The sequence below is a fragment of the Papio anubis genome, chromosome X (genome assembly GCF_008728515.1).
Source record: "Papio anubis isolate 15944 chromosome X, Panubis1.0, whole genome shotgun sequence".
Taxonomy (NCBI): domain Eukaryota; kingdom Metazoa; phylum Chordata; class Mammalia; order Primates; family Cercopithecidae; genus Papio; species Papio anubis.
Window position 1 is genome coordinate 24,794,526 of NC_044996.1, and position 144,179 is coordinate 24,938,704.

The 144,179-nt window shown below is 37.6% G+C and overlaps 1 protein-coding gene, 1 non-coding gene and 1 pseudogene across 7 annotated transcripts; 2 read left to right on the forward strand and 1 right to left on the reverse strand.

Moving 5' to 3' along the window:
* Window positions 1-9,509: 9,509 nt before the first annotated feature.
* On the forward strand, window positions 9,510-87,377 carry SMARCA1 (SWI/SNF related, matrix associated, actin dependent regulator of chromatin, subfamily a, member 1). 6 transcript variants are annotated; one of them, XM_009198229.2, is made up of 25 exons: window positions 9,510-9,826; window positions 14,667-14,753; window positions 16,633-16,799; window positions 17,142-17,242; window positions 17,349-17,449; window positions 20,860-21,039; window positions 24,747-24,902; window positions 26,435-26,566; window positions 27,839-27,907; window positions 32,927-33,036; window positions 34,735-34,961; window positions 35,914-36,035; window positions 39,704-39,739; window positions 40,682-40,834; window positions 42,578-42,710; window positions 43,998-44,146; window positions 46,237-46,356; window positions 51,656-51,766; window positions 52,025-52,138; window positions 61,489-61,611; window positions 63,926-64,058; window positions 66,877-66,995; window positions 67,107-67,319; window positions 85,432-85,573; window positions 86,643-87,377. In XM_009198229.2, exons 1-24 carry the CDS (start codon window positions 9,653-9,655, stop codon window positions 85,564-85,566), a joined length of 3,165 nt encoding a protein of 1,054 aa, XP_009196493.1. In that variant the 5' UTR covers window positions 9,510-9,652; the 3' UTR covers window positions 85,567-85,573; window positions 86,643-87,377. The 6 variants fall into 6 exon arrangements, with proteins under 6 accessions (XP_009196493.1, XP_009196494.1, XP_003918302.1 ...); XM_009198230.2 differs by having other exon boundaries at window positions 85,432-85,542; window positions 86,575-87,377; XM_003918253.3 differs by having other exon boundaries at window positions 85,432-85,542; window positions 86,643-87,123.
* Window positions 14,467-14,538, reverse strand: LOC116272273. Its single transcript, XR_004180990.1, has one exon. It is a non-coding gene; the product is annotated as a small nucleolar RNA SNORD112 (small nucleolar RNA).
* Window positions 87,378-96,913: 9,536 nt separating the features above from the next.
* Window positions 96,914-97,031, forward strand: LOC116272288 (annotated as a pseudogene).
* Window positions 97,032-144,179: the final 47,148 nt, after the last annotated feature.

Sequence of the window (144,179 nt, forward strand, 5' to 3'; positions counted from 1 at the left end):
CAGTAGCATTTCGATAGGTATCTGTGGAGTGTATAACTGTCCGTTACAGAAAATAATGAGTGATTTAGAATTATTCTAAGTGTGTTAAGCATCAAAACAAATTGGGAAGTTTTGCTCTAACCAATGTAACTATTTAATCTCTTGATTGATCACACATCACTTATTCTTCACTCCATCTCAGTGCTAATGCTACATCTTTTCCCCAACATCCTCTGCAACTGTACCTCCTGGAATCCCCTATTCTTCAATGCTCACCTCAAGTGAAGCTTTTCCTTCTTTGAAGCTTTTCTCCTGTCTCCTCTCAGTTGGAAAGGAACGCTCCCTCCTGAATAACAGTGCCTCTGTGTACCTCTTAGGGAAGTTCTTGGAACTTTTCAAGGTCTGTTTTGTACAATATTGTAACAGAATGAACAAGCACATGATAAACTCTGATCATTCTTATCGCTACTCAGCACCATCTCCTCAGTGCTTTATAGTCACACGTTTTGAAAGAAACATTTATAAAGTACTTCTTTATACTTTTCTTTGGTGTGTCGAATTTTTCTTCTTTTAGTGTGCATAAAACGTATATGTACAGTTTAACAAATAATTATAAAGTGAATGTCCATGTAACCTCTACCTAGGTTAAAAAACTGAACATTGTTAGCCCTTTGAAAGTGCAAACAATGCAAGACTCCAGCTTCCAAATTTGCTTCTGGGCTGGTCACCCAAAACAGGTAGTTTTCTTTGATCATTCCTTCTTCTCCCACCCGGAATTAAATCAAGGGTAGTATTGAGCCAGCATTCCCTGGTGAGGTATAAAAGATTCTGTCTGTTTGGAATGGTCAAAGTCCATGCCATAGTGGTCGTTAACATTTTTGAAGGTCATCCCTAGACATAACCACTATCTTGAGTTCTGTGATAATCATTTCCTTGCTTTTCTTTATAGTTTTATCGCTTATGAATGCAGTCATTAAAACTTTTGCCTGCTTTTGAACTTTATATGAATGGCATTGTATGGTATATATTCTTTATATCTTGCTTATTTCAGCTAATAGTATGTCATGCATGCGGTCGTATATAGATGCCCTGCAGTTTAATTGATGTACAATATTCTATTGTGTGACTATATTGGAATTAATTCATTCTCTTGTTGATGGACATTAGGTAGTTTCCAGCATTTGGCTATTACAAACAAAAGCTGATAAGAGCATTCTTTTTTTTTTTTTTTTTCCTGAAACACAGTCTCCCTCTGTCACTCAGGCTGGAGTGCAGTGGCGCGATCTCTGCTGACTGCAACCTTCGCCTCCAGGGTTCAACCGATTCTCCTGCCTCAGTCTCCCGAGTAGCTGGGACTACAGGTGTGTGCCATTGCACCCAGCTAATTTTTTTTATTTTTCAGTAGAGATGGAGTTTCATCATGCTAGTCAGGCTGGACTCGAACTCCTAACCTTAGGTGATCCACCCACCTCAGCTTCCCAGAGTGCTAGGATTACAGGTGTGAGCCATTGCACCCAGCCTAGAACATTCTTGTACATGGTTTTTGGTGCATATATGAATGATTACCTCTGGGGTGTATTATCCTAGTGGGGTGAAAGATGTCACAGGTTGGGCTCTCTAGAAGCAAAAGCTGAGATGAAATGTTGGGTGCAAGATGTTTATTAGGGATCAATACCAGTGGAAGGAAGGCAGAGGGAGTAGTATTGGGCAGGAGAGATGAACTATGATACAAGGCTGACGAAGCTTGAGCTAACTTGGCACTGAGTTTTGGAAAAAGTAGAGCCCATTGGTGAGTACTTTGTCAGGTTGAAATGGTCACCTTAGGAAGAGTGTGACTTCCGGTGGAGCAGCTCTTTGCAGCTAAGGCAGAGTCTCAAGGAGCTGACAGCTGGAGGCTATCTGCTGACTGCACCTCCCCCACATACCTGAGTAGAATGTTCTTCCTCGAAGCAGAATCTAGGTGGCACATCTCTGTGTTGCTACTACAAAAGGGTACATATGTGCTCAACTCTAGTAAATACTGTCAAACTGGTTTCCAAAGTGGTTGTACAATTTACATCTTCACTTGTACTCTATGAGAGTCCCCATCCTCACAAACTCTTGCCATTGTCAGTCTTTAAACATTTTAGCCATTCTAATGGATGTGCAGCAGTATCTCATTGTTTTTGTTTTGTTTTGAGACAGAGTCTCATTATGTCACCCCAGGCTGGAGTGTAGTCGCATGACCATGACCCACTGTAGCCTCGACTTCCCAGGGATATGTGATCCTCCTGCCTTAGCCTCCTGAGTAGCTGGCACTACAGGTGCATGCCACCACGCCAGATTAATTTATTTTTCATTTTTGTAGAGACAGGATTTCACCATGTTGCCTACGCTGGTCTTGAACTCCTGGGCTCAAGCAATACACCCACCTTGGCCTCCCAAAGTGCTGGGGATACAAGCATGAGCCACTGTGCTGGGCCTCATTGTGGTTTTAACTTGCATTTCCCTGATGACTACTGAGGTTAAACACATTCTCATACATTAATTGCTTTGTTAAGTCTTCTTTCGTCCACTTGTGTTTGTCTTCCACAGAGAATGAGTCTCTTTGAGGCAAAGGTCAGCAAACACAGCCTGAAGCCCATTTTTGTATGTGCCTTGAACTAAGAATGTTTTTACATTTAAAATTGTTTTTAAAAATCAAAATAATAATAATAATAATATTTAGTTATATGAAATTCAAATTCCAGCGTCCACAAAAACAGTTTTATTGGAACCAGCCATGTTCACGTGTCTATAGTCTATGGCTGCTTTCACGTTACAACAGCAGAGTTTAGTGGTTGTGACAAAGACTTTATAATCTGTAAAGCCTCAAATACTTACTACCTGGCCCTTTACAGAAAAAGTTTGCTGGTCCCTGTTCTAGGTCACTAGTTCTCAAAGTGTGGTCCCTGGACCAACAGCATCAGCATCAGCATCAGTGGGGAACTTGTTAGATAGACAAATTCTTGGCCCCACTCCAAACTTACCAATTCAGAAACTCTGGGAGTGGGGCCAACCATCTTTGTTTTAACAAGCCCTCCAGATGATGCTGATGCGCTAAAGTTTGAAAACCACTGGTCTAGGCCCAGGACAAGGACTCAATCTTTTTTTTTTTTTTTTTTTTGAGTGTGTGTGTGTGTGTGTGTGTGTGTGTGTGTGTAGACATCATTGTCTTTTGGTATCTTGTTCTACATGTAGTGGGTAAGCTGGGGGAGAGCCCTGAAAAATGTTATATAAGTGTATTATTACGCATGTGAAATCTGGCAAGAACGGACACTCAGGACATGCTTGAAGGAAGAAAAATGGGAGAAATAAGAGGGCAACACAGAAGCTGAAGGGTATGTGTGGAGTGGGGAGGGCACGGTGTAGCTAGGGAGCCAGTCCCTGAACTGCCTTCCCTCCTACCTCTTATTATTATTATATATATATTTTGAGACGGAGTCTCGCTCTGTCACCCAGGCTGGAGTGCAATGGCATGATTTCAGCTCACTGCAACCTCCGCCTCCTGGGTTCAAGCGATTCTCCTGCCTCAGCCTCCTGAGTAGCTGGGATTACGGGCATGTGCCACCACACCCGGCTAATTTTGTATTTTTAGTAGAGACGGGATTTCTCCACATTGGTCAGGCTGGCCTCAAACTCCTGACCTCAGGTGATTCTCCTGCCTCGGCCTCCCAAAGGGCTGGGATTATAGGTATGAGCCACCATGCCTGGCCCCTCCGGCCTCTTTTTAAACAAAGATGAATCGAGTGCGATTCCTGTCCTCAAAAAAGTCACAGTCTAAGTAGAGAAGTAGCCTAACCCTCTTCTCCCTCATTACTGCCTTTCTTCAGAACTTACCTTTGAGGAAGTGTAACTGCACCAAATTGCTGACCCTGATAAATGATAATGAACAGAGAAAATGAACTTGGCAAACAGCACTTCCGCCTTATTCCTGTTTTAGTTTAGCACTGACTTTCAGACTTACTTTACCATATTCTGTCTTTTTCCTTGGCTCAGCCAAAACTGAAAGCAGCACCCTGCTTTTTTCTTTTTGTTAACTACTATCCACTGAGTAATCTGTTATATGCCGGGATCATGTTAAATGTTTTATACATATATTTTACATTAAATCCTCATGAAATCACGTTGAATTAGGTATCATTATACCCATTTTACAGATGCAAATCGGAGGAGACAGAGGTTAAACAATTTGGTAGAATCTGAACCCCAAGTCTTTCTGACTCTACAGCCAAAGTTGGTAATAATTGTACTATTCTGCCTCTAATAATATCGCCATGGATAATATTGTGCCTTTACATACATAGTAAATACATGGACATCAATGGTAACATGTGCATCCATGAGAATTTTTACTTGCATGTAATAGAAACTAACTGATTTATTTAAATGGAAATAAAATGTATTAAATAGTGAAAAAAATATTGTGCCTTTCGCAAACCCAATTCAGATTATTTAGCATGTGTTTCGTGTTTTAGGGCATGTGTGGGTGGGTAGAATTTCAGGGTTGGGAGCATTTAAGAAAATCTTGCTGGGCGCAGTGACTCATACCTGTAATCCCAGGACTTCGGGAGGCCAAGGTGGGCGGATCAAGAGGTCAGGAGTTCGAGACCAGTCTGACCAACATGGTGAAACCCCATCTCTACTAAAAATACAAAAATTAGCCAGGCTTGGTGGCACGTGTCTGTAGTCCCAGCTACTCGGGAGGCGGAGGCAGGAGAATTGCTTGAATCCAGGAGGTGGTGGTTGCAGTGAGCCGGGACTGTACCACTGAACTACAGCCTGGGTGACAGAATGAGACTCTGTCTCAATAAAAAAAAAAAAAAAAAAGAAAAGAAAAGAGAAGAAAATCTTGTATTTTTTTTCCTGAGCTACTTTTGCAAAATTGCTTAACAGTAGAAAATCATTTTATATACCACTTAAAACAATATCAAAAATCATTCCTCAATGAAGTAACGTTATTGTGAACAGTATAATACTCACATTGCATCTGTTACATTACACATTACTACTGCATTGTCTCTTCTGTGTGAAATTGTTCTGTTCAATTTTTTTTTGAGACGGAGTCTTGTTCTGTCACCCAGGCTAGAGTGCAGTGGCGTGATCTCGGCTCACTGCAACCTCCACCTCCTAGGTTCAAGTGATTCTCCTGCCTCAGCCTCCGGAGTAGCTGGGATTACAGGTGCCCACCACTGCACCCAGCTAATTTTTTTGTTTTTGGTAGAGATGGGGTTTCCCCATCTTGGCCAGGCTGGTCTTGAATTCCTGACTTCATGATCTACCCGCCTCGGCCTCTCAAAGTGCTGGGATTACAGGCGTGAGCCACTGCACCTGGCCTGTTCTTTTTTTTTGACTCACCCTATCTACTAGGTCATACTCCTTCTGTTAAGGATTAATTTAAACTTGTCCAGTTTTGAGTAATACGTTTTGATTCATCTGTAAAATGGTATTTATCTATTATATAAAGAAACACCTTCATTGAGGAAAACTAGAATAGAAAAGCAAAATAAGAAAAAAAATTACCCACAATCCCACCACCTTGCTGTAACCACTGGTTTAACATTTGGAGTAGAACCTTCCAGGGTTTTTCCTTTGTGGAAATACATTTATGTAAATAGTGTTTTTCAGTGTGTGTGTGGCTAAAACGGGATCATTCTATCTTTTTGCCTGTATGTTTTCACTTAACAATATACAGGAATATATTTGCATGTCAACAGATACCTGATTACATAATCATTATTTTTTTTTCTTTTTCCTTTTTTCTTTTTTTTTGAAATGGAGTCTCACTCTGTCACCCAGGCTGGGGTGCAGTGGCGCGATCTCGCCTCACTGCAACCTCCGCCTCCAGGGTTCAAGCGATTCTCCTGCCTCAGCCTCCCAAGTAGCTGGGATTACAGGCGCCCGCCCCTACGCACAGGTAATTTTTTGTATTTTTAGTAGAGATGGGCTTTCATCATGTTGGCCAGGCTGGTCTCGAACTCCTGACCTTGTGACTCACCCGCCTTGGCCTCCCAAAGTTCTGGGATTACAGGCATGAGCCACCGCGCTTGGTCAACACATAATCATTCTTAATGCTTGCATAGCATTCCATTTATTAATGTACTATACAATGTTTTGGCAATCCTTTCTTCTTGGACATCTCAGTTGTTTCTATTACGCTCTCCCCTTCTTTGCACAAACTGTCCTGAGTCTCATTACTGTTTTGAGAGTTTACTTTAGAGCATGAGTGTCCAATCTTTTGGCTTCCCTGGGTCATACTGGAAGAAGAATTGTCTTGGGCCACACATAAAATACTAATGCCAATGATAGCTGATAATCAAAAAAAAAAAAAAAGGTCCATGCCTAATTTTCGTGATATCCGCCACCACATAGGCAAAAAATGTTCTTGCATTCAAAGGGTCGGACACAGCTGCTTTAGAGGGAACACCGTGGAGACAGATGGCAGAAACATTTTTCAGTTATTTTCTCATAATTTCTACTGTCAAGCAGGAAGCCCTGTGAAGACCAGTGAACTTAATAAAGATGAAGTGGAAAAATGAGGTTTGGACTAGACAGTCTGGGGTTTGAATCTATCTCCTGTCACTTACTAGCTATGGAACGTTAGATGAGTTATTTAGCCTAAATCTCCATTTTCTCATCTGTAAAATAGGGATAATATTTATTTCATAGAAGTATTTGGAGGATTAGCAATATCATATGTAAAGAATCTAGCATGGTGCCTAATACAATAGTGGGTGCTCAAGAAATGGTAGATGTGTACTAGTTATTACCATGACCTTTTCCTTAAAATATGGATCACCAAGGAAATATCACATTTTCAAAAATGCTACTATCATAAATGTCTTTTAAAAAATAGTGAGAAAGCTTACTGATATGAACAGAATGGTTACTGTAGCTGTAAGCAAGACAGCATGTCCAGAATCTTTTGTGCCAGTTTCTGAAGAACATTAATCAGTCGGATCACAATGTGGTTTTAAGTCATACTGTGGTTTCAATGACAAATTTCAGACACAAAATAAGAGAAGGAACACGAAGCCTTTGGCTTTTCCTTTATGAACTTTATAAAACATTTAATATCACCAGTGGGCACATGTTCTAGTAGCTACTAAACAAGTTTGGCTATTCGAGAATGATTGTTGAACAACCTCTATAATCTGCCAAAATGGACATATTGACCGGTAGACCGGGATTAGTTCTGAGGTTCCCAGTTTATTTTTATTTTATTTTTTGATACAGAGTCTTGCTCTGTTGCCAGGCTGGAGTGCAGTGGCTTGATCTCGGCTCACTGCAATCTCTGTCTCCTGGGTTCAAGCGATTCTCCTGCCTCAGCCTCCCGAGTAGCTGGGATTACAGGCGTGCACCACCATACCCAGCTAATTTTTGTATTTTTAGTAGAGATGGGGTTTCACCATGTTGGCCAGGATGGTCTGGATCTCCTTGTGATCCGCCTGCCTCGGCCTCCCAAAGTGCTGGGATTACAGGCGTGAGCCAGTTCTTTATAAAAGTTTGCTCTGTCCTCCAACCCCAATGGAATAGAGCAATCCAAGACCATTTCAAATGAAAAGACATAATTGGGGAAAGTAGTAGCAGATAGAGCAAGGTGTTGAGTAGGCTCAGAAATGAGATGACTCTTGTTGAACAAAGTCTACAGATCATGAATTTTAGGCAGATTTACAAATAAGGATAGCACATGCTCTGTAAACAGCAGCTGTTGCCATAAGCCAAAGGGCAATATTTACATGAATCCTGTGGCAAGGTCTGTTGACCAAGCATCGACCTTTCCAGCCAAATTCATATACTTGATAGCACTTTCAACCGCGTCATCTCGAAAAGGAAGGATTGCATTATACATGCATGGAAAATTGCCAACGTACAAATATGTTCTGCCCCCAAATAAATTTCTAAATTCTTTTTTTGGAACTTGGAACACATGTCCCCACACAAAAAAAAAGGTGTTAAAAAGGGATGTGAGTTTCCCAGATTTCCTCACAAAAGTGCATTTAACCCACGATGTAACTGAAATAATGTACACTGACAATGAGAAATACAGTGGAACAAGACTGACTTGAAAGCAGGGACACACCAATACACAACAAATATTTCTTGAACTTTTCTCCTTTGCAGTCCCATACAATGAAAGAGGAATTCTGTCTTCCAATAGCTGCAATTTGGTGAAAAATAAATCCTCCACTGTTGCTGTCCTTAAGGGTCCTTCTCAAGTCAGGGTATTTAGGGTGTCCATCGCCTCAAGTATTTGTCATTTCTATGTGTTGGGAACATTTCATGTCCTTTCTTCTAGCTATTTCGAAATATACATTGCATTGTTTGTTCACTAGAGTCACCCTACTCTACTTTGAACATCAGAACTTATTCCTTCCATCTAACTGTATATTTGTACTCATTAACCAACCTCTCTTCGTTGATCCGCTTCAACCCCACACACCTTTCCCAGATTTCTGGTACCTATCATTCTACTCTCTACCTCCATGAGATCTACTTTTTAGCTCCCACATATGAGTGAGAACATGTGCCTGGCTTATTTTGTGCAACATAACCTTCAGTTTCATTTATGTTGCTGCAAATGAAATTTCATTCTTTTTTATGGCTAAATAGTATTTCATTGTGTATATAGACCACATTTTCCTTAACCATTCATCTGCTGATGGACACTGATTGATTGTGTATCACGAAATGATTTTATGTCCATGATCGTTCATATTATCAGTGTATTATTACCAAATAATAATGGAGGTGCAAATAAGACCTGTGCCAAAAAATCACAGTAATTCATTTCGATTACTAATGTTGAGTGCCTACCACATGTTGCCCCAGGTTCGGTGGGGAATCTTGACCTTGTCCTCTAGGAATTTAAAAATGTAGTGGTGAAGGCAAGAGAAGGGTTACTGCACATTGGCCACCTGAGAGGTACCAGAGGTGAAAATAGAACAAATATACGTAAAACTTGAGAGTCAGACTGCCTTGTAAGTGAATGTTTGCAGCTGCAATCAAGAGATTCAAGGAATGCAGCTTTGTGCAGAATTTAGGAAGGTGGAAACAGCACCGCTAATCCTACCTCTTTAGCGACCTGGGAAAGGGCAGTCCCAGAGGTGTTCCGCGCTTTGCAAATGGTGAAAAAGACCTTCTACAGTACAGTTATGAGCAGAGGAAAAGTTCTTTGTGCAAGGGGAGAGCGCCCCGAGGTACAAAGAGCAGATTTAAGGGAAAGAGGATTCGTTTTGCACGCATCTGCGAGGGGAGCTCAGGCTCACTGTTGGGGGCGTGTGGGAAAGGGGATTTTTAGGGGACCGCGAGTTGTGGGTTCCCGCCTCCACCCCTGTCCGCGCCCCACACTCAGGCAACAGTTGGTCGTGCGGGGCCGGCCCGGGCTCTGGGTGGGGAAGGGGAGTCTCGCGATCGTTGAGGGGGGGTGGAGGAAGGGGGGAGAGTGACGGGGGGAGGCCATGACGTAGGGTGGGTGGACGGAAGTGGGGCAGGGTTGAGGGTTATTTAAAGAAGGGGGGGCCTGAGCGAAGGGGTTGGAAGCGGAGTGATTCCCCACCCCTGCTCCATCTAGCTCTTTCCAGTGCAGGCACTGCCGCCGCCCAGGAGCCCTCGTCCCCTGTCTCGTCCCCCTCCTCGTTCCCGCTCCCACGGCATGGAGCAGGACACCGCCGCAGTGGCAGCCACCGTGGCAGCCGCGGATGCGACCGCCACTATCGTGGTCATAGAGGACGAGCAACCGGGGCCGTCCACCTCTCAGGAGGAGGGAGCGGCCGCCGCGGCCACCGAAGCCACCGCGGCCACGGAGAAGGGCGAGAAGAAGAAGGAGGTAAATAGGAAGGGGGTGTGTGTGTGTGGTGGACAAATCCTGTGCCTGGCCCCTCTGAGGGGCCCAAAGCCTAACCTTTCGGCGCCGACAGGTACCCGCGGAGCTTTGCGGGGCTGGGGGCGGCGGGTGCGGGGGTCGGCGGCGGAACCGCCTGGCGTTCGCTCCCCTCCCCCTTTCCTTCTCGCCGCCTGGAGGACGGGGGCGGGGCTGGGCGCGGGCGGGAGCGGCGCGGGGTGGAGGGGTGCCCTCTCTCCCGCGGCCTGGGGGCTCGGGAGCCCCTCGACAACCCTCGACCCCCTCCACCTTCCCGGAACTCGGGTAACGGGGTGGGGGATGGGGCTGTGCAGGAAAAAGCCTCCGCCTCTCCCTCTCCTCTCGCTCGCTCCCTCTCCCCCCCTTTCCCGTCGGCCTCTGCCTGGGAAATCTGGGCCCTTCAATCCCACACTCGCGCTAAAGGGGTTTTGCTGGGGCTTTTTTTTTTTTTTTTTGTAATTCGAATTTCAAGGTGCTGCTGGTGGTTGCTGGGTGGAGGGTGACAGGGAAGACATTTCTTTCTTTCATTGGCAATGTCAGTCTTTTGGATGGCAGGAAAAAAAAACCATCCCTTGTTCGTTTGAACCCCGCCTGCCGAGGTGGGGGTGTCACCCCGAGGAAAGGAGTTCTCTGCGTCGTACCCCCCCACCCCCGCAAACTGAGGAACCGTGGACGCTGGCTTAGGAAAATTTCCAACATCTGCACCCTCACCCTCTTCTGCCCCGCCCCCGACGGTATAGGGTTTCACTCCAGGGCCACCCCAATGGTCCCTCAATCCGGCCCTAAGCTTTCCAGGCTTCCGCCTCCCTCTCCTAGTGGGCGCTGCTGGCTCCTGGACACACACAGGTTTTTTTTTTTTTTTTTTTTTTTCCTTTAATTTTTAAAAAACTCAGCGTCGCCAAGATGAGCTGCTTCTAACGTAAGGGAACCGCTCTGACACATATTAAAGCCAATCCAGAAAATATGTATTATCTCCATAAGGCACATTTCGTGTGGCCCGAGACATGCAAATAAAACTATAGAACATTGAAAAATTGACATAAAAATAGGATGGGGCATAAGCATTTTTGATGTATGATAAAATTGCACAACTAATCGTTTATAGGTGGATTTTTTTCCCATTTACGAGTAGTCATATCGCAATTTTAAAAAGGTGGGTAATTTTGCTTTAGAGATCTCAAGTGGCTTTGTCTGAATCATTATATGATACTATACGACCAAATGAAAAGCTTTTGAGGAAAATTAACACCTTTCGCCTTAAATGAGAAGAGTAATTTTAAATTTAGCAGTTGCTTATGTGACATATATTTTACTGATACAAGGTTGACTAAACAGAAGGACAATTGTAGTGCTAAATCAAAACCGTAGAAAACATACACATTGTAAGATCTACGCGGTACTTGGATTAGTAAGACAATATTGTTGATTAAAAGTGGGCGTAATACCAAGCATCAATATAAATCAAATGTTGGGAAATTCGGAAATGTCTCTGTGCTTTTTATTCCCTAGACTGGTCAAATGTGAGTGCCAAACTGCCTTTTGTATGGCAGGAAAGGTTGTCAAATTTCCAGGTTGTATACATTTTTGAATTTTGTATAAATTTTTTAATAAAATTTTGAATTGTGTAAAAACAAGGGACCAATAAAAAAAACTGTATAATATAAACACTGAGTTGATGCCTACATATTTGTCAACTCTGTTGCCTCATCAGAAATAGCCCTACCAGTACTTCATTTGTCCACTGAGGATAGGGGAATGAGGTGCTGTATGTCAGGAACTTCCTGGATAGCTGAAGTTTAGCCGCTGCATCATTTTTATTTTTAATTTTTCCTTAACAATTGAAATACATTACATACTACCTTGACTCTTTAAATTGTGTACTAAAAGTGCAGATTAACCTCTTCTTCATGGTCATCAGTTAGTGTACTCAAACAGTGACACAAAGGCACCTGAAAATCCTGCAGGTTGTTCCGTCTCAATTAAGTAACCACCTACCAGACTCTTCCAGTATTGTGTTGATTTTTAAAAATAATTTTTCTGACCGGGCGCGGTGGCTCACGCCTGTAATCCTAGCACTTTAGGAAGCCGAGGCAGGTGGATCACTTGAGGTCAGGAGTTCAAAACCAGCCTGGCCAGTATGGTGAAGCCCCATCTCTACTAAAAATACCAAAAAAAAAAAAAAAAAAAAAAATTAGATGAGCGTGGTGGCGGGCACCTGTAATCCCAGCTACTTGGGAGGTTGAGGCAGGAGAATCACTTGAACTGGGAAGGCTGAGGTTGCAGTGAGCCGAGATCACACCACTGCACTCCGACCTAAGCGACAGGCTGAGACTCCGTCTCCGAATAAATAAGTAAATAAATAAATAAGTAAATAAATAAAATTTTTCTGTCTTCTTCCTTAATTGCCAGACTGTTAGCTATCACTTTTTAAACACCTCATCTAGTTTCACCAGAAATAATATGTTAGTTTATGATAAAGAATATAGGTGTAACAAAACCATAAACTCGTTTGAAAACAACTGTAAAATACAAAAGTGTCAGTGATAAAGCGGAGAAAGGGAAGTAATGACACGTGCACACCAAGGATGAGGGATGCTACTGCAGTGGAAGACATTTTCATCTTGGGTTTCTGCTGTGCCTTCTTGTAGAGTGCCTTCCTCTAGCCATCTTTCCCATGTCTTTTACTGTTGCTTGTATTCTCGGTGACATGGGAAGCCAGATTTTCAAACTTGGTGGAATTGTCTACCAAATAAAATAAAATAGGTTTCTGAATGAGAGCACTTTCATGATGAAGACAGTAGATGAGATTTAGTGAATTGACCTGTGACATTTACCTACTCAAAGGTATTTTTGCTTGCCTTCTGGTTGTCGAACTTACTTGGTTTAAGTGACGGTTGGATTACCCAGCACTGTAGAAATTGGAGATGGTATCTTTGGTAATGAAAACATCAAGAAAAAGGTCATGGTCTTTAAAACAAGCCATTTTGTTGACCTTGTGCTGCGTTCTCATGGCACCTAGACTCAGATAACAAAATCCAAAGGAATTCATTAGAGTCTGTTAGTCACCTTTCATCTTTTCTTGTATGAAAAAATGTAGTTTTGAGAATGCACACACACACACACAAATGAGAAGGTTTAGAAGATAGGTATTTTAAAATTTGTTGTGGAAGATACTGCCAATTAAGTAATTACCCACAGCTTTTAATAGCTCTGCTCAAGATAAGAAATTTTAATTAGCATATAATTAGATTTTGATGGTAGTCTACCGCAAGGTAAGCAAAAAAGTAGTGGGTAAAATGTTTTTCTAGGATTAAAGCTTTAATTTTCTGTAAGTGTACTTCCCACATTATTATATACACTTGTGTATATGAGGAAGTTATTTTCACTGTTTTGAAACTGGAAAACTACACTTCATATAGCCTTTCAAGGAATGAATGATAAAGGTATGGATTTGATACCCAATTTTTCTTGTTGCTTTGAAAATAAATACGATTTATATTATATATGGCAGTCTGAAAGTGTGAGTTTGAGGGGCTCTTCAGCAGTTTTCTATTCTCATCCATCCAGGATTACCTTCAAAACGTTCCACATAGATGTGTACATGTCAGATGCTGTAAATCAAGATGGTTATTATTTGGGTTAGTGTAACTGAATGATATCTGATCAGTGCTACAAAGAAAGAGTCTGGACAAGGTCAAATTCCATAATCTCAGTTTGGATTTCCTCAAAATAGAAATTTTAGTAAATATTAGAAGACATATTGGGGCCATATCTTTCTTATGTTTAAGGTCACATTCTGTTGATTTTTGACCTAAGTTTTCAGCGATAGTTTGACAAAAGCCATGATGGTTTTCACGAACAAATTTGTGTTTTCACTTACGCAAAGTCTGTGTTAAAAATGAAATACTCTCATCTTTGGTTCTGATGGGTAGATTTGTGTTTTTGTTATTTTATTTCTTGATTTCTTATAGGGAAGGAGGCTTATTCTATATATGTATTTATATTTACCAGTACAGGCTTGTCTTTACAAAAGATAGGGTGCATGAGATAACCCCCTTCCCCAGATAATCTCTGTATTAAGTTATTGATTGAGGTTAGTTTTTGCTAAATTACAATTTTGAAATATCAAACATTAATACTTAAATAGTCTTGATAAATTGCTTCTACAAAATATTTATGCAATATAAATAGTTTAGTTTTCTTTCCAGTTAGAGAAAATTAACATAAGCCAAAAGTTTAAAACTGCACTATTATATTAAGTATATATGATCACATTGCATTACATAAAAAATTAAATATTCTTACAATGCTATGAAAACAATTTAAAAAGTATTGTTTTAGGAACAGAAACCACAGTTTTTCTTCTGAAAGTGTGGCATATTTCCATGACATGAAGGAGTGTTTCTGAGAATTAATATTTACTTTCTTTGAATTCTTTGGTTTGTGGTTGATATTAGCCTTTTCTAGATTTTAAAATCTCTTATTTAATGTTTACACATTTTCTTACACTGTAAATTAAAGAATGGATGAGAAAGCTCAATGTTTTGCCTTTTGGGTTTTACTCCAATTAATATTTCTCTGGCATTCACAATTTTTCAGATGTTTTTATTGGACCTCAGGTGTACAGAACTGGATTAATCATAAGCCTTGCTTCGTGACATGCTCTCATCATCAGTCCATGCATGTCCCACATTGATTTATATATTTAGTTATGTAATTGCTTTCCGCCTTCTTCTAATGAGAACATTGACCAATTTAAGAACCTTGCTTTGCAATTTGATGACATTTATTTTCTTTGAAATTCTAGAAAAACGTTTCTTCATTTCAACTCAAACTTGCTGCTAAAGCTCCTAAATCTGAAAAGGAAATGGACCCGGAATATGAAGAGAAAATGGTAAATGTACTCTTGGATAGGATAGTGAATGCTGTAGTTAATTTTTATAGTTGAGATGTTAAAGACGAAAAAATACGTATGTATATGTAATGCATAGAGAATCATCGATTTTAGAATTGGAAAGTAATTTAATATACAGTCTGTCACAATATTTTATGTTGAATAAATTAACCTCATTTTCAGATGAGGAATTAAAGGATCAGGGAAGCTATATGTCATAGTTGGGACTAGAAGTCACATCTCATTTTTGTTCAGTGCTCTCTGTCCCATAATAAAATACTGTAAGCTAGAAATATTTATTTATGAGGTGAAAAAATCAGTGGTAATACCACTGTGGCTTTGTGACCTGAGAGAAATCCAGTCACAAAGCCAGATTTTCATATTTTTCTTTCTTTCTCCTTCTTTGGACATATGAATAAATGCTACACATTAGTGAAATATGTAATACGTCAATACACTTTAAAGGGAAGAATATTTGTCCAATGCATGAAAATATCACATATTTAAGCAGCATAATCTTAGTTATACTTACATATTGCTTGCTATAATACATTTAATTATTTAATTTTTAGTCACTAAAATCCATATTTTAGCCTTAATTTTAACTAAACTCTTATAACCTTGGATCTTTCAACAATTTGACAGGTGGTCGAAATGGATTTTTTTTTTCTCTGAGGGATTGTTTTTGCAATAATATTGTAAAAATAAGTAGAGATGAAATATATTTTTTTGGTTGTTGATAGCTATTTTATAAGACTTTATGTTTAAGGCCACATCTAATGTAGGTAGACAATGTTTTAACAACTCTAAAAATAACATTCCAGTGAGGATAACATAAAATGGAAAGTTTTTGGCCTCCTTCCAGCTCATGGTCTGAATTTATCTAACTCTTATATTTATGTTAATGAACTCTTCTGTAAGTTTTCTGGGTTATTAATTATGCATCCTTCATTAGCAATCAACTATTCTTTACTCTGTGGTTGGAAAGCGACTTTGAATAAATAAATAGTCTATTTTTTCCTTTATCTAGAATGATGTATATGTCTTTTGATCTTTTAAGATTTTTTAGTGAAACAAAGTTTTATTGCCTGTATATGGTACATGTTCCCTGACCTTTTACAATGTATTGAGAAATTAGAATACATATCAACTTTTAATAGTTAATATATATTAACTATTTCACATATATGTGTGTGTGTTTATATATTTTTCCCAAATTCTGCTTACTTTGGGGAGAAAGTTTATATGCTACTAGCATAAAATGCAGTTTTCTAGATCCCTGTGAGTGAAGAGAGGACTGTTTGTTACATTACTATACCATGACATTGAAAATATTTTGAGACAAGATGATACTGTATTTTAAGATTTAAGTTATTTCTGGATACAACTTGAAAATTCTTAAGAGTTCAGTTTATGGTATATATATATTATAGTTAATTTATATTTCAATATTTGGGATATGTTACATATTTGATGCTTAATTTTGTTACTATTTTATTTAATAAAATAATGTTTTGGAAAGAGAATTTGCTTTATGATTATGACTCTTTAAGAAGGATATTTGTTACTGGGGAATTTACTGTCTGTCAGATCATTTTTCTTCCCTTCAAACTATTTGAAAATACATTTTCAAATTCTGCTATTTATTAGCTGTGCAAGGTTGGGCAAATTACTTACCCTCTGTGTGCTTCAGTAGCATGTAGTTACAGTGGAGATGATACCTGTAACTACGTCATAGGTTTCTTAAGATAATTGAGTGGATTAGTATGTTTAAAGTGCTAAGAGTGTTGTACAAAGTAAATGCAATGCAAGTATTTGTTAAATGACTTTGAAGGAATGAAAAGCAAAGTCCTTACTTTTCTTTTGTTTTGCAAATTAGAAAGCCGACCGAGCAAAGAGATTTGAATTTTTACTGAAGCAGACAGAACTTTTTGCACATTTCATTCAGCCTTCAGCACAGAAATCTCCAACATCTCCACTGAACATGAAATTGGGACGTCCTCGAATAAAGAAAGATGAAAAGCAGAGCTTAATTTCTGCTGGAGAGTATGTTGGCACCTCTCTCTCTATTTTCTTTCCTTTCTCCTGCCTTTTCTTCCTCCTGTCCTCCCTGATCCCTTCATGCACCCCTTCCCTCTTTATTGTTCAGTATACCTTCATGTGACAAAAAATAAGGGTATTGCCATTATAATTATGTTTTGAAGACACCTATATTTTTTTTCTCACTAGAGGCTGATCAGTAAAAATGTAGGCTGGTTCTACCGATTTCTAAGCAATACCTTGGACAACTCATTCTTTTTCTGTAAAAGATAATAGCCATGTACACTGATTTAATTGATACCTTAGCATTTGGGTCGAATATGAAGGGATTTCCTTTTTTAATTTCAGCTACCGCCACAGGCGCACAGAGCAAGAAGAAGATGAAGAGCTACTGTCGGAGAGTCGGAAAACATCTAATGTGTGTATTAGATTTGAGGTGTCACCTTCATGTAAGTACTTCATCACATTGGTGAGTTCTTTTTCAATTTAGTTTTAGAAAAATTTTACTTGAATATTTTAATGAAAGTATGAAACGTCCTTGCATTTTTTCCCCAGATGTGAAAGGGGGGCCACTGAGAGATTATCAGATTCGAGGACTGAATTGGTTGATATCTTTATATGAAAATGGAGTCAATGGCATTTTGGCTGATGAAATGGTAAGGAATCAGTAGCTAAAACCACATTCTAAACCTGAGCTTACCTGCCCCCGCTCCCCGATGCCTGGAGGCTTTTTTAAAGTTGTTACCATGTAAAAGGTATTTTGTAGTCTTAGAGTTATTATTATTTTTTTGAGAGAGGGTTTCTCTGTGTTGTCCAGGCTTGAGTGCAGTGGTACAATCTCGGCTCACTGCATCCTCGACTTCCTGGGTTCAAGCGATCCTCCTGCCTCAGCCTCCTGAGAAGCTGCGACTCCAGGCATGTGCCCACCACACTGGGCTAATTTTTATTTTTATTTTTAGTAGAGACAGGTCTCGCCATGTCAACCAGACTAATTTTGAACTCCTGGGCTCAAGCAGTCCTCCCACCTCGACTTCCCAAAGTGTTAGGATTACAGGTGTGAGCCACAGCACCTGGCTAGAATTGTTTTGTTAAGTAACCGCTAGAACACAGACTTTCACAGGCCATAAAACTCTGCTTTCCTCAAGTGGTCCAAAAACCTTCCCTGTACTTTTGTTTTTGTTTGCAGTTTGGCTTCCAGGAAGCACAGAGTGAAGATGGATGCCCAAATTATGCCTTTATGTAACTTTTTAAAAAAAATTTTTTTGAGATGGAGTCTTGCTCTGTCACCCAGACTAGAGTGCAGTGGCACGATCTCAGCTCACTGCAGCCTCCACCTCCCGGGTTCAAGCAGTTCTCTGTCTCAGCCTCCTGAGTAGCTGGGATTACAGGCACCTGCCACCACATCCGGCTAACTTTTTTTGTATTTTTAGTAGAGATGGGGTTTCACCATTTTGGCCAGGCTGGTCTTGAACTCCTGACCTCGTGATCCACCCGCCTCGGCCTCCCAAAGTGCTGGGATTACAGGTGTGAACCACCCCCACCCTGACTTTATGTAACCTTTAATGGTCTGCCCCATGTGTCCTTCTGTCTTTTCCTATTCTTTATCTACTTGTCTTTCTTACTTTCCTTGTCGTCTCTTTATTTCTATTTTGCCATCAATTTATGTTCCATGTTTTGATTGTAGGCTACCTGAAATCCTTTTGGGAATAAAGCGGGGTATACAAACCAAGCAATACATAAATGACTGACTGAATATATGCATGTGTGAATGAATATCAATATTTTGACTTGTGAACAATCAAAAAGTGCATAGGTGGAATAAGGAACGAATAAAGAGTAATGCTGAATCTTGATACAGTACAGTGCATGGTGGGGCTTTGGAAATCAGTGAAGGAGTTATAAATGTGTAATAAAATAACCGAACAGGAAAAAGTAAGGCACGTAAGATGCCAATTCATCAGCTAAAGGGGGAATATATGAAGGCCTATATTTGTATTTGAAGACCAAATTAATAAAATGGGATTTAAGAGAGGGCAGGGAAAGTTCTAAATCCATATAACTCAATAATATTCGTATTTATGTGACTCTGAAACCATACTTGTAACCACTATTATCCAGAAGAGCCACATGATGATATGTGCCCTATGGCGTCTAGTATAGTTAGTAGTCAGTTGCATAAGTACTCATCCCTGGTTGAGCAACTGTTGGGTGTGTGGCAGAGGATCCCTTAAAGCAAGGGTCTGTAGCTCGTTATATTTAGGTATTCTGATTTGAAGACTATTGTCAGTTCAGAGGGGGAGGAGCTTGGTAAATTGGACAATGGAAGGACCAGGATTATTTGCCCCAAGCAGCTCTTGGCTGCAGCCTGTCTAAACATGAAGGATCTGGTCTTTAGTGATGTATTTATGCTACCAGATATATATAACATATGATATATAAAATATATATAAAATATAATATATATCTAGTATCAGCATAAATATATATTATACATAACATATATTTATATGTATATATATTTTTTGAGATGGAGTTTTGCTCTTGTTGCCCAGGCTGGAGTGCAATGGTGTGATCTTGGCTTACTGCAGCCTCTGCCTCCCGGGTTCAAGCGGTTCTCCTGCCCCAGCCTCCCAGGTAGCTGGCATTACAGGCGCCCGCCACCACGCCTGGCTAATTTTGTATTTTTAGTAGAGATGGGGGTTTCACCATGTTGGTCAGGCTGGTCTCAAACTCCTGACTTCAGGTGATCCACCCGCCTTGGTCTCCCAAAGTGCTGGGATTACAGGTGTGAGCCACTGCACCCAGCCAATACTAGATATGTTTTAATTCCTAAAAAATAGACACTTTAAGGAGTATAGAAAATTTGGAAAAAAATAAATAAATCACTAAAATTAAATTATACTTGTGCTACTTAGAAGTAACCACAGCTAACATTTTGGCATATTTCTTTTTAGTCTTTTTCTTCTGGTTGTACTTATTTTGTATAGTTGAAATCTTATTGTATGTATAATTTGGCATTCTGATTTATTTACATACATATTTTCCATGTAATTAAGACATTTTCTGAACATAATTATTACATAATAATCCTAGGGAGGTACCATAATTTTATTCAACTTCTCTCTTATTGCTGTTCATTTGGATTGCCTGATGTATAGTGTAAATAATGCCACTATAAGAATCTTGTAATTTAGTTTTTCTGTACCTCTCAGATTATTTCCATAGGATTCCTGGAAGTAGAATTACTTGGTTAAGGAATATAAACATTTTAAGGTTTTCATGTATAGTATTCATAAAAGTTGTCTCATTAAGTGACATATCAGATAGGACACAATCTAAAAAAAATAGCTTTAAGCAGACATTTATAAAAAGAAGTATATATCTTGCTCAGAGATAAAACCAAAAGCAGTTTTAAGAGGCCAAAAAAGGCTTAGTTCCCTTTCTTATGGGTTAGGTATCTGTTCATAGGTATTGAATATGTTATTTTTTAAAAAGTCCTCTGGAATTGGTGATCTCTCTAAGGTTCTTTCTGGCTGAAAAATTCTGTTCGTTTGTGGTTCCTAAGGTTTTTAAGAGTGTGAGATGCAAGTACAGAGCCACAAGCCCCTTGAGACACATAGTCTGAATATTTAATGTCTGGGCTGTAATAATGTTAGGAACAATAGGAAAGAAAGACCAGTATCTAAGCAGGCTGGCAAAGGAAGCGTGTCTTTGTAAAACAAACACACAGAAAATTCCTAACTTCAGAACAAGTAGAAAAATTATCTAGTAGATTGCTTGCTCCTTTAGGAGGAAAAATGTTCTAAATAGAAAGTTGCTTTGTTGAGCAACATTCTGACTGCAAGTTACTGGTTTCAGTTTGTGCTCACGGTAAGTACGATACTGAATTGGAATGATTTGATTATCTTCTTTAAAAAAGGTATTTGGTATTTTTACTTTTCATTGGTAGAAACATAATTGTCTTTGCGAGATAGTGGACAAAGATATTTTGTTATGTTGTTGCTAACAAGATGTTTCCATACAGAAAAAATGTTCATGGATTTTTTTCCTTGTGATGATAATGCAGGGTCTTGGGAAAACTTTACAAACAATTGCTTTGCTTGGTTACCTGAAACACTACCGAAATATTCCTGGACCTCACATGGTTTTAGTTCCAAAGTCTACTTTACACAACTGGATGAATGAATTTAAACGATGGGTCCCATCTCTCCGTGTCATTTGTTTTGTTGGAGACAAGGATGCCAGAGTAAGTGAGAAACGTGTAAAAAGACAGTCAAGAATAACAACATTTCTGGAGTTTAGTTACATATTATTGCTGTTAAAAACATCTGAGTTGACTACTACTAAGTAAGACTTAAGTTGTACGTACCCTAAGCTAGGCTCTGTTTTAAGTGTTTTGCATCTATTTAATTCTCACAACACTCCCATGAGGTAGATATATCACCTACTAATAATAGACAATCCATTATTATGCTTCGTCTACATTTGCTTTAACTAGTTAATTAACCTAAGCCGTTTTGAATTGTACTTTGAGTGACTTTTCATTAAAAACATCTTATTTTATTGACAGTATATCTCACCAGTGACTCTCATTTGTGCTATTTTGAAGCCAACAATATATAAATTTGCATGACTTAAAATTTTATATTTAAGTTTTTGCCTTTTGACTTGGTATACACACACGCATATGCATGTACACAACTGGAACCTCTTCTATATGTACAGAGAGCCTCGTGTTTTGTGTTTATGCATAGACACAGCTTTCAGTTTTGGTCTTTGAACAGAAAAATACATGTCTGTATATGTTATCAGGTAATATTAGAAACTGGGCATTTTTTGGGGGGGTGTTTAAATTAGCCATTTGTCAATCTAGTAGGCTCCAGTCATTTTAGGACTGTAGAATTAATCTAAAACTAATAAATTATGCAAAAATACTAAAATAATCAGCTTAGAAAGCATATTATTAAACTTTGTCTTTATTTTGCCTCCAGAGAACACAGTTTAGAGATGTATTCTGTTTTCCATATTTAGATAGGTTATCTAAAGATATCCTCAAAAGAATGGTAGCATAATGAATTACATAATTTTATCCTCATCATTTTGCTTGAAGAAAAATTACTTAAATTTATTTAAATTTAACATAAATAATTTAAATATTGAAATATTGAGCTCATAAGTTTGCAATTACAGGCCAGATTCTTCCCTATGCCTAATATTTCCCCAAAGCAAATTAGTCACTTAGAACTCTTTCTGGTCACCACTGTTACCTAATGTAATACCACTCCATATAAACTTTGCATTTCTAAAGTATTGAACTTTTGCTGAAATTATTTCTTAAAGATTAAAAGCAAAAGATACATATCTAGGTTTGTGTTTTCATAATGTCTCAGTATATTTATTTTATGACTGCCCTATCTCTGCTTCCTGGGGAGGCTGGGATTCTGGTGGCTTGAAAAATTTCTTTGTTTCTTTTTCCAGAGGCAGAGTCTCACTCTGTCGCCCAGGCTGGAGTGCAGTGACGCAATCATAGCTCACTGCAGCCTTGAACTCCTGGGCTCAAGCGATCCTCTCACCTCGGGTTCCTGAGTTGCTGGGACTACAAGTGTGCACCACTGTGCCTGGCTTTGAAAAATTTCTTAATCTTGAAAACCAGTCTTCAAAGTTAGTGTTTTTCAAATTGTGAGTTGCTACCCATTAGTGGGTTGTGAATTCAGCTTAGTACTTGGTGACAACAATTTTCTACAACATTGAGAGAGAATGGAATAGCAAATTGCAGAGTGTTTCATACTATAATAAGGATAAATATTGCTTTGAGAAACTCTTAAGTTGCCTCTTTCTGTGTACACACACTCAAACATATATGTTTATACTGGATTGCAATTCAAAAGGTAATTTTACTGTGGGCCATGGTCAAAAGAGTTTGAAAACCAATAATTACTAATTACATAAATAATAAATGTACCATGTTCAGCACTTAGAGATCGATGTGGATATGAATAGAGGAAGTCCAGATCATTATATATAGACAGATTTGAATCTTGGTACAACATAGGATAGATATGTTGGGTCTTTGTATTTTCCTGGTCTTCTGTAAACATTTTATGAAGGTAATATTTTAATAATAAAAATTTGATGTAGGTTATAATAGGCATTTAATTGAGTTGGGAGATTATTAGAGATACTCTTGATCCTGTCTGATTGATACCAGTGTGCTTTGTGGCCCCTTCCTTTTCCACGCCAGAGGTATCAAAGATAGTAGACATAGAAATGGGTTTGATTTCAGTCATGGCTTTGCTACTGATTATGTGGGGTTGACTGTCTTGAAGGGCCTTAATTTTTTCACCTCTAAAATGAGAGCTTTTGGATTATGTGACACCTTTAATGTTTTTTCAAGATGTTTAACTCTAAATTTATCCAATAGTTACAAAAAATTCAAAGGAGAGCTAATTTAAATTAAAAATATGCATTTGTTCCATGAAACTTGTAGGTGAAACCATCAAACTGAGAGCTTCACAAAATCAAATAAGGATAAGGTGTTAGCACGACTGAATGGGGTCTGGCACTCTACTCTTTATTTTGTCTCCTATTCCCTAATGTCTTTATTAAATTTATAAATGTGATCACTTCCCAGGGTGCAACTGAGATCTCTGAAAAGGCCTTTTTTTTTTATTCTGTCCTCCTCTTCAGTCCAGGTGATTCTCTTATACATAGTAGACACTCAGTAAATATCTGTTGAATGAGTCTGCAGTGTGTTTAGTGCATAGTTGTGAATTATGAAATAAAGACTTTGCAGGGAACAGTTAATTTTGTTTATGCACTGTAACTTCAGATTTATAAAACTTTTTTTTTTTTTTTTGAGATGGAGTCTCATTCTGTCACAAAGGCTTGAGTGCAGTGGTGACATCTCAACTCACTGCAACCTCCCCGCCTTCTGGGCTCAAGCAGTTCTCCTGCCTCAGCCTCCCAAGTGGCTGGGATTACAGGTGTAAGCCACCATGCCCAGCTAATTTTTGTAATTTTTAGTAGAGACGGGATTTCACCATGTTGGCCAGGCTGTTCTTGAACTCCTGACCTCGTGATCTATCCGCCTCGGCCTCCCAAAGTGCTGACATTACAGGCATGAGCCACCGTGCCCAGCCAGATTTATAATACTAGTCATCCTCTTCTTAATATAGATTTTCCTGCTTCCCATTAACTTTTGTGGTTTTATTTTGACCGATAACATCTGGAATTCAGCTCATACAAGTTAAAAATGCTCTCAGTCAACTTACCTACCATGTTGGCCACTGCCTGTGAAGACTTAAAAATAGTTTTAAATAGTCTCACTGTTTTCCATAGCCTCCTGTACTAGACAGAGCAAGTCCCCTTTATGAAATCACATTTGTAAACCTCATGGCAACATCTGGAACTTCACAAAAACATTAATGGGCTTCCATGACCTTTTAACAAAGTGTATGACTCAGCCCAGCTAGAAAATGAAGAAGGGACATACGAGAGTTCTCAAAAGGTTGGAATCATTCATGCACATTGAGTTCTTTCTATTTGTTCAAACTGTATTATGTTGGTAACTCTTGGATCTTGGCAAGAATATGTTGTTCAGAAAGAGTTATTTTGTCTATGTTCTTTTGGATGCCCCATGATATGAAGACAAGCCTAGTAACTTTGTGATTTCTGGTCATATGGACTTTTCTAGGTCATTGAATATGCGGTATTTCTGTAAGGGAAGCCTCTGTTTCTCTTCTGCTAATGAATATATTAGCAGATCATCCAGATAATTGACCACACAGTTATCTTTGGGCCTCAGTTTTCCCATCTCTAAAATGGATGAAACTAAATGATCCTCAGGGTCTCTTACAATTCTTAATATTTTCTTGATACTTTAATTCTGTGATCATCTTGTAACATCTTCTAATATAAATATATTCTAATATGAAGTATTTTATTTTGCATTAGGCTGCTTTTATTCGTGATGAAATGATGCCAGGAGAGTGGGATGTTTGCGTTACTTCTTATGAGATGGTAATTAAAGAAAAATCTGTATTCAAAAAGTTTCACTGGCGATACCTAGTCATTGATGAAGCTCACAGAATAAAGAATGAAAAATCTAAGGTAAGTTATCAATATCTTTATTAAAGTTTAATTACCAGATTTGTTTGTTCCCTTTTCTGTATTCAGAATAAAAAATGATGGAACAGTCGGGTGCGCTGGCTCACGCCTGTAATCCCAGCACTTTGGGAGGCCGAGGTGGGCGGATCACAAGGTCAAGAGATCGAGACGATTCTGGCCAACATGGTGAAACCCCATCTCTACTAAAAATACAAAAATTGGCAGGGCGTGGTGGTGTGCACCTGTAGTCCCAGCTACTTGGGAGGCTGAGGCAGGAGAATAGCTTGAACCTGGGAGGCGGAGATTGCAGTGAGCTGAGATTGTACCACTGCACTCCAGCCTGGCAACAGAGCGAGACTCTGTCTCAAAATGGAACATCGTGATTTTATTCATGGAATGTGAATGCAAATCTAAATTATTGAATATAAGACACATTAAAATTGAGCACAGTTTTTAATGTAAAGAAAATTAAGTGTTCCTTTGCTCTACCTCCTGTGTCTGTGTTATGCTGTAGTATTTTAATTTTGTTGAGAATATTTAGTGTACAAATATCATTTGTATTGATTTATTTTTTATTGAGGGGCTACCCTATATGTATTTATATGGATGAGAGAAAATAATTTCCTGGAATTATCTGACTTGTGTGAATTAGAGTGTGGTGTTAACATTGAAAAATATCAGTATTTCTTGCCATTCAATTCCATCAGCAGTAGGAAAAGCTTCAATTATGGTGAACCTCTCTTTGGATCACTGGGCTAATTTGGGAGAAACAGGGACAGAACTGGAGCAAAACCACCAGGTGGATTATACTAATTTCAAATTGGAACTAATATCTGACAAGAGGATGCATGTTAGAAATAATTTTATATTTAAAAGCATTATAAAAATGCATTTCTGTTTATATGATTACCATTTTTTTGTGCTTTTTGTGTCTTAATTTTTGTGGTCTTGTGTTTAGAAAGTTAATATAAGTTACTGGGAAAATCAGCTCAATTCTGGGGCTTAAAAATTGTGACCAGGCCAAGTTAGAACATGTCTAGGCATGTAGATGAATGTGGTTGGTGGGGAGATGGAGATTTTATTGTGTAAAATGGCTGACCTGGATTCCATGGAGAAGTTCTGACTGTTTTCTGTGAGCCCAAAATGGGGAAACTAAAATATTGAAGTTGCGGGGAGGGTCTCAGGTATAAATATGATTGCTTTTTTTTTTTTTTTTTTTTTGGTAGAGATGGGGTTTCACCATGTTGACGAGGCTGGTCTCAAACTCCTGACCTGAGGTGATCCACCTGCTTTGACCTCCCAAAGTGCTGGGATTACAGGTGTGAGCCACTGTGACTGGCTTGCATTCTTATAAGTATAGAAATGTTCAGTTTTGCCTTACTGCAGCTTTGTCACTTGAACTGGGGTATTTTTCCATAGAAAATTTTCAAGTTATATTGTAGTAAAAAATGTATTGGTTGGATAAATTACAGTATAACTGAATGTTGAGCATTCTAATAAGTAAAATAATCCTCATATGAGTATTGTTTTTGCAGCTTTCAGAGATTGTTCGTGAGTTCAAGTCGACTAACCGCTTGCTCCTAACTGGAACACCTTTGCAGAATAACCTGCATGAACTGTGGGCCTTACTCAACTTTTTATTGCCTGATGTCTTTAATTCTGCAGATGTAAGTTTAAGCCATACATTTTAAGTATAACTTTCTTATGTTCATTGACATGTGTTTTAAAACACTATAGATTGAAATTTATGGTACTTTTTAATTTGTAATTTTTTATCTGCATGTTTTGGTTTTCTTAGGAAAGAGTTCTTTAAAAGTTTTTAAATGGAGATCTTTTGAGAGATAGTATGCTTCTTGTCTTTGAGATTAACCTGCCTGTTCAACTTTGCCTCTATCACATTGCTCCTAAAACTTATGATGTGAGGCTGAGTCCATAGTAGTGCATTCAACATTTTATTTTCATTAAGTTGAAGTGGTTTGAAACATATTTCTGTATACTAGTTTGGCAGGTGGAAGCTATAAAATGATCTTTGATTATTGTAGGCATTGACATTTGGTGAGTGCTAAAGAGCTCAGAGTATGTGAAAGACAGCATATTGTGTAAATGTGTGATTTTTATATATATATATTTTATCATTAACACAAAATTATGCTAGGACACCAAACTAAATTGAAAGATTTAAGAACTTTGGTGCTTGATTTTTCCCATTATTGTTATTATTATTATTATTTTAAGAGGGAGTCTCACTCTGTTGCCCAGGCTGGAGTACCGTGGCGCAATCTCAGCTCCCTGCAACCTCTGCCTCCTGGGTTCAAGTGATTCTCCTGCCTCAGCCTCCCCAGTAGCTGGGATTACTGGTCCCCGTCACCACACCTGGCTAATTTTTTGTGTTTTTAGTAGAGACAGGGTTTTGCCATGTTGGCCAGGCTGGTCTCGAACTCCTGACCTCAAGTGGTCTGCCCGCCTCAGCCTCCCAAAGTGCTGGGATTACAGGTGTGAGCCACTGCACCCGGCCCCATTATGATTATTAATTAATAATAAAAAGTAGCAAGTTCAACCATAAGTTGGTTTGCACACTTTATTTTGCTTTTATTTGTTTTATTGTTTGGTAAAATTAACATTTTTATTAGCATTATGTCTTTGATTTTATATTCTACTTTTTAAACTGGACATAATATTACTACAGTATGGGGAAGCCTAATAAATATCTTTTAAGGAAAAAGTTGATGGAATTCTTACACAATGGGGCTCAAATTTTGTTAACTGCTCCAGTATTTTACCTATTTTCAGAAGTAAATAATAGTAGCCATCACAGCCAATAATATTTTTGAAAGTACTTTTTAAATGCATTATTTCCATATTGGTTGTGTAAGAATCTATAGAATATCAGGTATATTTTAAAAAACTGCACTCATTGGAGAATTTCCGCCCCTCTACAGGACTTTGATTCTTGGTTTGACACTAAAAATTGTCTTGGTGATCAAAAACTCGTGGAAAGACTTCATGCAGTAAGTAATAGCAGACAAGAACATTCAGTAATTAAATAGTGTATACAGATTGACCCAGCAAACAAAATGCTATAGACTCTGTTTGAACTTGTGTTTGCCTCTTGGCTCAATGTCACTGTTTCTCCCTCCCAACCTTTCTGACAGCCTCTTTTGTGTATTTTTGTTTTTTTTTCCTCTATGTCCTCAGCCTCTCTCTAGAACAGCTTTTTTGCCTTGGCTCTCCCCTGTGAACAATGTGGTCCTCTCCAACAGAGAGGCTGTTCCTGATCCCACACCCCACAGTTCCTCAGGATGGTATCGGTATTCTTCTAGTTCCCCCACTGCCACTTCTAAGCCACTGCTTCTCCACTGTCATGTACAAAGCTCTTCCTTTGAGGCCTAAGCTGTCTTGCAGTTTTACCCTCCACCCATTCTCTTTTCTGTTAATCTGTTCATCATCAGGTGGCTCCTTAACGTTTATTGTATGCCAGTTTTATATTCTTTTTTTCCCTTTGAGAGGCAGAGTCTTGCTCTGTCGGCCAGGCTGGAGTGCAGTGGCATAATCTCAGCTCACTGCAACCTCCGCCTCCCGGGCTCAAGTAATTCTCCTGCCTCAGCCTCCTGAGTAGCTGGGATTATAGGCATGTGCCACCTCACCTGGCTAATTTTTGTATTTTTAGTAGAATGGGGTTTCACCGTGCTGGCCAGGCTGGTCTCGAACTCCCGACCTCAGGTAATCCATCCGCCTGGGCCTCCCAAAGTGCTGGAATTACAGGTGTGAGCCACTGCGCCCAACCTTTTTTTTTTTTGAGAGAGTCTCGCTCTATAGCCCAGACTGCTGGAGTGCAGTGGCACGATCTCGGCTCACTGCAACTTCCACCTCCTGTGTTCAAGCAGTTCTCTTGCCTCAGCCTCCCAAGCAGCTGGGACTAACGGCACGTGCCACCACCCCCGGCTAATTTTTGTATTTTTAGTAGAGACAGGTTTTCACCATTTTGGCCAGGCTGGTCTCGAACTCCTGACTTTATAATCCACCCATCTTGGCCCCCCAAAGTGCTGGGATTACAGGCGTGAACCACTGTGCCTGGCCCCAACTTTCTATTCTTTGATCGCAACTTCTCATCTCTTTCTAGTACTTCCGTTCATGTTAATCCTTCTGTACTTGTCCTGTTACCTCACAGAGACCTCTAATCCCCAGACCTCTGCATTTTCTCCCCATGTATCAGCTTATTCCTGTTGTGACTTTTTTCTCTGTCCAGCAGTTAACTCATTTTCTGTCACTCAAACCATCTTTGGCCAGTACTCCTAAGCTCCCTTGCTCCCTTCTCCGTCTGCCATACCTGCCTAAAAACCGTAACCTGGAATAATGTGATGTAACTGTCCCTCTGTCTTCTGGGTTTCAATTTTGCTTCTGCCACTTACTAGCGGAGTGGACGTCTCTGTATTGGGGCTGCCCAACACTGGTAAAGAAGATTTCACAACTGCCCAGGTTGGAACCACTATGATTCCATGTTCTCTAACATAAGCTGAGATGTTGTGATACTGGTGATCCTTCAACATGACCTTCTACAGTCTTCTTCCCTGTTTCCTATAACAACTATTTCAGACCTTCCCCAGTCTCCCCAAGACTTCTATCCCAGGTATCTCTGCCCTCCTTCTCCCTCAGCAGGTAACATCATTCCTTTCTCAAAGAGAAAAAAGAAGACGTTAGGTAGGAAGTACTTCAAGGATGTCTGCCTTCTAAGGAGGCCTGCATCTGTGTTACCTTCTGTTTGAGTGGAAGAGGTGTCTTTTCTCTGGTTAGTGGCTAATTCTCCCATGTGAATCCTTTATCTCATCTCTTCCTATTCTTTATGGACTTTCCTCCATGATTTATCTTTTTAGCTGACTATATTTTCTACCTCTTTTTAATTGACTATATTTTCTATCTTTTTAACCGACTATATTTTCTACCTCTCCATCCAGATTGGGTCTTTACCCTAAGTGTAAACATGCTCAGGTATCTCCCTTATTAACTCCAAACCCGAACACGTACCCATCCACCCTCACACATATGCAAAACAGTGCTCCCTCAACACTGCGTCCCTCTGGCTGTGATTCCATTTTCTTCCCTTGATAGCTAAACTTCTTGAAAGAGTAGTTTATCCTCTCCATATCTACTCCCTAGTCTCCTGTTTACTCTTGAATCCATTGACCACTGGCTTCTATCCATTCCATACAACTGAAACTTATCTCACAGTGTCTTCAATGACTTTCCAGTTGCTGAATTCAGGGTATGCTTTTTGGTCAGTATCTTGGCTATTGCTTTGAAGCTGCTAACCATCTCTTCCTGCTGAAAACTCTTTCCTGGTTGGTTTCTACGATACTGTTCCCTTTTGGATTTTCTTTCACCCTTTGTACACCCCTGTCAGTCCCTTTTGTGAGCTTTCTTTCCTTGACTGTCTCTTATAAAGTTTAGTGTTTTATAGGGCTTTGTCTTTGACTTTCATACATACTCCCCCTGGGAGCCACGCCCATGGTTTTACCTACCACCTATATACTGATACCTCCTGAACTGACCTCTCTGTATCCTCCTCCTAAGCACTATACTTTCATATCCCCTTGCCTTCGGAGTCTTTTTGCTTAAGTATCTCACAGGCAGTTTAAACTCTGAAGGATATCTTTTAGAAATCTTTGAGGCTCACACCAGAAACCAGAAGTCTTCTTTTACTCTTCCCTTTTCCTTACCTCCCATAGATCTCTAATAATAATAGCTACAGTTTATTGTCTACTGTATACTTAAGTTCTACACATGTACTACCACAAATTTCCACAGCAGACTTGGAAATAGGTATCGTTATCCCCATTTAAAAATGTTTGACCAGGCACGGTGGCTCACGCCTGTAATCCCAGCACTTTGGGAGGCCGAGGTGGGTGGATCACGAGGTCCAGAGATTGAGACCATCCTGGCCAACATGGTGAAACCACATCTCTACTAAAAATACAAAAAATTAGTTGGACGTGGTGGTGGGCGCCTGTATCCCAGCTACTCGGGAGGCTGAGGTAGGAGAATGGCTTGAACCTGGGAGATGGAGGTTGCAGTGAGCCGAGATCTCGCCACAGCATTCCAGCCTGGTGACAGAGCAAGACTCTGTCCCCCCCCCTCGCCCCCACCCCCAAAAAGTTTGGCGGGCTGGGCATGGTGGCTCACGCCTGTAATCCTAGCTCTTTGGGAGGTCGAGGTGGGCAGATTGCCTGAGCTCAGGAGTTGGGCAACATGGTGAAACCTCATCTCTACTAAAATATGAAAACTTAGCCAGGCGTGGCGGTGTGCGCCTGTAGTCCCAGCTACTTGGGAGGCTGAGGCAGAATTGCTTGAACCTGGGAGGCGGAGGTGGCAGTGAGCCGAGATTGCCCCACTGCATTCCAGCCTGGGCAACAGAGCGAGACTCTGTCTCAAAAAAAAAAAAAAAGTTTGGCATATACACATATCATATATTTGTTTTTGGATGAACCGATGAGGAAATAGGCTTGGAAAAATTAAGAGTACTTTCCTAGGCTCACAACAGCTAGTCAGGACTGAGCTGATTTTAGAATTAGCTTGATCTGGGTTTGAATTCCACATCTACCACTTGCTAGCAAAGTTCCTTTGATGAACTTACTAAAATAGACTGATAACATTTCCTTGAGACCATCCTGGCCAACATGGTGAAACCACATCTCTACTAAAAGTACAGATTTTTGTAAGGATTAAATAATACATGTAAGGATTTATTGTAAGGAATTACAATATTTATTTTATTTATTTATTGTAAGGATTCAATTTATTTAATTTATTGTAAGGATTAAATAATACGTGTAAAGTTCATAGTATAGTGTCTGGCACATTGTAGGTAGGTACTCTATAGATTGTAGCACTATTTTCTTGTGATAGAATCTGTCTTCCAGGTATATACTGATTATTTTTATCTCGTTTTCTCTATTCATCTATATTTTCCTTCACATTGAATATTTTCTCCTCATTTATATATTTAACTACAGTCATGCACTGGCATAACAACGTTATGGTCAACGATGGACCGCATAGATGATGGTGGTCCCATCAGATTATAATGGAGCATATATAGAGACCTGATATATGGCACTTGATACTGGCATTGCAGATCAAGTAGGGGAAATGATTGATAGTGAGTAATGGTGCTGGGAACTTGGTTTTCTATATGAAAAAACAAATAAATACATATGACATATAGGTTTGTGTAAGAACACTCTATGATCTTAGCACAATGATGAAATCACTTAACAACACATTTCTTAGAACATATCCGCATCATTAAGTGTCACATGATGGTATTTGAAATGACCCGCATTTTTATTTCATTTTTGAAGACTCCCTGATCAATACTCTGACTTCAGATTTCCTCTCAGGTTTAAAAATCTTGTTGTGGGCTGGGCGCAGTGGCTCGCACCTGTAATCCCAGTACTTTGGGAGGCCAAGGCGGGTAGATCACAAGGTCAGGAGTTTGAGACCAGCCTGGCTAACATAGTGAAACCCTGTCTCTACTAAAGATACAAAAATGAGCCAGGCATGGTGGCGCATGCATGTAATTCCAGCTACTCAGGAGACTGAGGCAGGAGAATTGCTTGAACCCAGGAGGCGGAGGTTGCAATGAGCCGAGATTGTGCCGTTGCACTCCAGCCTGGGTGACAGGATGAGACTCTGTCTCAAAAAAAAAAAAAAATCTTATATTACAGCAGCTTTTTTTTTTTTTTTTTTTTTTAAAGGGTTCTTTAGTGCTTATTCAGCCACCAATAGTCTTGTCTTAATTTTTCATGTATTTTGTGCCATGAAGTCATGAATGCCTACTTTAGGTCCCCTATTCTGATTTTCTAATGGACTCTTGCTTGGTGGTTCTTTACCAAGAAAGTTGGCAACTGGTATTGGTAGTGTTTGTCGGACTTTGCAGTGGGAAGTAAATTTCACATTAATGTTGTTGATGAAATACATTATTAATCATATTAAATGTTTCATAAACTTTTATAAAAATGATCACCTTTTAGGTTTTAAAACCATTTTTGTTACGCCGTATAAAAACTGATGTAGAGAAGAGTCTGCCACCTAAAAAGGAAATAAAGATTTACTTGGGGCTGAGTAAGATGCAACGAGAATGGTGAGCTATTTCATTTCCATTAAAACTTATTTGTATGCAAGAATTTACTAAAAATTAGCTTTGTAGTTGTTCAGTTATGCCGTTAGTTCAAAAATTACATTTTATATTTAAATGGCAAGTTAAGTAGTTCAGATATTCTCAGAGAAAGTTTGTAAGTATTTTATTTAACCTTTTGAAAAGAGTATAGGTTTTGGAGTCTATAGATCTGTGTTTGAATTCCATGCATTACCACTTAATAGATAGTTATGTTGGGCAAGTTACATAGCCTAAATTTCCATTCTGTAAAATGAGGATAATAATACTTGTGAGGATGATGTTAGGATTAAAGGGGGGTAATGTCAGTGGCATACTTGTTAGTTAAAAAGCATTCTTTTAAAGCATTCCTTGGCCAGGTGCAGTGGCTCACATCTGTAATCCCAGCACTTTGGGAGGCCAAGGCAGGAGGATCGTTTGAGCCTAGGAGTTCAAGACTAGACTGGGCAACAAAGTGAGACCCCATCTCTACAAAAAATAAAAAATAAAATTAGCTGAGCATTGTGGCACACACCTGTGTTTCCAGCTACATGAGAGGCTGAGGCAGGAGGATTACTGGAGCCCAGGAAGTCAAGGCTGCAGTGAGCCATGTTTGTGCCACTGCACTCCAGGGTAGGCGACAGAGTGAGACCCTGTTTCAAAAAAAAGCATTCTTTTTCCTTCAGTGAAAATGGTTATAACCATATTACTAGTGATGATGAAAATGTTGGTGATTGTGGATATTACAAAGATAGAATCTGGAATGGTTAGATAAATGCAATTAAAGCAGGAAATTGACAAGGGAAGTCACAAGGAATCATAAATGGGAAGTGTTAACATAATAGTGCTGCTAATAGGAGCAAAATGTTATGTATATAAATACAGTTAGATCATGTATAAAATATATGATTTCTTTACTACACAAGCCAGTATAGGGTAGAGATTAAGAGTATATTCTTTGGACTCAGACATAAGATCACAGCTTGGTTTTGTCCCTTCTGTGACCCTGAGTAAGTTGTTTAACTTCTCTTAGCTGCCTTAATTTCTATCTGTAAAATGGGGATGATACTAGTAAATACTCAGAATTGTTATGAAGATTTAGTGGCATAATTCATATAAAGCCCTTGACATGGTACTTGGCACTTGCACTCAGCAAAAGTTGATAATTATTATAATTATATATTATCACTGATCAGGTATCTATCTATCTATCTATCTATCTATCTATCTATCTATCTATCTATCTACACACACATATAAGTCTCTGTTTGTAGGGGTGGAATTGTAGAAAAGAGAATGAAAAATGTTTATAGGATCAGAAAAAAATGACCTGTGAAGACAGGTATAAGAAATTGAAATTGTTTCTAGTTCAAACAAGTAAATGTTGGATGTCAAATTCAGGCACATGCTGTAGTTATTAATAATTAGCAGATAGAATTCTCTAAATAATTATCAACTGATGGCAATTTCTGGTCATGGATAAAGCAGGAGGAAACAGGTTTATAAGCAGCACATAAGTTCACATGTTCAGATATTCATTACTTTGTTGGTTTTGCCCATCAGATTTAATCTCAAATCAAATCTTGTTTATCTTCAAACAGGAATCTAATCTGATGGCCAAAGGAACATTTCTTTATGACATTAACTTTCTAGTAATTGATGAGTAATTATAGTTTAAATTTTTAGGTATACAAAAATCCTGATGAAAGATATTGATGTTTTAAACTCTTCTGGCAAGATGGACAAGATGCGACTCTTAAACATTCTGATGCAGCTTCGAAAGTGTTGTAATCATCCATATCTGTTTGATGGTGCTGAACCTGGTCCACCTTATACCACTGATGAGCATATTGTCAGCAACAGTGGTAAAATGGTAGTTCTGGATAAACTATTAGCCAAACTCAAAGAACAGGGTGAGTAATAAATTTTTAAATTAGCATGGAATAAATTTATATTAATGACTTGTATATAAATAAAATTTTTCCATATTCATTCACTCAGTTATTTAGCAGACATTGTTGAGTACTTACCATTTGCCAGGAATTGTCCTACGGGCTGGGTGTACAAAGATGAATAAGACAACAATCTTTGCCTTGGATAAGCTCACAGTGTAGTGAGGAGGAATAGTTGCAATTCATTGTGATAAGTGCTAAGATATGTTGAGAAACTGGGAGTTGGGAAAGTCTTCACAGAGATAACCTTTGAGGAGAGCACTGGAGAATGTGTACGAGTGAACCATAGGGAAAAGGAGAGGAACGGTTTTCCAGGGCAATGAAACAGAGGTGTGAAACAAGGGAACAGAGAGAGCATATGGTACTTGGGGTAGAGTGGCAGTTGTTGAATCTGGAAAGATGGATGCAACCAAATTATGAAAGGTATTTTAAACCATGTGTTAAGGAGTTAGGACTTTTATTTTGAAGGCAGAGGGAACGTCAGAGAAGATTGGCTGTGAAGAGTGACAATCAGAGTATGTCGCTCTTACATATTGGGAAGAGAACCTTGAAAGCAGTATGGAGGTCTATTGAGAATGAGAGACTAGGAACAGGAGACTAGTTGGGAGGCTATTGCTGTAGTCCAGTGAGAGAGCCTGTGGACCCATCATTCATCCTTAAGAAAAAGTAAAGGCAGTCTTTTAAGTCATTGCAATATGCAATATGTGTGGAGGATTTTTGAAGACCTTAAAAAATGCCTAACTCAACAAATGCATAATTCTATATATAGCATCTCTTGCAGTTGTGTGCGTGTGTGTGTGTTTAGTGGAGTGTTCATGTGCTCTACATTTATGTTGCATATGTTTATTTCGTAGCTTTTAAGTTAGTTTTACACAAGTTGTACAACTCACTTTTTCTTGGCAAAATGTTTTAGGTTCAAGGGTTCTCATTTTCAGCCAGATGACTCGCTTGCTGGATATTTTGGAAGATTATTGCATGTGGCGTGGTTATGAGTATTGTCGACTGGATGGACAAACCCCGCATGAAGAAAGAGAGGTGAGGAAGAGAAAATAAAATAAGACTTCAGAAATCAGAGTTCAATTAAGCAATGTGTATCAACATTAGATAGTTTTGAACTTTTGCCTTTTCTTTAGGTGGGTGCATTGAATTTCTCATTACCATCCTTCTCTCTTCAGTCTTCAATGTGGCTTCCATTCCACTGACTCTTTACAAAGGTCTTCAAAGACATCATCACTTATCTAAAGGGCACTACACCATCCCATCCTTATCTTCTCTAACCATGCCTATCTCTGACCTTTTAAATTACTAACTGTTTCTCACCTTACTCTCTGACCTCCAATTTTATGTTATTTTCTTTTCCTGATTTGCCAGCTATAGCAGACCTTTGCCATTTGTGGAGTTTAATAGTTGAGATTTTGCCAGTTTATAAGCAACCCTAAAGACTCATGAAGCATAGTAATTCGTAAAGGGAATGATCTTGGTTCTTATGGAGGTCTTGTAAAAACTAAATGTGACAACATAGGTATAGGTATTTATCATGAATTTAGACCTTGGGACACTAAAAGATTGGCGTGCAGGAATGGGTCACTTAGTGATTAAGCTTATCTAGTATGCAGTATTTTTCTCAAACATGGAAATTCTTGCAGGTCTTTAGATTATTCCTCACAAATGTCATGGGTCTAATGCGTTTAATACCCTTTAAAGCACTTGTTCTTGGAAGGCTTTGCTAATTTATCTTCTGTTTTCTGTGATCCTTCAGAGCTCTGTCTTTGGCTTCTGTTTTAAGTCCATACAGTAAGTCCTCACTTAATGTCGTTGCAAAAAAAATTAGCCAAACGTGGTGGCAAGCCCCTGTAATCCCAGCTACTCAGGAGGCTGAGGCAGGAGAATCACTTGAACCCCAGGAGGCGGAGGTTGCAGTGAGCCATATCATGCCATTGCACCACTCCAGCCTGGGCGAAATAATGAGACTCTGTCTGAAAAAAAAAAAAAAAAAAAGGTTCTTAGAAACTGCGACGTCAAGCAAAACAATGTATGATGAAATCAATTCTATCTTAGGCTAATTGATACGAACAAGATTTAAGTTCTGGCCAGGTGTGTTGACTCATGCCTGTGATACCAACGTTTGGGATTGGGAGGCTGAGGCAGGAGGATTGCTTGAGCCCAGTAAAGACTAGCCTGAGCAACATAGCGAGACCCGGTCTCTACAAAAATAAAATAAAATGAAATTAAAAAAAGCATCAGCCAGGCATGGTGGCATGCACCTGTAGTCCCTGCTACTCGGGAGGCCACGGCAGGAGAATGGCTTGAGTCCAGGAGTTTGAGGCCACAGTGAGATGTGATTGTGCCACTGCACTTCAAACTGTGTGACAGGACAAGACCCCAATTCCTATGGCATATTTCTGGTCACAAAGACATCATCAAACTTCTAAATAAAGACCAAAACACTTACAATATTAAACAGGGAAATAAATGTGAGCCATACATACATTTAAGAAAGATGAATAAAAACAAGATAATTATTTACCTGCTTATTCCAGTTCAGGATTACAGTGGTTGGAGCTTCTTCTGGCAGCTCAGGACCCCAGGGAGGAACTAGCCCTGGACAGAATGCCATTCCATCACAGGGCATGCTCACACACACACCACTCACACTGGGACCGTGTAGACATGCCAGTTTGCTTTTTGTGCACAGCTTTGGGCTGTGGGAGTGCACAGAGAAAACTCATACAGACATGGGGAGCACATGCAAAACCCATATGGACAGTGGCCCTGGCCAGGAATTGATTGTTTTTTTTTTTTTGTCATCAGTTTTATAATGAAACGATGTTACTCGAGGACCTGCTGTACTCATGCTTTGGGTAAAGATCATTATTTTATGGTATAGTGGAAAATGCACTGAACTTGGTTTCAGAAGACCTGAATTTTAGCACCAACTTCACCACTTCGCAGCGTGTGCAAGCCATTTAATTCTCTGAGCCTCAGTACATTTAATTCTATTATAAGGATAATAACACCTAGGCTTCTTTCTCTGACGATGTTGTTGTGAGGATAAGTGGATATAATAGGTATGAGCACAGTTTTAAATGACATATTGCAGTACGTACTGCATGTCATGAAATTGCACACAGGGCTTTCTCCCTTACACCTTTAGGGCCCCATCTCAGGCTACAAGGACTCTCTCTTAGCCAGCATCCCTCTCCTTCCGTAGTTGCAACGGGCACTCCGTTCCTTGTGTGCCTCCTTATTGAATCTGGTTCTAGCATACCGTAGTGTTCACAGCAAGCACACAGACCCTTTTCATATTAAAGGTTTTACTGCTACCTCTATGGGGAAACAGTTGCAATAACATTTATACATTTGAGGACATTTCAAGGCTTACACTATTCCCTGTCCTATAGTTTTTTCACTCTCTCTGAGATGGCAACTTGAAGCGTTACTGAGCTTTTGCTGACTTATTGCTGAGGATTGGTTTCCCCAAATCCATACTAAATATAGGCCCTATGGTACCATTCAGGATGATCCTTGTTCCTAGGACAAAGAGAATACCATGGCAGAGCAGTACGTGCTTTCTGACCTCAAATAGCCAATTTGCATTTCTGACTGAGCTTTCTACTGTTCACCTATTTATGTCCAAATTGTTCTGGTTTTTTAAAATTCCAAACAATGTTATCCCCTCAGAGACTCTGAATTTCATGTATTGACTTTAAATATAGCAAAGTCAGAGCTGTTCCTTTTTTCTTGGAAATGCCCTGCTTTCCCATTATGTTGTCCACACCATCATTTCATCTATTTTCCCAATAAGAAGAAGACCACGTTTGATTCCTTACTTTGATTGTGTGCCAGCTGTGAATAAGTAATTCTTTCTCAACAGCTCTCAGATTTTCCCTTTCTCCATTACTGCAGCTAAATTCAGCTAACAAAGCCAGTGGTCATCGTCTGACTCAGTTCCTGTAACCTCTGCTTAATTGGCCTCCTCACTTTTGTAGGGAAAAGAACTAACATTTGTCAAGCAACTACTATAAGCTAGGCAACTTAAAGTTCCAATTGAATTCTCCCAGCAGCCCGGTAAAGTATTGGTATAATTTTCTCCATTTGAAACTGTGTCTCAGAGAGATTAAATACTTGCCCAGAATCACAGATGTAATCAGTGGTGAAGTTGTGATTCATGCCCAAGTTTTTGCTATTTCCTCTACACCAAGGTGCCTCTCACTACACCACGCTGCTTTCTATACTGCCCCCTTTACCTGCTCTGCTGCCTGTGATGGTGGGAGTCACCTTCTCTGCCTAAAACTTTGACCATGCCATCTATTTATTTTAAAAAGATTGCCCATACTTTGTGATTGTGCAAGTAATATATGACTGCTGAAGGAAGTTTTGAAATTAAATACAAGTATTTCTGGCCAATCTTTTTAGGTATATGTAATATGTATAAGTAATTGGTATATACTTCATATACTATATGTAAAGTACAGTATCCTGATACTTTTTTCTCGATATTATATTGTACTTTTTAATGTCCATAAAAAATAATTGTAAAAGTAATTTTAGGGTAATATTTCACCCTATGGATGTACTGTAAATAATTCATCCCCCTATTGTTGATCATTTAGGTTGTTTCAAAATTTTCACTATTATAAATAATGCTATAGTGAAAGTCCTTATACATAAATCTTTGTGCACATCTCTGATTATTTCCTTAGGATAAATTCCTAGAAGTGGAATTTCTGGGTCAAAGGGTATGAACATTTTTAAGGCTCTTGATGCATATTGCCAAATTGCTTTCCACAAAGGTTGTACCAATTTATACTCCCAGCAGCAATGTATGAGAGTGCCCGTCTCACCGCCCCCTCGTCAACATTGAGTATTATCATTTTTTTTAATCTTCAAAAATGTTATTATGTTGTTTTAGTTTGCATTTATTTGATTACTAGTGAGAATGAACATTATTGTTGTGTTTTCTAACCATTTGTATTTGTTCTGTGAATTGTCTGTTCTTTTTTTCTGCTCATTTTTCTACTGGACTGTTTTTCTAATTAATTTGTATGAGATCTTTATATAATAAAAATATTCATATTAATTTTAAGATTCTTTACTAAATACCCCTGGATTGTCGTCCTGATTTTCTTCATTACTTACCTGCTTGTTCCTTGTTACCATACTGATAGAAATCTTCTTACTTTCCCCTTTATCCATTGCCCTCATTCCCATTTGTAAACCATTTTCTCTGTTGGTTGATCTTCTAAACTAATCATTCATAAACTAATGGAAATGAAGTTGAGCTTTCTGATACTTCATTCCCCAGATATATTTCAGCTCTCAATTAAAATGTTTTCATTATTATTGTTTTTAAATAATGTAAATGAATTATTACTTGCTTAGTTAAATTTGTCCATGTAATTGTTCTGAATTTGTCTCTATTGATGTAAGCTTTTAAAGATTAGGAACTTCATTTATATAATATACTTTCTACAGAAATTCACACAGTACAGTATAAGTATAGACGCTTAAATATTTTGAAGATGGAAGAATATTATAAAGTATATTTATAAGGAATATTATAAAGTGTGTGAAGATTTTCCATATGTATTTTAAATGATTTTATTTGTTTCTTAAGGACCCTGATAGTCTAATTTTATTTTTCTCTTTTTCTTCTATCCCTCTATCAATTAAAAATAAAGGAAGCAATAGAGGCTTTTAATGCGCCTAATAGTAGCAAATTCATCTTTATGCTAAGTACCAGGGCTGGAGGTCTCGGAATTAACCTGGCAAGTGCTGATGTGGTTATACTATATGATTCAGACTGGAACCCACAGGTTGATCTACAAGCTATGGTTAGTAATCTTTAATGGTGTCAGAAATTTATCATAGCTCTGAATACTATTGCTATTTATACACATAAAGGTCATTTATGATAAAAAGGTAACAATTTTTGAGAGATTTTGTAGAAGTTACAGTCGATTATCCTGGAAAACACAGTTGCTATGCTAATTGCAAAGACAAAAGAAATGAAAGCAAACAACAAACACACCCCAGATCCAACTATAGCATTTTTGTGTTGATTTTGGTTTTTATCACGAAATAGAAATATCAGTTTTTTCCCATTCCTACAGATTGAAGAGGGCACATACATTTGTTTTAATGAAAAGGATTAAAAAACAATCTCTTGTTATTATTCTGCTTAACAACTAAATATATTAAAATCCTTAGTAGTGAAATTAGGAGAGGTAGGATTTTAACTTTCATAAAAAAAATTTTGGGAGAGAAGGCAAAAAGGCAAGAAAGGAATATATTCCAGAAAAACACTTGCTACTTAATGATACCATGCAAAAGCTATTCTACACTTAAAATTTTTTTTAGGGAGCAATTTCTCTGACCTTTCATCATGACACTACAGGTAACCCTTTTGATATTTTGGTGTCATTTATTGAACTAGAGCTACAGCTTCTCTCAATTTGACTCACATTTTCATATAAAGAAATATAATTTAGAAGTAAAAAGATACAAAATAACTTCTTAGGATTTTGAATATATAGCTATGGGATAATTGTCTTTTTGGGGGCAATGAAAAGTCATATGCCAGTGAGGTATAACTTAGAAGGCTTTCCTTTTATAATAGAGAATTGAAAGGGATTGACCACTGGGACATTCCAAAATCAATATGCTTTGGCGTAATTATTACATTACAATGGTATTGAACTACCTGTTTGATATGACTAACTAGGAGTAAGCCCCAGTAAGTTACAGTGTTACTGAACTGGAAAATTTAATAGTGATAGCACTTCATTTCTGTAGAAGTCTTAGTGTACGTCCAATCTTTCAGGATTTGTTGGTTCAGGTTTAATGTGAATATGTGTAGGGTATTGCATTCTGTTTTAAAAATGTGCTGTGTTGAAACTTTGTTACTAGGCTCTAGTGTTTTTATATGTAGTACAAGGCCTGTTTTGAACTTAAATTTTTTTTTCTCTACTACCCTCCTCCCTTTACCTATTTGCTCTAGTAGCTTCTGTGTTTTAAAAATACTCTCCCTAGATGGTTTTATACCACTAGAAGTTTGCCACTTGTCACCTGTACCAACTATAAACCATAGAACCAATTCTAGACTACTGAATAGTAAGGATATTAATATCCCATTAATTTTTATAGCTCTACTGCATATCCCTCAGTAAGCAGAAAGAAGTGCCTGATGATGAGATAAAGCAGACTTTTGCCACCATAGCAACCCTTACTAACTACTTAATAAAATTCCTTACTAGTTTGGAAGATGTTTATATTTAGTGGCTTAAAGTTACTTAGTAACTCAATCCAGAAAGTTTTGGCTCCCTCTTTTACTCATCTTACAGGTGCTTTGCCCTTTGTCCTGGAAGTTTCCTATTAATGGTACAATATAATATTTGCAGAGTTCTTTGTTCCCAGTGGTCTTTAGATATTCTCAATATTCATCATGCTCTTTTCCAAAGTGTCAGATCAGGAGATAAAGAACTAATTTTATTTTTAGAATTTTACAGCATATGATGGCTATACTCTAAATTTTATCCAGAATATCCAATATCTTATATTAGGACTCTTTCTACTAGGATCGAGCACATCGTATTGGTCAGAAGAAGCCAGTACGTGTATTCCGTCTCATCACTGACAACACTGTTGAAGAGAGGATTGTAGAGAGAGCTGAGATAAAGCTGAGACTTGATTCAATTGTTATACAACAAGGTATTTATACATGGAAACTTAATTAGGTGTTTTTTGTAAAACACATGTAGTTTTCTTCAAAGGAGATTACTTTTAATAAAAGTTGATCAAAATTTGAAAACTTAGAGGAAAAATTGAAACATCACTGTGTATCCCATGAGTCTGTACAATTGTTATGTATCACCTAAAAATAAAAGGAAAAAATTTAAAAATGTAATTGAGGCCGGGTAAGGTGGGTCATGCCTGTAATTCCAGCACTTTGGGAGGCCGAGGCTGGCAGATCACCTGAGATCAGGAGTTTGAGACCAGCCTGGCCAACATGGTGAAACCCTGTCTCTACTAAAAATACAAAAAATTAGCCAGGTGTGGTGGCGTGCGCCAGTAGTCCCAGCTACTCAGGAGACTGAGGCAGGAGAATTGCTTGAACCTGGGAGGTGGAGGTTGCAGTGAGCTGAGATCGCGCCACTGCACTCCACCTTGGGCGACAGAGCAAGACTCTATCTCAAAACAAACAAACAAAAAAAAACTGCTAATTGAAATCTTCTGAATTGAAACCCTAGCATTTAATATATGGAGTAGTTGAACATTACTAGCTTATTCTTGAATGTCAGTAGCATGCTTTTTGAAGTACCTGATATTATTTAGCAGATAAAATGGCTACTTTTAATTTTTTGAAAACACATTAGAGGGTACCTTTTCATATAGAGAAGTTTGATCTGAAAACAAAGTTCGAACATGAAAAAAAGTTTCTGTCCTTCTGGGTTTTTCTTTTTTTTTTTTTTTTTTTTTTTTAGACGGAGTCTCGCTCTGTCGCCCAGGCTGGAGTGCAGTGGCTGGATCTCGGCTCACTGCAAGCTCCGCCTCCCGGGTTCACGCCATTCTCCTGCCTCAGCCTCCCGAGTAGCTGGGACTACAGGCGCCCGCCACCTCGCCCGGCTAGTTTTTTGTATTTTTTAGTAGAGATGGGGTTTCACCGGGTTAGCCAGGATGGTCTCGATCTCCTGACCTCGTGATCCACCCATCTCGGCCTCCCAAAGTGCTGGGATTACAGGCTTGAGCCACCGCACCCGGCCTGTCCTTCTGGGTTTTAACTGAGTTTTACAGAAGGGAATTCATATAGAAATAGAAAGTATGTTAGAAGAAAAACTTGTAGGGTTGTTCATTAAACAAATAATCTTAATGCTCACTAATTTTTTGTTCTTTTAAAGCTTTATGGATGGCTAAATGTGGTAATGTCTGATTAGAATGATTATGCCTTCTTTGGAATATAATTGATTGAATATGTACAATTTCAATTTTTATCATTAGGAAGACTCATTGACCAACAGTCTAACAAGCTGGCGAAAGAGGAAATGTTACAAATGATACGGCATGGAGCCACCCATGTTTTTGCTTCTAAAGAGAGTGAGTTGACAGATGAAGACATTACAACAATTCTGGAAAGAGGGGAAAAGAAGGTTAGTTAAAATAGCATTTTATTTTCATGCTGGATTGTTTTAATATCAGCATACTTCAGCATGCTTATATTTTCATTGTACATGTTTGTCTACATTATCTACATGTTTCAGATAACTCATATTTTCTCCAACAACTTGTAGATCTATTTCCAGGGGTAGATTAAGGCTTAAAAACTTTTTTTTTGGTGAGAAAGACTAAGAAGCAGGGTTTAAAATTGAGTGACCTTATATCTAATGCTTTATTGAAAATACTATACCTAAAAGCCAAGTAAATTTTGTGTTTAATCACATGTATAAGGAATACATTTTTTTAAATTAGAGACAGGGTTTTGCTCTGTCACCCAGGCTGGAGTGCAGTGGTGCAATCATAACTCACTGTAGCCTCTACCTCCTGGGCTCACGTGATCCTCCCACCTCAGCCTCCAGAGTAGCTGGGACCACAGGCATGTACCAACATGCACATCCTGTTAATTTTCTTTTTTAGAGACAGGGTCTTGCTTTGTTGCCCAGGCTGATCTTGAACCTCTGGCCCCAAGTGAGCCTCCCATCTCTGCCTCCCAAAGCACTGAGATTATAGGCATGAGCCATCATGCCTGACCAGGACTATATTTTTATTTTATATATATATATTTTGCCGTGGACTAGAAATCATCTACTGATACATTGGTTAATTGAAAATCTTTTATAAAACATTTCATGAAATACTAAATCACTATTTGTTAAAGCATAATAAGTTGTTTCAGAATATTGTAATTTTGTGTTTAATTCACCTTCCCCTCTCCACACATTATGGATAATTTTAAACATAATTAGAGAAGTATAATGAGCCCCGAAGTACTTATCACCTGTTTCTAACAACCATCAACCAGTCCCGTTCTGCTTATATGCCCCATTATCTTTTCCCCTCCTTGGATTATTTTGAAGCAAATCTCAGACATACTTCAGCTGTAAATAGTTCACTGTGTATTTCTAAAATAGAAGGACTCTTTAAAGATAGTCATTATAACATTGTCTCACCTGAAAAACCCCAATACTTCTTTTTTTGTTTGTTTGTTTGAGACAGCGTCTCACTCTGTCGCCCAGGCTGGAGTGCAGTGGCCGGATCTCGGCTCACTGCAAGCTCCGCCTCCCGGGTTTACGCCATCCTCCTGCCTCAGCCTCCCGAGTAGCTGGGACTACAGGCGCCCACCACCTCACCCGGCTAGTTTTTTTGTATTTTTTAGTAGAGACGGGGTTTCACCATGTCAGCCAGGATGGTCTCGATCTCCTGACCCCGTGATTCGCTCGTCTCGGCCTCCCAAAGTGCTGGGATTACAGTCTTGAGCCACCGCACCCGGCCAACCCCAATAATTCTTTAATAACACCAAATATCCAGTTAGTATTCAAATTTACAATTGTTTCATAAATATTTATACTTAAAAAGTTTTCTTTTTGTTTTTAAATCAGAATGCAAATCAGAATACAAATTGCCATTGGTTGAGATTTCATCCCTATCTTTTAAAATCTATAGGCCCCTTCTCCTGCCATATATTGTATTCCTTGTAATTTATTTGGTGAAAAGACTAGGTTGTTTGCCTTTTGACTTAATCACAGTGTGGATTTTGCTGATTTCATCTCCATGGTGTATTTTACTATGTTTGTTACATATTTTGTAAACTGGTTGAATTTGCTTTTCAGAAGAATTTTGTAGTTCAGGTAATAACCTGCATTTTGAATAATCTTGTGTTAATATGTTTCATATTGGTATGCAAAATGTGTTATGTTAGTCCATCTTTGTCTTTCGCTTAGCTTTAGCTATTTGTCCCATTTAAATTATGCAAGAGCGATTATGATGTGGCTACAACTTCACTGATAAAAGATTTTAAAGAAAGCCTAAGTGAGAGTACTTAGGAAGCACCATTTAAATATTTGAAATACTTGGGCAAGTAAAATTTACACTTCAAGTTTGATGTTAGCATTGCATTCATACCTTGTAAATTAGCAGACTGGATATTTCATGTCAAAACCTGACTATTAAAAAGGTAGAGATTCCACAGACTTTTACAAGTAATTCAGTGATTATTTTCTCATTTCAATGTATTCATCTTTAGACTGCAGAGATGAATGAGCGCCTGCAAAAAATGGGAGAGTCTTCTCTAAGAAATTTTAGAATGGACATCGAACAAAGTTTATACAAGTTTGAAGGAGAAGATTATAGAGAAAAACAGAAGGTAACTTTTTACTCTCAACCATTAGAACCTCAAATGAGCATTTCTCCCCATAACAATTACAAAATAACACTGGCATTTACCTATTATAATACCCTGCTCTAGAGTGAAATTTGATATAGGTCTAGAGATCTCATGCAAGGTTTATCTTTCATATATTTTACTGGTTTATCGTCATCATCATCATCATCATTTTTGCTGTTGCTGCTGCTGCTGCTACAACTACTACTGCTAGTACTACTTTTGTTATTGAGAAGCAGAGTAGGATTGAGGTTGAATTCCTGAATTCTGGAGCTGAAATCTCAACTTTTGTCACTAATTAAGTGACTGTGGGTATTCTCAGTTTTCTCACTTATCAAATGGAGGTTATAATAGTTACATCATAGAGGGATTCTGATGATGAAATGAGTTAATACTCATAAAGTTATTAGAATAGTGCCTGGCACTTAATGTTAACTATATGAATAATAATATTAGTAACATTTAGTTACTTAAATGCAGAAGGACTTTGTTACATGTGGTCTGTTGAAGAAACGGGGGTTTTATCTATCTTGTTTTTTAAACTGAAATTAAGGCTGGATTTTTAAAACTTTTTAAATTACTTTAGACTTACAGAATAGTTGTAAAAATAGTACAGAGCTAACCTATATCCTTCACTCAGCTTCCCCTAATATTAACAGTTTACATGTTAGTATAATGATCACAACCGGGAAATTAACACCAGTTTTTCTCCTAATGGCCTTTCCTGTGCCAGGAAAAGGATATTGGTTAATTATCTAATTAACTGGTGTTAGATTCCAGGGGATCTAATCTAGTATCCCACATTGCATTTCTTTAAAAATAGACTTTATTATTTTTTCCTTTTATTTTTAGTTGACACATGTTAATTGTACATATTTATGGGATGCAGAGTGATATTTTGTTACATATATACAATGTGTAATGATCAAATCAGGGTAATTGGTATATCTACTGTCTTAGCACATTTGTGTTGCTGTAAAAGGATACCTGAGGCTCATGGTTCTACAGGCTGTAAGAGAAGCATGGCATCAGCATCGGCTTCTGGTGAGGGGCTCAGCCTGCTTTCGCTTATGGAAGAAGGCAAAGGAGAGCCGGCGTATGTAAAGACCACATGGTCGAGACAGAGAGAGAGACAGTGCCGGAGAGAAGAGGGAAATGCTAGGCTCTTTGTCAGGAGCTAATAGAGTGAGAGAACTCACTCATTACCTCGAGGACTACACCAAGCCCTTCATGAGAGATCTGCCCCCATGACCCAAACAATTCCTACTGGGCCCCACCTCCAACACTGGGGATCAAATTTCCATGTGAGATTTAGGGGACAAACATATCCAAACTATAGCATTCTGCGCCTGTCCTCCCAAATCTCATGTCCTTCCCACATTGCAAATTATAATCATTCCATCCCAATGGTCCTCAAAAGTCTTAGCTTGTTCCAGCATCAGCTAAGAAGTCCAAAGTCTCATCTCAGTCCCAACACAAGTTTCTTACAGCTGTGAGCCTGTAAAACGAAAAGCAAGATACTTATTTCTAAGATACAATGGTTATATAGGCATTGGGTAAACATTTCCATTCTGAAAGAGAGAACCAAGCCCCATGCAAGTCCAAAACCCAGCAGGGTAGACATTAAATCTGAAAGCTCCAAAATGATCTCCCTTGACTCTGTGTCCCACATCCTGGGCACACTAGTGTGAGAGATGGGGTCCTGAGCACTTGGGCAGCCCTGCCTCCAGGGCTTTGCTGGGTACAGCCCATGTGGCTGCTCTCATGAATTGGAGTATGGTGCCTGCAGCTTTTCTAGATAGGAGTTGCTCGATGCTGGTGGCTCTATAATTCTAGGGTCCCTGTAACACCCCCAATTCCACTAGGCAGTGCCCTTGTTGGGGACTTTCCGTAGGAGTTCCAACCTCACATTTCCACTCAGCATTGCCTTAGTAGAGTCACTCCACAGGGCAGCCAGCGCCCCTGTAACAGGCTTCTGCCTGGAAATCCAGGCTTTCTAATACATCCTCTGCCATTTTTTCCTCTGTAATTGATAAATACCTTGTGGGGAGATCTTTCTCAAACTCTTACTCACTGATTTTAGCATGTATTGGTGGAGCTTACCTGCAGTAGTTATTGTGGTGTTTCCCTAATGGTAATTTTGTTTTTTCTTCATTTCACCTATATGTATTTATTAATTGATATTTTTCTGTGTGGAAGATCTGCCCCTTCTCCCCAATTTATTTGTATCTTCAGTTATTTATTTATATCAGTATGGACTCATGGATGTTTTGAGTTACAATCCAGTTCTATCTTTACATATTTTGTTGCTCAAATTGCTCCATAAAGCTGTTATATTTTTGAACTGAGGGAAATGAATTTTCTTAAAATAAAAAAGCTCATTCTTAGGTACTTATTTTACTGAAAATGAGAAGAGCCATTTTGGTTTTGCATTTTAGCTAGTATGCTGATAATGCTTTGTTTCTGTTATTGCTTCTGATAGCTTTTAGTTTCTTGACTTGTATTTGTCAGATTGTCCTATCTCTAATCTTCACTTAGACTGCTTATATTTTATCCTGCTGAGATGGAGGTGATGGCCTATCTGCACAGGGTGGAAATTGCCTTTCTAATATGCTTTTGAGATCTCATTATGTGATATAAATTTTATTAATTTTACAATTATTCCTACAGACTTATGGGTACTAGGAGTGTTTTATAAAGTGGAAAAATTTTAAACAATGAAGTCTAAATACCAGTGGAGCTTCTTAGCCGCATTTTTAGAGAAAAGTTAGCAAAATTCTTGTCTATCTCTAACTGGTTTCCGTGTGCTTCTAATTTTAGCAAAGTAATGATGCATAGATAAAGAGAATTTTAATAACTATGATGACTTGTATTTTTATAATTAAATGTCTGACAGTAACAGTGATGTCCAGAATCACATTTTTTCTGAATATTCTAAGCTGAGATTATATTTTATTTCTGCCTCTGTATTTTCTAGATAGGTTCTTAAAATAGGTTTAAATTATCTTTTGAGGAGAAGTGAAAACTTGAAAGAATATCATTTATAAATCATGGAAATTATACATTGAGGTAGATTTTCATATATGGTATGTTGAATCAGTTGCATTACTTTTACAACCATACCTGGTAAATTAAGTCATGATGGCTGTGATCCTGAATAAATTAACCCAGATAAGTTAGCATTAATGTACTCTTATGTGAAATAAACTAACTCAGTATGATTTATTCTTTTTTTGAAAGTTGAGGAATTGGCCTTTAATGTTTGTTTCAAATTTGAATGCCTAGACCATCAAACAAGTATAGGTTAAATAGCTAAATACATCACTTGTAGAATGTAAGTTTAAACTATTACTAATTTAGTTTTACTCCAATTGAGAAAGATAAGATATTGGTTATTTATGGCCGGGTGCAGGGGCTCACGCCTGTAATCTCAGTACTTTGGGAGGCTGAGGAGGGTGGATCACGAGGTCAGGAGATCGAGACCATGGTGAAACCCCGTCTCTACTAAAAATACAAAAAATTAGCAGGGCATGGTGGCGGGCGCCTGTAGTCCCCGCTACTCGGGAGGCTGAGGCAGGAGAATGGTGTGAACCTGGGAGGCGGAGTTTGCAGTGAGCTGAGATCGCGCCACTGCACTCCAGCCTGGGCGACAGAGTGAGACTCCGTCTCAAAAAAAAAAAAAAAAAAAGTATATACATATACATATATATATATATATAGAGAGAGAGAGAGAGAGAGAGAGGTTATTTATAAAATATCTCTTTCAATACAGTCACTTCACATTAATCCATCTGAAAGAAAAGCGAAATTTGTTTCATTGCTGTGGGAATTTCTAATTTTACCTAATAATCTCATTATAATATTGATATCTCATAGGCTCTTAGATGGTCATTTATGCTAAGTTTCTTGTAATTAAGAAATCTCATCTTTAGCATCTAAGACAGATATGCAGCCTCTGAACACTGCAGTGTTGGGAATCTTACCCCTCTCAGGGCAATTTGTTTCACTGTTTCATATTCTCTGGTTCTCAGAAAACTTTTTATTTGAGTTACAAGTTCCTTGATGAAAGACATTATTTTATTCATCTGTATATCCCTGACACTGACTTGCACACAGTACAGTAGGTACTTAATTAATAGTTAAGTTATATTGAGTAGCCATTTTACTTTCTCTAACTTTCCATATTGGTTTTAATCTTATGGATCAACAAAGAACTGTGTTCTTTTCTATTTGATAGACTTTCACATATGCAAATGTCACCATTGTGTCTGTCTTTAGCCATTACTTCTCTAGGCACTGTGAGAATTTGTAAATCTCTAACCACCCTGGTCATCTTGGTTTATTATCCACTCTTAAAATATGATGCCACGGTTGGAATTCAGCCCTTATATTAGATCAAGTAGAGTGAGACAACTAATGGTGGATTAATGCCCCTTTTTATGTAAAGACTAGATCTAGGCTAAGGATTGAAATAAAGAAAAATATGGATTGGGAAGCCATTTCTCAGACTCCAGAACATTGTAGTGTCAGTTTTGTCTGTTGACTGTTAAATTATATTTTCTAGCTGATAATAGGGTAAAATTGGTAATGCTGCCAAATCATGGTTCATGCTACTTTGGATGTTTAATAATATCTTGTATTTAACTCTTGGCAGTTTACTTAATGCTTTCACATATATGATCATATGTAATCCTTAAGGTAGGTATTACTATTCTCATTTTGCAGATGGAAAAACATAATTTCCCCAAAGTTATATGACTAGTGAAGTAGCAGAATCTAGGTCTTTCTGTTTCCACCAACTTTTCCAACTCTGCCATACCTACGTTTCCAGAAGGTCTCATTTGAACGTTTCTCTTTATTTGAAGGGATATATGCTTGTCATGTTGATATTTATTGTTTACCCCTTTCATCTGTTTCTAATTCATACACTTAACTACAGTTACCATAGGCGATGTTACTCTTCCTTCTATATTAGCTACCTTTATTTCATTTGACAAAACAAAACAAAAAAACAAGCAGATTGTACAGATTCTTCTCAATCACCAAGGAAGAACTAATTTTTAAACATACTTTCAAATAAAAATAAAGAAAACTGTCTTTGCATCTAAACTTGGTGTACCACTATGTTTTGGAACTTTGGAGGTAAATTGTGATTTATAAGGCAAGTTTTGATTCTTCCTGGTGGCTTTTGCTTTCTTATGTTTCTGCAGCCTTGATGTACTTGATTTTGTTAAAACTGTTTGGAGTCATTAAACCCCTTGTTGTTGTTTGTTGTGTATAGCTTGGCATGGTGGAATGGATTGAACCTCCTAAACGAGAACGCAAAGCAAACTACGCAGTGGATGCCTACTTTAGAGAGGCTTTGCGTGTCAGCGAGCCAAAGATTCCAAAGGTAAAACTGTACAAGGCCAGTTTTTATGTCCTAAAGTAGATTTCTCTTGCAACATGATCTATGGGTCAGGTTTACTTATATCATTGCCAAATCATAGTCTCTAAAATATAACAGTGCAAAAAAGTATTTGATTTGGCCCAGCCATATAAATGGATTTTATTGTATTTATTGTTCCATATATAACAGAAATAGCAAAAGATAAGTAAGTTTACTTCCTGTACTGAAAAGAACTATATATAATATATTTTCCTCTCATAGGCTCCACGGCCTCCAAAACAGCCAAATGTTCAGGATTTTCAATTTTTCCCACCACGCTTATTTGAGCTCCTGGAAAAGGAAATTCTTTATTATCGGAAGACGATAGGCTATAAGGTATTTTTTCCATTTTTTAGATTAATTTAATATAATATTTAAAAATAATTTAATCTGTTAATCTAGACTAGAAGGTGTTGCATTTTGAGAGACTGTAACAGTAAATCACAACAGTGATGCTTTTAAAACCAAAGAGGAAGTTTAACTAGATGTAAAACATCTAACTACTCAATCACCAGTACAGTCATCACTAAATGAGATTAATGAAGGATTATGCAATATTTCAAAATAGTAATAACAACATATTATTTTTATAATGCCAGTCTTTGAATAGTTAAAGAATATGTAGAGAGAACAATAGGTATGCAGTTAAAAGCAAATATTAATATATGATAGGAAATTTTTGATCATTTCCTTAATAGGTCCAAGAAATAGTATTTCTGTCTTTATTGCTTATAGGTTGCTGAAAGCCTTGCTGGTGGGTAGTAGATTGTAGTCACTTAGGTGTTAAAGATAATGATAAACTTGATAGTGAATTATACAATTTTAAAATGATCTTTTGGTATTTGGAATTCTTATTTATATAGGTAGATAGAATCCTAGTTTTCATGAGTGAAATTTAATATTTGTCACACTAAATCTGTCGTATTGAGAGAGTAAGCATACCAGGTAATTTCTGTATGTTGAAACTGACTTCCTAGTGAATGGAGAGAGATGACTAAAGGTATAATAATCACTAATATTAAAACATTATAAAATATTGGCTGGGCGCAGTGGCTCACGCCTGTAATCCCAGCACTTTGGGAGGCTGAGGCAGGAGGATCACTTGAGGTCAGGAGTATGAGACCAGCCTTGCCAACATGGCAAAACCCTGTGTCTACTAAAAATACAAAAATTAGCTGGGTGTGGTGGCAGGTGCCTGTAATCCCAGCTACTTGGGAGGCTGAGGCAGGAGAATCGCTTGAACCTGGGAGGTGAAGGTTGCAGTGAGCTGAGATCGTGCCACTGCACTCCAGTCTGGGTGACAGAGGGAGACTCCGTCTCAAAAATAAAATAAAATGAAATAAATAAAATATTAACACAATTTTAATTTTATGAAGTGTTCTGTTTTATGAATTAACAGCTCTGTTTTAAATTTTATTTTGTAAACCTTTATCACAACTGGAACTGTGACCCATTATTTTAATTAGTAGCTGGAATGTGCCTAGAAAAGCTCCATGTATATAAGATACTTATATCTTAACTCATTTATATTTTGGAACTAGAATAGATCTTTAGGGTGAACATTCACATAAGACATAAAACTAGTTTCAAAGAAAGTGAAAACAGTGATACACCAGAAGAAACAAGTAAGTTATAGGTTCAAATGCAAAACAAAAATAGGAAAATTAATACTTATTAACAATAATTATTATTTAATAATGAAGTAGTTACCTTATGAGGTAAACAAATACATATCTCATTAAGGTTTATAATAATTTTAGGTTTAGAATATTATTTTCTGTTACTTTCATTAACTGTTATTAGTGAGACTTGAAAGGAGAATTAATTGAAATGTTAGACCTCAGTAATAAATCAAATATTTGCATAGAACATTTTATAAGTTACGAAGTGCTTTAACACATACTGAGGTTGTTGATTCCTAACAACCTCATGAAGTAGGTGTTATTATCATCACCATTTAATAGGTGAGGAAACTGAAGTTCAGAGAGGTTAAAGGACCTTGTTCAAGATCGTGGAGCTAACAGGGTTGCCATGGGTCCTGGTCTCACAACCAGTTTCTCAGTATTCAGATGTTCTGTTCATTCTACTCAGACATTCTGGGCTCTTTCTGCATGTGATGAAACCCTGTTTCTTTCTGCAGTCCTAAATAAGGACTGTGTTTACAATGGTGTGGCATGACATTTGGGAGTTAGGCCAAGTAGTAGTTGAGTAGCAACAATTAAAAAAATCATCTCTGATATAACTTTAATGCTCCTTCTTTGGAGATACTGAAATTTTGTTCCCCATGATAATTTACAGTGCCCACCACATTCTGGCCATGGGTCTGGTTTGAATATAAACAGTACCTTTCATTACAGGCAGTTTGTGGTTAGGGATGAAGTCTTACAGTGACTCTTTGGGTGGTGGCCAGCTGTAAGGAGATGGAGAAGAGAGGAAATCTCAGAAGATGGAGGAATGAAGGGACAGCTATTAAGGGTGGTAGAAAGGAAGGGGAAGAGGAGGGGGAAGTGTAAGTATTATAGAGGAAAGGGATGAATAGGGAGAGGGGAGATAGATGGCATGGAATTCGTGCTATTGCACCTTATTGTTTGCTCTTCCTCGTTTCCCTGAAAGAAGCAAGAGGAGAGGGAGAAAGAGTAAAAAGAGGACCTTTTTACAGAGTTTAATACCTATTTATTGAGCACTCCTCTGTGCCAGGTACTGGGCCAAGCACTTGGGTTAAAGCAGTGAATAAGACGGTCTTTCACCTCATGGAGCTTACATTCTAATAGAGGAGATAGGCATTAGATACTACAGTATAATAGTGGTGGCATTTGTGTGGTTCTGTGCTTACAAGTGGTGCTAATGAAGGGAATATAACATGGGTATCTCATGTGGACTGGGAGATCAGGGAAGCGTTCCCTAAGGAAGTGTCATTTAAGCTGAGTTTCCAGAGATGTGAATAAGCTAAGTGAAGTGTGGGATAGAAAAGCTGAGGCAGGTGGTACCTCATATGCAAAGGTCTTGAGGTGGGAAGGAGGATGGCTCTTTCTGGGAGCTCTAAGAAAGCCAGTGTCGTTAGGGACTGTTAAGAAAGAGGGTGACTTGAGATGAGGCTGCTGAGTGGGTAGAGTCAAATCATATGGAGGGCTTTGTAGGTCATATTAATGAGGTTGAACTTTAGCTTTAGAGTAAAGGAAACCCACTGAGATGTTTTTAAGGCAGGGAAGTGGGTGGGCGGGTGGTAAAGTAATACTAATAGCAGATACTTAGTCCTTACATGTGTTACTTATTGTTCCAAGTTATTTATAAATGTTAGCTCATTATCCTTCTAACAGCCCTTGAACTACATCCTTATTTTACAGATGAGGAAACTGAAGCATAGAAAGGTTGAGTCATTTGCCCTGAATAATTTTCTCAAGGTCATACAACTTATAAATGGTAAATTATGATCAGATTTACTTTTTTTTTTTTTTTTTTTTTTGAGACGGAGTCTGGCTCTGTCACCAGGCTGGAGTGCAGTGGCGCGATCTTGGCTCATTGCAACCTCTGCCTCCCGGGTTCAAGGGAATCTCCTGCCTCAGCCTCCCCAGTAGCTGGGACTACAGGCGCATGCCACCAAGTCCAGCTAATTTTTGTATTTTTAGTAGAAATGGGGTTTCACTGTGTTGGCCAGGATGGTCTCGATTTCTTGATGTCTTGATCTGCCCGCCTCGGCCTCTCAAAGTGCTGGGATTACAGGTGTGAGCCTCCGCGCCTGGTCCAGATTTACATTTTTAAAAGATCACTTTGACTGCGTTGCAGAGAATGGCAGGTTTATCCAAGGAAACCAGCCAGGAGGCTGTTGAAGTATCAGAATGAGAAGATGGTGGCGACTTGGACTGCGGTGGTGGTGGTGGAAGGAGAACCAGTCCCCTACTCCTCTACTCCTAGCCTTGTGCTCTCTTCAGCCACATCCTAGATTGCTTCCGTATTGTCTTAAGACTTGCCTTGATCCTCCCTATACATGCTTAGCTGAGGATTTACGAGACAAATAAGAATACCTTCTGGATATTGGTTCTTTCTGGACCTTGTCTCTTCCATTCTTTACTAGGAACTGTGGACCTGAGCTAAGGTGGGTTCTTTAATTGGGTGGTTTTTTGTTTGAGTTCAGAGAATAGACAGATTAGCAGGCATGTTAATCATCTTAAAAAGCTCCCTTTTAAGGATGATGTGATATGTAACCATTAGACATATCTTCTCAAGGCATAGCTAGCATTGCTTTATTTCCCCCTCATACCTTCAGAAAACTCATCAGGGCCACAAAGTGAATGGAACACTAGTTTATCCTCAAATGAACAAAACAAAACTGCTTTGGTGGAGTTACCTGGTATTCTGTATACACAGATTCTCAAAAAGGGACTCTTTCCCCATTTTCTGCCTGAAGGATTGTTAGCCAAGGGGAGATAGGTGATACCCATAGCTATGGGCACTGTGGTTCATGGTTACGTTTTATCTGTGTTGAGTCCCCAAAGGCTTATTCTGTTGTGATTTGGAGTGGCGCTAGTGAAGGGCTCACAAGTTTTGAAGCAGTTGGTAGAGAGCGGTTTCCTTGTACTTCCTGGTTATTTGCATTTTTATTTTCTATTTTGCTCCCCCTTTCCCACCCTCATATTCAGCACAAGGTCACAGCAATATTGCTGGTAATAAGATCTGGAGTTAAAGAGTTTTGTTTTATTTGAAGGTGAGAGAAGTATTTGTTTTGCCCTAACCACTTGGTGGACAGCAGTACATGATGTGCCTATTCTTGCTGTTATCTAGGCTTTGACCTTAGGCATATTCAAAAGCTTCATTGCTCTTTCGACTTAAAGGAGTTGTTATTTAATGCATGCAATCACTTGGTCACTAAAACCTTTATATTGGAAGAGGATGACTTAATTGAACTTTCAATTGCAGCATAAAAAATCCAGAATATCTGGACATTCCATTGAGTCTAACACCTGGAATGCAAGAGTTTTGCCACATTTGAAGCTTAAGAAAGCTGTAGAACATTCTAACATTTATCCCCAATAAAAAATTCTTGAGGGACAAATATAAACATTTGATAAATGGAGAAAGTTCCATAATCTTTGTCAGTTTTGGTAATGTGTCATTGGGGGCCACCTATTTTTTCAGTGGTAGAACTAAAATGTGAGCTGATTTCAGGTTACTGCTTTTATTTTGTGTGGTGTCACATTTAATTCAGTATTCCATATTTTCTATGCAATGCTTGCTAAACTACTCCTAAGAAACAAGGCCAAAAAAATTTTTCACTACTTCATGGAATACAGTTCTTAATCACGAATTCCTTAGCATCTGACTAGAAATCCAAATAATAATTGAGATTTTTCCTGTAGAAAGATAACTTTTTATATATTGTGTTGCTGGAGATCATAATGAGACATAGAGTATGAAGACTTTAAATACCTCCTACTTATCTATTCAGTACTATTGGTCTGTAATTTGTCTGCTTAATTTTTTTTTTTTTTTTGAGACAGAGTCTCACTGTCTCGCTGAGGCTGGAGTGCAGCGGCACTGTGTCAGCTCACTGCAACCTCCATCTCCTGGGTTCAAGCAATTCTCCTGCCTCAGCCTCCCGAGTAGCTGGGATTACAGGCACCCATCACCACACCCAGCTAGTTTTTATAATTTTAGTAGAGACGGGGTTTCACCATGTTGGCCAGGCTGGTCTCGAACTCCTAACCTCAAGTGATCCACCCGCCTTGACCTCCCAAAGTGCTGGGATTACAGGTGTGAGCCACCATGCCTGGCCTATCTGCTTAATTTATAATGTAGCACTTTGAAATCATTCTAGGAAGCTTAATGCTGATATGAACCTCATGAGGCAAAAAAAAATATGTCTTATTAAAATGATGACTATTAAGATTTTTTTATAGGAGGTGTATTAGTCTGTTTTCACACTGCTGATAAGGACATACCCGGGACTGGGTAATTTATAAAGAAAAGAGGTTTAATTGACTCACAGTTCCACATGACTCAGGGGGCCTCGCAATCGTGGCGGAAGACAAGGAGGAGTAAGTCACATCCTCCTTGTTAGAAGGGAAGAGAGAACTTGTGCAGGGGAATTCCTCTTTATAATACCATCAGATCTCATGAGAATTATTCACTATCACGAGAACAGCATGGGAAAGACCTGCCCCCATGATTCAGTTACCTCCCGTTGGGTCCTTCCCATGACACATGGGAATTATGGGAGCTACAATTCAAGATGAAATTTGAGTGGGGACACAGCCAAACCATATCAGCGGGAGATATAGGAATTTAGAAAATTTGAGCCTTTTCTAATTCTAAACATTTTAGCAGCTATTTGAGTATTTTCTAGAATTAAAATAGCAAACAAAGCTTTCATGAAGTCATTCTTGTTTTGCTATGTTAATTAATATGACCACTGGATATAGCATAAATTGCAGTGGATCCTAAAATCCAATGGTTTTATAAAATATTCTGATTTTGCTTGTATTAGAAGTTGAAAGGGGAAGTTTTTAGTATGGGGATGTCTGCATGGGAATAAACATTTTTATTTTATTTTATGTGGGTATATTATCTATTTTCTGTCATAAATTAGATGTTTATAAAATATTTTCATTTTGTTAAAAATATAGTTTGTTGGACATGGAAATTTTGAAAATATTTAAGAGAAGAATATCTTAAGATCAAAGAGATTTCTTTCAATTAAAATTAAAATTTGAAATCAAAGTAATTTCACATACCAGGAATTTAAGGGGTCTATTAACTTTTAAAGCTGTATCTGTACTTTTTAAAAAAAAATTATGAAGGATTTTTAAAAATAAAAAAATGTTGAAATAATTGTACAGTGAACACCCATATATACACCACATATATTTGACAGTTTACATCTTATCGTATTTGCTTTTTCACCTATTTTTCCATTTATCTGGCCCTCTATCATATGGGTGTTTATCTTATCATTATGCATCTCAAAGTTGGAGACATAAGTACATTTTACCCAGAAACACTTCAACATGCATGTCATTAGCCAGTCATATTTTGTTTATGATTTTTTAAAGTAACATTTACATAGAGTGAAATATATAAACCTTAAGTGTACCATTCATTGTTTTCTCACAAATGCATACTCTTATGTAACTTGAACTCCTCCTATAAAGATATAGACCATTACTGTCACCCTAGAAAGTGCCTCTTCCCAGTGACCATATGCACTCCTCAGATGCAACCACTGTTCTGATCTTTCCCTCCATAGATTAGATTTTTAAGTTTTGTTCTAGAATTTCACATAAATGGAATCATACCATATGTATAAGGCTTGTTTCACTTAGCATAATGTTTTAGAGATTCAGCCATGTTGTCCCATGTATCTGTGTGGCTCTTTCCTTTTGATTGTAGAACCCCTATTCCATTGTATGGATAGGCCACAGTTTGCTTATCCATTCTCTTGATGGTCGTCTGGGCTGTTTTCTGCCTTTTGGCTATGATGAGTAAAGCTACTGTGAAGAATCTTGTCAAAGTCTTTGTATAGATAACGTTTTCCTTTCTTTGCGTAAATACTTAGGAATGGAATTGCTGGTATGCCTGTAATTTTAACACTGGGTTTAGCTACTGAAGAGAAGTTGTTTTTAATCATGCTATGACTGGGCTACATTTCATTTTAAATGTACACCTTCTTTTCCATTTCCGTTTGCCACCATCGTAGTCCAGATGATCATGCCTCATTTCTAGATTATGATAGTTCAGCAGGTTCTCTTACCTGTCAGTCGCTTCTCCACTTCAGTCCATTCAGCAGAAGGCTTACAGGTAAAAACGCTACATTTTGATACTTCACTCCCTTGTTCAAAAGTCTGCAGAACCTTCTGTGTAGTTTCAAGACCCTGTAAATCTGTCTCTACCTGGCCTTGTTTCTTATCTCTTTTCAACATAAACCCTATGTGTGCCTTCCGCACATTTCTGCCTTCATGTTTTTGCTCATACTGCCCTAGCCTAGAATATTCTTTCTTCCTTCTCCATCTCCCCAAATCCTTAGAGTCCTTAAGGTACAGCTCAAAATTCCACAACTAGTTTGTGAGCTCCTTGTGGGCAAGGACCATATCTAATATAGGTAGAGTTTCCCTAATTCAAAAGTCTGAAATCTGACATGCTCCAGAATCCAAAACCTTTTGAGCCCTGACATTGCACCCAAAGGAAATGCTCATTGGAGCATTTTTTTGATTTCGGATTCTCAAGTTAGAAATGCTCAACAGATAAGTGTAATGCAGATATTCCAAACCCCCCAAAAATCTGAAATCTGAAACACTTCTGGTCTGAAACATTTGGGATAAGGGATAAAACTTATAGTTATATTCCAGTCAATACTTATCATAGTTCTATGTAATAGACATTTAGTCAATACCTGCTAATTTGATTGCCTGATACTGATGATTACAGGTGAGTCTACTTTCTCAGTATTTCTTTTTAATGCTCAGTTAGGTTTTATACTTGAAGAACTATTGTCCTTAATAGTTATTGTTTAAAGGTTATTTTTAAGTTGCAGTGATATAGTTCTAAACTCTATGAAATACATACAACAATGAGAAAAATGCACTCTAATATGTATTATAATTACAGGATAGTAAAACCATGACTACCAGATGCCCCTAGGGAATGAGTCATTTGTGATATGTGTGCATTTCAAGCAGTGGAAGGCTTACTGCCAGCCCTTTTATTTTCATGTTTAATGGAATGCTATAAAGTGTAGTACACATGTTATATACTTGCCCTCTTAAATCAATGTGCTTCCTTGTAGCTGCAGATGCACATAGCGATGATATCAGGCTTTAGGCTGAGAGACTTCATTTGTTCCTCCATACACCCAGTATAGTTCAGCCCCATACTGCTGAACCACACTGGTTGTATATGCTCACTGTGATACACTGAGGCTCTGCAGGCTACAGTTTTGAGATACAGGTGGCAGCTTGCTTTCTTGGAGAGCTGAGCTTCTGTCCTCATCTTTTGAACTTGAGTTCTGTTCTCAGTTGTCACTGTATTTGCAGTTCTGTGCCCAAAACACCATATATGATTTCTGTTGGTCACTGCTGTTGTTAGTCTTTCCCCCCCTTGACCACTGGTCCTATCATAGCTATTTGTGTGCTCTACTATACCCTTCCCTCTTATGTTCTCTGTTTCTTCTTTTTTCTTCATTATCCTGTTATGTTTTCCAAACTTTCGATTTTATGTAAAAATGCTCTCTCCCCTTACATACCTTCGCAGGCAATAAAAGCACTCCTTTCTTTTTGCACATTGAACTGATCAGACTGTTGGATGTAATGTTTAGGTGCATTGCCAGTTCTCCATTCTGCTCTGTGTTGCCAGGGTAATACGGGTTCTTTTTTCTTTTTACTGCCAAACTTTTTGTTTGTTCTGTATATTACAATAGTATAAGGATAGACTTTGTTCCAGAGTATAATCATATATGAAATCTAATGTGGCATTTACTAATGAGTTTTAACTATGGAATATCATGTGGCACAATAATAGTTTTTACTTCAATAGGATCATGGTAGCAGAAATGTGGAGAGGACCATGTGTCATTCTGACTATGATTTTATATTGTTTACTCTTGAAATAACTCTAAAGATTGATAAGGCTGTGTATATACAGCCTTAGTAATTAATTTTTCTCGTCAGTTTACTCTTAGTTTGTCTCTTGATTTATAGGTCCCAAGGAATCCTGATATCCCAAATCCAGCTCTGGCTCAAAGAGAAGAGCAAAAAAAGATTGATGGAGCTGAACCTCTTACACCAGAAGAGACTGAAGAAAAGGAAAAACTTCTCACCCAAGTAAAGTATTTTCAATGGCTGAAATATTTACAGTCAATCGATAGAAAAAAAGAAAATACAGATCACACTTACTTTTTTGTATGGGCCTAGTATCCTAGTTTGACACACCAGCAAAACTCAGGGCTATTTTGTAAACATGTTTAGACCAAAATCCCTATTTTTAAAAATTGATCTTATAGAATATGCTCTTTTGGAAATACTAAGTAGTATGTATATGCAAAATATAAGTGTAAAGTATTAGCAATATGACACACATTTTGCCAATTATAATAAGGTCACTGAATCCACATTTGAATTCTGATAGACAGTAGTTATTAACATATTCTTTTTTGTTTTTTGAGACAGTCTTGCTCTGTCACCCAGGCCGGAGTGCAGTGGTGCAATCTCAGCTCACTGCATCCTCCACCTCCCGGGTTCAAGTGATTCTCCTGCCCCAGCCTCCTGAGTAACTGGGATTACAGGCACCCGCCACCGTGCCTGGCTAATTTTTGTGTTTTTAGTAGAGATGGGGTTTTGCCATGTTGGCCAGGCTAGCCTCAAACTCCTGACCTCAAGTGATCCGCCCACCTTGGCCTCCCAAAGTGCAGCTGATATTACAGGTGTGAGCCAACGGGCCAAGCCTGTTATTAGCATATTCTTGAAAATTTAAATTTCTTTTGTTTATAGATGTGAATTGTCTCCTGAAGTTATATTCCATTAATTTTTTATTAATAGAATAATTTCATAATTTTCAAAATTATTTTTATTTTTTTTTAGAATTTTCATGCAATGATATTTCTGAAACTTTTTAAGGTGATCATTGTATAACAATTATTAAATTAGAAAGGCTTCCATTTGAACAAAATATTAATGCTTTCAAGTTATTATTGCTATAATGAGTTTTACGAGTGTTCTACTTCTAAAATAAACTATAGAAGGTAAAAAGAATTTCAGCACAGAAGGCTTGCGAAAGCAAAATGTGTACTTGTAAGACATTACTTTAGTATAGAGGGTTGCCAGCAAGATTTATTTATTCAACAAATTTTGAACAATGTGCAATGCATAATAGCAGGTAATTCTCCGCATTAATTATTGAAAGATAGTTTTTATATTTATATGTTATTTATTATATAGGTCTTTGCTGTAACATGTAATTTTATTGTATGTGTATTGGATTTTCACAAATTACATTCATAAGTTTTTGAACCAAATGCCTGGAAGTAATAAAGTTTAGTTTGAAAATATAATTGCAGATGGCTGAATATTAGAACTTACCACAGGATAAAATAAAACATTTAAATATTCATCTTCTGTTTTCAAAATGTATTTCCTGAATGCAAAAGTGAAGTTACGGCTTTAGAATGCTACATGGCTTGGAGTATATTGTGAATGTATGGTATAACATGAATATACAATCTCAACTGAGATAATATTTTAGTTTGTGATTAGAAATATAATCAGTTTTCTGTCCCTCCTAGTAGATGAATTCATTTTTGTCCTTCTCTGCTACCTTAAATAATTAATCTTTTTCAAAAACCATGGCAGTACATAGGAACAAAATGTGGGGTCATCTGAAATCTTTATCGACTAAAAGCCAGGGATAGAGTTTTGCAATGTCTAGAGTATCACGTTTTTGTGAGTTGGGGCTCGAGGAGTGGAAAACAAATTCTTGGTCTTGTGACTTCACAGACATGCTAATAATGCCAAGGGAATTTAAAACACTGGCTAAAGTGTTTTATGTTTTAGTAAAGAAATTGAGTGGCTCCAATAACATTCTGCTTGTAGAAGTTCTATTTAGGAACATAATTTAGAACAGAAATTATTTATTCCCACTAGTTCAGAATGATGTAAAGAGTTAGAATTTTTTTTTTTTTGCATTCTCTTTTGGTTATTCTCAGTGTTCTTTTGATTTAGTGTATCCACATTTCTCTCTCTTAATTTACATGGGAACAGATCTGTGAAAAAAATCATTGAAGTACTAGAATATCACGACTTCAGCATTTATATTAGCATTTTTATTTTCATGCATTTGTATTTTAATGTAGTAGGCATCTATAAAATATGAAATTAAAAACTACAGAAAATCTTAGAACTATATATCAACTTTAAGTACTTGGAGAGGATTACATTCTCTTTGTAATAGAAAAGCAGTTATTTCTGTAACAACTCTCACTCAACTTTTGATTCCAACATAAAATATGTGCAATTTTATGAGGAGAAACATTTTAAGTCTTTTAAAGTGTTTTAAAATGTATCATTGTATAGAAGTAAATAGGACAATAAATGGATTTATTAATTTAACATCTATTGATAATGCTTAACTTTTTGTTCACAGGGTTTCACAAACTGGACTAAACGAGATTTTAACCAGTTTATTAAAGCTAATGAGAAATATGGAAGAGATGACATTGATAACATAGCTCGAGAGGTAGAGGGCAAATCCCCTGAGGAGGTCATGGAGTATTCAGGTTTGTATATAATTTGAAACATGGTGTTGTATTTTAACATTATTCATTTATGTAGCACCAGTTTAATTGTACCTTTGTTCAGAGATGTTTTAAACTTTTATGAATAAGACATAGATGAGAGTATAAACTGTACTTGTATTTCTATGAAAAGATTATAAGATTTATCCTAACAAACTGACTGCTATTGTTTCTATCACCTAGCTAAAAGAGCCAAATAAAGCTCGATAAAACAAGGGTGGCTATTGGATAAGCATTGACAAAATTAGTTTCCCACCTTCCCACCTCTGGAATTTGGTCCTCTTCTGGTTCAGTTCTGAGATTCATATTCAGTGGACTGAATTCATGCCTTTCTTTCTAGGTCGTCCTTAATGTAGAGAGTTCCCGTCAGGCCCATTTAGATGCTCAAACACCCTCAGAGTTCCAACCTTTTCCAGAGAGTTCCTGTGGGTCCCATTAACTTGAGGCTAGTGGGCATAGAGCTGAAAAGGTTGCTTTAATCAATCTGTTAACTGGTCCTCGAATCGTCTCCCTCTCTTACTCACCTGTGTTGTTAAGCTCGACCAGAATCAGTGTAGCTGCTGAAGCATATGGATTTTTTTTACACTTACTGGTTTATTATAAAGGATATTGCAAAGGATACAGATGAAGCGTGTAGGGCAAGGTATGGGCCAAGGGGTGCAGCGCTTCAGTGCCCTCCCTGGGCACGCCACTCTCCAGAAACCTCCTCGTGTTTAGCTATCCAGAAATCTTATTAAAAATAGGTAAATATGTCTAGCAAGTTTTCTATATGTAGTATATAGGACTTTTCTAACTTCCAAATAGGTTCAGCTCTTAAAATTATAATTTGAAACAAGATGTTTAGAATCTAGAGCATTTTTTGTCATTGAAACAATCGCAAAGTAGGTTTAAGTTTCTATGATATACCCTGCCCCAAATCTATTTAACCTAACCACTGAAATTCTGTTTTTGCAATAGTAGGAAAGAAATATTACAGTAACAATAAATATACTAAAGATTAATAATGGCTAGGAACAGCTTTTAATTTATCTAGCATGCTAGTGCTTGAAGAAATCCAGATTTAAGTAGAGAGATTTTTTTTTTTCTTCTGGAAATCTAAAAGGGTCTTCTGGGGGGACTTTAGAGGTCAGTTGTATTGAGTTTTTATTACATATAACATTAAGTTTATGAACTTCCTTTTCCTTGATACCAGCATGACATTACTATTACTCTGAACATTTAGCACATAAATTTAGGGCATTTGGAGGCTTAGGGGAAAAAATAGATTGAAGAGAGAAATTTTAGCATCAAGAGTTGAATGAAAAGAATGTAAAAGGGTATGTGCAGAGAGATTTTTAAGAAGAATTTTCTTCAGAAGATAGGCAGGGAGATAACATCAGTGTGTGTGAAGTTGCAAGAAAAAATGTGATTTAAAAAGATTGTCCTGTCAGACATTCTTTCAAATTTGACACCAGGCCAGGTGGCATGACTAGCTCAGGACTATTTAATTGCTGCCTGCCAGGTTGGGGGCCATGTCACAGGGTGGGGACATTGCAATGAGTTTGTTGTAGTTGGTTACAGTAAGAGAAGAAATGTATACAATTGGCCACCCTTGAATATACAGTATCTTGTACATAGCAGTTGTTTAAATATTTGTTGAATGATTGAGTGAATGAATAAATGAACACAGGTGCTTATAAAAATCAGAGTGCTCACATACCTTTCTTGATAGGCTCTAAAAATGAAAAGCTTGAGGATGTGGAGTATGTCATTAAAAGGCCTTTCATTGAAGTCATAAGATGTGACATATTAATACAGCCAGATTATTTGGCTCATCTATAAAATCTGGTTGAGTGACTTGAAGTATTTTTCAGTGTGTATGCAATTAAAATCCCAATGAGGTTTTTTTTTTGTTGTTTTTTTTTTGTTTGTTTTTTGTTTTTTAATAATGAGAAAAGGGTATTCCAAGTAAGTTTAAAAACACACTATTGGTCATTGGAAATACCGTAAGATGATTACTGAGTGATTCCAAAAGCAAATGACAATTTCAGGAGAAATGGCTGCTCCATAGAAAAAATTTGAACAATCTGTTCATAATAGCTTGGTTTTTTTGTTTATTTGTTTGTTTTTGAGACAGAGCGTCACTCAGTCACCCAGGCTGGAGTGCAATGGCGTGATCTTGGCTCACTGCAGCCTCCACTTTCCGGGTTCAAGCAATTCTCCCGCTTCAGCTTCCCGAGTAGCTGGAATTACAGGCGCGCACCACCATGCGCAGCTAATTTTCATATTTTTAGTAGAGACGAGGTTTCACCATGTTGACCAGGCTGGTCTCAAACTCCCAACCTCAGGCAATCTGCCCACTTCGGCCTCCCAAAGTGCTGGGATTACGGTGTGAGCCACTGCGCCCGGCCCATAATTGTTTTTGCATGCTAGGAAGCTATATTCACTGTTTATATATTGCTCTCTCCTGTGTCTCTTTATGTGTTTGGTCCCTTTTCTATCATGTTTGAGTAAAAAGCCTATCTTACATCAGTGTCTGCACCATCTTTTGAAATCCTAGTCATTTGGGATGGATCATAAGATTCCATACTATTTCATGAAGGGAACATTGCTAGCCTAAAACCTTGTTGAGGTCTTATTTTTAAGTGAAAAGTTAGTAGTATTTAATAATTGAACATATTATATATATAAGATGAATGTGAATCTTAATTTTAAGAAGTACAAGCTTACTGCATTCTTTCCCATTAATTCCTTATTCTACAATTCCTTGGATTTATTTGCTTAAATAATAGGATTGTAAAGAAATAACTCTGTTTTTCAGCTGTATTTTGGGAACGTTGCAATGAATTACAGGACATTGAGAAAATTATGGCTCAAATTGAACGTGGAGAAGCAAGAATTCAACGAAGGATCAGTATCAAGAAAGCCCTGGATGCCAAAGTACTATATTTTATGTCAAATTATTATTAGATCGTCTTAATTGATATGGTGGTCAGCTTTGACTTCTTACTGCACGTTCAATTAAAAGCACTATTTTGTTTAAATACACAGATTGCAAGATACAAGGCTCCATTTCATCAGTTGCGCATTCAATATGGAACCAGCAAAGGAAAGAACTATACTGAGGAAGAAGATAGATTCTTGATTTGTATGTTACACAAAATGGGCTTTGATAGAGAAAATGTATATGAAGAATTAAGACAGTGTGTACGAAATGCTCCCCAGTTTAGATTTGACTGGTTTATCAAGTCTAGGACTGCCATGGTATGTATTCCTTTCTTACCGATTTCCTCCAACTTTTTATTTTGAAAAATTTCAGACGTCATATATCCTTCACCTAGATTCTCCAATTAACATTTTGGCACATTGGTGCTCTCTCTTTCTCTCTCTCTGTATATATATGTATACATATGCAGCACCTATACATACCTGTAGAATCTATACTTTGTATTAAAAATATGGGGGCATCTATATTCTATATTCTGAAATGCATATCTATAGTTTATATTTATAAGTATACTTAACTATATTTTGAACCATTTGAAAATTACTGACAATGTGAGTGTTCACCTCTAAATACTTAAGCATATATCTCCTAAGAATAATGACATTTTCTTACATAACCACCGTCCCACCTGAAAACATTGATTCAGTAATGTCATTTAGTATACAGTCCATGTGTAAGATTTTCCAGTGGCCCCCAAAATGCTCTTTATAGCTGTTTTTTTAAAATTGATGATCCTACAAGTTTCACACATTGCATTTCGTTGTTGGGTCTCTTTAATCTCTTTTAATCCACAACTTTTTGGTTTTCGTGATCATGACTTTTTAAAGGTGTCCAGGCTAGCTGTCTTGTAGAATGTCCCGCATTGTGGATTTGCCTCATTACTTATTGTAAGATTTAGGTTCAACATATTTGGCAAGAGTGCTATGGAAGTGATGTTATGTATTTTTTATTGCATCCCATCAGAAGGCACATTATGTCATGTTGTCACACTGTTGGTGATGCTAAGTTTGGTCACTTGTTAATGTGCTGATCTTCAGAGCTCTCCACTTTAGAGGTGTATTTTCCCATTTGTAATTAAGCAGATTATACTTGAGACTATGTGAGTGACTTAAAGATGGGCTTTCAATGAAAAGGAGTTGTTGCCTGAGTTGAGTTTTTTTTTTTTTTTAGGAAACAGAATATTTAAGTTGAAGAGATATTTTATTTTAGCTTATGTGATTTCCTCCATTACTTTCTAATGCGAATTGTGTTCCTATTCTAGTCCTACTTAGCAGTGGTGTTCACGATGATTTTGAAATACATGTAACACATTTTTAATGTTGACATTGTTAATCTTTTGTCAGCCAAGGTAATTAAGACAAAAGTAGATTTATGCAGCCTAAGAGTTAAAAGCAACCAGAAACTAACAATCCAAACAATATTTTTGTGACTAATCATAAAATAGGATACATTTTTCTTAGCTGCTACCTATCATAAATATCTTTTTGTCTAAAAGTTGGGACTGAGTGTGAAACAATGCTTAATATTTTGCTTGACTCACTTTATGTTTTCAGTTCAAGTTGAATAAAAAGAAAGGAAAAATCTGGGTTACTGTAGTGAAGACATTAATTTTGGCAGGTGCTTTAGAAGATCACATATTTGTTAAAACTTTAACAAAAATTTAGAGTGTGTGGAATATGTCCATCAAATTTATGAATGGTGTATGCTTGGAGAGCTAGCAGACATTTTAGACCAAGCCATGATCCAGAAGGAACTAGAGCAGTTGGAATGATGGGTCAGTTGAATCTAGCAACACAACATTTATTTATTTATTTATTTTGGTATGTATGTAGGCATTTATTTATTTATTTTGAGACGGAGTTTCACTCTTGTCACCCAGGCTGGAGTGCAGTGGTGCAATCTCGGCTCACTGCAACCTCCACCTCCCAGGTTCAAGCAGTTCTCCTGTCTCAGCCTCCCGAGTAGCTGGGATTACAGGCGCCTGCCACCACGTCCAGCTAACTTTTGTATTTTTAGTAGAGACGGAGTTTCACCATGTTGGCCAGGCTGGTCTCAAACTCCTGATCTCATGTGATCCACCCGCCTCAGCCTCCCAAAGTGCTGGGATTATAGGCATGAGCCATCGCGCCCAGCAAACATGACATTTAATAGGGATAAGTGTAAAGTGCTATACTTGTACAAAAGACTATGAAAAGATATATATGTTAGCAAGATACAGTAGGAAGAATTAAGAAAAGAATAAAAAAGATAGGTAATCTGTAACATGAAGGACTGAGGTTAGATATAGGGGAGAGTTGTTTTATAGGGTTCTTTGGGTCATTGAAATAGATTATTGAAGAACAATGTAGAATAGCTTTTCATCAGCCTTTGAAAGTGGAATTCTATTTTGACTCTCTGAAGACATTGGCGGTGAGTTACTTGGCCTTTTAAGGTCCCTTTTAGCACGGTGAATCTATGACTATGTTTAGCAGAGAACTCCTTTTAAAAGCCATGCGGGATAAATCTTTTAGCCATTTGGGGTTTTATACATGTAATGATTTAATTTAGAGCACCACTAACAGCTTGTAAAAGACAAATGCCTAGCTGCATTTGTCAGTTAATCATATTTTAGAACAAACATACCCTTTTCTGTGATAGAATAGTTATTGAATTTTGAGTTTTTATTTCAGTGATATTTTGCTATTTTTTTTAAAAGGTTGAGAGCTTAATGCTGTTTTCAGTTTCTGGAATCATTAAACCAGTAGGACGAAACGCATTCAAACTGCAAGGAAAATCTTATACTGTTTATAATGTGAACACAACTGTGGAACTACATAACCTTATTTTATTTTCTAAGAAAAATATCCAGTATAATATTACCAACCACTAGATGTCTCTGAACTCCCTTGTAAAAAATCTGTTTTTCCTCCATCTTCTTTTTACAAAACATTTACCTCTGTACTCTTTCTTTACCGAGAAATTTAAATCTCAAGTATATTTTCTAAAAAGCACATATTAACTATTTAAATGATCATAAAATGAAATCTTTTTTTGTCTGTTAAAGATGAAGACATTTCTGTCTTCAATTACCTTCTAGAAAGTGGAATTTACTATTTCTGAACAATCTTCAAAAACCTGCAATAGTTTATTTTGTATTTAAATATTTTAATTGAAAAGTTTTATTATTTTTTTCTATTAAATTTTTATTTCCCTTCTAGTTAATGGATAATTTTTGCTTATAATTCTGAATTTAGAGTATAAATAATATATTTTAAAATACACATACATTTGGAACTTCTTTTTAGAATATTTCATGATAATATCAACAATTAGGAAATTATAGAAATGGATTGATGGTCATTGATGATCTTCTTTTCCCCTTTCATTTTTAATAACTGTTCTGTATAGTGAATCACATTCACAATCTGGGAAGAGAAACTGCCCCCTTTGAAAGAGGCACTTGTGATTTCTGAAATACAAAGAAGTTGTTTCACTGAAAAATCCCATCTTAGAACTACAGAGAATGTAATTTGATATGTGAGTGTGTCACTGTGTTCAAATGAAAATCTCACTAATGATTGAACTTAGCTTACTAAAGATACCTTTAAAAATGATCTTGCTTAAAGATGACCCTTTTCTTTCTTAGCGACATGAATAGTGTGAAATGCATCTTATAAAAAGTAGAAACCTTGATAGTTATATTTTATTCAGAGATCTCAAAGTACTGAATTCATGGCTTCTGACTTAACTAACAGTCATAAAGTGCTTAAAGGCACGAACTTCTGCTTCTAAATATGACTCACTTTGAAAGCCTTCAGCTAAAGGTTGCAGATTTCTTTGAGGCTCTTTTTCATTTAAAAATGCTAGCTATACAAAAGAGAAAATGAGTTTCAGTTCAATTTCTCTGTACTAAAAGGATTGTGATTTCTTTCTCTGAGAATTTGTGTGGTCTTTAAGTAAGTAATCAGTCTCTATTGAACTACATAAACAAGTAGGAAGGATATGATCAACTTAGCTTTTTAAGCTCAGAGCATATGAATTGCCCTACCATTTTCTTTCTAAGAAAACCATCTTAGAATGAGGTCATAGTCTTAGGATAGTCAAAAACTATCAGAGTTAAAAGGACCTTTACCAAATAACCATAAGAGGAAGTAATACTTTGTATTTATGTGGTACGTTTTATATAATGCTTGCCAGTTCCTTTACCAACATTAGCTTAATTTTCTTGCCACTTCTTTTAGGAATGTCAGGAGAGTGTCTCTGTTCATTTAGTGACAGACTAAACGTGACTGGGAGATTCGAGAAGAATCTGAGAGGTCCAAAAGATCTAGCACATTAGTCAGTTTACTGCAAAGGACATGTGGAAAGAGTACCCAAAATTCAATCAGTATTTCTTTGTACCTTCTTAGATCTTTCTAAGTACTTAAAGTAGAAAAAGCAGAATTTAACTCTCTGAAATAAGGAACTTTTCTTGATAGAACCATTTATTGTATTATTTGCAGGGTTGCTTTGACTCTTAATTTTAGTTTTTTAAAAAAATCTTACCTTTTAACCTCTGGGGAGCTTTTTCCTTTTCCAGCCAGCTCAAGAGCTTGTGTGTACATTGCCTGTGGCCTTGGATATATTAGAGTTGAATCCGAGTATTAGTAATTAGTCATTACAATTACCCTGTCTGTTGTAGTAGTTTCAATGCATTTTTCTGATAGCATCTCAGACAGAGAATCACATACTGTGGTATACAATGTAATAAAAATTTTGTTATTACTGCTTGTCTTCAAATCACAGCTTTATTATAAATGAAAGTGTTTTCTATTTAAAAGGTAAGAAAATGACATTCTCCATTAGAATTGTAGGAAAAAAATACTTTTTAGAAAATACTGCTTTGGCTCTTTATTAACTTCCCTGTTTTTGGCTTATCAGGAGGTATTAAATATTAATTAGGTTATTGGTTCAGCACAGGATATTTTATAAATTATCAGTCCAGTCAGAAATGGATTTTCTTTACAGATACTTTAGAAAAATGACAGTCAAATTAAAAAATTGCCAACTTGTTCTATAGTCACAGTAACACTTCTTTTTGCTGCTTATGGAGTGTAGTCTAGGAAAATTTCATAAGGAAAGACAGCTACTCATGATTTTTAATTTCCATGTTAGTACTTAATTGTGTGATAACAGCTAATTTTTTTTTTTCTCGGCTTACTGCAACCTCCGTCTCCCGGGTTCAAGTGATTCTTGTGCCTCAGCCTCCCAAGTAGCTGGGATTACAGGTGCACACCACTATGACCGGCTAATTTTTAATGTTTTTGGTAGAGATGGGATTTCACCATATTGGCCAGGCTGGTCTTGAACTCCTGACCTCAAGTGATCCGCCCACCTTGATCTCCCAAAGTGCTGGGATAACAGGCATGAGCCACTGCGCCCGGCCTAATATTGATATTTTAGAGCATTACATTCTTAGTAGAGTATGAAAAATATGAATTAATACATCATTGGTAAAATTGATAAACTATAAAATGTACTGATGGGTTCTTCTTGACTATAGAATTAAAATATTTGAAACCACATATATTTATGCACTTAGGAATTTATTACTTCCTCATGCACTTAAAAGACTAAAATGTTCTTTTCTTATTAAAATTTTAATTTTTTAACAACAGGGTCTTTATCGCTCTTGCCCAGCTGGAGTGCAGTGGCATGATCACGGGTCACTGCAGCCTAAAACTCCTGCACTCAAGCAAACCTCCCACCTCAGCCTCCGAAGTAGCCAAGACTACAGGCGCATGTCACTGCACACAGCTGGCCTTTTCAGTTTTTGTGAAGATGGGGTCTCACTGTGTTGCCCAGGCTGGTCTTGAACTCCTGGGTTCAAGCAGTCCTCCTGCCTTGGCCTCCCAAAGTATCAGGATTACAGGCATGAGCCACTGTGCCTGGCCACAATTATTAATAGTTATATTTAAAGAGACCAGCATAGCACTTGACTCAGAGTAGGCGTTCAGTGAATAAATGGGCATAGAACTGTTGTATTTAAGTTTGCTTCCATCCCATAGACTCCTACAGTTGGACCAGATTTGGATAGAATGCGAGCAGATATGCCAGTGGGTTGGAGTTCATTTTAATTTTCCTTTAATCTAACTTTTTCTAAGGTTAGACTTTATTTGGCTATCATCCCTGCAGCTTTTATTTATTCATAAGCTTGAATAGCCAGTTATAAATGTGTTTTATTATGCAGCAATAGTGTTCGATTTGGTACCTTGAACTGTTGTAACAATCTGACATAAGATACAATTAATGCACTAACGGGGTGCATTTAAGGTATTTATTCTTACGCATTACCTTGTGAGGAAGTGATACAACATTTTCTTTTTTTTCTTTTTTCTTTTTTTTTGAGACGGAGTCTTGCTGTGTTGCCAGGCTGGAGTGCAGTGGTGCAATCTCAGCTCACTGCAACCTCTGCTTCCCGGGATCAAGTGATTCTCCTGCCTCAGCCTCCCGAGTAGCTGGGACTACAGGCCTGTGCCACCACACCCAGCTAATGTTTTGTATTTTTAGTAGAGATGAGGTTTCACCATGTTGGCCCAGATGGTCTCGATTTCTTGACCTCATGATCTGCCCACCTCGGCCTCCTAAAGTGCTGGGATTACAGGTGTGAGCCACTGTGCCCAGTGATACAGTAGTTTCTAAACAGCAATGCTTAAGCAGCAGCAGTTACATAAAAGCATCATAACATTTAATACTTGTTTGTGAAATGTAGGACATGTTTATTTGAATATTAACTCTCATATAATTGCCTGTGTGCATTTTAGTATAGACTGCCATTGCTTTTTGTTAGTATGATAGAGATTCAAAAGTGACTAGGAACCTGGGAAATATACTGCAGAATGTATAGGTGAAGACATCGATTAAAAAAGAGCAAAGGTGAAACAGTGTCCATTTTGTTTTACTAAGAGCTGTAGAAGAAAATTCTGACCTCATAGAACTTTACCTACAAATTCAGAGGCACAAATGTGGAGTGGAGTTTTTTGTGTGCCCTTGCTCATTCAGCTGCTTTTGACTTTCAACCATAACAGGCACAGACCTTCTGTCATTCAGACTTAGGTAGGCTTAGTGTCTAGGATTTTAGTACATAGGAAATGTAATGTGGATCCTCTTTAATCTCTTTCAATAAGTCACTTCAAGTCTACTGATGCTTTCTCTGCCTTTTGAATTGATGCTTTGAAGCTGAGTATTGGAGCAAAGGATATTTGAACTTAGTGCCCAGGATGATTGATATTCACCACACACTAAGGGGCAGTGCCGCTCACTGCAAACATTACATCATTTATTAAAGGTGGAGATACATATCCTAGTATTCAAAAAGTGAAACTTGAGTGACTTTGCTTTGAATAGAATCATAAACCGTTAAAAAGGTATGGAGAAGCAAGGCAGCACAATTTTGTTTAAAGTGAAGCTGAGTCTGTAGCTTAAAACAGGACTTGCAAACTGTGGCCCACCACCTGTTTTTGTGTGGCCTGAAAGCAAAGAATGATTTTTATATTTTTAAGTGGTTGAAAAAAATCAGAAGAAGGATATTTTGCTGCAACATGTGAAAATGATACAAAATTCACATTCTAGGGTTCATAAGTATGATTTTTTTTGGAAAATGGCCACACATTTGTTTATGTATTGTCTTTGGCTGTTTTCATGCTACAATGGCAGAGCTAAATAGTTGTGACAGAGATTGTGTGGTCTGCAAAGTCAAAAATATTTGCTGTCAGGCTCTTTATAGAAACAATGTACCAACACCTGGCTTAAAAGTATGTGTAAGAAAGGTGGAAAGAATTAGAAGGAAGGGTTGATACAAGTGTTACACAATTCTATAAGAAATGGGTTAAGTGAAGGATGGGTGTATAAAGGAGAGGATATTGAGCCTTAAAGAGGAGTATCTGGGGACCTAGGGGTGACTGTGATAGAGGCATGGGAACTTGCTTGAAGTATGTGAAAGATTGTCATATGGAAGAGGAAATCAGCTTGTTCTCTAATGTCTACAAAAGTTAGACCTAGAACCAATTTTTGGAAACCATGAGGTAGCAAATTATAGCTTTGCATAAAGGAACATTTTTAACTTGTCCAAAGTTGGAATAGCCAGCCTTGTGAGGTAGTGAGTACCACATCATTGGAATAATTCAGACAGGCTGTACAACTAATTAGCAAGGACCTAGTAGTAGGGATTCAAACGTCAACCTGAATGACTTTTAAAATTTCCTTTATGATTTTATGAACTACTAGTGAGAATCTGTATCAAGAAAAGATTTCTGAGTACATACTACACTTTTGATTACATCACTCCTCCTGCTCAAAAATTGTTTATAGGATCCTTTTGTCAATGGAATTAAGTAAACATTTTAAGTTCTTTGTTCTTAGTTCCCAGGTTCTTTACACAGGCACACATTGGAGATATTGCAGGTTCAGTTCCAGACCACCACAATAAAGCAAATGTCACAATAAAGCAAGTCACATGAATTTTTTGGTTTCTCAGTGCATATACAAGTTTTGTCTATAAGGCGAGCAATAGCATTATGTCTAAGAAAGTACTTACTTTAATTAAAAATACTTTACTGCTTAAAAATGTTAACAATCATCTGAGCCTTTAGCAAGTTGTAATCTTTTTGCTGGTGGAGGGTCTTGCCTCAGTGTGAATGGCTGCTGACTGATCAGGGTGGTGGTTGCAATTTCTTCAGAGAAGACAGCAATGAAGTGTGCCACATTGATTGACTCCTCCTTTCACAAAAGATTTATCTTTGGCATGTGATGCTGTTTTATAGCATGTTACAGTAGAGCTTCTTTCAAAATTGGAGTCAGTCCTCTCAAATCTTGCCAATCCTTTATTAACTAATTTTATGTATAATTCTGAATCCTTTGTTGTCATCTCAACAGTGTTCACAGCATCTTCACCGGGAGTAGATGCCTTCCCAAGTAACCACTTTCTTTGTTCATCCATAAGAATCAGCTCCTCATCCATTCAAGTTTTATCATGAAATTGCAGCATTTCAGTCACATCTTCAGGCTCCACTTCTAATTCTAGTTCTCTTGCTATTTCCACCACATCTGCAGTGACTTCCTCCACTAAAGTCTTGAATCCCTCAAAGTCGTCCATGAGGATTGGAGTCACCTTCTTCCAAACTTTTGTTAATATTGACATTTTGACTTCCTTCCATGAATCACAAATGTTCTTAATGGCATCTAGAATGATGAATCCTTTCCAGAAGCTTTTCAATTTACTTTGCCCAGATCCATCAGAGGAATCACTATTTATGGCAGCTATAGTCTTATAAAATGTATTTCTTAAATAATATGACTTGAAAGTCAGAATTACTCCTTGATCCATGGGCTGCAAATGAATGTTGTATTAACAGGCATGAAAACCATCAATATTCTTATATGTTATCTCCAGCGAAACTCTTGGGTGACCAGGTGCAATGTCAAAGAGCAATAATATTTTAAAATGAATCTTTTTTTGAGGAGTAGGGTCTCAACAGTGGGTTTAAAATATTCAGAAAACTTTTTTTTTTTTTTTAATTTATTTATTATTATTATACTTTAAGTTGTAGGGTACATGTGCATAACATGCAGGTTTGTTACATATGTATACTTGTGCCATGTTAGTCTGCTGCACCCATCAACTCGTCATTTACATCAGGTATAACTCCCAATGCAATCCCTCCCCCCTCCCCCCTCCCCATGATAGGCCCCGGTGTGTGATGTTCCCCTTCCTGAGTCCAAGTGATCTCGTTGTTCAGTTCCCACCTATGAGTGAGAACATGCGGTGTTTGGTTTTCTGTTCTTGTGATAGTTTGCTAAGAATGATGGTTTCCAGCTGCATCCATGTCCCTACAAAGGACGCAAACTCATCCTTTTTTATGGCTGCATAGTATTCCATGGTGTATATGTGCCACATTTTCTTAATCCAATCTGTCACTGATGGACATTTGGGTTGATTCCAAGTCTTTGCTTTTTTTTTTTTTTTTTTTTTTTTTTTTTTTTTTTTTTTTTTTTTTTATCCCCAGTAATGGGATGGCTGGGTCATATGGTACATCTAGTTCTAGATCCTTGAGGAATCGCCATACTGTTTTCCATAATGGTTGAACTAGTTTACAATCCCACCAACAGTGTAAAAGTGTTCCTATTTCTCCACATCCTCTCCAGCACCTGTTGTTTCCTGACTTTTTAATGATCGCCATTCTAACTGGTGTGAGATGGTATCTCATTGTGGTTTTGATTTGCATTTCTCTGATGGCCAGTGATGATGAGCATTTTTTCATGTGTCTGTTGGCTGTATGAATGTCTTCTTTTGAGAAATGTCTGTTCATATCCTTTGCCCACTTTTTGATGGGGTTGTTTGTTTTTTTCTTGTAAATTTGTTTGAGTTCTTTGTAGGTTCTGGATATTAGCCCTTTGTCAGATGAGTAGATTGCAAAAATTTTCTCCCATTCTGTAGGTTGCCTGTTCACTCTGATGGTAGTTTCTTTTGCTGTGCAGAAGCTCTTTAGTTTAATTAGATCCCATTTGTCAATTTTAGCTTTTGCTGCCGTTGCTTTTGGTGTTTTAGACATGAAGTCTTTGCCCATGCCTATGTCCTGAATGGTACTACCTAGGTTTTCCTCTAGGATTTTTATGGTATTAGGTCTAACATTTAAGTCTCTAATCCATCTTGAATTAATTTTCGTATAAGGAGTAAGGAAAGGATCCAGTTTCAGCTTTCTACTTATGGCTAGCCAATTTTCCCAGCACCATTTATTAAATAGGGAATCCTTTCCCCATTTCTTGTTTTTCTCAGGTTTGTCAAAGATCAGATGGCTGTAGATGTGTGGTATTATTTCTGAGGACTCTGTTCTGTTCCATTGGTCTATATCTCTGTTTTGGTACCAGTACCATGCTGTTTTGGTTACTGTAGCCTTGTAGTATAGTTTGAAGTCAGGTAGCGTGATGCCTCCAGCTTTGTTCTTTTGACTTAGGATTGTCTTGGAGATGCGGGCTCTTTTTTGGTTCCATATGAACTTTAAAGCAGTTTTTTCCAATTCTGTGAAGAAACTATACTATAAATAGTGCTGTCACCCCAGGCTTTGTTGTTCCATTTCTAGAGCTAAGGTAGAGTGGATTTAGCATAATTTTTAAGGGCCCTAGGATTTTTCAGAATAATAAATGAGCATTGGTTTCAATTTAAAGTCACCAGCTGCATTAGCCCCTAACGAGTAAACATGTCATTTGAAGCTTTGAAGCTGGGCATCCGCTTTTCCTCTCTAGTTATGAAAGTCCTAGATGGCATCATCTTCTAATATCAGGGTATTTTGTCTCCATTGAAAGTTCATTGGTTAGTGTGGCCACCCTCATCAATTATCTTAGCTAGATTTTTCTGGATAACTTGCTGCAGCTTCTCCATCAGCACTTGCTGTTTCCCCTTGCACTCTTATGTTACGGAAACAGCGTCTTTCTTTAAACTTCATGAAACAACCTCCACCAACTTTAAACTTTTCTTCTGCACCTTCCTCACCTCTCTCAGCCTTCATAGAATTTTGAAGAGTTAGGATCTTGCTCTGAATGAGGCTTTGGCTTAAGGGAATGTTGTGAATGTTGTGGCTGGTTTGATCTATCCAGACCACTAAAACTTTTTCCATGCAGCAATAAGGCTGTTTGACTTTCTTATCACTTGTGTGTTCAGTGGCGTAGCACTTTTTTTTTTTTTTTAAATATACTTTACGTTCTGGGATACATGTGCAGAACATGCAGGTTTGTTACATAGGTATACATGTGCCATGGTGGTTTGCTGCACCCATCAATCCAGCATCTACATTAGGTATTTCTCCTAATGCTATCCCTCCCTTAGTGTCCCACCCCCCAACAGGCCCTAGTGTATGATGTTCCCCTCCTTGTGTCCATGTGTTCTCATTGTTCAACTCCCACTTATGAGTGAGAACATGCTGTGTTTGGTTTTCTGTCCTTGGGTTAGTTTGCTGAGAATGATGGTTTCCAGCTTCATCCATGTCCCTGCAAAGGACATGAACTCATCTTTTTTTATGGCTGCATAGTATTCCATGGGGTATATGTGCCACATTTTCTTTATCCAGTCTATCATTGATGGGCATTTGGGTTGGTTCCAAGTCTTTGCTATTGTGAACAGTGCTGCAGTAAACATACATGTGCATGTGTCTTTATATTAGAATGATTTCTAATCCTTTGGGTATATACCCAGTAATGGGATTGCTGGGTTAAATGGTATTTCTGGTTCTAGATCCTTGAGGAATTGCCACGCTGTCTTCCACACTGGAGGAACTGGTCGACCTAATTTACACTCCCACCAACAGTGTAAAAGCATTCCTATTTCTCCACATCCTCTCCAGCATCTGTTGTTTCCTGACTTTTTAATGATTGCCATTCTAACTGGTGTGAGATGGTGTCTCATTGTGGTTTTGATTTGCATTTCTCTAATGACCAGTGATGTTGAGCTTTTTTTCATATGTTAGTTGGCTGCATAAATGTCTTGTTTTGAGATGTCTGTTCATATCCTTTGCCCACTGTTTAATGGGGTTGTTTGGGTTTTTTTCTTGTAAATTTGTTTAAGTTCCTTGTAGATTCTGGATATTAGCCCTTTATCAGATGGATACATTGCAGAGATTTTCTCCCATTCTGTAGTTTGCCTGTTCACTCTGATGATAGTTTCTTTTGCTGTGTAGAAGCTCTTTAATTTAAGTACATCCCATTTTTCAGTTTTGGCTTTTGTTGTCATTGCTTTTGGTGTTTTACTCATGAAGTCTTTGCCCAGGCCTGTGTCCTGAATGGTATTGCCTAGGTTTTCTTCTAAGGTTTTTATGGTTTTAGGTCTTATGTTTAAGTCTTTAATTCATCTTGAGTTAATTTTTGTATAAGGTGTAGGAAGGGGTCTAGTTTCAGTTTTCTGCATATGACTAGCCAGTTTTCCCAATACCATTTATTAAATAGGGAATCCTTTCCCCATTTCTTGTTTTTGTCAGGTTTGTCAAAGATCAGATGGTTAGATGTGTGGTGTTATTTCTGAGGCTTCTGTTCTGTTCCATTGGTCTGTATATCTGCTTTGGTACCAATACCATGCTGTTTTGGTTACTGTAGCCTTGTAGTATAGTTTAAAGTCAGGTAGCGTGATACCTCCAGTTTTGTTCTTTTTGTTTAGGATTGTCTTGGCTCTACGGGCTATTTTTTGGTTCCATATGAAATTTAAAGTAGTTTTTTCTAATTCTGTGAAGAAAGTCAAGGTAGCTTGATGGGGATAGCTTTAATCTATAAATTACTTTGGGCAGTATTGCCATTTTCATGATATTGATTCTTCCTATCCATGAGCATGGAATGTTTTTCTATTTGTTTGTGTCCTCTCTTATTTCCTTGAGTAGTGGTTTGTAGTTCTCTTTGAAGAGGTCCTTCCCCTTGTAAGTTGTATTCCTAGATATTTTATCCTCATGGTAGCAATTGTGAGTTGGAGTTCACTCATGATTTGGCTCTCTGTTTGTCTATTATTGGTGTATAGGTATGCTTGTGATTATTGCATAGATTTTGTATCCTGAGACTTTGCTGAAGTTGCTTATCAGCTTAAGGAGATTTTGGGCTGAGACAGTGGGGTTTTCTAAATATACAATCATGTCATCTGCAAACAGAGACAATTTGACTTCCTCTCTTCCTATTTGAATACCGTTTCTTTCCTTCTCTTGCCTGATTGCCCTGGCCAAAACTTCCACTACTATGTTGAATAGGAGTGGTGAGAGAGGACATCCTTCTGTTGTGCCGGTTTTCATAGGGAATACTTCCAGTGGAATAGCAGTTTTAATTTCCTCCAAGAGTGTTTCCTTTGCATTCACAACTTGGCTAGTTGTTTAGCTCAAGAGGCCTAGCTTTTGGCCTGTCTTAACTTCCTCACTAAGCTTAATCATTTCTAGCTTTTAATTTAGAGTAAGTCCTTTCCTTTTATTTGAACACCTAGGGGCCATTTTAGAGTTATAATTAGCCCTATTTCTATATCATTGTGTCTCAGGGAATAGAGAGAAGTGTGAGGGAGGGAGAGAGATGGGGGAACGGCTGGTCATTAGAGTGGTCGGAATACACACAACATTTATAAATAAAGTTGGCCATCTAATGTGGATGTGATTCGTGGTACCCCAAAATGATTATGATAGTAACATAAAAGACCACTGATCTCAGGTCACTGTAACAGATACAGTAATGATGATTTTTGAAATATTGTGAGAATTACCAACATGTGACACAGAGACATGAAGTAAACATATCCTCTTGGAAAAATGGCACCCATAGACTTGTTCAGTGCAGGATTGCTACAGACTTTCAATTTGTAAAAGCACAATATCTATGAAGCTCAGTAAAGTGAAGTGCAATAAAACAAGATATGCCTGTACTTTGATCCTAACTTAGCTGTATTCATCACTCATGCTGTGCAACATTTCCCAAGTTGATTTCTACCAAATGTTGTTCCAGGGTGTGCAAATAGATGACATGCAGAACAAGAGTTCTGTGTTCAGATAGAGTTGGGACATGCTGGTGATACTGAATCCTACCATTCACATTTCCACTCTGCATTAGAATGCTAAAAGCTCTGAGAAGTCCTATCATAAAGACATTTGTTTAACATTTTAAAAAACCAACATTTCCCATATACATTTGAACACAGGAATTTTTTGCCACAGCTATTAACACTACAGAGCAGTTTTCTATTTGTTATTTTCCTATTCTTTTCTGTTGTCTTTATTGTTTTTGCATCTCCTCTTTTCCTCTTATGTGCTGTTTTTCTCCAACTTCATTTTTAAATCCAGTGTGGGGAAATAGTGAGAGAAAGAGATAATTAGACTATAGAATTGTGGAAACAGTTTGAGGTCCTATGAACAATTCCCTGTAATCCCCCACAAAATAGGAAGATAAAGATGTACAAGAGTCTAGCAGAATATATGAAAGGAGAAATTATAGAAAAAGAAGTGATTTTGACATCATGAAATTTCTCATAGTCATTTCATAGTCACTTATTCAATAAATGAGTCATTTTTTATTGGTAATCTAGCTTTTCTCCTTTTAACTTCTAGTTTTAGCTAGTGTTCTGTTTATGATAATGTATGTTGCATTAGGCAGTCATGAAGCATGTGAATAAAAAAATGGAGCTATTATCTATAGAGAACATGACATGACCTATGCTAGGAAGGTAACACCTATATCTGCCCATTCCTCGATGTCTTTCTCTAGAGTCTTAGATTATTTTTCTGTCTGGAGTAGTTATTGACAGGTTAAAAGGAATTAAGGTATGAACTAATTACACAGTCCATTTATAGTCATTTTGAGGTATTCTACTTCCCTGCATAGGAGGCTGTCTCAAAAGTATTAGTTTTTTTTTTCCGAATCACCCACATGAACCATGAGTATGTATCTAAAGAGATCTCCAGTCACAAGCAACTATTACTTATTGAGAATAATAATAGCCAGAGGATATAGCTTAATGATTCACGAATCAGCTTTACATAAAGACTGTTTAGTCTCCCTAGAAACCAACGATCAAATCTCATCAGGGTCAACTTAGCCCTTTCTATAATAGATAAATTGAATAACATGCTGTTTAATTTGTATGTGTGTTATTGAATGAAGCTATGAAGAATATTTGGTCTGCATACTAAAGATATCACTATTGTTTTGTTAAGTAAGGAAAATTTCAGAGTTACTGTTGGTAAATTATTTAACCCAGGGTAATTGAAGATACACAAGAAACTTGAACATGCCAGTATTATGTTAGATTATTTTTAATAGGTAAACAATAATTCATTAATGAGTAATTTTTTTTCTGGCTAGACTCTCTGGTTTTCTGCCTCCTTTCAGGTTTCATTTAGAGCCTAAAATTCATTTGCCTGGATAGTTGATCTTATTTTGTATCTTACATTTCCTATGTTGTATGTCATTTTTTTTGGATTTTATTTGGAAAGATAAAACTGAATTTTAAACAATTTTTCGTTCTTAAAAAGTTACAAATTGCCCAAGACTTAAATGTTCATTGCAGAAAATTTGGAGAATTCAGGCTAGTATCAAGAGAAAAATAAAAGTTATCAATGGTCCTACTCTCAGAGATAGCCGCTGTTAACGACTAGTAATGTTGTTAATATTCTTTTAGTTCTTTCTGTGTATATATATATAATAATAATATGTGTCTGTGTATTCTATTTCCAGATTACCAAAATTTTAGTTAGTTCCCAGTTTAACACTGCTCTAAACATTATTTTGTAAATTTTTGTATACATCTCATTTCCTTACAATGAATTTCTGGGAATGGAATTTTTAGGTCAAAGGGTATGAAAATTTTAAGATCCTTCATTGAAATTTCCAATTTGCTTTTGAGAAAGGTAGTGTATTAGCTTGGGCGGCCATAACAGAATGCCACAGACTGGGTGGCTTAAGCAACAGGAATTTATTTTCTCACCGTTAAGGAGACTGAAAGTTCAAGATCAAGGTGCCAGCAGGGCTGGTTTCTGGTGTGGCTTCTCTTCCTGGCTTGTGGATGGCCACCTTCTGCACATGATGTTCTCATGTGGCCCATTCTTGGAGTGCATGCAGAGAAAGGGAGAGCTTTGATGTATCTTCCACTTCTCACAAGGACACTAGTCCTATTGGATTAGGGCTCCGCCCATATGACCTCATTTAACCTTAATTACCTCCTTAAAGTCCCCATCTTCAAATGCAGTCACATTGCAGGTTAGGGCTTCAAATGAATTTTGCAGAGACATACCTCAGTCCATAGCAGATAGTAGCATTGACATTTCATCATCAGTGAATGAAAGTTCCCATTTCAACACCTTATTGTCAATACCAGATATGTATACCATATATGTATACATGCATACAAACATTGTACATATCATTGCTAATTTGATGGCATTGTTTTACTTTGCATTTCTTTAGTCATTAGTTGCAGTGAAACTTGATTTTAATGTTTGGGCTTTTTTTTTTTTTTTTTTGGTGAGTTTTCTATTCCTGCACTTCGACCATTTGTATGTGCATGTGTTGGGGTTGTTCTTAATTGCCAGGAAACCTACATTTTCTCTTGAGTGTTTGGCTATTCTGGCAGACATTTTTGCTTATACAGAAAAGGAATCATATCTTAAAATATTATTTATCCTTTGATGTTAAACCATTATTTACCTTTAAAATATAGCAAAGTATATAGGGTTATTAATATATGAGATTCCATATTAATGAATCATGTTTAATGCTCACCATACATTCATAAAAACTATTTATAATTTGCATGCATTGATTTGCTGACAGTGAAATATAGGTAGTGGCAAGGTTAATGTAGAAATCTTTTCAGGCATTATTTGCTCTGAATTAACAAATACAGCAGTGTTTACTGTGGTGTGGTCCCCAGAACTCTGATCCCACAAGATGCCCGGTGAGAAGAAAGTCTGTTGGTTAAGTATTTTTGACAACTGCTGCATCCTGTATGCCTAGTGGTTCACAGTGCACATAGGAAACTGAAAGGCTCTGAGAAGCTATGTAATAAGTAAATCTGTTTACCTTTTGTAAACTGAGTACTTCTAAAACTTATTTTGACCACAGAACATCCCCTTATTTTTTTTGTTTATGTGATTTATGTTAACTTTTTATTTTGAAATATTTATACATTCACAAAAAGTTGTAAAGAAAATGTACAGAGAGGTCCCATGTACCCTTCACCCAGTTTTCCCTAATAGTGACATTTTGCAAAACTATAGTGAAATATCACCACCAGGAAATTGACATTCGTATAATCTATAGAGCTTGTTCAGATTTCATCAGTTATACATGTGCGTGCGTGTGTGTGTGTGTGTGTGTGCAGTTCAATGCAGTTTTGTCATGTGTAGAGTGGTGTAACCTCCACCACCGTAAGACTCCATTGTGCTATCTGTTTACAGTCACACCCACCATCTCTCCTCTCCCTAGCTCCTGGCAACCGTTGATCTGTTCTCTCTTTCTATAATTTTGTCATTTAAGGATGTTATATAAATGCAATAATATGGTATGTAACCTTTTGAAATTAGCTTTTTTTTTTTTTTTTTTACGTAGCATAATTCCCTTGAGGTTCACTCAGATTGTTAACTATATTAATAGTTCTTTCCTTTCTATTGCTGAGTAATATTATATGATATGGATGTATCACGGTTTGTTTAACCAGTCATCCATAAATGACACTTACCCCCCCTCCTTATTTTTGGTGCAATCTATTAATACTCTGTGTGAATATTTTTCAGAAAAATGGCAGTTTTGGAAATTCTGTACCACAGAAATCATACATTTAAATAGTTGTCAGCCTTTTAAAGATTATGATTGGGTTGCAGAAATTAAAAATCTTTTTATTACTTCATTTAGGAATTCCAGAGACGCTGTAATACTCTGATTTCATTGATTGAGAAAGAAAATATGGAAATTGAGGAAAGAGAGAGAGCAGAAAAGAAGAAACGGGCAACTAAAACTCCAATGGTAAAATTTTCAGCATTTTCCTAACTTTTAGGTAGATCCCATTTTTTTTTACATAATTAAAATGCCTATATTATGTTTAATGCCACAGTGATACCTATAAATAAAAGCTGGTTTTATGAAATGCTAATTTGTTTTGGACAGAAAAAGAGTTACATCACTACCATGTTTCTTATTTGTTTGTAGAACATATGGTTAGGAACTCCCTAGTAACTAGGCTCAGTATTTTAAAAAATTCCTCATGAATCTAAACAGAAGTATAATGCAAGCGAAATCTTCTGAATTGAGACTAGAGCTATCATGGGGGTAGCAGAGGGGTAAGGGTGGGATGGGATTGGGCTAAAGTTGAAACTAGGAGTTCTGATTTGATCAAGTAAGTTTTCTGATGTTTGTGGAACTATGAGTACAAATGGGAACTCTGAGCAGACAACAAAGCATTGCTTGGTAATAAGTGAACTGTTGAATTGATAGGATAACTTGATTTTAATCCGGTCAGGTTGCTTTGTATAGCTGTAATTTAAAATATTCTTTAATAGATCGTATTATTTGAGTGTGGTTAAGTAAACTGCCATATTTCATCGAATCTAAGATGCCTTCCATTGTAAGACACAGCATTATTTTATGTACCACTGAGGGAAAATGCTGCCAGGTGTAATTTGTCGTCCGTTGTAAGATGCATCCTGATTTCAGAGATGCTAAAATGTGAAAGAAATGTGTATCATAGAAGATATGAAATATGGTATGTTAAAACCTATCATAAGTTTTTAAAAAATATATACTCACAAATAAAATTTTGCCCAGAAAACATTAAGTAGTTCTTTAAGATAAGAGTACATTTATAATACCGTGTGTAAGTAGATACTTGATGACTATTTTTGATGGGTATTTTATGTCTTTTCATAAAAAGAAACATCTTTGAAGATTATTTTACATTGGGTTATATAGTTTGTTGGGCTATATAGAACATTAACTGTGAATATAACATTTAAGTGAATATTCATGTTAAAATTTTTTTTTAATGCATTTGCATCCTAGATTTAACATTGTTGGGCCATTTAAAATGTGCATATTGGAGCAGAACATTAAATCTGTTTCCATTTTAGTCACAGAAAAGAAAAGCAGAGTCAGCTACTGAGAGCTCTGGAAAGAAGGATGTCAAGAAGGTGAAATCCTAAAGCCTAGAAATAAAGTTTTAAATGGGAAACTGCTATTTTCTTGTTCCCATCTTCAAATGCTAATTGCCAGTTCCAGTGTATTCATGGTACTCTAAGAAAAATCTCTTTGGTTTTGATTTCTTGCATATTTTATATATTTTACAATGCTTTCTACCTGAAATGTGTAGCTTTATATTTTATGGCATTCTAGTATTTTGTGTACTGTATTTTGTGCATTTCATGTCTTCATCAAGATCCTCTCAGTCCTTGTTCTTTTGAAGCTTGTGCTGAGGTTTTAGCTTTTCTATGTTTTATATGCCGCTGCTTTGAAAGAGAACCTAGATTCTATAGTTGTATTATTGTTGTTTCATACTTTAAATTTATATGGCTGTGGAAAAACGAATTAAAATGATTTGAGGAGAAAGACTTTTTCACTTCTTTGTTGCTTTCTTTTCTATTGAGTCTGGGCTTGTATGTGTTACTGCATACTGTGATTAGCATAATACTTGTTTCTTTGAGGTCATCTAAATATTTTTTTCCAAAGGAATAAAGGGTGAGGAAAGAAAAATATTAAAAAAACTAATATTTGATACTGTGCTTGCTGTCAGTATGCATTACATTTAAATTATTCTCTAAATATTCAAGTGGGAAAATATAATAAAGAAATGTCTATAAGAAATTTAATTATTTCCTGTTTTTTTGTGCAGTAGAAAGTAGTTGTGTTTACTGAATTGTACTGTTTACTACTGTGTATTTGGTTCAAAGTTAAAGCTTTGCTTGCTGACTTGTGTGTGATCTTCTGTCCCATAGAGCCAGTTCAGAAGGGCCTGGGTGTAACATGTAGAATTATTAACAATTAAGTTTAGAGTATGAAATAAGCACTATGCATGCAGAAGAAGGGGGGCTGTGTTTGTCACTAATACAGTTATGCTCAGGTAACAATCTCAAAAGTGTCAGAGGTTTTATACACCAAGAGTTTTTTTCTTGCTCACACTACATATCTCATGCAGGACAGAGGGATGTGGGAATGGGAAGGGATCTGCTCCACATGGTAACTCAAGGTTCCAGGATGACTAAGGCTCTGCTCTTTTGTGGCTGCAACGTCTGGAACATGTGGCACTTAGGCTCTTTACTGCCTCAGCCCAGAAATGACATGTGTCACATCCACTTATATTTCATTGCCACCAAAGTAGTCCTGTCATCCTATATACCTGAAAGAGGGCTAGCAAATGTAGGGAAATAAATGGAACGTCTTACATTACTGCCTCTGTCACAGAGACTGTCAATTCAGGAATGAACCTGGGTCTATTACATGAAACTTTTAGTGTGGAATTAATCAGAGTTTGGGTCAGATTGTAAGAGAGCAGGGAAAATGGATCTGAATCTAGTGTGAAATACACAACAAATAAGTAAAGCTGAGAATGCAGGATAATGATGTTAGTTACCAAAACAAGGTTTGGACCACTAAGAGTTGTCTCTTCCCCCTTCCAAGATCTTTTTGCATTTCCTATCAGACTCTCTTTAGTGTACTACTAGCAAATTCTGGGTAGCCCCTGAGTGTAAGTCAGCATTCTTCACATCCTCAATCTTCATAGAGGTTCTCCAACAGAGGAATAGATCTTCTAGAACAACAACCGACTGTCTGTGGGACTCTTCTAAGTCTCCATTCATTGTCCGGATTTTATATCTCTTACTGCCATGTTTCTGGTTGGATTATTTTTACTGTTTCCACTATTAGCACTTAGACTCTTGTACCCTGTTGGGGGTTGGGGTAAAATTGGGATTCTATTAAGAGACAAGGTTGGGACGATATTAGGGGACCCAGGGATACCCAAATCTATCCTTGGCTTAACTGCCTTTTTTGTAAGGAAGGGAGGTTAAGGTGAGCAAAGTAATACTTCACTAGTTGGTGCTTTGGCTGCAAACTCCAGAGCTCTTCAGCCCAAAATCTAACCTTGGAATTTTCTACTCCAATGATATGAATAGCTGTAGTTAGTCGTCTGTGCTGGGGAATATGATACCAGAGACTTTTACTGATAACCCCAAGTTGTACGCAGTAGAAAACAGCCTAATAAGGGTCTGGACTCTGATCAGTCAGTTCAGCCTTTCTTTTCCTAGGGAGCAGTGAAGATGGCGGGTGGGAGCTTGCACAGTTAGGGTCTTTGAACCCCAACACGGACATTTAATAATCTCTAATTCTCATTCTTTCTCTGGTAATCCAAAGGGGTAGGTAGCTGAGCTAATATGTGATTCTCTACCTTAGGGGAGAAAATCTGCAGGTAAGTTCTTCTTTTCATGGAGCCATTTCCCTGTTCCATATCATGGCTGTTATGAGTCTTTCTTGGACCAAAGAGATGTGAAATTCAGGTCCCCAAGGCCTTCAATGGATGCTTCTGATGTCATCCTTAGAAACTTGTGAAATAGTTTTATTCAGGACTTAACTTAAAGACCACACTATATATTTAGTGAAAAATTCATCACCTATTCTACTTCTCATCTTAAAGTATGTATAGCTACTTTGTTGAACCTAGCCTACCAAACAGACCCATACAGTGAACACCAGATGATAGCTTAGTCCAAATAGTAACATCTTGGAAATACAAAATGCCTCAAGTCTGAATATGAAACCCCTCTTATTGTGAAATTTCCTCAGAGAAATTCAACTCCCATTGAAAATGTAAAAGTCCCAACAAAGAAATCCCATTTCAAACAAGTGGCCTAGACATGGCTGCCATGTTGGGGAGATAAATCTGGATTGTCAGTTTACTATGTCAGCTGTATGGAGGCCAGAGGAAGCAGAAGAGAGTGCTATATACATGAATGCAGTCTTATAAAGCATAATGACTCTGCCCACCAGCAAAAATGGTCCAGTGGATTACATTGGAATCTGACCCAACCTGATTCCTTGTTTGGAAAATGTACAAGGAGGAAAGTGAGCACAGAAACAGAGACCCTGAGTGGCTTCCTTCACTCAAGGCCTCTATCTGTAAAAGATAAGCAGTGAATGAATTTCCCAACAACCCTAGATCTTCCACAGAGGTCCTTGTAAAGCTCTGTCTTGATTCATTGGCTACTCAGGCTCTAATTTCCTTAGAATCAAAAGAAGGCAGGTGGTGAGCTCAGTAATCTCTTGTTTTTATCATAGCCATTAGTATGGCTTTATTGTATAATTCTGTGTTTTTCTCTGGCTACCTAGCCTACGAGTGTTAGGCTATACTTGGATACTTGTCAGATTACACAGTTTTCCCATGAAATGTGTTTCCAAATTTGATTCTTTGTCTAAGACCCCCAGTTAAGAGAAATTTTTGAACTAAAATATTTGCAGCTATCTTAGTTGCTAGGTGTTTGGTTTGAAAAGCCTCTACCTAACTGGTGAATCTATCTACTGTCATCAAAATGAAATGCTGTTATTTCCCAATTATTGGCAAAAGTCCCCACTGTGGTCTATTGTTTCCCCTCTATGGTGCAGTAGCCAGTGCAGCTAAGAGTCCAGGCCAGCTTCAAGGCCACCACATGTCTTTCTCTCCAGGTGTTCTTACCAATTCCTGAAATCCTCAGGTTGTTACCAAATTTCCAACTTCTCTGCGTATTCCATCTCATGTTTCCTTCATCTCCCCAAGCCATCCTGCCTGATAGACAGGAGTAAGATTTTTTCTGTGGTTGAAATACACATAGCTAATACTAACTGTCCTGTCACCTATCCCTCAGCCTTATTATTTCTGTGTGCTCCAACTGATTTTTATTTGCCACTGTCTCTTTCTGAAGGCTTTTTCAGAGGCCTAGAAGGCTTCTCTACCCTCCGCATGGTAGGCTGGAAGAGCTAGGGATTAACACCTCTGGAAGTGACTCTGAATAAAAAAACTGATGGGAGTTGGTGTAGGAATACCCCAACTCTCTTACCTCTTGAGCAAGGTAACTAAGGTATGTGATTTATAGTTCCCCAGAGTTTACCCACCGGATTAAGCTCCAACCACCCACAGTAGCGGCTGTCTTGATAACACACTCTATTAACTGCTTTCTTTTCCCTGTATCACTTCCCTACTCACCTGTAGGTATTTCCTTATGTCAGCTCCTGAATAAACGACTTGAATTAGAATCTTTGTATCAGCATTTGCTTCTGAGGGAACTCAAATTAAGATACTTGCCTTGTGTGCATAGCTCTTCTTAGCCCTTAGTAATTCATTTAGAAAGCATAGGGTGTTTAATAAGAGTAATGACTGGATAGCATATTATTGATCTGTTCTTATAAATTCTATTCCCTCTGTGAACAGCTAGTGGGTGGTATGACTGAATCAGGGTATTCTGCACTGGGAACCCCGAGCTCTTCCAGGCTACCTTACAGAGGATAGAGAAGCCTTCCAGGCCTCTGGAAGCTAATTAACAAAAGAAATTTTCTTGTATCACCAATAGCTATGGTATTGGGTATTATCATTAGGCAGAGGTTACAAGGTTCTCAAGTGTTTGGTAAGGCCAAAGCTGGTGCCCAAGCTATTGTCTTTTTACGTGTTCTCCATGCTAGCTGGTATTCCTTCCCTGTACCAGTGTTTCATTTAGATATTTGGACCAAGCATTGGCCTTTCTTACTGTAATGCAACCATTACGAAAGCTTGTTGATAACAGGCTCTTTTCATCTGTTGGCCTAGTGACTTGATCATTTGTCCCTTTCCTGATACATTGCTCTCCTGCTGAGGAAACGTTCACCTAGGCCACTGTAGTCAGATCCAAGCTATATCTTTCCATTGACTTTCAACCCTGTCTGTATTGCCCCCAAGATATGCTTGGTTAATTTCTGATCTTCCTGTGATATATATACTAGAATTCATCAATATATTGGATTACCAAATTATGTGGGCTGTCTTCAAGAGTCTCCATATATCTATGGGAGGTTGATGGTGAGCATTATTCATCTCACAACTGTCTACCTCTTTTCATGAATAGTTTTGAATTAACATATATCCTTCAGTGGTAGAGCTCAAAGCCTATTTGCTATATCCAAGATAGAAAAGATCTTTGCATAAGGTCTCACCTTTGCTAGAATATTTATTATGTGACCATCATCATCATCATGTAGGATTATTCAGCCCTCTCCTGAAATCAACTGTAAGTTTCCAAATGCCATTTGTTTTTGTACTGGCATTTAGTTTTGTACTGGCAATAAGATCACTGCTGAAATATAACTTACCCCTTTCTACTAAGATTGTCATGGTATTTCGTCTACTATTTCCTAATGTATGTTAGCTACACTGTTTACAGTTAGGTAGATGGTTTCCTTTGCCTTCATGAGAAATGATTGCAATTGGGTCTGAGATCTGGGTGCTGTATCTGTGTAGGTATATCCTTTTGTCCTTTCATATATGTCTATCCTGGTTTCTAAGATCTCAAGCTTTCTTCCTTTCCTAGTTTTGTTTATTGAGACATGGTCTCATTCTGTCACTGAGACTGGAGTGCAATTGTGCAATTTTGGCTCACTGCAGCCTTGACTTCCCTGGCTCAGGGGATTCTCCCACCTCAGCTTCCCGAGTAGCTGGGACTATAGGTGTGCACTGCCACGACGGGCTAATTTTTTGTATTTTTTGTAGAGGCAGGGTTTCGCCATGCTGCCCAGGTGGGTCTTGAACCCCTGGGTTCAAATGATCCTCCCGCCTTGGTTCCCCCAAAGTGATGGGATTACGGGTGTGAGGCCCCACACCCAGCCTCCTTTTCTAATTCTTTCCTGGCTTGCTTCCCACCACTTCCAAAGCAATAACTATCTCCCGGGCAAGAGTTTTTAGTTCATTTAAAGTATCCTGTAATCTAACACATCCTATCCTGTAGTCTAACCTATCTTATAATGTAACCTAACCTAACCAAGGGCCTTTATTTCCAGGTCGACCCAATTCTCAAAGCCATGGCATTCTGGATATAGTTATTATTTAATGCCCTACAGCATTCTGGATATAGTTATTATTTAATGCCCTGTCGACTTTTGATCTTTTTTCTTTCATTGACTTTTACTCTTCACCTCAGTCCGAGAGTAAGCTACTGTCTCCATGTAGTGAAGGTCTTAATCTCTTTTTATGAGTGAACTCTACCTTCCTTCAGTGATTGCATCCACACTCTGAGGTCTCTAAAGTCCACAACCATAATTAGACTCTTGGCCGATGTTTATTGAAGATTCCTGATCAGGAAAGAAACTGCAAGGTGTGTCTTGTCTTTTGATTAGGCCTTGCAAATCACTAAGGGTTATTTTTTTAACTCTCTCTTTTCTCCACAGATTCTTATATTAGGGTTTATGCAATGTCCAAATCAGAGTCAACATGAGAACATATGGTGGGGAAGGGACTCAGAAAACTTCAGAGAAGGCCATGACACCTCAGAATTTTATGTGACCATCATTCTCTATCTCTGGATACAAGTTAAAACAAAGTTCAGAGGAACAGAGTCTAGGCCTGTCATCTAAGTTAGGTGTATGAGTATTTGGATCTAATGATCCAATAGGCCAAAAATGTCACACACTGGAATTCTGTTTATTTTAGGGAGACCTAGCTGCAGAACCTTGTGGCTCCTGCAGTTTGAAGTCATGGACAAGGTTATCCTAGCTCCTAAAATGAATATTTACACCAATACCAGCACCTGCCTTTTACACATGGGAGATTATACACTGGCCCTGCAGCAGCAGTGCTTCAAGTTTGAGGACTAAACCTCAATCTCTTTTGTGGGACTTTATTCCCCAAATGTCAGTCCCTGGGGAATACAGTTGCCCTGTCTTCTTGAGATCATATCAGTGTCAGGGACAGAGGTGAGATCCAGGCACCATTAAGGGATGAATTATGGTAGTGATTGGCCGGGTGACTTGGGAATATTTAAATTCTGCCTTGGCCCTGTCACCCTGGTGTGTTCCACAAGAGACACATGTGATTAAAGAGTGGCAAAGGAAGTAAAATAATATTGGGGGCATTGACCCCCAGACTCTATTTCAGCACTCTACTAAGCTGACCACAAGGAAGCTTAGAGTAGAGATAATGTGGAACTCAGAACCCAAACAGGATAAATAGCTTAGCATTTCCCTTAGGCCAAAGTCAAATTTCCAAATTTGCCATTCAAATGAGAAAAAAAAAAAAGTTACAGCCACCAGCCCCAGAGAGAGTGAACCCAGAAAGGGGCTTTCTACCTGTATGGGATTGTTTATATTCTCAGGGCTCCACCCAGTAAAAACTGTGGTTCCAACAGCGCCCAGGAATCTTGCCCATCAATTCAGCACTCCTCCACTACTTGGGTAGGAGGCTGGGGAGCAGACTAGAGAGGAACTTTTAACTCCTTTGCCTGGAAGTCAATATGGACACTATGCTTGCTTAGATGCTTAGCTATGGCAACCAGGTACATTCTTTAGTGTGTGCTTGATTATGTGTTGATATGTGGCTGGAGCATTGACTAATACAGAAGGTATCAAAAGAGGTACCATTATAGAATGCAAACTCAATAACTTTCTGTGAGAATCACATCACCTATGTGGGACTTATTTTCTAACACAGTTTTTGATTATTGGTGAGATTCTTTATCAGTGAACTTGAATCCTTGAGACAATGGTTTACTATACCATGATGTCACAGTATTTTGAGTCTTCTGGGAAATGGCAACTTGCTGCTGTTTACAATACTGGGAGAAAATGTGATACTTTCATATGCTGTTATAAATGCACATACACTGAAATTTGAATATGGATGGACTATGTTTTTAAACGATTTGTTTTTATTTTGTAGTTTTTAAAAAAAGCAATGTAGACTATATGTGAATAGTTTGCATGCCATAATTTTCCTCACGTGGAGATCTTCTGCAATGCTAGGTAGGTGCTGTGGTATGCCAAGCTGCACTGCTTAAACCTCATAGAACTGGAATTAGTGATTTTATCTCTCAGGATGCGGGGATATGGATTTGCCGTGCTGAAGGAAATCATTCAGAACCACATTCAGAATTTTCGGCTTTAGGCTTTGAAGACAACTACACTTGGTTTGGCTTTATTTCAGACAGGCTCCATGTCAGTTACCTTTTGCTGCATAAAAATCTACCCTAAAACTCAGTGGCTTAAAACAACCACTTGCAACTCACAATTCTGTGGGTTAGCAGTTTGGGTTGGGCTCAGCATCTCATGGGCTCAGCTACTTTCAAGTTGTCAAATTCCTATTTATACATTCAAAGAAATCCTTATAAGTTCAAATAGGGGTATTAAATTAAACTTCTAGTAAAGTTGAGTTCTTATAACCAGAATGGTTCATAGTCTGAGAAGAAGAAAGCAACATGCAGGAAAAAAAAAAAAAAAAAAAAAAAGGCCTTGTGGTCAAAATAGTGGGGCCAAAACTGGGCAGTGAGATCAAAATGCCCTGTATTGTTTGAGAGTACCCTGAGGTTCAAGATATTTATTGAGGTTCAGGGACGGTCCTACCACCCCTATTCTGTCACTGGGTCAGAACTCAGACAAGCTTTTTTGAGGCAGGAGACCTTTACCTTTGCTACCTAAGCTGTTTGCTTCAGAACAGGCTTTCCTGTCACTTTTGCTGCCACCAAAGTTATCATGATTTGTGATCCCATAATTGCCATTATTTCCATGGATGGGGCTGGACTGACTGTGCCCTGTTACTTGTTATGACTAAATTAATGTTTCTGGGGCAAAATGTCTCAACTCCCATGTCACTGGTCCCTAAGTGAGATCCCCACTCAGTCCACCATTGGGCAAAGATGTTCCAGCAAAAATGGTTTGAAATTCAAATGCTTGAGTCATCTTTCTGGTCTCATAGTGGTTTGATCTCAGAAGCTTTGTTGCTCTTTCTGCCACTGGACCTTGGCCGTCGTCATCTCTGTCCATCCTGACAAATGTAATTAACTTTATTCATTTAAAATGTACTTGTCTATTTATTATTTACTCATTTGTGTATTCATGCATTCAGTTGTTCATTCATTCTTCATTTTTAATTGCACCTCAGGTTAAACCCTAGGGAGAAGGGGTTGTGGCCATGACCCCTTCTCTGACAGAATACCCTTCAAGCTTTGTATCCATAGGGACAGTCTGTCTCTGTTTCTTTATTTTATTGCCCTTGTCTCTCATTGGCTCTGTGTCTCTATCATCTTGTTACTTGCTCTCACGTGCTCTTACACTCAAACAAATATAAATAGCTCTCTCCTCAGGCACTCTAGTAACTCGCTGACTACCTAAATAAGAACAGGTGGTTATTATAAGGACATCAGCCAGCAGAAATCGAGGCAGTTATGCTCTTCATCTCTCTCCGGGGCTACATGATGTCTCTCTCAATGTCTCTGTCACTGTCATTCTCTCTCTCAGCATCCCTGCTTCTCTCTGTATGTGTCCATAGCTCTAATCAATGGCCTACTGATTTTGTGCATGAGTTCTGCTTTTATTGTTACTTTTTCTTGCCATGATCCTTCGTAGATCCCTCTCTTCCTCAGGACATTTTTGGTAAACTCTAACTCTCATTTCTAACTGCTGCCGCCTTCACGTTTTTGAATGGGAGAAATCATATGGGCATAGATCATCTTCTGCATCAGGCCACATTGTAGGTAAGTGACTCGACTGACTTGGCTACAACTGGGTCAGGGGTACACCCTGTGGCTAAAGGGTGAGGTCATGTGATATAAAACTTGGCAGCAAGAGCAGCAGAGGTTGCAAGCAGGCAGTGGACTAACAGGCAGTAATTGACATTTTCATATAGTCTGTTTCTTGCCCGTTAGTACGCTGACCTTTCTCCTATATACAATACCAAAGATGTCTCTGCCTAAAACCACCTACCTATTACACCTCAACCACAAACATGTGCTTCCAGGAGAGACACAACTCGGTTTCGTCTAGAAGCCATATGAAAGAATCATATTAAAAGCTGCCTCTCAGTCTCTGTCTGCAACCTTTAGGGGACATCCTTAAATCTTCAGTTCCTGGGCCTGCTTGTGGTCTTTGGTTCAGCGTGTATATTGCATCCTTGCAGCTGCTTGGGAATGATGAATTATATACTGAAACCAGTAAGCATAAACTATTGCAGAGGAGTTCTTTCATCAGCAAATCTGACTAACTGGGGAATCTGCCTCTGGGAGGATTATCCCTGAGATGATCTGAGGGCAGCAGAAGTACACTTCTAGGTAATGTTGGCACTCTGGGCAAAGGCAACTTGAGGGGTTGGTTCTCAAACTCGAACTTGGATTGGAATCACCTGAAAGACTTGTTAAAACTCAAACTGGCCTATTGCCATATCACACTGAACATGCCCAATCTCGCCTGATCTTGGAAGCTAAGCAGGGTTGGGCCTGGTTAGTACTTGGATGGGAGACCCCCTGGGAACATGAGTGCTGTAGGCATTATTTAAATTTAATTTAAAAAAATCCGGAATGCCGAGCTCCATCTCCAGAGTTTCTGATTCAGTAGATACTTGCATTTCTAACAAGTTCCCAGGTGATGTTGATGCTCTTGGTCCAGGAATCACGCTTTGAAAACTGCTGTTTCTAGGGTGCCAATTTGAATCCAGGCCTTTGGTGGTTGAGCTGAAGTGGGCTTTGTTGTCTCGCTGTATGGTAGTTTCAATCTAGGAGAATTTCACTAGGTCATCTGACAGTTATGATCCTTGGAAGCCCTTGATTTGTAAACTCAAAACAGAGGTCTCCCTGTGTTATCCCTCCTGGCACCTGGATTGCCACTGTTCCTCATATGCTGATTGTGATGTCCATACTCACCTGGGATTAACTGTTGCCACTTGTGTCCAACCCTAGCTCCTCCAATCCTCTTTTTATATAGTGATACTTCTGTGATCACCTCTTGAATTCTCATTTCCTGCCAGGAAGGACTAATGCCCCATGCGTGAATCTTTCCATGCTTCCCAACTCAAAATTCCCAAGACTGGGAGTCTGATTGGTTGGCCAGTTTATTTTTGTGCCAGCTATGTCAAAGGTTGCTGACTGGCTTGTGGATTTTTGGCCCTTGAGTTGTGAATTCATCCTGAGTCTCACTGGCTGTGTCCAATGAAGGGCACACTAATATAATACATAACATGGCTGCTAGACAGTAGGGGCTAAGAGTAGAGTAGGTGGACAACGGGCCTGGGGTCTGGCAGGCATTGATGGACATTTTGAGTACAGTGTATTGACTGGCAGATTGATTTTTAGATGGTACTCACCATAGTGTTTATTTCAAATTATACTGCTATTACTATAATATTAAAATATAATATAAATTAGAATATAACAATACTGGCAATTATTTAATAACCAGCTAAACTTGTTATTAAAATACTGAATACTACTTAGTGATTGGTAAATAGTTCCTTCCCTGAACCTCTTGAATGCGTTCTTACCCCAACTGACTTGATCCCTTCCTGAGACCCCCAACACCTTCTTACTACCCAACAACTAAAGGGTTATTTTGTGGCATAGCAGAGGACTCCAGGCTTCTGCTTCAGGGCTAGGGTTGGCCTCCTCCATTTTGATTGGCTTATGTCTGTGCCATTCTGGTTACTAATTATTTTGAATGCCACCCCATGATTTAGATGGAAAGAGGATCCAAAACTTATATTACAGAAGGCATGTGTACAATATTTTCTATGTGTACTTGCATCAATGTAGTTGTAAATAAAGCATTTCATAGTTTGATTGATTTGTTCTAAAGCAATTTCAACATGTCTTGCTTTAAAAAAAGGGAAAGCATGTCTTTTAAAAAGCATTTTAAAACTGATAATCTTTCCTTAGGTTCACTGTCTTCTTGCAAGTGAAATAAATTTTGGTCACAAATCAGAATGATTAGATTGTCTGTAGGTTAGTACTACATTCCAGTAAAACTAAACTAAGGGAAAAAAATCCCCTTTATTTTACAGAGAAGAACTGATTTAATAGTATAAACTAGTTTATTAGAATTCCCTGCAGGGCTGTAATGGAAAACAAACTCAAAACAAACCAAGCACTGTTCAGTGTTTTCATTCCTAGTAGGGATTTGGCATTATGTATAGTGTCTGGCCATAGGGCTATATGGTGGGTGGTCCAAGGATTGAGTAAATAACAGGTCCCCAAAGGAACATGTGTTCATAGAACATATGATCTCTTGAAACAAGCTAGAATTCATTAACCAATAGTAAAATGTGTAGGATGCAAAGTATTGCCCCGAACTTTCACAGAACAAAATTACATTGGGTATAATCTTAAGCAGTTGAGGTATAATTGTGGAAAGGAACTACATTATTTAGTCCAAGTTTAAAGAAAATTAACTTTAGCAAATTTAAAGGGAGCCAGGAGCCTTAATCGAGAATTGTCTCCTGTTCCTAACCCCTTCAATGTATGAAGTAATAAAAATGTACCACTCAGATTTATTAAGATATGAAGCATTACTATAAAGCCACATGAGTAGCTGCGTGTGACTTGTGGAATCAAGGTAATTACTTCAGAGTTAAAAACTATGATTATTCCTCTTTGGGGAGGTGAAGTACTCTAGTGAATAGACATCGCGCCAGATGTCAGGAAACAGGCGAAGCTGCCACACGCCTGCTAAGCTATATACAGATGATATAGTGGTATCATGGTATGGGGGAAAGAGCACATGTTTTGGGAATCAGCCAGGTTGTAGGCCTGGTTTTTCCACTTAACTAGCTATGTGAGCTTGACACATTATCTAACTTTCCTGAGCATGCATTTGCCTATCTCTAATGTGAGGATGACATACTCAGGGCTGACATTGAGTTGATACTTACCAGCATGGGTGGAACAGTTGTTTATAGCTGAGCTCTATCAGTGTCCACTCTGATTGGTGGGTGCCTATGTTGTACTGATTGTTAAGTATGTTGATTAAGTATGTTAAGTATGATCACTACTAAGAGGACTTAATGGGTAGGGTTATTGGAAGCATAAAATGAAATGATATATGTGAAATTCCTGGCATACAAATGCGACTGACTTAATATTAGTTTTATTTATTTTCCTCTATGACTTTTAAAAAATGTTTTTCAACCTAAAGGTGAGAGAAAAATTTCTGGCACTTGTTATCACTGTGATGTTAAGAGGTTAAGGAACTGTTTATATCTTATATTTATTCAGGATCTATTAAACAAATATGAAGTTCCTACTTTATGCTAGGCATTGAGGATGCTGGGGGTAAAAGGATGAACATGGCACTGTCCCTGCCTTTTATGCATTCACAGTCTAGGAGGAGCAGTAAACTTCTGATTTCAATCCAAACAACCCTGAGAGTCAACATGAACCTGTAAGGTCAACATTTGTGCAGATTTAGTAGAGTCCTCCTCTAGGCAGGTAAGAGCTCACTTAGCAGCTGAGCTCAGGCTGGATTTTAACTCCCCCTTACTCCCTCATCTGTGTGCCCTGTGCAGTGCACAACCTACACAATTACACAAGGCCCTGAAAACGTTATAACTGATGTATACCCCAGGTGCTATAGGCCTGTAGTGGTAGGAGGTACTGAGTTTTGAAGGATAAATGACATTTGGCCAAATAGAGATGAAGGAGAAAGCCTTAGCATGTGTGCAAAGACAGAGAGGTATGAAAGAACTGGGAGAGATTAGAGGAATAGTGGGTTCTCCAACCAGACAATATATTTGGACTCTTGGTATTAAAGAAAGTGATGACAATGTAAGTTATATTTATAGCCTCTTTAAGTATACAGTTTGCCATAATTACATCTAAATATTAAAACTACTTTATGTGGGCCGGGTGCAGTGGATCACGAGGTCGGGAGTTCGAGACCAGTCTGGCCAACTTAGTGAAACCTCGTCTCTACTAAAAATACAAAAAATATTAGCCAGGCAGTGGATCACGAGGTCAGGATTTCCAGATGAGCCTAACCAACTTAGCGAAACGTTGTCTCTACTGGAAATACAAAAAATAGCCAGGTGTGGTAGCGGGAGCCTGTAATCCCAGCTACTCAGGAGGCTGAGGCAGGAGAACTGCTTGAACCCGGGAGGCAGAGGTTGCAGTGAGCTGAAATTGCGCCGTTGCACTCCAGCCCGGGGTGGGGGGGGGGCACAGTGCGAGACCCTGTTTCAAAAAAATCCCAAACAAACAAAAAACTATGTGTAAGTTAATGTTTTTTCATTTTTCTTAGATTAATTAGATAGCATGCTTCCCATTTTTAAAATTTCCATTTGTGTTAAAAAAATTGCTTTTGGTTAATGAGAACACACTGTCCTCTAAAGTTATTTGAAGTCATCTAGTGCTTTTCTAACAGGCCTTGAACCTCAACAAAGATCAGTGATCAAAGGAGACTCAGATGACTTAGTGAGATATTATTGTTTTTTAAAAAAGAATGTGGAACCTTTGAATTATGGATATGCATTTGCTTCATGGAATATTAAATCTATTAAAACTATTAGAGCTTGAAGATCTTTGGAGATCTTTGACTCTAATCATCTTATTTCAAAAGGACTTTATTCTTCTAAAAATGATACAAGTTCATTACAAAAAATTCTAGTAATTCAAAGTAAAAAGTTGGGAGCTAAAACCATCTCAGATCTCACCACCCGGATAAATGTCCATTAGCATGAGATTCATAGTGTTCCAGATATCTCATTGCATGTGATAGATGAATATATATATATATATATATATATATATATATATTTTTTTTTTTCTGAGATAGAGTCTCACTGTGATGCCCAGGCTGGAGTGCAATGGTGTGATCTCAGCTCACTGCAACCTCTGCTTCCCAGCTTCAAGTGATTCTCCTGCCTCAGCTTCCCCAGTAGCTGGGATTACAGGTGCCCGCCACCACACCTGGTGACTTTTTGTATTTTTAGTAGAGATAGGGTTTCACCATGTTGGCCAGGCTGGTCTTGAACTCCTGACCTCAAGTGATCCACCTGCCTCAGCCTCCCAAAGTGCTTGGATTACAGGCATGAGCCACTGCACCTGGCAATATTATATATATTTTAATCAAAATTATTCAATTTATGTTTACTAGAATTTAACAAAGAGAAAATGAAGTAAAGTGGAAGGAGTTGTAAACTTTGGAAAAATATTTATTCCTCATAAAAATATCAGTTTCTAACAGATCCTTCTAAGGTTGAGGGGAAAAAAATTGATGAAAAAAACATTGAGGTGGTGTTACTGTATTTTTTCTTCTTTTTCCGATTTTAAGTGATATTGATTGACTTTGCTATGAAAGATGAGGAAATCATACATGTTTTCCCTATCTTACATTGTCAAGATCAATAACATGTATTTTCTGTTCTAGGAATCAGTTAGAAATTGTGTTTGGCAGTTAATAGAGACCTGACAGTAATGACTTAAACACATAAGGATCTAGTCTCTCACCTGAAGGAAGATTGGAGGTGGGAGTCAGTCATGGTGAAGGTTCCATGAACTCAATAGGGATCCAGCTTCCTCTGGCTTCCGTATTTCCCAGGCTAAGTGTGTGACTTTCATTTTAAAGGTTATGAGGTGGCTGCTAGAGTTCTACTCATCATGTCTACATTCTAGGCAAGAAACGAAAGGGGGAGAAGGTCAGAAAGACTTCCAGCAGCCCCAACTGCTATTTGTATTTCATTACATCCCTCATCTGTAGGGGAGATTGAAGAATATAGTTTCTCCACTGAGCACATTGCCCAAGGTGAGCAACTCCTGTGACCTCAATTCTGTAGTTGCTTAGTTTTCATTTTACATTTGCGTAGATTTAATGCCTGGAAAAACAGTCCATTTTACCAAAGAATCTTTATTTATAAATTTTTTTATTTTGTTTATCTCTTTCCTGGATGGATTTTATCCTTACGCAGTTCTTTCCAGAGGCTTCCATGGGAACTATATTACCCAAATTATTGCTTACTTGGTTGCTTTCCTAATTCACAGGAATTGTCTGCCTTTACCATCTCCTTAGGTTGTTCCAGTTCTTAAAGGATAGTGTAAATGCTCTTGATTCCTGTTGTTTTCTGTGGGTACCTTACTCCTGGAACCCTCCATCACCTTGCTGCAATCTGGTGTGATTGCACTCTAGTCCTAATAGATACCAGTCATCCTAGGACTTCTCTTAACTGCAGTCCTTGGATAGAACCACTGTTTCTTAGATCTCATTGTTTTCTTTTTTGGTTTACTAGTTTTTCTGGCTGGAATAGAGCCTCAAGTAATTTCATAAGAAAGAGTATGTGAGATAAACTTTCTGAGTTTTAAGTTTCTGAAAATGTTTTGATTCTGTTCTCAGGCTTGATTGATAAGTTTGTGGGTGCAGAATTCTCATTTGAAAGTACTTTTCTTTCAGAACTTGAAGAAATGGCTCAATTGTCGTCTGGTATCCAATGTTGCAAATGAGAAATATGCCAATCCAATTCTCGTACCTTTATAGATCACCATTTTTTTTTCTTTTTGGAAGCTTTCAACACTGTTTTGTTTTTGGTGTCCTGGAATTCATAGTGATGTGGCTTGTTAGGTGTTTTTGATTTGTGGCATTGAGCACTGAGGGGGATCCCTTTGATATAGAAACTCTATTCTTCATGCAGTTCTATAAAATTATCTTGTATAATTTGTTTCAATAATTTCTCCCTCTCTGCTCTCTCTGTCTCTTTTCTGAAACTACTGTTAATTAGATTTGGAATTTTTGGATTGACCCTCTATATCTTTTATCTTTTTGCTCAGATTTCCCATCTCTTTGTCTTTTCCTTCTATTTTCTGGGAAATTTCCCCACCCTTATGCTCAAACTTGTCACTAAGTTTTATTTCGAAAATCACATTTTAAATTTACACAACCTCTTTCTTGTTCTCTGATTGGTCCTTTATCATTGCATTTCGTCCGTGTTTTGGGGATGCAATATCATGAATCTCTCTGAGAACACTACTTAAAATTGTTTTGTTTTACTGCTCTTTAAGTTCTCTTTATTCCCTGAACTGTTGCAGTTGCTCTTGGGACCATTTCTCTGTTTATTATTGATCTCATTTACATTACAGATTTTTTTTCAAATGCCTGGTGATTCCTGCATGTCTTCATATATAACAATAATGCAATAAAATATAAACAACTGCTTGAGAGCGCTGTGCTTGGGTAAAGCTTGTCAACTAGTGGGTTTCACTTTAGGCTGATCTGGTAGGGATCCCTCAAGGAACATAAGGCAGAGGCCTTTGCTCTAGGACTATTTAATTCCTCTGGAGAATAATCCTCCTTTCTCTTGCCTAGGATAGAAGCCTGGTAATTATATTCTTTTGTATGGGGAATTGGAGGTTGAGGAGAGACAACTGTTCCATATACAGACTTTTAATTAATCTCAGTGTTGTCAGTTCCACACTTCACTTCTACTTTTTGCTGTACCTGGTCCTTCTGAACTCTGAGCTTTTCTGGGATCCTAAAGGGCACACTGACTCTTTTCTTGGCTGTACTTCTCTTTGCATTCTTTAGGTTATTGCTTCTTCATTAGTTACCATGCCTGCATCTGCTTTCTATCTTCAGAAATGCACCGATTTCTCTGGTATACTGATGGTCTCTTTACTGTTGTCCTCATTTTGGAGTTTATGCCTTTTTTAAAAAAATTCCATTGCTGCCAGAGCATCAGTCTTCCTGCTTCTTGGTCATTGAGTCAGCCAACACTCCCAGGTCATCTATGGAGCTGAAGCACCCGGAGGATTATTCATGATTTAGTAAATTTGGAACCTTCCTAAAAAGACTATCGAGAGGGGCTTCAAGGTGGCTGACTAGTGATTGGGTACTTGCCTCCTCCACAAAGAAGAACCAAAATAGTGTGTAGATAATCATACTTCAAATAGATCACCTAAGAGAGAATGCTGGAATACAACAGATACGTGACAGGAAACACCTAAGGCAAGGAAAAAGAGGGAAAGAGGCCTTCTCAGCTCATCAGGATTGGCAGGGAGCCTGAAGAGGCTCCCCAATGTGGGAAAAGGGTAAGTGAGTGATTCCTGTGGTTCACATTCCTACTGCAGACTCCCACTGTCCTAGCCCCAGGAGAGCCCTGGATCCATGTGGGCCAAGAGACTAACCCAGGGAACTAACTGCCTGGAGATTGTGCAGCAGCATTGTTACAGAGAGGGAGCTCACACTGAGTTCAACCTTGCTGTGCCTCACCCCCTTCCAGTTCCAAGAAACTGCAGCATAGTGTCATTTTAAGAGCCCAGCTCCCACCAGAGTGCATTCTGCCATCAGGCCCAACAGCCCCTGCATCTTCACATTCCTAGAGTCCCATTGACATCTCCACCCACAGCCAGATGCCACTTCCAGGGCTGAAGTGCAAACCATTGGCAGCAAACCTGCTGGCCCCAGTAGCAGGGCCACTGTACATTTACATGTGCCCTGAGGAAAGGCTATCCTGCTTGCAGCCACCACCTGGGGCTGAAGTGTGTGCTCCTCAGCCACTTCTTTATGGCTGCTGCCACTGAAAGTAACACCACCCTCCCCAGCAGCTGCTACCCCCAACTGAGCATTCTGCTGGGAGCATGGGGATCACCCTGCTCCTGCCTATCACAGCCAGCACCTGTATGCACTAGTAGGGGGCCTGAGGACATGTCCACTCAGCCTGGCTCCACTTCCCCTGGTGCACAAGCATGCCATCTCTAGGCTTGAGGATCGCCCTACCCCATCCACCATCATTGGCATCTGAGCACTCCTCCTAGGGGCCTGAGGACAGGCCCACCCAACATGATGCTACCACCACAGCTGGAACCCATCAGCATGCATCACCTGTGGGCCTGGGAACTGGCCCACTTAGCCTGTTGTAGCCACCACCAACACCTGTGCAGACGCTTGGGCGCCAGTAGATTGTCATACCATTGCTACTGCTGTCGGTCACAACATACCCACTGCCCAAGGGCCCAAGGACCCACCCTACCACCTGGTCTATCACTGCCACTGCTGACACTCAAGCAAGCTGCCTGGGGGCCAAATGCTTGGCCTGCATCGACCTGCTAATACTAGTGCCAGTATATGTCACACTGGGGCCCAAGGACAGGTGTGTGCAGTCCACCACTGCCACCACAGTGGTCCAAGGACTGGCCCACCTGACAAACCTATCCCCAGTGAAACTTAAGCAAAGCCACCGCTAAAAACCACACCCTAAGCCACCGAGGAAACCACAGACACTACTGACACTCTTTACATCTGAAGAAATTATACAGAGATTACACTACTGCACATGCTCAGAATCAAAGCCAAAATGCCCTACCAACCAATACCGCAAATGCATCTTCAGGAATAAGTCCTCCCCTATGAAAGCAAATTCAAAAAAACTGGAAGAAGTGACACCCCACTCTCAGCATTAGACAAATTATCTGGAAAGGAAATTAACAAAGAAACATTGGATTTAAACTGCACTTTAGACCAAATGGACCTAACAGACATTTACAGAACATTTTATCCAACAATTATAGAATACACATTCTTCTCATCAGCACATGGAACATTCTACAGGATAGATTATATGCTAGGACAGAAAACAAGTGTCAACACATTTTTAAAAATTGAAATCATATCAAGTATCTTCTCAGACCACAATAGAATAAAACTAGAAATTAGTAAGAGTAACTTTAGGAACTTTAAAAATATGTAGAAATTAAACAATATGAGCCTGAATGACCATTGGGTCAAGGAAGAAATTAAGGAGGAAATTTAAAAAAAGTCTTGAAACAAGAATTGAAACACAACATACCAAAACGTATGAGATACAGCAAAAGCAGTGCTAACAAGGGACGTTTATAGCAGTGAATGCCTATATCAAAAAAGTAGAAAAATTTCAAAGGAACAATATAACAGTGCATCTCGAGGAATTAGAAAAGCGAGAAGAACCCAAACCTAAAATTAGTAGAAGGAAAGAAGTAACAAGGATCTGAGCAGAACTAAATAAAAAGACTTAAAAAAAATAAACAAGATCAACAAAATAAAAAATTGGTTTTGTGAAAAGATAAACAAAATTGATAAACCACTAGCTAGACTAACCAAGAAAACGAGAGGGACAGCCCAAATAAACAAAATCAGAAGTAAAAAAGGAGGGCGGGCACCTCCTGTAATCCCAGCACTTTGAGAGGCTGAGGCAGGCTGGTGGATCACCTGAGGTCAGTAGTTCTAGACCAGCCTGGCCAACATGGTGAAACCCCATCTCTACTAAAAATACAAAAATTAACTGGGTGTGATGGTGGACGCCTGTAATCCTAGCTACTCGGGAGGCTGAGGCAGGAGAATCACTTGAACCCGGCAGGCAGAGTTTGCAGTGAGCCGAGATTGTGCCATTGCACTCCAGCCTGGGTGATACGAGCAAAACTCCAGCTCAATAAATAAATGAATAAATGAATAAATGAAAGAATGCAAAAGGAGACATTATAACTAATACCACAGAAACATACAAGATCATCAGACACTATTATTAACAACTATACATCAACAAACTGGAAAACTTAGAGGAAATGGATAAATTCCTGGACACATACAACCTACCAAGATTGAACCAAGAAGAAATAGAAAACCTGAACAGACCATTAATGAGTAATGAGATTGAAGCAGTAATAAAATGTCTCCCAACAGTTAAAAGCCCAGGACCGAATGGCTTCACTGATGAATTCTACAAAACTCACAAAGAAGAACTAACACCAGTTTTCCTCAAAATATTTCAAAACACTTGAAGACAAAGGAATTCTCTCTAGCTCATTATACAAGGCCAGCATTATATCCTGATACCAAAATCAGATAAGGACACAACAAAAAATAAAACTACAGGCCAATATCCCTGATGAACATAGATGCAAAAATCCTAAACAAAATACTAGTAAACTGAATCAGCACAACAAAAATATAGCACACCATGATTAAGTGGGATTTATCCCAGCGATGCAAGGATGGTTCAACATATGCAAATCAATAAATGTGATACATCAGATCAACAGAAAGAACAAAAACCATATGATCATCTCAATAGATGCAGAAAAAGCACTTGACAAAATTCAACATCCCTTCATGATAAAAACTCCCAACATACTAGGCATAGAAGAAACATAGCTCAACATAATAAAGGCCATATATGATAAATCCACAGCCAACATTATACTAAATGGGGAAAAGCTGAAAGCCTTTCCTCTAAGAACTGGAATAAGACAAGGATGCCCACCTTCACCACTCCTATTCAAAATAGTACTGGAAATTCTAGTCAGAGCAATCAGGCAAGAGATTAAAAAAAAAAAAAGACATCCAAACTGAAAAAGGGGAGGGCAAATTGTCCCTCTTTGGAGATGACATGATCTTATAGATAGAAAACTTAAAGACTCCACCAAAAAAAAAAAATTTGAGATCTGATAAATAAATTCAGTAAAGTTACAGGATACGAAATCAACATACAGAAATCAGTAGTGTTTCTTTACATTGATAATGAGTTAGCTGAGGAAAAAAATCAAGAAGGCAATCCTATTTACAATAGGTACAAACATTAAAATACCTAGGAATAGGTTTAATAAGGAGATGAAAGACCTCTACGAGGAAATCTACAAAGCTCTGATGAAAGAAACTAAAGGGGACACAGACAAATGCAAAGGCATTATATGCTCATGGATTAGAAGAATTACCATTATTAAAATGACCATAGTACCCAAAGAAATATACAGATTTAATGCAATACCTATCAAAATACCAATTTCATTTTTCACAGAAATAGAGAAAACAGTCTTAAAATTTATATGGGAACAAAAAAGGACCCAAATAGTTAGCAATCCTGAACAAAAATAACAAAACTGGAGGCATCACACTACCTGATTTCAAAATATATTACAAAACTATGGTTACCAAGACAGCATGGTATTGGTATAAAAATAGACACATAGACCAATCGAACGGAACAGAGAACCCAGAAATAAATTGACTTATTTGTTGCCAACTGATTTTTACAAAGGTACCAAGAACATACACTGGGGAAAGAACACTTTTCAATAAATGATGCTGTGAAAATTGGATATTCATATGTAGAAGAATTAACCTGGACCCTTATCTCTCACCACATACAAATATCAACTCAAGGAGGATTAAAGATTTAAACCTAAGACTCCAAAGTATAAAACTACTAAAAGAAAACATAGGGAAAACATCTTAGGACATTGGTCTAGGCAAAGATTTTATGGCCAAGAGCTCAAAAGCACAGGCAGCAACAAAAGCAAAACTAGACAAACTAGACTGTAATAAACAAAAAAGGTTTTGAACAGCAAAGGAAACAATCAACAGAGTGAAGAGACCACCTGTTGACTGGAAGAAAATATCAACTATTCGTGTGACAAGGGACTAACATTTAGAATATACAAGGAACTCAACAGTAAAAAACCTAATAGTCTCATTAAGCAGTGGCCATATGACATGAATAGACATTTCTCAAAAGAAGACATTCAAATGGTAAATAGGCGTATTAAAAATGCTCAACGTCACTAATCATCAGGAAAATGCAAATCAAAACCACAGTGAGATATCATCCTCAGTTAGAATGGCTATTACTAAAAATATGGTAAATAGCAGATGGTGGCGAGGATGCAGAAAAAAGGGAAGTCTTATACACTGTTGGTGGGAATGTAAATTAGTACAGCCACTATGGAAAATAGTATGGAGATTTCTCGGAAAACTAAAAATAGAACTCCTTATGATCCAGCAATCCCACTACAGGGTATTTATCCAAAAGAAAATAAATCAGTATATCAAAAAGATACTTGCACTGCCATGTTTATTGCAGCACTATTCACGATAGTCAAGATATGGAATCAACCTAAGTGTCCATCAATGGACGAATGATTAAAAACTGTGGTATTTATTCACTGTCAGTATTAGATCTATAAGACAGAAAATTAACAAGGATATTGAGGACTTGAACTCAGCTCTGGACCAAGCAGACCTAATAGACATCTACAGAACTCTCCACCCCAAATCAACAGAATATACATTCTTCTCAGCACCACGTTGCACTTATTCTAAAATTGACCACAAAATTGGAAGTAAAACACTACTCAGCAAATGCAAAAGAATGGAAATCATAACAAACAGTGTCTCAGACCACAGTGCAATCAAATTAGAACTCGGGATTAAGAAACTCACTCAAAACTGCATAACTACATGGAAACTGAACAACCTGCTCCTGAGTGACTACTGAGTAAATAACGAAATTAAGGCAGAAATAAATAAATTCTTTGAAACCAATGAGAACGAAGACACAACATACCCGAATCTCTGGGACGCAGCTAAAGCAGTGTTTACAGGGAAATTTCTAGCACTAAATTCCCACAGGAGAAAGTGGGAAAGATCTAAAATCAACACCCTAAATCACAAATAAAAGAACTAGAGAAGCCAGAGCAAACAAATGCAAAAGCTAGCAGAAGATAAGAAATAACTAAGATCACAACAGAACGGAAGGAGACCGAGTCATGAAAAAAACCCTTCAAAAAATCAAGGAATCCAGAAGCTGATTTTTTGAAAAGATTAACAAAATAGACCACTAGCTGGACTAATAAAGAAGAAAAGAGAGAAGAATCAAATAGACACAATAAAAAATGATAAAGGGGATATCACCACCGATCCCACAGAAACACAAACTACCATCAGAGAATACTATAAACACCTCTATGCAAGTAAACTAGAAAATCTAGAAGAAATGGATAACTTCCTGGACACATACACGTTCCCAAGGCTAAACCAGGAAGAAGTCGAATCCTTGAATAGACCAATAACAAATTCTGAAATTGAGGCAGCAATTAATAGCCTACCAACCAAAAAAAGCCCAGGACCAGACATATTCACAGCCGAATTCTACCAGAGGTACAAAGAGGAACTTCTACCATTCCTTTTGAAACTATTCCAAACAATTGAAAAAGAGGGACTCCTCCCTAACTAATTTTATGAGGCCAGCATCATCCTGATACCAAAACCTGGCAGAGACACAACAACAACAACAAAAAGAAAATTTCAGGCCAATATCCCTGATGTACATCAATGTGAAAATCCTCAATAAAATACTGGCAAACCGAATCCAGGAGCACATCAAAAAGCTTATCCACCATGATCAAGTTGGCTTAATTCCTGGGATGCAAGGCTGGTTCAACATATACAAATCAGTAAACGTAATCCATCACATAAACAGAACCAATGACAAAAACCATATGATTATTTCAATAGATGCAGAAAAGGCCTTTGATAAAATTCAACACTCCATGCTAAAAACCCTCAATAAAGTAGGTATTGATGGAACATATCTCAAAATAATAAGAGCTATTTATGACAAACCCACAGCCAAGATAATAATGAGTGGGCAAAAGTTGGAAGCATTCCCTTTGAAAACCGCCACAAGACAAGGATGCCCTCTGTCACCACTCCTATTCAACATAGTATTGGAAGTTCTGGCCAGGGCAGTCAGGCAAGAGAAGGTAATAGAGGGCCTTCAAATAGGAAGAGAGGAAGTCAAATTGTCTCTGTTTGCAGATGACATGATGGTATATTTAGAAATCCCCATCGTCTCAGCCCAAAATCTCCTTAAGCTGATAAGCAACTTCAGCAAATCCTCAGGATATAAAATCAATGAGTGCAAAAATCACAAGCATTCCTATACACCAATAGTAGCCAAACAGAGAGCCAAATCATGAGTGAACTCCCATTCACAATTGCTACCAAGAGAATAAAATACCTAGGAATCCAACTTACAAGGGATATCAAGGACCTCTTCAAGGAGCACTACAAACTACTGCTCAAGGAAATAAGAGAGGACCCAAGCAAATGAAAAAAAATTCCATGCTCATGGATAGGAAGAATCAATATCATGAAAAGGGCCATACTGCCCAAAGTAATTTAAAGATTCAATGCTATCCCTATCAAGCTACCATTGACTTTCTTCACAGAATTAGGAAAAACTACTTTAAATTTCATATGGAACCAAAAAAGAGCCCACATAGCCAAGACAAGCCTAAGCAAAAAGAATAAAGATGGAGGCCTCACACTACCTGACTTCAAACTATGCTACAAGGCTACAGTAACCAAAGCAGCATGGTACTTGTATCAAAACAGATATATAGACCAATGGAACAGAACAGAAGCCTCAGAAATAATGCCACACATCTACAACCATCTGATCTTTGACAAACCTGACAAAAACAAGCAATGGGGAAAGGATTCCCTATTTAATAAATGGTGTTGGGAAAACTGGCTAGCCATATGCAGAAAACTGAAACGGGACCCCTTCCTTACAACTTATACAAAAATTAACTCAAGATGAATTAAAGACTTAAACAAAAGACCTAAAACCATAAAAACCTTAGAAGAAAACCTAGGCAATACCATTCAGGATATAGGCCTGGGCAAAGACTTCATGAGTAAAACACCAAAAGCAATGGCAACAAAAGCCAAAATTGACAAATAAGATCTAAGCTAAAGAGCTTCTGCACACCAAAAGAAACTATAATCAGAGTGAACAGGAAACCTATATAATGGGAGAAAACTTTTGCAATCTATCCATCTGATAAAGGGCTAATATCCAGAATCTACAAGGAACTTAAACAAATTTACAAGAAAAAAACAAACAACCCCATCAAAAAGTAGGCAAAGGGTATGAACAGACACTTCTCAAAAGAAGATATTTATGTGGTCCACAAACATGAAAAAAAGCTCAACATCACTGATCATTAGAGAAATGCAAATCAAAATCACAACGAGATACCATCTCACCCCAGTTAGTTTGGCGATCATTGAAAAGTCAGGAAACAATAGATGCTGGAGAAGATGTGGAGAAATAGGAACACTTTCACACTGTTGATGGAAGTGTAAATTAGTTCAACCATTGTGGAAGACAGTGTGGCGATTCCTCAAGGATCTAGAACTAGAAATACCATTTGACCCAGCAATCCCATTACTGGGGATATACCCAAAGGATTATAAATCATGCTGCTATAAAGACACATGCACATGTATGTTTATTGCAGCACTGTTCACAATAGCAAAGACTTGGAACTAACCCAAATGCCCATCAAAGATAGACTGGATAAAGAAAATGTGGCATATATACCCCCATAGAATACTATGCAGCCATAAAAAGGATGAGTTCATGTCCTTTGCAGGGACATGGATGAAGCTGGAAACCATCATTCTCAGCAAACTAACCCAAGGACAGAAAACCAAACACTACATGTTCTCACTCATAAGTGGGAGTTGAATAATGAGAACACATGGACACAGAGAGGAGAACATCACACACTGGGGCCTGTCGGGGTTGGGGGGTAGGGGAGGGATAGCATTAGGAGAAATACCTAATGTAGATGACGGGTTAATGGGTATAGCAAACCACCATGACACATGTATACCTATGTAACAAACCTGCACATTATGCACATGTATCCCAGAACTTAAAGTATAATAAGATGTTTTTTATATATATATGCAATTAAATACTATTTGGCCATATAAAAGAATGAAATAATGTCATTTCAGCAACATGGGTGAAACTGAATGTCATTCTGTTACATGAAGACAGCCAGGCATAGAAAGACATATATCGCATGTTCTCATATAAGAGAAAAAAAATTGATCTCATGGAGGTAGAGAGAAGAATGATGGATACTAGAAATCTGGGAAGAATGTGTGGGTTGTGTAGGAGAGTCAACAAAGAGAAGTTAGTTAATGGGTACAAATACACAGTTAGATGGAAGGAATAAGTTCTAATGTTCAAAGCAGGTTAGAGTGACTGTAGTTAACAACAATGCATTGTATATTTCAAAACAGCTAGAAAAGAGGACTTGAAATGTTTCCAACTCATAGAAATGATGAATATTTGAGGTGATGGATACCTTAAATACCCTGACTTGATCATTATGTATGCTATGCATGTAATAAAATATCAAATGTATCTCATAAATATGTACAAACATTGTGTATCAATAAAAAATCTGAAAAACTCTTGCAAAAACATCTGAATTCTCTGCAACCCCTTGTATTAAAATTACCTGAAGTCATTGAATAAACTCAAAACAGAAAGTTTTGCTCTGACAACATTGACAAGGACTCTGGACAACACTCTCCTTCCACTAGATCCTTGTGGTTAATGTTATAACACATCTCTAGGTAAGACTTTTGATAGGAACAGCTAAAGTAGAGGCACTCAGGCTTTGCTATCAGATTCTCACTAGCTGTTAGTTACTCAAGTTCTCTGAGCCTTGTTTTTCCATGTAAAAAATGGGCTTAATAATGATATTTATCCCAGAGGCTTACTTTGAAAGGTGATTGGCTTGGTGCATAGAAATTCCTCAATAAATGTTAACTGGTCAAGCTTCAGAGCTATAGTTTTAATCATTATATTAAACCATTAATGGAAAAAATGGTCTAAGTGTTATGTATGTTATGCCTATAGGTATTTGTTGCCTGGTAACATTTTTTTCTAGAGAGAGCATCATAGAAGCATTTAAAAAATGTTGTGTCTTCTGCTATTATTTGGAAGTGAAAATTATGTGCTCTGGAAAATTATGTTAGATGATGCAAAATGTGATCTAGTAAGATGAAAACACTGATTTGGCTTTATGAAATTAGAGTGGATAATCAACATGGCTGACTTAAAATTTAAATATACATTTATCTAAATTAATAAATTGAATAATATTAAGTAGTTATTATTGCTTTAGCAATGTCATCTTTAGGTCTCACGTCCTTTTCTTTCCAAAAAGCAATTTACTTGAGCCATGAGACCTTTGAGGCAGAAACCAGCTACTATGCCCCCTCATTAAAAAATAAAGCTTTTATTGTATATGTAAACATCTATTTTTATGTTAATGGAGTCATACAATAGAACATTTTTGTATATTTATTTATTTATTTATTTATTTATTTTTTTTTTTTTGAGACGGAGTCTCGCTCTGTCGCCCAGGCTGGAGTGCAGTGGCGCGATATTATTACAGATAAATATGGATTCATTACAGATATAGAAAAATGTTCTATTGTATGACTATGGATATAAAATAGCTTTACTTAGGTACAATTTAAATACCATAAAATTCACTTTTTTAAGTGTATTCAGTTCAATGATTTACAGAGCTGTGCAACCATCACCACGATCCAATTTTTGAAGACGTTCATCACCTTCCTAAAATATCTTGTGTCTATTTGTAGTCACTCCCCAATTTTCACACTCAGCCCCAGGCAGCCACTAATCAATTTCCTTTCTCTATAAATTTGCCTTTACAGATCATTTTTATTACTTATTTATTTCCTATTTGTAAACATCTTATAATCATATATAATTATGGCATATACAGTGATGTTATATATGATGTTATGATATATATGATATACAGTGTGGAATGATCGAATCAAATGAATTAGCTATCCATTAACTTAAATACCTATTATTTATCCCTCCTGTCTAATGGCAGCTTTCTACCCTTTGACCAGTGTTGCCCCATTCCCCCTACCCTCCAGCGTCTGATAACCACCATTTTACTATACGTATCATTTTAAAAAGAAACAAAATGTCACATCATACCTCTAAAGATTCATCACCCCCCTCCTCTCCCTATGCCATTCCCCTCCCTCCTTTCCACTTCAGAGGTAGCCATTACCTAGAGGTTGGTGCTTATCCCTCCTATCTATGGTTTTATGTTTTCTCAACATTTTATTTTTGAGATTTACCCATATTAGACATACGGATCTAGTTAATTCATTTTCCCTGTAGTATTCCAATGAATACACTTGCTACTTTATTTAACACTTTGATGGATAGGTATATCGTTCTCAATTTTTTACATTACAAACTATATTGTTTTTGTCTTAGAAACTGTAATGATCATTTATAGCAGAGACAACGCTAGAGATAATGCTATGCATTTACCAAATTCTGTTTCATATTCTCCTTCCTAAACAACAGAAAACTCTACTTTCCAGTCCCCTCGCAGGGCCATGTGACTAGTTCTGGCCCATAAAATTGTGAGCAGAAGTGATGTGGGTCACCTCCTGGCTGAGGCAGTCTATGCTATGCTACGCTACGCTATGCTGTCCTATCCTTCCCTTCTCTCATTCCTCCACCACCCTGCCCTTGGATCAGGGGCATGGAAGTTGGCTATGGAGAAAATGGAGCCACATGATCATAGCAGCCTTAATTCCTGAGTCACCTCGTGGAGAACTACTGTCTTGGAGAGGTGCCTGATTTATAGTTGACTTTTCATGAATAAGAAATGTTTATGTGTTAAACCACTGAGATTTGGGGATGATTTGTTATTGTAGTATAAGTCCAGCTTATTCTGATTAACATCTTTGTATATCCTTGTTTATATTCCCTATATTAATCATTGGGATGTCCTCTTCTGGGAACTGCCTATTCATTCCATGTCTAATTCTTTTCATTTGGGCTGTTTGTTGTTTTTTCTTATTGATTTGTAGAAGTTAAAAGTATATACTGTATATTAATCTGTTATTGATTTTATACATTGAAAATATCTTCTTCCTGTCTGTAGATTATCTTTTTACTTTTTAAAGATGTCTTATCATATAGAAGTTTTCTATTTAATGTAGTCCAATTTGTTGATCCTCTTTCTTGTTTGTGCTTATTGTGCCCTGTTTAATAACTTATTTTATACCTTTATGTCATTAAGATATTCTCCCTTTTTTAATTCTAGATGTTTTGAAAATTTGTTTTTCACATTTAAGTCTTTAATTCATCTGGAATTTATTTTTGTGTAGGATATAAGGTAGGGATCAATTTTTATTTCCCTTTACTTTTGCAGATAACAAATTGTCCCAGCACCATTTATTGAATGCTCCGTTATTTCCCCAACTAATTTATAATGCTACTTCTGTTATATACCAGGTTCCCATATGTATGTACATCTGCTTTGGGGCACTCTAATGTGAAGCATTGATATATTTCAGGGGTCAGTGAACTATATCCCTTAGGTCAAATCTGGCCCACAAGCGCTGCTCAAGTAGGCTAGCAATATAAATGTTGGAGGCCAAGCCTTGGCCATATTCCTGTGTCTGTGTTCTCCTCTTTGTTACCAGAGCTTGCCTCCCCTTATGGCAGCCACTTCTCACTGCTGCCCAGGACTCATAGTCTCCTTCTACTTGTTGGAGGCTCTGCTGTTGGCAGCTGCCCCCATGGAGCGGTGGAATCAGTCCAGTGGAATCTCAGTCTGGGGGTCAGTGACTTAGTGAGTTGCCTTGCCTCTAGCCACCTGCCCAAGTTAAGATGGCCAAGCTGTCTGAGAGGAGAGCAGGGTGGATATACTGGGGTCTGGGTGTGGCTGGGGCTGAAGATGTTACTGACTGTGGTGGTTGCCTTTTTGTCTTCCCTTCCCGCTTAGGTAGAGCAATCAACCATGCCGATTTTCTGGAGATGGAGGGGATACTCAGTATCTGAGACTTTCAGGGCTACAACAAGGGCAGTCCCAGGCAAACTGAGATAGTTGATCAATAGTCATCTTAGCCTTTGGATGGTAGATCTTCTGAAAAATGTCTCCAACAGAGGATACAAAGCCTGCTCACTGTGTGGAACTATCCACCCCAGGCAAATGGGGTGAAGCTGGGTAGGAGTTCCTCTCTCGTTATATAAGTATCTACACAATATCCTCAAATTTTCCCCCGGCGTGCAAAGCCTAAAGTGTTTACTAACTGGCCTTTACAGACAAAGTTTACCAACCTCTGATCTATTTGATTTTGTAATGTTAATATCATATTATTTAACAATATGTTTTTAATAAATTGATATCTAGTAGGTTGACTCTTCCCTCATTCTCTTCAAAATTTTCTTGGCTGTTCTTGGCCTGAAACTCTTCCATAGCACTTTTAGAATTAGCTTGTCAAGGTTAATGGGAAATATACTGTTGGGATTTTGGTTGGAATATAATTGAATAATAATTTTCTCTATTATAATTCTACACATACTTGGTTAACTTTTTTCCTAAGAATCTTACAGGTTTTGTTGCTGTTGTGAATGATATTTAAAAATATATATTTTCTAATTGATTATTGCTGGTATATATAATTTTGTATGTTGATTTGATGTCGAGCAACATTGCTGAAATCTCTTATTAGTGAATAGTTTGTTGCAAAAATGGCAATTTTCCTTTTTTTTACAATATTCTCTTTCATTTGTTTTTATTTTTTGTTTTATTGTTCTGACAAGTGCCTCCAGTCTATATTGAATAGAAATAGTGATGAATATACTTGATTTGTTTTCTGATTCTAAAGGGTATGATTCTAATATTTCACCATTAGCATTTTTGTTAGCTACCTTTTATCAAGTCAAGGAAGTTCCTTTTCATTCTGAGTTGGCTAAGATGTGTTTTTAAAAAATCATATGAATGAGTGTTGAATTTTATCAAACGCTTTGTCTGCATCTAGTGAAATTTGGTGTATTTTCTCCCTTGGACACTTAATTTTGTGAATTACATGGATTTTCTAATGTTAAACTAATCTTATGTTTCTGGAATAAATACTACCTGGTCATAATGTTTTCAAAATTATAATTCATTGCTAGGTTTGGTTTGCTAATGTTGGATTTAGGATTTTACATTAATGATCATACGCTGAATTCTCCAGTTTTTGTCCTCTTTTTACACTGTTCTTTTAGAGTTTTTGTATCAAGGCATACTAGATTCACAAAATAATTTGGAAATACTAACTTCTTTTTCTTCTGGAGCATTTTATATAAAATCTGGATTATATGTTTTTGAACATTTGGTTAAACTTGATTCTAAAACCATATGGGCCTTTGACAGCTATGTTTAATTCATTTTCTTTTGTTGTGATTACTGATATATTTGGACATTATTGTTTTATTTTTTAATAACAGATTTATTGAGGCATAGTGTACATACTATGCAATTCCTACTTTTAACATGCAAAATTCAATAGTTCTTGTTATATTCACAGTGCTTTGCAAACATCACTACAATCTAATTTTAAAACACTTTCATCATCCCGTAAAGAAACTTCATACACATTAACAGTCACTTCATGTTCCCCTCTCTTCCAACCCGTGGCAGTCACTTATCTACTTTTTGTCTCTATGAATTTGTCCATTCTGGACTCATCACAGAAATAGAATCATAAAATATGTGGGCTTTTATGTCTGGCTTCTTTCGCTTAGCATAATGTTTTCAAGGTTCATTCATGTTGTAGCATGGATTGGCACTTCATTCCTTTTTTTCTCTCAGTCAGCTTCTAGGCGGTTCGTTCCTTTTTATGGCTGAATGATATTCTGTTGTATAGACATAGTGCCATTTGTTAGTCCATTTATTGGTTGATACACATTTGGGTTGTTTTTACTCTTTGATTATTGTGAATAACACTGTTACGAACATTCACATACAAGGTTTCGTGTTTTCAGTTCTCTTGGGCATATACATAGGAGTCGAGTTGCTGGGTCATATTGTAACTGTGTGTTTTACTATTTTAGGAACTGCCAATGATGATTCTTACTATGAATCAAGTTTTCTTTATTTTTATTTTTACCCTTTACTCCTTTGGAAGTCGTACATTTTATTTCTGATCTTCTAGTAACTTAAAAAAATTTAAATCAGTATGTGACCCCTTAAATGTTTATAGATAAATGTAACAACGGAGTCTAGCATCAATCACTCCGTATTTTTCTAAACAATGCAAGAAAACAAATACTCGTCATCATCCCTTCTTCCATCTTGTTGTCTGGTGTATTAACTTTATTATTAAATCATCCTCAGCTATCACTATTGTTTATTTTTATACTCAGTGCTTTTTAAATTTGTAAACGTGTTTTTCAGTTTCTATGCTCACCATTGTTTGTTTTGTCCTATACTTTTATTCTGAAATTATTATTTTTTCCTTTCTGAAGTAGATATTTTTGTTGTCTTTCAGCAAGGGTCTTTGAGAGGAAACTGCTTTTAGTCTCATTTGTCTGAAAATGCCTTTTGTTCACTCTCACTTCTTAATGATAGTTTAGCTAAGCGTAGGCTTCAGGGTAGAAGATATTTTTCCTCATCACTTTGAAGCTATCATTCCATTTTATTTGAGCCTCCATTGTCAATCTAATAGTCATTCCCTTGTAGAATTGTTTTGTTTTGTTTTGTTTTATCCTTGATATTCTGCATAATGAGATACCAAAAAGCCAATGATTGGCACTTAGGATAGAAGAGTTCATTACTTTGAAGCTAAATACCAAACTGCTTCCTGAATATTCAGCTGGTGAAAAAAAAAATCTGGTTTGTGGTGATCGGGGAAGTTAATTTAAACTTCACGTGGTGCTGGGTATTAAAGAAAAGACATCTTTATTGCATGTACACAATTCAGCAACTGATGTATACTCATTTCTTGAGCTACAATACAGTGTCAAGTGTGTAAAGTGAATTTTGTTGCAAAGAGAATACACCACAGGAGAGATAAAAGGAAGTTAAAAAAAAATAAAGGAGACATAAAGGAAAGAGTGTTTTGTTTCACATTTTAAAAACATGGAAGGGGAAGCCATTTTGAGCACTTGCTGTGTTGTGCAACAATATGCTGTACATTTTTAATAACAAAGGAGAGATTGACATGAGATTAATTTATATACAAACCAGTGGTTTACACATTATATAAGGCATCTTTGAGTACAAGGCAGAGAAAAAACTAGGACAATGCTACTTTTCTTTCTTTGGTTAAATGAGGTTTAGTTGTTGGCATCACACAGGTTTTATAAAAGCACAATTCTTGAAAGGGAGTTCTACATTTACAAGTCATAAGAGAAAGGACAAATGGAGTTTAATTTACATTGTCTCAGCAACTATGTTATGTCCCAGTTGCTAGTTAGTCCCCACGAGGCTTGGGGAATGACTTCATATTCCTATAGGAGCTAAGAAGAAATGGAGTGATTTCATTCCAGTGAGATATCAAGACGAGCAAAAGAGTTTCAAAATGGAAGAAATTAATTTATTTGGAAAATATTTTACTTTTTATTGGTGTCATTTGAATTTGGGGTCCTATGCTAACATTTTCAGAATTGTAAAATAAAGAATTCTATTAATGGGGAATGTCATCCTTGAGGGGACCTTAGTGAACATGCAAGACAATCCCTGCATTTTATAAAAGGGAAAAAACAGAGAAAGTTAGTGACTTGCCCAATGTCAATGTTAGTGAGGTAGAAGAGAGTTGGGACAAAAATATAGGTCCTTTAACTCCTAGTCCAGTGTAATTTCTGATATCTCATACAAGTTAAAACTCAACAGATTGTTATATTTTTAAAGGAGCTGTATCAGTTTCCTTGAGCTGCCATAACAACATACCACAAATGGAGTGACTTAAAACAATGGAAATTAATTGTCTAATGGTTCTGGAGACTAGAATTCTGAAGTCAAGGTGTTAGTAGGGCCATGCTACCTCTGAGACTCTAGGTAGAACACTTCTTTGCCTCTCCTTAGCTTCTGGTGGTGACCAGTTCTTAGTGTTTCTTGGCTTGCAGCTGCATCACTCCAGTCTCTGCTTCTGTTCTCACATGGCAGTCTCCTTGCGTGTCTTTGTTCAGATTTTCCTCTTCCTATAAGAACACCAGTCATATTGGATTAGGGATCAACCTAATGACTTCATTTTAATTTAGTTACATATACAAAGACGCTATTTCCAAATAAGGTCGCAGTCATAGGTACCAGGGTTTAGGATTTCAATATATCTTTTTGGGAGACACAATTCAACTCATAAGAATGGCTTTATTGAAATACACTGTACCGCATACCATATCAGTTCACCCATTAAAGTATATAATTTATGGTTTTTAGTATATGCACTATTCTTTTGCATGTGGTTATCCAGTTGTCTCTACACCATTTATTGAAAAGAACATTTTTTTCTCCATTCAGTGGTCTTGGCACTCTTGTGGAAAATCAGCTAGTCCTAGATGTGTGGTTTTACTTCTAGATTCTATTCCATTGATATAGGTGTCTGTCCTATGCCAGTACTGATATTGTCCTGATTATCATTGCTTTTTAGTAAGTTTTGAAATCAGAAAACATGAGTGTTCCTACTTTGTTCTTCTTTGTTGAGATTGTTTCGGTTATTCTGGGAGCCTTGCAATTTCCTATAAATTTTAGAATTAGCTTGTTAATTTGTACAAAGAATTCATCTGGGATTTTGATGGAGATTATGTTGAATCTATAGATCAATTTGGGCAGTATGCCATCTAAATAATATCAAGTGTTCTACTCCATGAACACAGAATGTGTTTGCATTTATCTAGATATTTAATTTCTTTCAACAATGCTTTCTTTGTGGTTTTTAGAGTAAAGTTTTACACTTCTTTTAAACTTTGTTCGTAAGTATTCTTTTTGATGCTATTATAAATGAAATAGTTTTCTTAATTTCATTTTTGGATTGTTCATTGCAAGTGTATAGAAATACAATTGATTTTTGTAAATTAACTTGTATCCTACAACCTTGATTTATTAGTGCTAATAGGTTTTTAGTGAATCCCTTACAATTTTCTGTGTACATGATCATTTTTTATGCAAATACAAACAGCTTTACTTCCTTCTCTCCAGTCTGGTTGCCTTTTATTTCTTTTCCTTGCCTAATTGCTTGAGTTAGAAACCAGAGTACAATGTTGAGTAGAAGTGAAAGTGGGCATACTTGTTTGTTCCTGACCTGTGAGAGAAAGTTTTTGTTCTTTCACCATAAGCATAATGTTCGCTGGGGGCTTTGAAGCTCTTCCTCAATTAGTCTCAACTGATCTATCCAACTTTTTTCCTACTGACAATCTTTGCATGCGCGTTGTCCAACTCCCAAACCCTAGCCTGGCTCACAAAGACCCACTAGCCTAATAGCATGATTTATTTCCTTTTCGTCACATACCTTGATTTTCTTCCTCTGCACCTATTGCTCATAATGTTAAAGAGAATGCCCCATTTCCTCCAACAGTCTAGCTCATATGCTTCCTCAGGATAAAGTTCTGTTTCCCAGATGATTATACCACTGTCTCCCCAACAGACACAAGTGGTCATACTACACATGTGAATACACACACACAACATCATGTGATTCCTTGACTTCCCATTTCCTGAATACTTGAAGCTAATTTATATTTTGTTTTAGTTCATATCACTTTGTAAATGTCCTTTTGTTATTTTATATATCTTTGTCTTGGTTTCACCAATTACACTATGTTTCTCCAGAGCAAGGACCAGGAAACTTGTGTTTTAATTTCATCCCCAACAAGGCTCAACACAAAGGCTTATTGAAACAGAAAATGCTTCATAAAAGCTGACTGACATCAGTTGAATTTTGTTCTCCCAGAAAGGCCTCCTCTTCTTTGTGAGCTGCTGTGAAAGTCAGAGACTGCCTGGATGCCACTCATTCCTCTATCAGTGCCTTATCTCCATTTCCAAACCATTTCTTTTCTTCTCCTTATATTGGCTGAGTTTCAGGAGGGAGATAATTGGCCCCATCAATTTTTATAGCTTAATGAAAGCCTCAACCATGTTTACTTGTTTTTCTTTCAGGGTAAATGCACCACAAGTCAAGGCAAAGTCATTCCCACAGCCCTTGTTTAGAAAATGTATGATTTTTATATAGTCCCTATTAAAGCAATACAGTCCACCAGCTATGACCTCAAGCATGACTTTCTTTAAAAATGAGTGCCTCTCAGTGTGAAATGTTCATATTCAAGGCCAGGCTCATGCTGGAGTTTGACGGTTTGTAACAAAGGTCTCAGATTCCTGAGCATAGTGCCTAATGTTGCTTTCTTTGCTGTGGCATTTGCTTTTGTGTGTGTGTGTGTGTGTGTGTGCGCTTTACTGCAATTAAAACATTGACATTTCCTTGTCTTACCCCACTAACCATGGCAAATACCATAGAATAAAAATTCTTTGCAATAAGCATACCACAAATAACAGAGTGTAGAGCTTGGTCTTGCTGCCTTAACAGCTGAAAAGACAGGCTGCATGCCAAATGGTATTTATTAGATACTTGCTGAGCATGTAGCCTGTGTCAAGGATGAGGGATAGGCAAGCAAATACATGGTCAGTGCTGTAGGGGAGTTTACAATCTCACTGGGGTGATAAGACTAATGTACCTCAAACAGAGCACTATTAAGTTAGAGGTAGTGCAGAATAATTGCTAAAACAAAGACAGAGGAACGTACAGTCAGTGTGAATTGGCATCAAGAAAAGCCTTTGAGAGAGGATGAGGTCTCACGATTTATTTGGAAGGATTTTGATGGACATAGAAGTAAAAGAGAGACACAGAAACTAATGTGAGGTTGGCAATTATAAGGAGGCTAGACTGATAAGGTTGAAGTTCCATATCAGGAGCCATTTGGAGATATTATTAAAGTAAGATAAGTTTAGATTGGGGTATGTCTTGAATGGATAGAATCCAGAATATTAGAGCTGGAAGGGCATTGCTAATGTTCCAGCTGGAACTGGAATATCTAGTCCAGTATCCTATAGTTTTCATTAAATTTTTTAAAAAAATATGGAATTCTTTCATCAAATGGAATAATACGTTAAGAAGCTCAATATGTAAAGCAGACAAAAGTAAAAGTACTTTGTTTTTTGTGTATTTATTTATTTATTTTTTGAGACGGAGTCTCACTCTCACTCTGTCACCCAGGCAGTGCAGTGGTGCAATCTTGGCTCACTGCAACCTCTGCCTCCTGGGTTCGAATGATTCTCCTGCCTCAGCCTCTCAAGTAGCTGGGACTACAGGCATGCACCACCATGCCTGGCTAATTTTTGTGTTTTTAGTAGAGATGGGGTTTCACCATATTGGCCAAGGCTGGTCTTGAACTCCTGACCTCAAGTGATCCATGTGCCTTGACCTCCCAAAGTGCTGGGATTAGAGGTGTGAGCCACAGTGCCCGGCCAAGTGAAAGTACTTTGATTGCATTTGAGTGAGATCAAGATCAGACCAATCACTACATTTTAAGAGTGAGAAGACTGAGACCCAGGAATAGAAAATTATCTTAATGTCATTAAATCCAGGAGGCACTTAGTCCCCATCTTGCTTGGCTTCTCAGCAGCATACTGCATTGTAGACTACTCCCTATTGCCCAACACACTCCTTTAACATGCTTTTTTGTGATACAGCTCTCCAGGCTTTCCTTTTGCTTCTCTGGCCTCTTCCTCTCAGTCTCATTTGGGTATTCATTCTCTTACACCTAAACTTTAAATGCTGGATTTCTCAGGACTTGAGCCTCACACCTTTTTACTTGTTATCCTACATTCTCTGCCTTTGCAGTCTCATCTGATGGCTTCAAGTACAATATAATTTCTATATCATGGTAACTCTCAAGTTGTATTTCCAACCCTGTTACTGACTCTATTATTGACTAGGTATTCCCATCTGGATATATCACATGTGCTGCATACTCAAAATTTCTAAAACTATAAAGAAAATTTGGTACATATACACCATGGAATACTATTCAGCCATAAAAAGGAATGAGATCACGTCATTTGCAGGGACATGGATGAAGCTGGAAGCTATTATCCTCAGCAAACTAACACAGGAATGGGAAACCAAACATCACATGTTCTCATTCCTAAGTGGGAGTCAAACAATGAGAATACATGGACACAGTGGGGGAACAACACACAGTGAGGCCTGTCGGGGGTGGGGCGAGGGGAGGGAAAGCATCAGGACATATAGCTAATGCATGTGGGGCTTTAAACCTAGGTGATAGGTTGATAGGTGCAGCAAACCACCATGGCACACGTATACCTATGTAACAACCTGCGTATTCTGCACTTGTATCCCAGAACTTGAAGTAAAATTTTAAAAAATCCCCGTCAAAAACTGGGCGAAGGGTATGAACAGCCACTTCTCAAAAGAAGACCTTTATGCAGCCAACTAACATATGTAAAAAAGCTCATCCTCACTGGTCATTAGAGAAATGCAAATCAAAACCACAATGAGATACCATCTCATGCCATTTAGAATGGCAGTCATTAAAAAGTCAGGAAACAACAGATGCTGGAGAGGATGCGGAGAAATAGGAATGCTTTTACACTGTTGGTGGGAGTGTAATTTAGTTCCTCCAGTGTGGAAGACAGCGTGGCAATTCCTCAAGGATTTAGAACCAGAAATACCATTTAACCCAGCAATCCCATTACTGGGTATATATCCAAAGGATTATGAATGATTCTACTACAAAGCCATATGCACACGTGTGTTTATTGCAGCACTGTTCACAATAGCAAAGACTTGGAACCAACCCAAATGCCCATCAATAATAGACTGGATAAATAAAATGTGGCACATATATACCATGGTATACTATGCAGCCGTAAAAAAGAATGAGTTCGTGTCCTTTGCAGGGACATGGATAAAGCTGGAAACCATCATTCTCAGCAAACTAACACAGGAACAGAAAACCAAATACTGCATGTTCTCACTCATAAGTGGGTGTTGAACAATGAGAACACATGGACACAGGGAGGGGAACTTGATTTAGGCATTCCCATCTGAATATATCACAAACAGAGCACTATTAAGTTAGAGGTAGTGCAGAATAATTGCTAAAACAAAGAGGAACATACAGTCAGTGTGAATTGGCATCAAGAAAAGCCTTTGAGAGAGGGTGAGGTCTCACGATTTATTTGGAAGGATTTTGATGGACGTAGAAGTAAAAGAGAGACTGTTGGGGTTGGGGGACTAGGGGAGTGATAGCATTAGGAGAAATACCTAATGTAGATGATGGGTTGATGGATGCAGCAAACCACCATGGCATGTGTATAGCTATGTAACAAACCTGCACGTTCTGCACGTGTATCCCAGAACTTAAAATATAATTTTTAAAAACTGGATCACAGAGACAAATATAAAAATAAAATTGTACAACTTCTAGAAAAAAAATTCCAAAACTAAACTCATCTTTTTTCCCTTCCTCCAGCTACCCTTGTTTGCACCTTCTCCAGTGCTCTTTATCTCAGTGAATGTCATCACTAATCACCCAGTTGCTTATGCCCTAAATCAAGGACTCATCCTTGACACTTTCCTTTTTCACCTCTTCCACATTCGATCAATTGCCAGGTCCTGTTCATCTTATCTCCTAAATATCACTTGAATATCTCCACTCTTGTACATTTCCATCACTGCACTGTGGACTACCACTCTCCTCCAGGCTACCATCATTCCTCTGTTGGGCAACTGCAATGACCTCCTAACTGGTCTTCCTGTTTCTACTCTTGCCCTCTCCTCCAACCTTTTCTCCACATAGCAGCTATAGTGTGCTTTTTAAACTATAAATCTGATCATGTCACTTTCCTCCTCAAAAGTCTTTAGTGGCTTCCCATTGCCTACGAAAAATGTCTGAATTTCTTAACAAGTCTTAGAAAACCTTTCATGACCTGGTGTTTGTCCACTTATCCACCCTTATTTTTTTAAACCAGATCTCTCTCTTTTGAGTTAATACTCCAACTGTAATGAAATTGGTTCTGTTTCCAATATATGCCATGCTCACAGCCTGCACAATACCAGGCTAACTCATCCATCTGGTTTTAGCTATAATTTTATCACCCCTGGGAATTTTTCCTAAGTTCACACCCATTCCTAAATCCAGAATAAATGTCCCTCCACTATACTTTCACAGCCAGTTGAGAGGTTAATCTCATACAAAATGTATCGCACATTATTGCGATTGTTTTAGTTATACGTCTCCCAAATTTTAGCCCTTAAGCTTGGTGAGGGCAGGGTTCGTCTTGGCTGTTACTGCATCCTAAGTGTGTAGCATGGTGCCTAAAATGTAACAGATTCTTTTATTTTCAAAAATTTTTACATAAAAAGTATCTTTTATAACCAAAATATTTATTTTGTTAATTTTTAAAATTGTGTATATTTATGGGGTACAAAGTGTTGTTATGATATATGTATACAATGTAAAATGCTTAAGTCAAGCTAATTGACATATCCATCACCTTAAATGCTTATTAGTTTTTGTGGTGAGAACATTCGAAATTTACTCTCTTAGCAGTTTTGAAATATACAATATATCATTATTAACGATAGTCACTATGCTGTACAATAGATCTCAAAAAAACTCATTCCTTCTAACTGAAACTTTGTATGCTTTGACTAACATCTCCTAATTCCCCTCACCTCCTAGCCTATGATAACAACCTTTCTCCTCTCTGCTTCTTCTGTGAGTTTCATCAATTTAGACTCCACATACAAGTGAGATCATGTGGTATTTGTCTTTCTGTGCCTGGCTTATTTCTCTTAGTGTAATTTCTTCCAGGTTCATCCATGTTGTCACAAATGACAGAATTTCCTTCTTTTAAAAAATTGAATAGTATTCCATTGTGTATATATACTCCATTTTCTTTATCCATTCATCTATTAGTGGACACTTAGGTTGCTTCCATATCTTGACTATTGTGAATAATGCTGCAATGAACAGGGGAGTGCAAGTGTCTCTTCAACATACTGATTTCAAATTGTTTGGATATATATTCAGAAGTGGGACTGCTAGATTATATGGTAGTTCTATTTTTAGTTTTTTGAGGAATGTACATACAGTTATACATAATGGCTGTAGTGTACTAATTTATGTTCCCAGCAATAGTGTACTGTGGTTTCCTTTTGGCACATCCTCAACGACACTTATCTTTCATCTTTTTGGTAATAGCCATCCTGACAGGTGTGAGAGAATATCTCTTAGTGGTTTTAAATTTGTGTTTCCCTAATGATTAGTGATGTTGACAATTTTTCATAAATCTGTTGGCCACTTGTATGTCTTCTTTTGAGAAATGTCTATTCAGGTTCTTCACCCATTTTAAAATCAGATTATTTGTTTTCCTGCTGTTGAGTTGTAGGAGTTCTTTATATATTTTGGACATTAATCTCTTGTCAGATGTATGGCTTGAAAATATTTTCTCCCAATCCATAGGTTGTCTCCTCACTCTGTTAATTGTTTCTTTTTTGTGTAGAAGCTTTCTGGTTAGATGTAATCCAATTTGTCTATTTTTACTTTTGTTTCCTGAGCTGTTAGGGTAAAAACAAGCATTGTCCAGACCAATGTCATGGAACTTTTCCCTTATGTTTTCTTTCAATAGTTTTACAGTTTTAGGTCATACATTTAAGTCTTTAATGCATTTTGAGTTTATTTGTATATAATATAAGGATCCAGTTTCATTCTTATGCATGTGGATATTTAGTTTTCTCAACATCCTTTATTGAAAAGACTGTTCTTTTCCCATTGTGTTAGTTATTGTCACTCATGTCAAAAATCAATTGATTGTAAACATGTGGGTTCATTTCTGGGCTCTTTGTTCTGTTTCATTGGTCAATGTGTCTGTTTTTTATGCCAGTCCTGTGCTGTTTAATTACTGTAGCTTTGTAATGTAGTTTGATGTCAGGTAGTGTGATGCCTCCAGGTTTGTTCTTCTTGCTCAAGGAAAACAAGCCTTAGCTATTTGGGTTGTTTTTGTGTGTTGGGGTCCATGTGAATTTTGGGATTGTTTATTCTATTTCTGTGAAAAATGGCATTGGTATTTTGATAGGGATTACATTGAATCAGTAGATCACTTTAGGTAGTAGGGATATTTTAACAATATTAATTCTTCCAATCCATGAACATGGAATATCTTTCCATTTATTTGTGTCTTTTTCAATTTCTTTTATCAATGTTTTATAGGTTTCAGAGTACAGATTTTTCAATTCCTTGGCTAAATTTATTTCTAAGTTTTTTTTTGTAGCTATTGCAAATGGGAACATTGTCTTGATTTCATTTTTAGATAGTTCACTATTAGTGTGCATAGAAATGCTACTGATTTTGTGTGTTGATTTTGTATTCTGCAACTTTTATTAGTTATAACAGTTTTTGGTGGCGTCTGTATTTTGTTTCAAATTATTTGTTTACTCTTACTACCAAAAAGTGGGTTTTTCTCTAAATCATGGTTTTGTTAGCTATAAGTCAAGGTGGCAGTTTTAAAACACTGGTAAAATAAGGATATTCTAACAACCACATGGGTCATTGTCTTTATATATTTAACTGAAAAAAATATGCAGAAAAATCTACCAGTTATTTTTTGATTCATTACTCTTGCTGGACTTTTGAGACTTTTCTCTGAAATATACTATTTGTGGCTTGGAAACATTTTTGTTTCTTTTTTTTTCACCTTTTATTTTAGATTCAGGAGGTACATGTGCAGGTTTGTTACCTGGGTATTTTTCGTGTTGCTGAGGTTTAGGGTACAAATGATCCTGTCACCCAGGTAATGAGCATAGTACCCAATAAGTAGTTTTTCAGCCCTTGCTCTCCTCCACCCTCCCAGTAGTCCCCAGATTTTATTGTTGCCATGTTTATATCAATGAGTACTCAATGTTTAGCTCCCAATTATAAGTGAGAACATGTATTTGGTTTTCTGTTCCTGAGTTAATTTGCTTAGGATAATGTCTTCCAGCTGCATCCATGTTGTTGCAAAGAACATAATTTTGGTTTTTAAAATATATTTTAAAATTTCCCTTTTGATTTCTCTTTTGGCCCATTAGTTGTTTAAGCATATTGTTTAATTTTCACATATTTGTGAATTTTCCAAGATTTCTCCTGTTATTTATTTCCAGTTTCACACCATCATGGTTGGAGAAGTTACTGATATAAATTCAGTCTTCTTAAATTTGCTAAGACTTGCTTTGTGACATAATTTATGTTTTGTCCTAGAGGATGTTTCATGTGCACTTGAGAAGAATGTGTATTCTGTTGCTGTTGGATGGAATGTTCTATGTGTTTGTTAAGTCCATTTGGTCTAAAGTGTAGTTTAAGTCCAATGTTTCCTTTTTAACTTTCTGTCTGGATGATCTGTTCATTGCTGAAATTGGATTACTGATGTCCCTTTCTGTTATTGTATTGAGATTTATCTCATCCTTCAGATCTTTTAATGTTTGCTTTATATATTTAGTTGCTCCACTATTGGATGCATATTTATTAAAATGTTATATCCTCTTGATAAATTGACATATTTATCATTATATAATGTCCCTTGTCTCTTATTATATCTTTTGACTTAAAAGTCTGTATTTTGTCCAACATAAGTATAGTTACTCCTGCTCTCTTTTGGTTTCTTTTTGCATGGAATAGCATTTTCCATTCCTTCACTTTCAGTCTATGTGTATCCTTAAAAGAGAGATGAGTCTCCTGAAGGGAGTATATAGTTGAGATCTGTTTTTAAATCCATTCAGCCATGTTTTTTTATTGGAGAATGTAATCCATTTGCATTCAAAGTAGTTATTGATGGGTAAGGACTTATATAACTGCCATTTTGTAGTTTGTTTTCTGGTTGATTTGTAGATTGTTTCTTCCTTTCCTGCTGTTGTTTTTTGTGGTTTGATGGTTTTCTGTAGTGGTATTCTTTGTTTGTTTATTTATTTGTTTATTTATGAGACATAGTCTTGCTCTGTCCCACAGGTTGGTGTGCAGCAGCATGATCTCAGCTCACTGCAATTGCGACCTTCACCTCCTGAGTTCAGGTGATTCTCCTGCCTCAGCCTCCTGAGTAGCTGGGACTACAGGTGCACACCACCACACCCGGCTAATTTTTTGTATTTTAGTAGAGATGGGATTTCACAATGTTGGCTAGGCTGGTCTCGAACACCTGACCTCAAGTGATCTGCCCACCTTGGCCTCCCAAAATGCTGGGATGACAGGCATGATCCACCACACCTAGCCTGTAGTGGTATTCTTTGAATCCTTTCTATATACACTTTGTGTATCTACTGTAGATTTTTACTTTGTGGCTACCCTGGGACTAAGAAGAACGATCTTGTAGTTATAATAGGCTATTTCAAGCTGATCAGAACTTAACTGTATCACGTACAACAACTCTACACCTTTATCCCCCCCTCATTTTATGTTTTTGGTGCCAAAATTTACATCCTTTTGTAACTTGTATCCATTGATGATTTATTTTAGCTATAGTTGTTTTTAATAGTTTTGCTTTTTAAACCTAGTATTAGAGATCAAATTGCTTTATGTACCACCATTACAATTTTAGAATATTCTGAATATGGCTCTGTACTACTTATATTATTGAATTTTGGGCTTTCATATGTTTTATGTTGTTAATTAGTGGATTTTATTTCTGCTTAACAAAATTCCTTTAGCAATTCCTATAAGGCAGGCCTAGTGGTGATGAAGTCCCTTAGCTTTTGTTTGTCTGGGAAAACTTTTATTTCTCCCTCATTTCTGAAGGACAGCTTTGCCAGGTACAGTATTCTTGGTTGGCAGGTTTTTTGTCCTTCAGCACTTTGACTATATCATATCACTCCTTCCTGCTTTGCAAGGCTTCTGCTGAGAAGTCCACTGATAGCTGTATTAGAACTCTTTTGTACGTGATTTTTAAAAATTTCTTGCTGCTGTCAGAATTTTTTCTTTGTTTTTGATTTTTGATAGTTTGATATTTTGTGTGTCATAGTGACCTTTTTTGGGGGGTTGTATTTGATTGGAAACCTCTATATTCCCTATACCTGAATGTTAGCATCTTTTCCCATTTTTGGAAGGGTTTCAGCCATTATTTCTTTAAATATGCTTTCTGGCTCTCATTCTCTTTCTTCTCCTTCTGAAATTCTTATTATGAAAATGTTTGTTCTCTTGATGCATCCCATAATTCCGGTGGGCTTTCTTCATTCCTTTTACTTTTTGTTCCTCTGATTGAATAATTTCAAATGTTCTCTCTTCTAGTTCACCGATTCTTTCTTTTGCTTAATTGAGTCTGCTACAGAAACTTTCTATGGAATTTATTTCAGTCATCTTCTTCATCTCTAGGATTTTTATTTTTTAAATTATTTCTATTTCTTTGTCAAATTTCTCAGTTTGTTCATGTATTATTTTCCAAATTTTATTTAATTTTCTATCCTATATTTTTGTAGTTCACTGAATTTACTTAAGGGGATTATTCTGAATTCTTCATCAGTCTTGATAGATCTTTGTTTCTTTAGGATCCATTGTTGGGGCTTTGTTTGTTTCTTTTTGTGGTTTCCTGATTTGTCATAATCCTTTGGCCTTACATTGCTGTCTCGATACATTTGAGGAGACAGCCACCTTTTTCAGCCTTTACAGGTGTTCTTTGGCAGAGATCAATCTTCGTTATGGAGTGTAGCCTGTGATTCTGGATTGGCCAGTTGCTAATGATCCTGGGTGGGCAGAGCTTGCTGTTGGGCTCTCTAGTTGGCTGGACTGCTATCTTAGTTCTGAGATCAGGTGGGGTTGCTGGCTGGGCTTCACTGTCTGCTGAGACCACTGGCTGGCCTCCTACAATTAGGTGGAGCTGCTGGCTGGGCACTGCCATCACCTCTGATTGGGCAGTGTTGCAGGGTGTATTTCCTGGCTCTTTCCTCTATTTGGGTTTTGCAATTGAGCAAGGCTACAGGCTGTCCTGTGAGATTAGGTGGAGTCACTGCTTGAGATGGATGGGTCCAGAAGCTATAATCATTAGAAATGTGCAGTGGCAGGTGTCTCCCTGCCTGGGAAGGACCTTGGTGTGGGCTCTGAGGCTGGGCAGAGCCACTATTTGGTTTCTTGGATTGGGCAGGTTTGGCCTTTGCCTCTGTGCTCTGCTGAAATGCTGAGTGGTGGGCATTTCCCTCCCTGGGCAGGCCCTTGGAATCAGCTCTGAGGCTGAGCAGAGCCACTGTTTGAACTCCTGGGTCTAGCAAATCTAGACCCTGTGCTCTGCCAAAATATGCAGACATGAGCATCTCTATGCCTTGGAGGGGCCTTGGGGTAGACTCTAAGGCTGGGCATAAAGGCTAGCCATCTAGGGACTCAAGCCAGATTGAACTTTCCACTATGCTTCTGGGAGTTACCAGCTTGGCTTTGTTGGTGGGCCGTGCCATTGTCTGGTATTTCTGATTGGGTGCCACTACTGGCTGGAACACACAATTACCGCCAAAATCCACATGCTAGTCACTGTAAACTCTGTCTCCTTTCTTTGTTTCTACTTGATACCAGGCATTCTAGCCATTTCATTACCTCAGTGTTCTACGTAAAGTAGGCCAGGAATGGACTTCCTGGAAAGTGTCTTGTAATGATAGGGAAACTGAATGTCCATCTGTGGTTCTCTTTTCCCACCGTAGAAACTGAGGAAAGGGGAATCCTGTATGTGGCACAGTGCCAACTTGGAGGGGCAAGGTAATGCAGAGTGAGACTATTTCTCTTACCCTTCTAATGTGGTTTTTATTTGGTTCCATGATCCACACGGGGGATCAGTCTCATTTTCATGTTTTGGGGTTTTCAAAACGGTATTCTTTTCTGTGGATAGTTGCTAGTTGGACTTTCTGTTTCAGGGAGTAAAGCCTGGGATCTCCTAGTCTATTCTGCCCTCTTGCTGACATCACCCCAGTAGGTTCTTAAAGATATCTACTGAATGTTTAAATAAATGAATGAGTTACATCATGCATCAAAGCTTATACTACCTTCCAAAAAGCTTAACAGGATATAGTGACAATGCTAAATTTGCCATCATTCTCCATTTAATAAGGCTTCTTAAAGTGATACACTTTTGGATCTTGGAAAATTTGCAAATACCAAGGGCATGCTTGCATATGATTATTTGGTCAAAGTGATTATGGCTGAAAATCTTGCCAGTTATTCTGTGGGGAGGGCCTTACTTTTGATTTGTAATTAGGGTTACCTAACTTATGCAAAGATTCACTGGGGAAATTAAAAAACAAAAGAGAATTTTAAAAGTAAGTGTTGACACACTTTAAACTTATGTATCCAACGAAGGCACAACTTCTCTCCCTTCTCAGCTATTTGTCATTTATAAGCCTCAAGGTATTTTGCTGAGAAGGGGATATTTTCTCTGTGTTATGAGCACACTGACATGAAGCTGGAACACAGGAAAGCACAGATGAGAAATGAGAGACCATTAAAGGCCAATTCAGCAAATAAACATTCCAACCTTATGAACTTCTAAATTTCATGAGATTTCATTTTTAGTGAAAAGGGGGAGGCAATTACAAGTCCTGGAGAAAGAATCCTCTTTTTCCAACTGCCAGGCAGGTCAGCAGGATTACAGAACGCTTTCTGGTCAGCCCTCTGTGGCTTCAGTCCCAACTCTTAGACAACAACTTCTAACTGAAAGATCTTAGATTTCTGAGCTTGTGGTATATAGTGAGGAAATCACACCAAGACTAACAGGGAAGTGGCCCTGCCTTTCATTCTTCTGGGAAAAATTGATTGAATATCTCAACTCATTCCAGGTGCCATATCTTCAAAGTGTCTACCCAACACCCCAGGGAAGATTGCTGCCTTTTAAAAGACAAAAATCAACCTCTAGTTGAACAACATGTGAGTTAGGCCCTAAGCAGTGCTTTATGATGCCAGCCTGAGCAGCTCAGAAATAGAAGAGCCTTCCTCCCTCTAATGGTTCCACTCAAGTGCCTATCTGGTTCCAAGAAGTCTTCTCTTTGGATTAACAAAAATCAGTTCCAAAAGTGAGAAATTGTGCATCTTGTGGAAACGAGAGAACCACTGGATATGCCTAGAAAATGTATCCTTGGAAACACTAGGAAAATGGCAGTAAGCTGGCCTGGCTTTTATAGACATTCAGAGTCCTCCACGAACCCGAGACCCTTATAAGTCCCCAAACTTTTGATGGCCTCCAACTTATGTCCTCTACTTAAGCTGACCTTCCCCAGAAGTGCCCTATACCCAGAACAATAGAAAATGAATACACACTACCAATCTTCCATTGCCCTTTAAAACTTCCCAATCCTATTGTGTTGAGTAGGTGTTTGTATTAGTTTTTTAGGGCTACTGTAACAAAGAACCACTGAAATACTTCAAATAACAGAAATTTATTTTCTCAGTTCTAGGTGACAGAAGTCCAAAATCAAGGTCTTGGCAGGGCCATACTCCCTCTAAAGATGTTAAGGAAGGAAGGATCCCTTTCAGGCCTTTCTCCTACCTTGTGGTAGTTCTTTGGCGTGTGGCAGCATAACTCCAGTCTTTGCATGGCATTCATCCTGTGTGTGTCTGTCTCTTCAATATGGTATTCTTTTTATATACATGTCAGTCATTTTGGAGTAGGGGGCTCACCCTACCCCAATATAACTTCATCTTAACTATTAATAACTACATATTGCCATAAAGTGATTTCCAAGTAAGGTCACATTCTGAGGTACTAAGGGTTAGGACTTTAATGTGTAAATTTTGGAGGGATACAATTCAACCCATAACAGGTTCTGTCTAGCCCAGTAAGGTAGCGATAATGACTTATAATGGCTCAGTATCTCTGTAAATATGTTTTTGTTCCAAAAGTAGCCTTCTGTACTTTCACTGAAGGTACTGAATGTGAGGAAAACCCTAGAGACCATCATTCTAGTGGCCTGGAGACTTCAAGGCCACCCAGTCTAGAGAACTTCAGAAAGGCGAAGTGTCCTTGAAGATAAAGGCTTAATGTCTTTAGGCAGGGAAGAGGGAACATCAGGAAAAAGAAGTTCCACAATGGGGAGTTATTACTTAAAGGGTACAGGGTTTCAGCTTGAGATGATGAAAAGTTCTGGAGATGGGTATTGATGATGGTTGCACAGCAATGTGAATATACTTAATGCCACTGAATTGTATATTTTAAAAATGGTTCAAATAGTAAATTGTATGTTGTGTATATTTTACCATGATAAAAAAAAAGCCTAGAGAAACAAACAAGCAAACAAACAAACAACAAAAAAAGGAGATTCCATGTGACTTTTCCTGAAGTGGATAAGAATTGTGGGTGGGGAGAGAGAGTGAGACCCATAATCAGGAAAGAAAGCAGAGGACAGAATCTCAAGTGCACTCCCAGTCAACGCTGACTCAGGAGGGAGTCAGAAATTACAGAATAGAGATGGTGACTATGCAATCCCCATAAGATCCTATGGCCTCTGTAATTCCTAAATATTGTTGTTTTATTAATAACTAATAATGGTGAAAATGAACAGTTCTTGAGTGCATACTGTGTGCTAAGCACTTCCCATTGTCTAACTCATTTAATTTTAATTTGTATAACAACGCTATAAGGAATGTACTATTATCCACCATTTATAAAAGAAATTGAGGCTCAGAGAGGTTAAATAATTTGTCAAAGGTCACACATTTGGTAAGTGGTAGATTGTGAGTTGATATTGTTAATTTATGTAGGAAATTGTCAATTTTCATTTAGGTATTTAATTTAAATATGAATTAAGACTTTTGTGTTTAATTTGTAGGAAAATTTCTTAGGAAATTACAAATTATACAAGTAATACATGAATACATTCTTCGTATAAAAATGAAAATATTATCTCTTTGTTACCCGTAATTTTCACCTTTTTTTCTCCAGAATGAACCACTGTTATCAGTTTGGTTGCATAATTCCAGAGTTCTTTTTATTTATTTACATTTGAGTACTGACTTATTGAAGCTTTGGTAGAATGTGTCAGTAAAACCACTGGGACTTTTTTCGGAGGATGGATGTTAGAACATTTTGACTACTATTAAATTTTCTTCTATGGTTTTTGGTCCATTCAAGGTATTTTGTTTATTCTCGGGCCAATTTTGGTAATTTGTATTTTCTTTAAATGTGTCCATTTTTTCTAGGTTTACAAATTGGTATTAGGTTGTACATAGTGTTCCTTTTTCTTTTTCTTTTCTTTTTTCTTTTTTTTTTTTTTTTTTTGTTTGTTTGAGACGGAGTCTCACTCTGTCGCCCAGGCTGGAGTGCAGTGGCGCGATCTTGGCTCACTGCAAGCTCCGCCTCCCGGGTTCCAGTAATTCTCCTGCCTCAGACTCCTGAATAGCTGGAATTACAGGCGCCTGCCACCATGTCTGGCTAATTTTTGTATTTTTAGTAGATCCGGGGTTTCATCATGTCGTTCAGGCCAGTCTTGAACTCCTGACCTCAGGTGATCCACCTGCCTCAGCCTCCCAAAGTGCTGGGATTACAGGCATGAGTCACCATGCCCGGCCCAGTTTTGGGTTTTACATTTAGGCTGTATCTATCTTGAGTTGATTTTTGTGTATGGTATAAGGAAGGCATCCAGTTTCAGTTTTCTGCATGTGGTTAGCCAGTTCTCCTAGCACCATTTATTAAATAGGGAATCCTTTTTCCACTGCTTGTTTTGGTTTGTTGAAGATCAGATGGTTGTAGGTGTGTGGTCTTATTTCTGCATTCTCTGTTTTGTTCCACTGGTCTATGTGTCTGTTGCGGTCACAGTACCATGATGTTTTGGTTACTGTAGCCCTGTAGTATAGTTTGAAGTCTGGTAGTGTGATGCCTCCAGCTTTGTTCTTTTCGCTTAGGATTGCCTTGGCTATTCAAGCTCTTTTTTGGTTCCATATGAATTTCAAAATCTTTTTTTTCTAGTTCTGTGGAGAATGTCAGTGGTAGTTTAATGAGAATAGCATTGACTCTGTAAGTTGTTTTGGGCAGTATGACCATTTTCATGATATTGATTCTTCCTATCCATGAGCATGGAATGTTTTTCCATTTGTTTGTGACCTCTCTGATTTCTTTGAGCAGTGGTTTGTAGTTCTCCTGTAGAGATCCATCACTTCCCTTGTTAGCTGTATTCCTAAGTATTTTATTCTTATTGTGGCAATTGTGAATGGGAGTTCATTCGTGATTTGGTTTTCTGCTTGCCTGTTGTTGGTGTATATGCTAGTGATGTTTGCACATTGATTCTGTATCCTGAGACTTCGCTGAAGTTGCTTCTCAGCTTAAGATGCTTTTGGGTTGAGATGATGGGGTTTTCTTTCTTTTTTTTTTTTTTTTTGAGATGGAGTTTCACTCTTGTTGCCCAGGCTGGAGTGCGATGGTGCAATCTCGGCCCACCACAACCTCCGCCTCCCTGGTTCAAGTAATTCTCCATCCTCCATCTCCTGAGTAGCTGGGATTACAGACGTGCACCACCACACCTGGCTAATTTTGTATTTTTAGTAGAGACGGGGTTTCTCCATGTTGGACAGGCTGGTCTCCAACTCCCAACCTCAGGTGAACCACCCGCCTTGACCTCCCAAAGTGCTGGGATTATAGGCATGAGCCACTGGGCCCGGCCGATGATGGGGCTTTCTAGATATAGGATCATATCATCTGCAAACAGAGGTAGTTTGCTTTCTGCTCTTCCTATTTGTTTCTTTCTCTTGTCTAATTGTCCTGGCCAGAACTTCAAATACTATGTTGAATAGGAGTGACAAGAGAGGGAATTCTTATGGACTGCTGGTTTTCAAGGGGAATGCTCCCGTTCTGTGGTTTATCTGTTTACTCCTTTGATAGTTTTTCTTGCTGTGCAGAAGCTCTTTAGTTTAATAGATCCCACTTGTTAATTTTGTCTTTGTTGCAAATGCTTTTGAGGACTTAACCATAAATTCTTTGCCAGGCTGATATTGAGAAAGGTATTTTCTATGTTTTCTTCTAGGAGTTTTATAGTTTGAGGTCTTACATTTAAGTCTTTAATCTGTCTTAAGTTAATTTTTATATATAGTGATAGGTCCAGTTTCATTCTTCTGCATATGTATAGCCAGTTATACCAACATCATTTATGAATAGGTCCTTTCCCCATTGCTTATTTTGTCAACTTTGTTGAGGATCAGTTGGTTGTAGTCATATGGCTTTTTTTCTGTGTTCTTTATTCTGTTCCATTGATCTATGTATCTGTTTTTGTACCAGTAGCATATTGTTTTGATTACTGTAGCCTTGTAGTGTAGTTTGAAGTTGTAGTCCAAGAGTATTTGGAGTTGTGTTCTTTAAACATTTCCAGATGTGAAGACTATGAGGAACTATCTTTTTGTAGTTGATTCCTAATTTTGTGAAAAGTGAACGTGGCCTAAAAGACATATTTTTGGAATTCAGTATTTCCTTATGGTCTAGTAAATGATCATTTTTTGATGAATATTTGTGTATTTTTAAAAAACGGTATATTCTTTGTTTAATACAAAGTTCTATATATTGAATTATTCAAATTGTCTGTATTCTTAATTTTTCTCTACTTGATCTCTCAATTTCTTAAAGAAATGTTTTAAATTCTCCCATTGTGATTGTGATTTATGAAAAACACTATTTCTTTTTGTACATTTATTAGTTTATGTTTTCTATGTTTAGAGCCTATGTTCATAAATATATAAAGGTTCATAACAGTTATATCATCTTGGTGGAATGTCCTTTCTTTTTATTAAAATGATGTTTCTCTTTTTGTCTCTCAATCAGTTTTGCCTTGAATTTGTATTTTGTCTACTTTTAATATTGCTACACCAGATTTCCTTTTGTTGATATTTGTCTTATGTTATCTTTTCTAGCTCTTTATTTTCCATCTGTGAATCATTTTGTTTTAAGTATGTCTCTTGTACATAACATCTAGTTGAATAATTTTTACTGTTTTTTAATAGATAAGTTTAATTTATTCACATTTGCTGTGATTACTGATATGTATGGAGTTATTCCTGCTTTCTTATTACTTGTTATGAACTTATGCTTTCACTTTCTTTATAGTTTCTTTTCTACTTTTTGTAGAATGGATTGAGATTTTTTCCCCCTCCTCTCTTTCAGGTTGGAAAGGTATACATTTTATTTCTATCTTTTATAACCATCCTTAATTTTGAAACACATACATGAAGTTATATATTTCTAATACTAGAATTAATAAATATCTTATTTATCTTCCTAAAATGATAATAATGTTAGCATGCTTTTAATACCCTCTGCTCTCCATCCCCAATTCTCATATTGATACTTTTGGATTTTAGTCTCACTACTTCCTCTTGGATTCAATTTTCTTCTTCTATAATATATCCACCAATAAGTATTTCAGTATGGGTTAACGATTAGTAAAATTTCTAAGTATTTCCATGGCTGAAAATATCTTTATTTTACCCTAACTTTTGATTGATAGCATTGTAGGTTCATAATTATTTTCCTTTAGCAATATGAAGTGCTCCAACATTGTATCCAGTGTTGCAGATGGAAGCCTAACTTCAAACTGAATATTCTCATTCCTTTCTGGTAATCTAACTTCTCTCCCTGCTCACTGATAGCTTTTAGCACTTGCTCTTTAACTTTGGTTTCTAAAATTGCACTAAAATGTGTCGTTCGTGTGTGTGTGTGTGTGTGTGTGTGTGTGAGAGAGAGAGAGAGAGAGAGAGATTTATTTTGCTTGGCACTTCATAGGCCTTTTCAGTCAAAGACTCATGTCATTCTTCCATTTTGGGAAATTTTTGGCTATTAGTTATATTGTCTCCTCCCTATTTTATCTGTTCTCTTCTGTTGGAACTCCTGTTGGATTGATATTAAAACTTCTGGGTCTGTACTCTGTGTTTTTGTACTTTCATGCTTTCTATCTTATTAACTCTTTGGATTCTACTGGATAACTTTTCAGTTCACTATTGCAGTTTACTTATTTGCTTTTCACCTGAATCTAATCCACTATTTAGCCCATCTGTTGAGCTATTTATTTCAATAATTATATTTTAACTTTCAAAGCTTGAATTAGCTTTTAAAGAGTCACTTTCACTTATTCAAAGCCATTTATTATTGTTTTATGGATGTGATATCTTTCATATCTCTCTGAGGGAATGAATCAAACTATGTAAAGGTCTTATTCTGAATTGTCTATTAATTTTGTTTCCTCTCAGTTAAATTCATTTATTGAGTTTGTTGTTCCTTTTCAATAGTGTGAGACTTTCTTTCTTTTTTTTTTAGTTTTAAAAACATGTTTATTTTAAACTTTACCAAAAGATATAAGGTTATATTACCATATTATAAAGCAATTGAAAAATGAAGAAAAAATATAACTGTCATACCTATGAGTCTTATTCTGATTTTTTAAAATTTAGCACTATATCATATACTCTTTTCTCACAATCATCATATTGGTGGCTTCATGATGTGCCCCCCAAAATGTATATGTGTGTGTGCATGTGTGTGTTAAATTTAGTCTTTCTGAAATATGACAGTCCAATTCTTAGAGGGGAGCTTAATACAATAATTTTACATTTTTTTTTAGTGAACACATGTGGACTATCTTTTTTTATAGTTAGTATCTACTCAATAGTGTGAGGTTTTCTTAAATGTTTGACAGTCTTGCCTCTTTTTACACAGTCTACTTAAGGGAATATATGGAAGTTGCTACTGTGTATTGTAACTATATTCAGGGAGGGTAGGGCATATTGCTGGCTGGGATACGGATATAGATGCCCCCCTGTTTCTCTCAGGGGTTGCTAGATTTGGTAAATAAAGGAGTTCTAATTAAATTTGGATTTCAGTCAAAGAACATACTTTATTTAGTATAAGTATGTCCCATGCAATATTTGGGACATATTTATATGAAAAAAGGTCATTGCTTATCTAAAATTCAAATTTAACTGGGTGTTCTATGTTTTGTCTGACAATCCTACACCTAAAGCATTGGTGTACTGTTCCCATTCAGACATGGGCAATACTGTTGCTATTGTGGCTACTACCTGACCCACAGCTGGAGAAGGTGGGAGGGTATATGTGGGGTCAATTACCCTATCCGATCTTGAATAGTTATTCCTATAGATATTCCTGAGTTCTTTGTATCTGATCTGCATAACCCTATCTGATCTTGCATAACTATCTCATAGTTATCCCTGAGCTCTTTCCATTTCTGCCACCTGAGGGTACGAAGCGCATTTTATACTGCTCTCATCTACTACTGCAGAGTTTTACTGCCTGTGACCTGCGCTATAGGTATCTCTTCAATACTATTCCACTTACTTCATGCCTTTCAAGAATTCCTCTATATTTCAGTGAATTTGGTGCTGGATGGAGAGACTACAGCATATATTAACTCTTTCCTCTTGAAATCAGTGATCCTGCACATTCATCTACCAGATTCTACTATCTCTATTTCCTGGCATGATCATTAGTTTCTGGTTGTTTGAGGTCTCATGGAAGAAGAAAACTGAGTAGTTCGTATTACCATTGCAGGCAGCTTCTTGAGATAAGCGGAACTCCATGAAATGGAATGGAAAGTGGCATCTAGGGAAGGGAGAAGAAAGGCAGCTGAGACCCCTGTGGAAAAGGAAGTAAAGCAATCATGTGCCCATAGGTTGGTATAGGCACTAGAATCAGAGATCTGGGTTTGAATTTTCACTACCATTTACTAGCTTTGTGACCTTGGTTATTTGTGGCTGGTTATTTAACTCCTCTGCGGCTTCAGTTTTATCATCTGTAAAGTGGGGCTATTACTTATTTTCCTGACTTGAGTATTTTAACACTTCTGTGTTTGATATGTATCATAATCAGCATGTACAATTCATATACAATTTGTTAAATTGATAGTGAATCATAAAATCAGTGGCATCTTGGAATCAGAAGCAGGGTACTATTACCTGCTTCACAGAGCTTCGTAAAGATTCAGTGAGGTGTGTCTGTTCACATACTTTGCCCACTTTTTGATGTTTTTTTTTTTTGTGAATATGTTTAATTTCCTTGTAAATTCTGGACATTAGACTTTTGTCAGATGTGTAGATTGCAAAAATTTTCTCCCATAGGTTGCCTGTTCACTCTGATGATAGTTTCTTTTGCTGTGCGGAAGCTCCTTAGTTTAATTAGATCTCATTCGTCAATTTTGGCTTTTGTTTCCATTGCTTTTAGTGTTTTTGTCAAGACGTCTTTACCCATTTATACGTCCTGAATGGTATTGCCTAGGTTTCCTTCTAGGGTTTTAATGGTTTTGGGTTTTACATTTAAGTCTTTAATCCTTTTGAGTTAATTTTTGTATAAGGTGAAAGGAAGGGATCCAGTTTCAGTTTTCTGCATATGGCTAACCAGTTTTCCCAGCACTGTTTACTGAATAGGAGATCCTTTCCCCATTGCTTGTTTTTTGTCAGGTTTGTTGAAGATCAGATGGTTGTAGATGTGTGGTGTTATTTCTGAGGTTTCTGTTCTGCTCCATTGGTCTATATGTCTGTTTTGGTATGAGTACCTTGCTGTTTTGGTTACTGTAGCCCTGTAGTATAGTTTGAAGACAGGTAGCTTTGTTCTTTGTGCTTAGGATTGTCTTGGCTATGTGAGGTGTTCTTTGACTTCATACGAAATTTAAAATAGTTTTTTCTAACATTTACATGGCCAACAAACATATGAAGAAAAGCTCAACATCACTGATCATCAGAGAAATGCAAATCAGAACCACAATTAGATACCTTCTCGTGCCAGTCAGAATGGTGATTATTAAAACTTCAGGAAACAAGAGATGCTGATGAGGCTGTGGAAAAATAGGAACACTTTTACACTGTTGATGGGAAAGTAAATTAGTTTAACCATTGTGGAAGACAGTATGGCAATTCCTCTAGGATCTGGGACCAGAAATATCATTTGACCCAGCAACCCCATTACTGGGTATATACCCAAAGGAATATAAATCATTCTACTATAAAGACACATGCAATGTATGTTTATTGCAGCACTATTTACAATAGCAAAAACATGGAACCAACCCATATGCCCGTCAATGGTAGACTGGTTTAAGAAAATATGGAACATGTACGCCATGGAATACTATGCAGCCATAAAAAGGAATGAGATCATGTACTTTGCAGGGACATGGATGAAGCTGGAAGCCATCATCCTCAGCAAACTAACACAGGAACAGAAAACCAAACACCACAAGTTCTCACTCATAAGTAGGGGGTGAACATT

Bases quoted from the DNA above. Each gene is read 5' to 3' on its own strand.
- SMARCA1 (XM_003918253.3), top strand. From the start codon at position 9,653: ATGGAGCAGGACACCGCCGCAGTGGCAGCCACCGTGGCAGCCGCGGAT. The intron at 44,147-46,236 runs GTTAGTTAAAAT...ATTCATCTTTAG, and splicing joins TGGAAAGAGGGGAAAAGAAG to ACTGCAGAGATGAATGAGCG. The intron at 46,357-51,655 runs GTAACTTTTTAC...TGTTGTGTATAG, and splicing joins ATTATAGAGAAAAACAGAAG to CTTGGCATGGTGGAATGGAT.